General features: G+C 35.0%; 5 protein-coding genes across 14 annotated transcripts; 1 reads left to right on the plus strand and 4 right to left on the minus strand.

Annotated features, from left to right (window-relative positions):
* Positions 1-17,064: 17,064 nt before the first annotated feature.
* On the minus strand, positions 17,065-18,012 carry LOC129905047 (uncharacterized). The gene has a single exon (XM_055980433.1). The coding sequence runs from the start codon at positions 18,010-18,012 to the stop codon at positions 17,065-17,067; it is 948 nt and encodes a 315-aa protein (XP_055836408.1).
* A 4,290-nt stretch (positions 18,013-22,302) lies between these two features.
* On the minus strand, positions 22,303-51,726 carry LOC129871627 (uncharacterized). 2 transcript variants are annotated; one of them, XM_055946584.1, is made up of 18 exons: positions 51,493-51,726; positions 51,281-51,343; positions 50,998-51,152; positions 50,771-50,884; positions 49,800-49,865; positions 48,990-49,073; positions 48,821-48,907; positions 48,245-48,336; positions 48,095-48,155; positions 27,162-27,221; positions 26,480-26,540; positions 25,735-25,842; positions 24,969-25,087; positions 24,819-24,890; positions 24,544-24,629; positions 24,020-24,116; positions 22,968-23,438; positions 22,303-22,858 (listed from the first exon to the last, which is right to left on the minus strand). In XM_055946584.1, the coding sequence occupies exons 1-17, from the start codon at positions 51,689-51,691 to the stop codon at positions 23,307-23,309; spliced, it is 1,656 nt and encodes a 551-aa protein (XP_055802559.1). In that variant the 5' UTR covers positions 51,692-51,726; the 3' UTR covers positions 22,303-22,858; positions 22,968-23,306. The 2 variants fall into 2 exon arrangements, with proteins under 2 accessions (XP_055802559.1, XP_055802558.1); XM_055946583.1 differs by having other exon boundaries at positions 24,819-24,893.
* Positions 51,727-72,274: 20,548 nt separating this feature from the next.
* Positions 72,275-93,838, plus strand: LOC129870101 (pentatricopeptide repeat-containing protein At5g55840). 8 transcript variants are annotated; one of them, XM_055944701.1, is made up of 6 exons: positions 72,275-72,530; positions 72,641-76,167; positions 76,313-76,406; positions 92,562-92,626; positions 92,704-92,756; positions 93,031-93,838. In XM_055944701.1, the coding sequence occupies exons 1-2, from the start codon at positions 72,416-72,418 to the stop codon at positions 75,886-75,888; spliced, it is 3,363 nt and encodes a 1,120-aa protein (XP_055800676.1). In that variant the 5' UTR covers positions 72,275-72,415; the 3' UTR covers positions 75,889-76,167; positions 76,313-76,406; positions 92,562-92,626; positions 92,704-92,756; positions 93,031-93,838. The 8 variants fall into 8 exon arrangements, with proteins under 8 accessions (XP_055800676.1, XP_055800677.1, XP_055800678.1 ...); XM_055944702.1 differs by having other exon boundaries at positions 92,714-92,756; XM_055944703.1 differs by having other exon boundaries at positions 92,721-92,756.
* Positions 93,839-95,331: 1,493 nt separating this feature from the next.
* LOC129871579 (transmembrane emp24 domain-containing protein p24beta2) lies at positions 95,332-98,356 on the minus strand. Its single transcript, XM_055946536.1, has 5 exons — positions 98,174-98,356; positions 97,882-98,097; positions 96,985-97,171; positions 96,799-96,906; positions 95,332-95,823 (listed from the first exon to the last, which is right to left on the minus strand). The coding sequence occupies exons 1-5, from the start codon at positions 98,174-98,176 to the stop codon at positions 95,690-95,692; spliced, it is 648 nt and encodes a 215-aa protein (XP_055802511.1). The 5' UTR covers positions 98,177-98,356; the 3' UTR covers positions 95,332-95,689.
* Positions 98,357-108,704: 10,348 nt separating this feature from the next.
* On the minus strand, positions 108,705-113,801 carry LOC129870398 (cellulose synthase-like protein E6). 2 transcript variants are annotated; one of them, XM_055945171.1, is made up of 8 exons: positions 113,457-113,801; positions 112,485-112,806; positions 111,615-111,755; positions 111,378-111,509; positions 111,089-111,301; positions 110,744-110,971; positions 109,899-110,246; positions 108,705-109,357 (listed from the first exon to the last, which is right to left on the minus strand). In XM_055945171.1, exons 1-8 carry the CDS (start codon positions 113,729-113,731, stop codon positions 108,800-108,802), a joined length of 2,217 nt encoding a protein of 738 aa, XP_055801146.1. In that variant the 5' UTR covers positions 113,732-113,801; the 3' UTR covers positions 108,705-108,799. The 2 variants fall into 2 exon arrangements, with proteins under 2 accessions (XP_055801146.1, XP_055801147.1); XM_055945172.1 differs by lacking the exon at positions 109,899-110,246.
* Between the last annotated feature and the right edge of the window lie 30,378 nt (positions 113,802-144,179).

Below are 144,179 nucleotides of genomic sequence, written 5' to 3' on the forward strand. Positions count from 1 at the left end.
TTCTAGGTCCGCGATGCGATCCTGTCGCGGACCACACTGTTTTGTGGTCTTTTCCAAAAATCTATCTTCAAATCTATGAGTCCTAAAAATTCACCGAGACCATTTTCCGCCAGTTTAGACCCCTGATCGATATTCCAAACTCAAATTTTCCAAAACGATTAAGGATAATGTGTTACATGAGTGGCCTATTTCCAAGGCATTCTTAAGGTATTTTGTGGGCATATTTTTTTTTGAGGGATGTTACACAAAGTCCATGCAATTGATAGAATCAATTCTCGAGAACACAATCACTATTCTGAGAACACGGAGGCCAAGCGTCCTTAACCCTTCGTGAACGAGAAGGCCAACCAAGCCACCCTATGCGAACGCAGTCAGGGCTCTGCAAATGTGCAAGCTAAAACACACGGCTTTCGCGAACGAGGAAAATGCTCTGCTAACGCGAAGAGAAAAAATCCTAACATCAGTAACATCAACACACCAAGGCACAAAAACTCTCTAAATAGTCCCTTGGGATTCGTTCGAAATTACATGCACACTAATCATATATATAACCCTATTCGATGTACTGGACTCATTGGAACCATCAAAACATAGATTCGAGGTCTCTTTGACCCAGTACCCGTTAAAGCCACTTTTAACTAATTTTTACTCAAAAGGCTAAAACATCATCAAAACCTCCAAAATATAAATTGAAACTCTACCTAGGCCTAAAATCACCTCCGAATTCCAACGGAATCGACGGAATTCTAATTTCAAAGTCAAACTTATTAAAATTACAACTCAAGGGTTCAAATCACCTTAAAAATTTGGAACTGAAAACAACCACAATCCTAGATCAAATTCCACATTTCAGAGCTTATGGAAGTGATAGAATTCCATTTTGAAATCTATAGCACCGGATGACGACTAAGATCACTTATTTCAACTTAAAAGCCTTCAAAATTCTAAAACTTCCAAAAGTCTCTACTTTTCGATCTGATTTTAATTTTTAACTTCATAAACTGAACAAACATGATTCAGACAATTATCAAAAGAGATAAAATGATAAATTTTCAAAAATTTCAAAAAATAACCTTCAAGATTATTGTGGGGAATATAAACTTAAAATTAGTCTACACCATGAAGAGGAAGACAGATAATACTTTCCTCCATTTTAAAATAAGTGGTGCACATCCCTTTAAAACTATTCATTCCTAAAAAAGTAAAAAATATTTTTAATAATTTATCTGTATTTATATTACATATTAATATATTATTTTAAAAACATGAATTCCTAAAGCATTTACACAGTTGTTTGTTCATTATTTTAAAAATAAAAGTTTATTTTTACTTATTATTTTCAACATATCAAGCAAAGACAAAAAAATTTCATATTTAACCATTATCATTAATTATTTATTTTCTAAATTATTTTTCAAGACCTAGCTAATACTAAACATCATTTAATAGAGTCTGATAAAATTATTATGTCAATCGTTATTTTCTTAATGAGTGTGTCAAATTTAAATATGACAAGTAGAAATAAACCCGAGGAGTAATTTTTAAGTATTCCAACAACAACTTATCATTAACTTTTACTTTTTATTTTCTAAATTGTAAATAGGTGTTATAAATTGAATATGAAGATGTATTACAAATGAAGATGAAGACACTGTATTTGGGAATTTTCTGTGTAATCTTATTCAATCATCTATCTATCTATTTATATACAATGCTATATAATAGAAAATAAAAGAATGGATAAAACTAATTACACTTGTCCTATTCTAATTTGTCCAAATATATAACAAACTTTGATTCTTTCATGTGTTGATCACATGACCAAATATGAATTTGTTATACTCTTAATCCAATGGTGGAGAATTAATCCATCAAGTGTGTGTTTTGTGTGGCTGAGATCAATCCATCTGTTGGCTGATATTTTGCTTCAAAAGTTAAAGTTGTCTCTCTGGCTTTCTGTCTTCTTCACTTCTCTGTCTCTCCGCCTTCTTCACTTCTCTCTCTCTTTATCCTTGTTCCATCTTCTTCATTGTTCTTTCTCTCTTCTCCTTTGTTTTCTGTACTCCAACATCCCCCTTCAAGTTAGAGGGGAGAGTCATGACCCCCAACTTGTTCAAAATCGCTTTGTGAGAAACCCCAGAAAGAGGCTTAGTAAAGAGATCTGCAAGTTGATCTTGAGATGGAACAAAAGAAAGCATAATCAGACCGGATTGGAACTGTTGGCGCACAAAATGACAGTCCAGTTCTAAATGTTTGGTGCGTTCATGGAAAACTAGATTACGAGCTATATGGATGACAGCTTGGCTATCAGAGTGAAGGGGGATTGAGAGTGAAATCGGAGTAGAAAGATCCTCAAGAAGACGAATTAACCATGTAAGCTCAGCAGTAATACGACGCATAGAGCAATATTTCGCTTCCGCTGAGGACAAAGAGATGGAGATTTGTTTCTTGGATTTCCACGATATCGAAGCACCCCCAAGGGTAATAAAAAACCCACTAACCGACCTTCTAGAATCTTTACACGATGCCCAGTCCGCATCGCAAAAAGCCAGTAAAGAAAAGGATGGATCGGAAGAGAGTAAGATGCCTTGACCAGGATCTGAGCGCAAGTACTGTAAAACTCATAAAACAACAGAAAAGTGTGACAAACAAAGTCGCTGCATGTATTGACTCAGTGCAAGAACGACAAATGACAGATCTAGGCAAGTATTGGTCAAATAATTCAACTTTTCAACCAAATGACGATAAAGTGTGAGGTTATCCATGCGGGGACTGTCATTTGCGCGATGTTTGGAAAAGGGATCCAAAGGAGAAGTAACGGTAGGCAAATGGGAGACATCAAACTCGAAAAGTAAATCTAAGGTAAACCGTCTTTGATTCACAATAAAACTATGCTCAGCTCGTAAAATTTCCAAGCCAAGAAAATAGTGAATTTCGCCCAAGTCCTTCACTTTAAATTCTGTATGGAGGAAACATTTGAGATTCTCAAGTTCATCCAAATCATCTCCTATGAGGAGAATATCGTCAACATAAACAGTTAGGATGGAAATTAGTATCCCATTTTTCTTGAAAAATAGAGAATAGTCATTTAAGAAAGATGAATAACCTTTGAAACTTAAAGCCCTGCAAGCCGAGCATATCATTGTCGTGAAGCTTGCTTTAAACCATATAGATATTTTCGTAGAAGATAGACATGATTTGGACTAGATGGTGTCATTCCTGCTGGAAACTTCATAAAAACCTCTTCTTGGAGTTCTCCAAGCAAAAATGCATTATTGACATCTAGTTGTGAAACAGACCACTGCTTCTTAGCTGCAATAGTGAGTAAACACCGGATAGTGGTCATTTTCATGATAGGGGAAAATGTTTCTCCATAGTCTATACCCTCTCTTTAGATATCCCCTCTCACCACAAGCCTTATCTTTAAGTCTCTCAATACTGCCATCTGAGAGGTGTTTTACTTTGTAAACCCATTTGCAAAGTAAAGCTCTCTTTCCCTTAGGCAATATAACAACTTCCCAGGTTTGATTACTTTCCAAGGCCTGAATTTTTGAGTTCATGGCCTCTCTCCAGCCTGGATGTTGGGAAGCCTGGTTGTAGCAACTAGGTTCAGTAATATTGGAAAGGCAATAAAGTAGTTTTTGATTGTTAATATATAAGAAAGAAAAAGCATAACTATTAGGCTTATGAGGGTGATTAAGACAAGATTTCCCCAGATCAGTAAAGATCACACTATTGCAAATATAGTCCTTTAGATAAACAGGTTCATGAGAAATCCTGCTAGACCTTCTTAGTGGAGTTGTGGTAGGAACAAATATAGGAGGAGAAATTGGTAGGGAAGGAGAACTTGGGTAAGTAGGCTCAAATTGTGGGAGTAAAGACTGGTCTGTAGAAGTAATGTGGTGAGGTTCTGAGGGTGTAACTTGGTGAAAAGTATCATGAACTGGTGGTGTTGATTGAATCTAAAATGGAAATGCAGAATCATCATCTATAGAAGAGGGGGGAGTAAGAAATATAGGTGTGTGTGAGTTATCAGATGAGTGGAAAGGGAAGTATGATTCATGAAATCTCACATCTTTGCTTATAAACACTTTCCTTTTATCAAGGGACAACAACTTATATCCTTTCTGCTGTAAAGGGTAGCCTAGTAAAACACAAGCAGTAACTCTTTCATCAAACTTGTTCCTTCCTTGTCCTAGGGTGGAAGCATAGCATAAACACCCAAAATTCCTCAAATGATCATAAGTAGGCTTTTGTCTAAACAATACTTCATAAGGTGTCTTCCCCTTGAGCACACTAGATGGTAGTCGATTAATAATGTGAGCAGCAGTCAGAATAGATTCTCCCCAGTAGGACATAGACAGATTGAATTGGAGCATCAATCCTCTAGCAATCTCCAAGAGGTATCTATGCTTCCTCTCAACAATTCCATTTTGTTGAGGGGTAGATACACAAGATAGTTGATGCATAATCCCTTGTGAGGCTAGAAAAGCTGATTCTTGTGTCCCTCTGCCCAACTCCAAAGCATTATCAGACCTTATCATTTTAACTTTCACATTGAATTGTCTCTTTATCATAGATAAAAAGCCCTTTAAAACAGGAAAAGCATTGCTCTTAGTGCTTAGTAAGAATGTCCATGTTCCTCTACTGAAATCATCTACTATTGTGAGAAAGAACCTGAATCCATTGTAAGTATTACACTTATAGGGTCCCCAAGTGTCTATATGGATGAGATCAAAAATATGTGTGGATTTTATGCTACTAGTAGGAAAAGATTGTCTAGTTTGTTTAGCTCTAGGACAGACATCACAAATAAAATCAGACTTGGAATCAAAACGAAGAAAACTCAGATGTTTCATTGCTGAAAATGGAAGGTATCCCAACCTTACATCCCAAAACCTTACATTAGGAACAACATTAACATGTACAGGGTTAGAAGCTGAAACTAAATGGGAAATGGAATTTCTTTCTTTTGGAATTGAAAATACATCATTGGAATTGAAAATACTTTTAGACTTGGCACTATTAGGCTCCAATAGATAGATTCCCTCTCTAACTTCACCAAAAGCTTGAGGACTCTTCATTGAAAGTCCCTGCAACAAACATCCAGTAGTTGTGAATAGTATATTATATTGAAACTGTACACAAAATTTGTGGACTGACAGGAGATTATACTTAAAATCTGGGACAAAAAGCACATCAATTATGACATGACCTACTAAAATAGAGACATTCCCTATATGAGTCACACTTTCTTTGAAGGAATTAGGCAGGTTGATATTCAAAGGCATAGGGAGAGGAATAAAAAATAGGAAAGAATTAGGATAAAACACATGTGTTCTGAAGCTCCTGAATCAATGATCTAAGTATTTTGTTTAAGGCTAGTGAACACAGAACTTGAGTATTTAAGAATGGTACCAGCCACTACATCTGCATTGATTCCTGTCTTTCCTGCTTGTGTCAATTTACTTTGCTTGTATATTTGCATTATTTCTGCAATCTGTTCCTTGCTAAAATGCTCTTGAAAGTTGCCATCACTGACTCCAAGATCTTGTCCTGGCATGTTCCCCTCTACCTCATGAGTTAAACTTGCATTTCCTTTAATCTGGGGCTGATAGTTCTTGGGATTAGTGAACTCAAAATCTGTAGGAAATCCATGCAGTCTATAGCAATCATCATGCACATGTCCTGTTTTTCCACAATATGTGCAAGATACATTTAGATCATATTTCTTCTTCCCTCTAAATTTTTCTATGGCTTGGCAGTCTTCTGATTTAAGTTATTATATTTCTGTTATGTGTTTGGCCCTCTCATTGCTTGACATTTAAATCTCTATGCATTTCTTCCCTGTCCATTAGCCATGAATGCTGCAAATTTAGCAAATAATGTGTTGTTTGATTGTTTTCCTTGTCTAGTTGCCATAAAAGATCCAGAATCAGAGGTGAAGTATGCATTTGCATATGCTTCCCTCTGGTTCTCATCCTGCAAAAGCAAAGAATATGCAATATCTATTCCAGGTAAGGGATTCATCATAAGTATGTTTCCCCTTGCCTGAGCATACACATCATTTAGTCCCATTAGGAATTGAATTAACCTCTGATCTTCCAGGAATTTTGTTAATTTTGCCTTCCCCTCACAAGTGCATTCACATGAACAACAAACAATCATATTTATCCCATCTAATTGATCCCATAATCTCTTAAGTTTGGTGAAGTACCCAGCAATGTCACTATTACCTTGTACTAGTCATGTCAGTTTCTTTTGTAGATGGTAGAGTTTGGCACCATTTGACTTGCCAAATCTCTGTTCTAGACTGTCCCAGAGTTCTTTTGCAGTCTTGGAATTCATCACACTGTCTGCAATGTCCTTAGATAATGCATTTGATATCCAACATATAACCATATCATTTACACAACTCCATTGCTCAAACTCTTTAGACTTCAGATCTGGGGCTTTACAAGCTCCATTGATAAAACCAAGCTTTCTCTTGGCTGATAGAGATAGAAGGATAGATCTCCTCCAACCTAGGTATCCTCTTACATCAAAAACAGTGTTGACTAAAGTCATACCTGGTGAATCTGAATTGTTTAGGTGATAAGGATGTCCATTGTCATGTGTGATTCCTAGTTCTATTTCATTTATTTCATACATATTGGTTTACTCAGAATTTGAAGATGGCCTTGATGTGATGACACAGATCTGGATCGAGAGCTTAGAGATGCTCTGATACCATATTATAAATTAAAGATAAAGGTGTATTACAAATTGAAGATGAAGATGAAGACACTATATTTGGGAATTTTCTGTGTAATCTTATTCAATCATCTATCCATCTATTTATATACAATACTATGTAATAGAAAATAAAAGAATGGATAAAACTAATTACACTTGTCCTATTCTAATTTGTCCAAATATATAAAAAACTTTGATTCTTTCATGTGCTGATCACATGACCAAATATGAATTTGTTATACTCTTAATCCAATAGTGGAGAATTAATCCATCAAGTGTGTATTTTGTGTGGCTGAGATCAATCCATCTACTGGCTGATATTTTGATTCAAAAGTTAAAGTTGTCTCTCTAGCTTTCTGTCTTCTTCACTTCTCTGTCTCTCTGCCTTTGTAACACCCCTCGAAAATTTTCCCTACGATTCGTACCTTTCTTGTACACGTGTAAGGTAGAACTCAAGTATTGTGAAGCAATTGCATGAGTAAGATGAGTCTTTGAGAAATTGAGCAGCGTTAGAGGTGATGTGGGGTCATGAAGGACCCCTAGGACCAAGCTAAGTTCAAAAGATTCGTTGTGGCTAAGTTTTAGGATGAGTCCGTATATGGGTCGACTTCTAACGACCCTATATTTTGAAAGAAATCTAGGTGGCCCACGACCCACCAAATTAAAGGTCGTTGAGTCTTCTTTGCAATGCCACCAAGAATGTACATTTTGGAGTTTGGAGTCAAAAGATACGACGATCCTAAGATGAACTAGCACAGCAGAGTTTTTCAGGCCTGGGTTGCAATTGCTGGAAAACTGGGCTTGGCGCCGCAGTGGCGCGATGCGCCACTATCGCGCCAGAAACATGCCTCAGTAGTTTGGGCTCTAGCGCGGCGCGCCACTAAAAGTTGTGCAGGGTTTTTCAAGCCAAATTTCCAGGACCCAAGAGCAATGGCCTTGGCGCTGTAAGGGCGCGATGCGCCACTATCGCACCAAGAATGTGCCTCAGTAGTTTGGTCCTTGACGCGGTGCGCCACTATGAGGTGTGTAGGTTTTTAGGCGAAATCAGCCTAGCGCTGCAATGGCGTGATGCGCCACTATCACACCAGGAGAATTTTAGCCTATTTTCAGAACTTTTGAGGAGGGGCAATTTTGAAACTTACCCAAATTATATATGTATTACCCTTGGTCTTTTGGGAACACATTTTTACAGCCTCACTCTCTCTCTAAAAGCCCTAGGAGCTTCTCTCTCTCTCTCTCTCTCTCTCTTCTTCTTCTTCTTCTTCCCCATTCCCAACAAGAAGAGTTCCAAGAGCTTCAAGATTTGAGTTCTCCATTGAAGACTCAACATCAAGGTTTTCAAGTCTTCACTAAGGTATGTAAGGCTATCTAAAACATGGGTTGAGTCCACCCATGTGCCCTACTCTTGTTTTGAGGTTAGATGTCCATGAAAATGGAGTTTCTTGGTATGGTTTATGTTTGAATGAGTCGTGTCCCCAATTTATTTGATTCTATATGTGTTGATGTTGTTGAGCTAGGAAATTCCTAAGATGAGCCCTTATGTGAGTATGAGTTGATGGAAATGAGTTGTTAAATATGTTTTATTGATCTTCTTAACTATGTGGATTATGATAAAAGATGTTATTTTCTTAAAAAGTGTGTCCTATTTTAAAGTGTGATTTAAAGTCTTGAAGTTGTGATGAGTCTCAAGGATTTCTCAAATGGATGGAGTAAATGATTGGTTATGTCTATATGTTGCTATAAATGTGCTTTTAAACTTCTTTTGAAGGATATGATTGAGATTGATCGGATAGTATGATTGAGAGAGATTTGAGCGTGATAGAGTTGATGAGTTGACAAGGTTGTAATGAGACTTGTCGATATGATTTGATTGAGTTAATTGGATGGAGTTTTATGAGCATTGAGTCTTGGAAAGAGTATTGAGCACCGTATTGGGCAAGAGTATAGTCCATACTCGAACCCAATAACTACGTCGCCAAACGTAGGAGGGGATTGAACCGTTAAAGTCGGATGCTTCCCCAAGATGTTTGTCCTGACATTATAGGACTTGGTTGGATTGGATCCATGATTGGTTGATTCGTTCATCCCTGGCAAAGTATGAACGGATGCGGCAACAACGTCGGTTTGTTGTACTTTCACTGGCTCATAAGTGATGGTTGTCGGGTAAGAGAAACTCCCAAATTGGCCTTGCTAGTATTCTGAGTCATATTGAGTTGAATTGTATGTGATTGGTCCCATCTAAATCATATCCTTGTTTAGACTTAGGACATGTGATTGAGTTGTTATCCCTTTTGAGTTGAGATTCCGAGTTGACTGATTCTTTCTTGATGTTCATTGTATTCGGCCATTTTACATACTCGTACATTCCATGTACTGATGCCAGTTGGCCTGCATCATTTCATGATGCAGAGACAGGTACTAGAGATCATCAACCGGCGCTCCATTGAAGATCCACATGCACTTCTCGCTAGTTGGTGAGTCCTTCTAGTTCCCAGAGGATGTTGAGCCTTCTTGTACAGTTTTGTTGTCATTTCCCTTATTTTGATTGTTGGTAGCCATGGACTTGTCATTGGCACCTTTTAGACTTTGATAGAGGCTTCATAGACTGGAGTGTAGGGAGGTTGAACGGTTATTTTGAGGAGTCTTATCATATTTGTTTGTCGAGTTGATGAATGTTTGGCCTTCGTCCCCTATATTGTGAATAGTATTTCATTAATTGAGTTTCCGCTAAGAGAATGTGATTGAATGAATGTGTGACTGGACCAGGTAGTTCGCTCGGAGGTCAGAAATGGCCTTCGGGTGCCGGTTACGTCTAGGGTATCCTCCCGGGGCGTGACAGCCTTCTTCACTTCTCTCTCTCTTTATCCTTGTTCCATCTTCTTCATTGTTCTTTCTCTCTTCTCCTTTGTTTTCTGTACTCCAACAATAGGAAAATGCCAAACGAGAATGAGCTAGTGAATATCATCTAGTTTCTCCGTCCCAAAAAATAAGAGTCGATCTAACTAAAAAAATTTCCTAAAACAAGTGTCGATTCAAAAATTTAACATAAAAAATAGTAATTATTGTTAATTATATTCTTATATTAAAGAACTACTTCTTAATAATACTTATTTCTCAAGAAATATCTAATAAATATGTAAAAGTAACTTAGCAAACAATACCATGTATTTATTATCATCCTTAATGAACGTGAAATGAGTTAAAAACACTCATTTTGAAACGAAAAGAGTAATATCTAATTCCATTTGTATTTTTCAGAGAATCCACAAGAAAAAAAACATTAAAAGGAAGTTAGAATAATAATCGTCAAAACAAATATCAACCAAAAAAAACCCATATTTAGATCACATACCCAACATAAATAAATGCTAAAAAATGATCTTGTCTTACAAAAGATTTACTAACATTTATTTTGTGGAGATGTCCAAAATGATCCCTGAATTTGGTCTTAAAATAAAAAATGACTCCTAAATATTATCGTAGGTCACCAAAATGGCATTCAACATTATTTCTCCAAGTTTTCAAAAATAGAAGGCATGAAAATTTGGAAAATCATATTTATACTTAGTTATTATATTTAAAAGTTGAGTTACCTAAATATTTTATTTATACAAATTAAATAAAATCCTTCTGATTAATGACAAAACTAAAGGTTCATCTTATTTTCAAGTGTTCTACCTCATAAATTTCCACATTGGTCACTTTTGTTTAAGACAAAATTGTTTGAATTCCTTCTAAAAGATTCATGCAATAAATATTCATAGTCTGTCTTTGTTACAATCAAATATAAAATTGTCAAGAGAGAAGATAATACTAATTTTTATCGAGAAGAGAGAATGTGTTGCAATAGAGGAGCAGAGGGGCAAGTTTATATTGCCTACTGTTGAAATTAATACTAAAATTTAGAAAATAGGATTAGAAAAATTATAATGTTAAAGTCACTATTATATAATTAGATAATTTTACTAGAATCTTACTGAATTATCATTTTATCATTAACCAAAACCATACAACCGTAAACCAAATAATAACACAACAATTAATCCAATATCCTAATATAATAGTATTTTTTTTTCGATTGGATTATGGCACATTCAGCCATTCAGGCCCATGCCAAACTAGTAAGACCTTCTTATTAATGAACAAAGATAACCTACTTTGACTTTTTTTTATTTTGGATGGGATAATTTTCAAACTAGTAAGGCCTTCTTATTAATGAGTCACTGAAAAGAGATAAAGAGAAATGCATTTTTTAAAAATTTGAAACCATTTGCTAGAATATAAAGTTGAAATATTTCTATTCTGAATATTGGAAAAGGTATGATCATGTTAATCTCACCATTATGAGTTTTGACAGAAAAAATAAATATAAGCATACAGTTGAATGCAGTTTTCATGATATGATATAGTTATTATAAAAAGTTAAGAACTTACGATAACAACAATAACATACTCAATATAATTTTATAAATAAGGATTGAAAAGTATGATCTATACATAATCTTACCCTTATTTTAAAAAATTTACAAACACTTCTAAGTGATTTAAATATCAAACTTATATAAAGTTAATTAAAGACAAATAATGAAGTATGGTTTTCTAATACACACTGACATAAAATTTTAATACGTTCTCATACTATTCTTATTTTGTGAAATATTGCACTTTCGTTGATTGACGTTAGAAAGCATCATAAAATTACATATAAATTTATGGTGATTTTCATTGATGAATTTGTGTTGATTGTTTATGCCGCTATGATTTCTGACATCTACAAATTTAAATATGAAGTTATTTTGGTAACTGTATAGAGATTATTAAAAAAAAAAAATGTGTCTGTTACATAAGGTGAAAAGTATAGATAGAGGAAGGTGCAGATGAGGTGTGCACCTTATAATTAGTGAAGAAAGGCTCACATGCAATACATTTCATTTTATGTTTGCATCTCATAAATAAAAATATGTAAAAAAAAAAAGTATCTAATAAGACCAATTATTTATCTTCGTAGGTTTAATAAAATTCAATCATCTTGACATTGATAAATAAGTCACTCATGAAATGAACCACGTGGATTATTCGTATAAATTTGTTCTTTATTCATTCCTTTTTTATCTACTCAAAACTTTAATTTAATAAGATTGTATATTATTTACAAAATCATATATTACATAACTTGATTTACCTGTGCACTCACATGATATGAGACTAGTCAATATTACTTTAAAAATATGATCTCCTAAATTAAAAAGTTAAATTACTAAAATAATTGTAACAATTCATCCAATCGTTATGGAGTGATTAAGGTCATAGTACCCTTGTTTCCCATAGTGAAAATGAGCTAATAGGAACTCACATATGGAGAGGTTTAAAAACTAAAAATTCATGTGTAATCCTAATGAATTGTGATTGTTGTGTTGTATTGTGTTCCGTTAGGGGGTGACTGTCACACCCTGAGTCTATACCCTGGGCGCAGTCGACACTCAGAATCATTGTTGGTCCCAAGCGAACTTTTGGTCTGACTTACTACTATACTAAATACTATAATAATTATGTGTAAGCTTTTAAAAGATGAGCATGCAGTAACTTTAGAAACAAACTCAAATACTTTATTTAAAGATATGAAAATTTGAACTGTGTGTGTGTGAAACAATACTGAAAGTTATAACTCGACTGGCTCATCTATTAAGCCTTTAACATACTGAAGATAGGTTGTCAGGACAAGGTCCCATGCTACTTGAATACTCTACTAATAATATATACCAACTATTAAGACTCAAGATAAATTGGAGCCCTTCAAAAGCATGGGGGTCTCACCAAAACCTAGATGAAAATAGTCTTAATGATGTGTCTGTTGTCATGAGTACCTGAATCTTCATCATAAAACGATGCAACGCCGTATGGTGTCATTTCATGGAATGTATGGTATGTAAAATAGCTGAGTGAAACAACTGTCTAAAACTGAACATACTAAGCTGAATGAGTAAATCTAAATATAGACTGAAACAAAGTCAACTGAATAGTAAATCATGCATGTGTGCATTAACAATAAAATTTAAAAATTGAATATATGCAATAATAGCAAATGCTGAGAATATTATAACTTCACTTTTTGGGGGGAGTTTCTCTAACCGACAACCATCACTTAGCATTGTGAAGATATAACGTCTTGCCGATATTGCCAGAGCCATCCTATACTTTGCTCGGATAAAGAATGGATTGAACTAATGGATCCAATCTCTGAGCCCTTACTAGAGCCTTTTTGAGGAGTCGCACGGATGAACAACACGATCCTATCCTACACTGTCAGTGCAGATATGGGATTTAGATTATCTGAACTGTCACCCAATTCTGTGCTCAGTACTAGTCCCAAAACATGCACTATGCTCAATAACTGTAAAGATGTCTCACATTAGAGGAAAAACTGAAAATATGATACTTGGAGTCTATGCTCAATAATACTTCTTTACAATTGAACTGAACTTAACTTTAAAACTTGACTTTGCTTTTCTGAAAATCTTACTGTGCTTTCTCAAATCTGAGACATGCTTTCTTTAAAACTGAACATGCTTTTCTTTAAGAATCTGTCTAATACTTTCTTTATGAAAATATGCATCTTGATGCAAAATTATACTTTCTTGAAACACTTTTAAAATATTGCACTTAAAGCAAACTATACTTTCTTGAAATTCATCTTTAAAATCTTGAAACTTACTTTACTCATGAAAATAATGCATATGAAATATTATGATAGTTTTCAAATAATTTTGGCTAGAAAGAGGTCCATGTGGTATAGTAAGCATGAACCATGAATTAAAAGATCATTAATAATATGAATTAGAATAATTTCGATAATGAAATCAAGAATCAACAATAGAAAATAGAGAGAATTTAAAATTATGAACTTTGGGATAATACCCCAAGCTTTGATCTTACTAATTGAAATTGTAGATATAGGGCGTGAGGAAGAACTTCGTTCCTCACTATGATAGCCTTACATACCTTAAATGTCCCACAAATTAACCCTTAATTGAAGAAGAACAATCAAAAACCCTTTCTTGAAATTCTTGGATTTATTTCTTGAAAATCCTATGCTCAAGAGTTAAGATTTCTATCAATGATTTATAAATAGATGAAGAAATTTGAGTTGGAAAGCTTGAAATCCATCGAGAAGGAGAAAACCACTTGCAGGGCTTGAAAGAATGGTTAAAAGTGAGAAAAGTTGGACTGAAACCCACTTAAATGATTTCCCACCGCCCAATCGGCGTTTGACCGATGAAACACCTATTCAAAATTGTTCAACGCCAGTGAAACATACGTTAAAAATAAAAAAAAAAACTCTTAATTTTTTCTCAACTGGTTCTAGACTGATGTTTCACCAGTTTAGAATTGTTCAACGATGGAGAAATGCATGTCCAAGACAGAATGTGTGACAAAACTAAAACAACCATAACTTATGACTCAGACCTCGATTTGACGCGAGGCCGGCAACATTGAAAAAGACTCAAAAATCTTTAATTTGATAGGTAATGGGACACATAACTCTTCATATTCTAAGAGATGTGCCCGTTTGAAGTTGACCCAAGTAAAATTTTGTATGTAACCTCAATCTGTAAGGAAGTTTTCAACTCAACTTTGTGCTAGAAGATTCTTATGACCTTAATTCATCTTCAAAATACTTCCCACAATTATGAATTGATCTTGACACCTATGCACAATTATTAATCACTCTATATAAAGTCATATGAATACATAGAATGTTCAGATCTTAGCTTAGGAATTTTCGGAGTGTTACAGTAATCTACTGATCTAGACCTCTGTAAGAAATTTTAAAGACTACGAGTGAGTTCATAGCATGTATTTCTATGTGCTTTCACACAAGAAGTATCCATACAAACTAATTATCCAATCATTCCCATGACTCTATGGGCTATTTTTCAAGGGTGCAATTAAATCATTCCATGATACCTAGTCAAATGTTAAAAAATCGATGGTAGGATTTCTTGATTAAATCTTCATGATATATATTCTATACCTTGAGATTCTCAGATAAAATCCATGATGAGCTTATATACAACAACAACAACAAGCAGCCCAGTATAGTCCCACCATGTGAGGTCTGGGGAGGGCAGAGTGTACACAGGCCTAACCCCCACCTTGAAAGGTAGGGCGGCTGTTTCCGAAAGACCCTCGGCTTAAGAGAGAAGAACAAGAGAGTAGAAACAAGGGAAACAAGACACGGGTCACTAGAGCTAAGCATATCAAAAACAATATAAAAATATGAGAAATGAGAGCGAGAAAGTCAGGGTAGGAAAGACCGGAAAGAAAGGAGCATTAACTACTATAGATAAATAGGATATCCAAAGTAAACCGGACCAACAAATATAAGCAGTAATCAAATGCAGGAATCAAATGTTAATAAACAAATGAGCAAAACTACGACTACTATGGAGAAAAGATAAGCCACCTAACCCACTATCTTAGTCTGAGTCCTCCACAGCCTCCTATCTAAGGTCATGTCTTCGGTGAGCTGCAACTGTACCATATCATGTCTAATCACCTCTTCCCAATAATTCCTCGGCCTCCCTTTGACCCTCCTGAAACCGTCCATAGCCAACCTCTCGCACCTCCGCACTGGAGTATCTGTGTCTCTCCTCTTCACATGCCCAAACCATCTCAGTCTCGCTTCCCTCTTCTTGTCCTCCATCGATGCCACTCCCACCTTGTCTCGTATATCTTTATTCCTAATTCTATCCATCCTAGTATGCCCACACATCAACCGCAGCATTCGTATTTCCGCGACTTTCATCTTTTGGACATGAAGTTTTTTGATTGACCAACACTCCGCCCCGTACAATAGAGTCGGTCTAACCACCACTTTGTAGAACTTGCCTTTGAGTTTTGATGGCACTTTCTTGTCACACAGCACTCCAGAGGAGAGCCTCTATTTCATCTACCCTGCACCAATACGGTGTGCAATATCGTCGTCGATATCCCCATCTTCCTGTATAATAGACCCAAGATACTTGAAGCTTCTTTTCTTTTGAATGGACTGAGTACCAAGCCTCACTTCCCCATCAGCCTCACGTGGCAAGCCATTGAACCTGCACTCCAAGTATTCTATCTTGGTCCTACTCAATTTAAATCCTTTAGACTCCAACGTCTGTCTCCAACCCTCTAGCTTGTCGTTAACTCCGTTGCGAGTCTCATCAATCAGGACTATGTCATCCGCGAACAACATACACCAAGGCACCTCACCTTGTATTTGTCTTGTCAATTGATCCATCACCCGGGCGAATAGAAACGGGCTAAGAGCTAATCCCTGGTGCAACCCCATCGTGACAGGAAAGTGCTCCGAGTCCCCTCCTACCGTCCTTACCCTGGTCTTAGCTCCATTGTACATGTCTTTAATCGCTCTAATGTACGCCACAGGTATACATTTCGCCTCCAAGCATCTCCATAGGACCTCTCTTGGCACTTTGTCATAGGCTTTTTCTAGGTCAATGAATATCATATGTAAGTCCCTCTTTCGCTCCCTATATTGCTCCACCAATATCCTTACAATATGAATGGATTCTGTAGTCGAGTGCCCCGGCATGAATCCAAACTGGAGGATAAACTATATTATCTTAAAAAATAATTCTATTGTTGAGTGAAAACAAAGAGTCTAAATTCTAAACACAATATAGAGATTACTATTCTAATCTGAAATCTTAGTGACACAAGAGTAAACACAAAAGCGTTCTAGTTCATATACATCAATATTGATTAAAAGAAAAGAAATCTGGTTCAGGAATACATATATTTATGTAGCCAAAACTTCATCACTGGGACAATTCTGCCTCTTCAAATTTTGTTATTAAGGAATCTCATTAGTCTCCTTTGTGAGTCTTCACAAGACAGGTTCTGCAAATGGGCGAAGAAACAACCTCAAAATTCACCTTGGAGTCATTTGAGATGTTTCGCACCTCAGATTCTCGTGCACAAGTGATAGAAACTGAAGTTTATACCTGATAAAAGCAATAGAAAATACAAAGAAGACACAAGTATTCAGGGGCGGAACCAGAATATTTGATAAGAGGGTTCAAAAAAATTAAAAATTAAACACGCGAAGAAATCAAAATAAACACAATTTTCTATTGAAAGTGCAAGTATATTACTACAACTGTACACGATGAGGTTTCATTTCTTGAAATATTTTTATAATAACATCATTAGAGATCCTATTAAACACATCTTTTTCTACATAAAGCACCAAGCAACCACTAAAATAACTCTCATTCAAGAGGGTAGTTTGAATGCTTCTTTGTCTGAACTAATCTTTTTGAAAGATCACAAAGTTCTTTCAACGGATGCAGTGGCAACTGGCAAGAGCAAGGCAAGTTTCACTAAGAGGAATACAAGAGGGTAGTTTGAATGCTTCTTTGTCTGAACTAATCTTTTTGAAAGATCACAAAGTCCTTTTAGATCGGAGAACCTTTCATCAAGATCACGAACATCAATAATGTAACTCGCAAGTTGATTCTCAAGAACCCCCATACTAAATTCATCAAAGTCATCAGGATAATGTTCAGGCATTCTCATTATTTTTTTGAGATCAAAACTAGAAAATGAGTCAATTGGATTTAAACAAGCAATTCCATGAAACAAATCAGTCGTTACTTCATCAAAACGATAAGAAAGCTCTTGAATTTGCCAATCAATAACTTTGCAAAACACTTCAACGTAATAACGGTGTGAGATAGTACAACCAGCAAGTTTACGCCGTGATCTCAAAGAGGTAAAGTACGGCTCATCTAACTTAGGTATCAAAATTTGATACTTGATACAAAATTTAGATACTTTATCAATAAGCGAACCCCATTCTTCCTCTCTTAACTTTTGCAACTTTTTCTTTGCTACTTGAACAAGTAGCATGGCATTTACGATATCTTGCTCTTTTTTCTGTAAGTATTTGTTAAGCTTATCTGTGATCTCTAAAATATCTCTCATCAAATATAATATGAATGCAACATCAAATGTTTGACATGCTCTGAGAAATCCCATTGCCTTGGCACTTTCATCGGGACAATGTGAATCAACAACAATATCATTAAGTACATCAACAATTGAACCAAACATAAGAATAAAGTTACTAAAAGATTTGTAGTGGGATCCCCAACGAGTATCACAAGCTCTAGTAAGACCAAATTCTTGATGCAAGCCTCTACCAGTTTCAAGTTCACCTATATCTAATGCCTCTTGAACTCTTTTCTTTTGAGATTCTCGATATTCATCCATGCATTTAAAAGAAGCTCCCAACATAGTCAAAATACTTGAAACCAATAGTACAAGCTCCCCCACTTCAACACACTTTTTAGAAACCGCAACAAGACTTAGTTGAAGTTGATGAGCAAAGCAATGAACAGAATGAGCCGATCTACTTTCTTGCTTAATCAACATTTCAAGGCCATTGATTCTACCTTACATATTACTTGCCCCATCATAACATTGTCCACGTACATAAGAAAGACTCAAGGAATGTTGAGCAAGTAAATTAACAATTGCTTCTTTTAGAGATGATGCACAAGTATCTTGAACATGAATAATGTCAATAAGTCGCTCCATCACAAATTCCATTATATCAACATATCATAAAACAACGGCCATTTGCTCCTTGTGCGATACATCAAAAGATTCATCAACCAACAAGGCAAAGTAATCACCATTTAATTCTTCTATGATAGCCTTAATTGTTTCAATTTTGCATGCAGTCACAATTTCTTTTTGAATCATTGGAGAAGTCATCAGATCATTTTGTGGAGCATGTTTCAATATAAAATCTTTAATGTTATCACACCTTTTAGAATACCATGAAAGAATTTTAAAAAAATTACCTCTGTTAAGTGATGATTTAGATTCATCATGACCTCGAAATGTCAATCCTTGATTCAAAAGAAGCCTTACAACATCAACTAAAACAGTTAAGCAGAGCCAATACTCATGCTTAAATTGAGAATCTTGCCTAGTGTAGATTGAATAGATTGTTCTTGTCGCACTAGATCTTCACAATTCTTTCTTGCCTGATTCTGATTGTTATTTCCGCCACCAACATGTTTTTTAAGACTCTTCTTTTTTTGCCAACTCCTAAACCCTATGGTCGAAAATACATCACCCCCTCCTTGATGAATATTATCATTTGCAAATACATTGCAATTCAAACAAAAGACTGTATCTTTACTTTTACTATACTCTAACCAATTAGAATACTCACTAAACCACTGAGGATTAAAACGAGCATGTCTCTAGAAACTTTTGTTTTAGGATACTCTTTAAGTCGAGGTTGACAAGGACCTCTCCTAAGGTATTCTCTTCGAATGACATCACGTTGATTTGGATGAAAGTCCAAGATTTGAGTTCTTTCACTCGGATCATGCTTTAAAGAATTCAAATCAAATTCTTGAGAAGAAAGCAATGGTACTTCTGAGTGGTTGACATTTTCTTCTAGATTAGGTTGATCATGAGAGTCCAAACTTGATTTTGGAACTTTGGTAAAATAATTCTTCACTTACTTTTGAGACTGAATTATAATAAAAAAATTAGTTAGAATTAAAGACACAATGTCAATCTTAAAAGCCAATAAAATAAAGCCTATTTAAAAATATCTAACTATGAGAATAAAAACTCAATCTTGTGAGAATAAAAACTCAATCTTGTATATAGCAATACATCAAAAAACAATTAGTAGCCTTAACTCCTTAAGCATATCCCATTTCAAAAACTCTACCAAATGTCTCAATGAGCAAGAAAACAACTTAACCACAATCCAACACACATAAAAGGAAATTGATTACTAAATAAAAATCTACACTTTGATTCTTTTATTAGCTAAAAATAAATATCTAGAAGACCGATTTTGCAAACAAACAACATTTAAAAATTAAAACAATCAAAGTTTGGGGTTCATGAATGGAAAATGGGTCAGTCGTCAGCTACCCATTTCACAAAATGGGTCAGCTATCCATTTCACAAAATGGGTTGATTAACAACTAACAAGAAACAATAATGGATTTATTGTGATTTTGAGTTTGGTTAAAAAAAGAGGAGAAAAAATACCTTGAAATTGGAAGCCATGGGCCAAGAAGAAATGACAGAGTAGGAGGCGCAGTAGTCAGTAGAACAAATGAACAATGTTAACACTTTTGAAATTAGGGATTCTGTATCCCAAATGGCCCAACTTTTTTTTAAGAGACTGGATGAAAAAAGTAAAAAATGTGTCATTGTCGAGAATTGAACCCGCAACCGTGGGCTCAATCACAGGTGCCTTATCCACTAATCCACAATCTCCATTTGTTAAGGGGATGCAAAAATAATATTTGTACATGAATAAAAAAAATTGCAATATACATATAGTGCAATTTTCCGATGAAGGGGGTTCGGTTGCCACCCCTCGCACCCCTGTAGCTCCATCCCTGCAAGTATCTCGTATCTCTTAGAAAAATAGAAAATACAAAGAGAGACAAGTATCTCGTATCTCTTAGAACAATCTTCTGCATATAAAAGATATATTATCACCCCCTACACATTACTGGATCTATTATTATATAATAGATAACTATAACTACTTCATAACTACTTAGGATAAAGATAGATAACTTCTAGTAACCATAAAGAACTGTCATAACTCCTCTTAAAAGTAAGTAATTGCTCAATCCCCCATGTGTGAAACCTTCAGGAATTTAAGAAGATGCAAATCATTATCTTCTCCTATCTTTCTTCGCTTCTTCCTCCTTGAATAAGTATGAAAGATATGTGCCTTATCAGTACACCCTCTAAAAAGATGACTTATCCTCAAGGAGAATATTAGGAAATTGTACAGCTAACAGAGATTTTGGTCATATGACTAAAGATGTAAAAGGGCAGCATCACCAACATTAGAAGAAAGGTCTATGTGTTTATAATTTGCTTGTGCTTTTATTCTTAATTGGGCCTTCATAATTGTCAGCATAACATTTCTAGTCAGCATTTGTTCTTCAAGTTCTGATTGGAAAGATGTGAGTGTTTTCTGAGGAACACCTTGCAGTTTATAAGTTTTTCCATTCAATTACAAGATTAGGAACATCTCATTTCAATTGGCTTGTATTGTGTTCAGGGATGCTAGCTATTGTATACCCAACACCATGTTTGCACCACCAAGGGAAAAAGGGAAGAAATCATGCTTTATGACCAAGTTAGAAACCTCTACTGAAAGGTCATGACAAACTTTATAGCATTTGATAATTTCACTATTGCCTACCTGGACACCGAACGTGAAAATATACTGGACTGTCAACACAAGTTTCTTGATAATTTCTTCTGCTATAAAATTATGCGTCGAACCACTGTCCACCAACATCAACACTTTACGTCTGCAAAGAGTGCCTTGAAGCTTCAAAGTTGAAGTAGATTCTTTGCCCAAAATTGCATGAAAAGTGATTTCGCCCAAATCAGTAGGGGGTATGTCTTCATTCTGATTATCTTCAACACTTTGCACATCATTCACCTCTTGCACTAACTCCAAATGTGCAAATGTCCCAAGTTTGCAGCGATGACCAGGGGCAAACTTGTCTCCACAACGATAACATAGGCCTTTTTCTCACTGAATTTGCTATTCAGAATTCAGCGGGCGAGTGTTTGAAAGTGATGGATGTTGAAAAGGATGTGTAACTGGTTGACGGGATGATTGAAAATTAAAGCACTCTCAAGTTGTTGGAGAGGAATTTCCAATTGATGAAGGTTGTGTTACTGAAGGCCAAGTGGGTACCTTACTGGACCGATTTGGTCCCTATTTTCCTTTATATTCTAAGGCCAGGCTCATTGCCTTATACACAAATCGAGGCTTCTGAATCCTCACATCCACACGAAGGTCTTCTTTGAGCCCACTAAGAAAAACTCCAAGCAAACAATGTTCTGGCCAATTTTGCACACGCAATGTTCGTTTTGTAAATTCCTGCCTATACTCGAACACCAATCCAGTCTATTGGATGCTACACAGATGTTCATCTGGATTTTGAAACTCAGCATGTCCGTAATTTTCTTGCAGCACTTTCACCAACTCATCCCAATAATAAATGGTTCTTTCACTGTTGATCCAAGCAAAAAGATCCAATGCATCTCCTTCCAAAGACATTGAAGCCACATTAACCTTGCAATCTTCAGGTGTTTGATAATATTGAAAATACTTCTCTGCTTTCAGAATCCAACCTCGAGGATCTCCTCCCTCATACTTCAAAATATTCATCTTTGTGTGCAAACGCCCATAAGTTTCTTGATGCCTCCAAGTGTTATCAACCTCACCCTCTTCCAATAAAATTTTAGATTTTCCATGCTGATTTTGATTGTTTTGTGCTTTTACAGCAGCCACATCATCAACTAAACCGTCTGACTCCCAATTTTGCTGCTATAGTGGTCAATTGTTGGCCTATCTGATCAAGAGTAGACATGATAGGTTCACTGTGGGAAGCGTTGGTTCGTGTGATTAACCATGGCAAATCTTACTGCTCTGACCCCAATGATAGAAACTAAAGTTTTATACTGGATAAAAGCAATAGAAAATACAAAGAGAAACTCAAATATCTCGTATCTCTTAGAACAATAGAAAATACAAAGAGAGACAAGTGTCTCGTATCTCTTAGAACAATCTTCTGCATATAAAAGATACATTACCACCCTCTGCACATTACTGGATCTATTATTATATAATATATAACTATAATTACTTCATAACTACTTAGGATAAAGACAGATAACTTCTACTAACCATAAAGAACTGCCATAACTCCTAAAAACAGTAAGAAACTGCTCAATCCCCCATGTGTGAAAACCTTCAGGAATTTGAGAAGATGCAAATCGTTATCTTCTCCTATCTTTCTTCGCTTCTTCCTCCTTGAATAAGTATGGAAGATATGTGCCTTATCAACGAGCGCAATACAGTGTGCTGCCTCTGCATCCCATCTTTCAGCAACTGGCCACTAGAATGGCATATAAAATGATATTTCATCTTGTCGTGGTATGCTTTTAACTTGTATGATTGCTGTACCACATAATGATGGCCTTTGAGCTCTCAAACACGAAGACTGGATTGATTGTAAGGCTTTGAGTGGCCAACCTGAAATTATTGAAGGAAAAAATTATAGCTTACATATGTTGAAGACATAATTAAGTGAATAAAAGTGTATTTTCTCTAATAGCTTTAAATTTTTAGATGAGTTGCTCACACAATTCAACATGGTACTGGAGCAAGTAGAGATCCTGGATTCAAGTCTCTCTAACACCTTGAGTTTTATGAGTTGGTCATACAATTCAACAATGCATTTGTTTGACACAAGCATGCTTTACAGAAAAACTACGTCAAGCAGGAGTTAATGAAATATGAAACTGATGACCCACTCTGCCTGAGAAAATATGTGACGAGATGGTCTGGAGATCTCATGCTGAAAGGAAAGGCATAAAAGCAACAACTTGGTTGTCTGTGGAAAAGATCCTTCTGTCCTAAAGATGCTTTTTGACGACATAATTAAAGTTTGTGAAACTGAAACATGCTCCTCATTCTCGATTTATTGAGACCTAACCAGACGAGCTGCAAAGGCTCCATCAAGTTCATGCTTCACAGGATTAGACATATAAAAACCTCGGTTAGTAACAAAATTCTCCGGTACATATTTGTTCACAGGATCAATGTCAAATTCCTGCAAGGAAAATGATGGTAACAGTCAGACCAATGTGCAGGAATAGAAAATGATGGTAACAGTTGGACCAAGGTGCAGGAATAGAAAATGATGGTAACAGTTGGACCAAGGTGCAGGAATAGAAAATGATGGTAACAGTTGGACCAAGGTGCAGGAATAGAAACTAGACTAGAAAATAAATTTATCTCTAAACCAGAAAGAATACGTGGGACGATCAATCTAGACAGGAGATAAGATGCCAAAATTATTTAAGAAAATATATATGGAAGCAAGATGCTAGAGTAGGGTTGACGCTAGCAGTTTCTTAGATATTTCGGACATGTCAGTTTCTTCTCTTCCATTTTTTTCCTCAATATTTCGTCTGTCTTCCACTGGGTGAAAGTTATTTGACAGATATAGACATACTTTCTACATGAAGTATATAGTCCCATTTACCACAGCCACAAGAGGAAGCAAGATCCTCACTCCTTAATGCCTGAAACGGGTTTTTAGAATATATGTGCTGTAGCTGATTTTTATGAAAGAAGCAACTTTAGAACTGAGAGACAGAGCAATTAGCATGCTTCAATTAAGTTTCTTACTGGATGCCTTAAAAGAAAACCTTCAATTCTTTCCTCATTCTCTTCAGGGTCAATGGAACATGTACTGTATATTAGCACTCCACCTGGCTTCACCAACCTGCAGATGCAGAAAAAAAACATAAGGCGAAAGAAAACAAAGAACAGAACCTCATATGTTAATGTGTAAAGATAGTAGCTCAATCATAATGCATATAACCTAGAGGCATTTCAGACTGTGTAGACATAGTTGCAGTCAAAAATTTAACCAGCCTTGACTTAATAAAGCAGGCAAATTGAGTATTAACACACACCAACCCAGCTTATTCATCTCATTTTCCAACTCTCTTGTCCTCGGTAGGAGAAATCTTTATAAATATATGCGCCTTGTTTTAATCCACTTCAGAACTTGCATTATCCTCACCAGTCACCAACATTACTAGGAAAAAGCAACTCAATATATTTCTAAAAGATAAAATTCACTGGCAACAGCAATTCAGGTCAAGGTTACACTTAAATTATGAATTAAGAAAAATTATTGGTTTTACCTGGAAGCTGAATCGAGAAGCTCATCCTGTAAATGTTTAAGTTGCTCCATGTCTTCCAGTCTCCTATTCCAACGCAAATCTGCTCGCTTTCTCAAAACAAAGAGGAAATACACATTTCAAATGTCCCAGCTACACCACTTCTGGTTTAAAGAAGGATGAAACCATAGAAGCAACCAGCAAGAATAATGAATGTGACAAAAGAAGAAAGAGATATTTTTAGACCATGCAAGCTTATATCAAACTATAAAATTGCATACATCTTTGAATGGAAATACCTTTGAAAGAACACCAAGCCCTGAACAAGGTGCATCCAGTAAAACTTTATCCCATTCTACGGCCTTATCCGTCTGCTAAAAGTTAAACCACGGATTAGCAGTTGGACAAAACAATACCATGTGTTTTTGTTTGAACTTGCAAGTCCTTACAGAAAAAGTTCGAAGATCAGCATGGATAGTACTGATAACATCAATAACTTGGTGCAACTTGGCTGTCTCTCTGAGTATCCGCAATCGACCTTCATTTATGTCAACGGCAAATAATGTACCTGGCAAACAAATAAAGCACTAGAGTATAGTGTTAAAGATTCAAAAAACATAACTCTAATACGTAAGAAAAGGTTAATGACCAGACCTTTATCCAAAAAAAAAAAAAAAAGGTTAATGACCAGAATTGCTGGCCAAAAACTATGCGACAAAAGCCGCTGAAAATGCTAACATTATGACATGCTTTGACAAAGCATTGGACCAGTTATCAATATCCAGTTGTAAAACAAAAAATACGACCAGCCCTCTTGATTCTGAAACTCTCAAAAGAAAAAATTAGATATTACCAGGCATTGGACCTGTTACCTTTTGATTGAATTACTTTAAGAAAACAATATATAAATGCAATTACTGATGGACCCCAACTTGTTTGGGACTGAGGTATAGTTGTAGTGATGGACAAGGGAATATGGTGCTTGTATTGCAGACACCATGATTGTCTACTTCTCCAGGATAGGCATTTCTCACCCATGTTTTATGTATAGTTTGATATAAATTTATATTCTGCATGTGCTATGCTCCTGTGAGAATAGATCTTGCCTTTAATTAGCTCCCAAAATATGTAAAATGACGATATTTTTCCATTTAATTTCTGTTCTAAAAGCTTCCAGCCATCAGCTCTGACGAGCAAAGTTTGTATGAAGGTTACCTTGGCCTTTCAAACGGGATGCCATGAACAAGGTTTTCCCTCCTGGAGCAGCACAACAATCAATAATGTTCTCACCAGGTTGTGGATCAACAATAGAGACTACTAATCCTGCAGTAATTAGGATTGTTATGGGAATGAACTCAAATCATTTTTCACCATCTATGATATTCTTACAAGTTTCAAACTCAAGTATGAACAAATGTAGTATCTTAATGAGGCCATCACATTTGTAAAATGATAAAGTCAATGAAAAACAAAATGCCAATCCATTTTTCCAGTAATTGGACACTAGTTGCCACTGTATAGAACTTGTAAAAGGAAGTGGAGACACCCTCAAATTAAGCAAATCATATTAGAAAATTACTAACAAATGGAAAGCAAAGAGGGAATGTTGTTTTTCTTCAGGATGATAAGTAATACGGTTAATTGATGTATGAACATCCCTGTGAGGAATAGCTCAAATTTCTAGATTATGATCCTTGGAATATAGACATGTGAATGCCCCAAGTTATCCAAAAGAAAGCTGAATTCTCCTTCCTTAACCGTGTTGATTGCGAGAGCATATGAAAACAACTGTTTTTACAAAGCTTTGTTGAACTGGAATTACCCCCCACTGCCCGCCGAAAGAATAGTTGTATGCAAAGGCATGGTCAAGGGATAACGCTCTTGCAAGTTGCAACATACACAACTACACATTTATTATAACTCCCCATACTCCACACTTTGACTTTTATAAGGAGATTACCGGCACTTTCATCCTGGACTGCACAGAAGCCTTCTTTTAGTAACCCAGCCTGTATAACATTCTGAAAGAAGAGACTTTAAAAAGTCAACTGAGCTGCAAAACACATCAATTGCGTATATGAAGCTAAAAATTTAAAACCAGGTCAACCTTTTAAATGACATAAAAATACATGAGAACACTTCCAATCAACATTATTTGGTGTCATCTACAACTGTACATTAAGTGACTTCGTCTCTCCATTTCTTCCAGCTGATTTGGTCCATAACGAGAATCAGTACCATATCAGAAACAGTTGAGACTAGCTTTTCCATTTCTTTGATCTGGTAAACCCCGCCTGCCAAACCCCTCCACTCAAGAGTCAATGGTGGCCCTTTTCCCAATTTGCTCCTTTGGTGAATCAAACCCCCAACCTCTTTGTTAGAGCCTTAGAGGTGAAGGATCCTTTGCACTAGGCTATCCCTCACATGACAACAGTTGACACTACCTTTAAATCAAGTCTCTGTGGTAATTTTGAGGACTAAAAACTAATGGATGCACATTCTGGTCTCTTTCTTGATAAGTAACTAAATGCCGATCACTAATGAAGTGACATATCAACATAGAAAAATCTATATCAATGTCATAAATATGGACATGTAGTAAACAAACTTTGAAGATCTTATCAAGCTTTTTGAAGTCATACCTGCATTCCAGTTTTTAGACGAACAAAATCATCCAAGTATAGAGAAGGCTCATGTGGGACCTGAAGTTAAAGAAATGAAATACAATGAATCATAGTAATACACGAAACAAATGCAGAATATTGCAGCATAATTCAGAAATTTAATATGGTCTCAATTAGTGTTTAGGACACTCATCCTATATTGTAAAAAAAAGCGGAAGAAGACTCCATTATGATGGACTTCTATTCAAATCCTAAAATCTTAACTAAGGCCGGCAGCGGCACCGGTACAACAGGACCGGAATTTTCCGGAACTAGCGTCAACCAAGTGATGATGATGATTTGTGTGGATATAAAAACTTTTATTTTAACAAACTTAAAGTCTTCGTTAATTTTCCATCACAATAATAAATATAAAATCAGGACTCCCTTTTAGTGTAATAAAGAGAAACAAATAAACCAAATCATAGACAAAATAGCAGTAGCAAATGAGGGCCATGTTTTGGTAAATCATTTATAAAGAAAAGGCCCACCTAAATGAAAAAGGTGAAAAGTAGTGATAAAGTGGAGGGGACAGTTCTTATCAAAAAAAATCCCATCACTCCCACTATTATTAGTGGAAGGATGTTTGTTTGTGGATTGCTATCTTTAGCATTACTTTATGTCCTATAACTAAAGGTAAGTTAGTAGCAATTCATGAACTACTATACGTGAATTTTAATATATGTGGACAAGAACAAGCATTTATATAATTTACTTTTCACTAGTACAAAGACAACAAACATTAATAACACTATCATTAGTAAATAGTAAACATGATCATTATATTTTTCCATATTCACAAATCCATCACCAATCAAGTGATCTATCTTTCCTTCAGGGTTCCAAGTGTGTGAAGTCAACATGATTTTCGGCCATAAAATTAGCTTCAGGAATTTTTATCCTTGTTTCTTAGTGATGCCTGATGAAGCTCAACCAAGTTTTTGGGAGTACGACAATCATGTGCATAGTGACTCCTTCCACCACATCGAAAGCAGTTTGTTCTAACTGTTTCACATTTCTAATCTTTTTCTTTTCCCTTTTTATATTGATTTTTCTTTGGTGAATGATTAACACTAGGAAAAGAATTTCGTTCTTGGTCATAATTACCCGCCACGACCACGTCCACAACCTCTTCCACACCTAGCGTGGTGGGCATACACCACATTCACTTCAGGAAAGGTGTAAATCCAGTAGGTTGATTTTCGTGATTTTTTATTAAAAAATCATTATTTTGTTCAACCACGAGAAGATGAGAAATCAATTTAGAATATTTTTTGAAACCTTTCTCTCGATATTGCTGTTCTAGGAGCACATTCGAGGCATGAAATGTGGAGAACGTTTTTCCAACATATCAAAATCAGTAGACCCATTGCATCCAATGGATTTCAGCATTTAGTACCCATGAAAGATAGTTATTTCCCGAACTATGAAGGACAACGAACTCAAGTTTAGTAAGATTAGACATAATATATAGAAGAAAAATAATAATACCTTAACCTTCAAACTTAGAGATGATAGAGTCGTGCTGATAACGTGTTATAAAATAAACATTAAATACTAAAATCAAATAAGTATCACAAAAGAAGAGCCAAGAAAGAGAAAAAATTGAAGAGAGAGATGAAAATAGGAAACTTTGTCCTTCTTGTTTTTGTGTGTATTTTCCATCCAAGTTACAATGCCATTTATAGGCATAAAAGGGGTACAATAGAACATTCACTAATCATTTACAACACTTAAAAGTTTAAATTTTCAAACTATAACTAACTTAAGTTTGAAACTATATCAAACTTTCAATTTGCAAACTTTTTTAGTTTCAAATTGTAACTTAAGTTTGAAATATATAAAAAAGACTTCTATTAAATTGAATACAATAATTAAAAAAAAATTAAGGCGAATAGGCTATAATTTTACTCATAAAAAATTAAATACCACAATTTGGATTACACATATTAGAAAAGGACCTAATCTACGTAGCCACCTTCCAGGAAGGGTTCTGTTTGAATTAGGCCTTAAATTATCATATTAATATTTGTAGCCTTGAAAATAGTTGTCTCAGATCTTCTAACATTTCTTTGGTAGCATGTTCTGGAAGTGGTTGTAGTGCTTGCTCATCCAATGCATCCATGCCGTCTTCACTACAATCTACCAAAATATTATCTATATCATATTCAAATTGGGTAGGTAAATTTGGACTCCCATAACATCTTCACTCGACATTGATCCAATTTCTAAACAATACCGATATCTCCAAGTTGTCTAATGCTAATGAATATCTATGCTCTCCAATGTGAAATCTTGTTGCACTAAAAGTGCCCTCCTAAGCTACTGAAGATGCTTGAATAGCTAGCACATCTCGAACCACCGGTTGAAGCTTTGGAAATGTCTTGCCGTGACTCCTCCACTATTCTAAAAGTTGACGTTTGGCTTGTGCATCCTTAATACTTTTCGTTCACTGATTAACATATCCATCAAAATATTTCTTTTAATTAGAAGTAAGACCAAGATAAGTTTCAAGCATCTCATCAATATTATCTTCACATCTACACCTAGAAGTTTCAGGTTTTTCATTACGTACTACTTAATTTATTCTACCAGAATTATACAAGTCATACAATTTTCTAGCTTCAATTTTTATGTTATTTTTAACTGTTGTCAAACTAGGTAATTCGTGAGCTTGAATATTTAAATTTAAATATATTTTTTCAACCATTCATGATGCACCTATTTTTTTGTAAGTTGCGTTTAAAAAAACAGTTAAATAAATTTGAGGAATAGGAAAAACTATTTTTAAATTTTTTCTATCATTGACTGTAATTGGACCATGTTAGAGCCACTTAATCCTACATATGTATCAGGAAGGGAAATACCCTTTTTATAGCTTCGGCTATAGCATTAGCTTGCAAAAATTCTTTTTTACAACATCTCATCAAATGATTTTTTAAATGTCCTGACCCAACCCCCTTTCCCGCAGTTTTATGATTCAAAATATGTTCCCATTTTTTACAAATAACTTGAGTTTATCTGCACTTTGAGTTATAAATTGCCTCACAACAGACTTTTTAGGACGTTCATCCTTGGGCTTAGCCCTAACAGGATCTACAGGGGGAGTGGGAGTGGGGAGTTCGGTAGCCGGACGAGTAGTCGTACGTGGCTCTGTTTCATCATCATCATAAGTATCATTATCATCATTATCATATTCTAGTTCTTCATCAACATTACCAAACCTTGCTTCTAAAGATTCATGATCTAATTAAGTATTACTATCAATATCAAAAGAAGTTTCATCGACATGCCTAAAATCTTCCGTATTAATTTTTAATTAAGCCACTTGTCTAGTTTTAGATTTAGATTTAGAAGAACTACCGACTTTATTTTTTCGGTTAGTACATTAGAGACGCTACCAAGAATTTTTTACATTTTTTTCCAACATTTTTATCACCAAAATGCATATTAAAATATTAAAAGTAAGCAAATTAAGTATAATATGAAAATTAAATGCAAAATAATAAATAAGTAAAGAGATGAAAGTTGGAACAAATATACCAAATGTCTGCGTAAAAACAGACGTGTATAACCAAAAGCCGAAAATTGATAAATGAAACTTGAAGCTTGAAGATTGTTCCAAAATAATTCACCAAAACTTTCGAACTAATAAAATTAACAATTTAATAGAGAGTAGAAGACTTGAAAGTTGAGAGAGTAGATGAAGAAGAAGAAGAAGAAGATGATTTGAGTGAGTAAATAATGAAGGGCTGCGGGTTTTTATAGTTAAAAAATAGGACTAAAATGTATTTTAAAAAACTTGGGGGGCCAACTAGCAATTGGCAACGGCTAGCTCAACGGCTATTACATTAAAAAAGAAGAATCAAAATTCCCACCCAAGAACCGGACCAGGACGATCCTGTAGACTTGCCCCCTTCTTTTGATATTGATTGTAACACTCAATTATATCATGAATCTTTAGAAGCAAGGTTTGGTAATGCTGATGAAGAAGTAGAATATGATAATGATAATGATAATGATACTTGTGATACAGAGCCACTTACGGATGCAAGTCCCACTACTGAACTCCCCAGTCCCGCTCACCCTATACATCCTACTAGGGCTAAGCCCAACATCCTAAAAAGTCTATTGTGTGGCAATTTATGGCTCAAAGTGAGGATAAAACTCAGGTTATTTATAAAAAAATGTAAACATATTTTGAATCATAAAACAACGGGAAAGGGGGTTGGGACAGGACATTTAAGAAATCATTTGATGAGATATTGTAAAAAAGAATTTTTGAAAGCTAATGTTATAGCCGAAGCTATAAAAATGGTACTCCCCTTCCTGATACATCTGTATAAGTAGGGGGCTCTAACATGGTCCAATCACAGTTAAACCCTTCTAATGTTTCTGGCCCTAGTACACATTGCACATATAGTAGAGAAAGAGATCTTGAAGAATTAGCTAAAATGATTGTTGTTACTAGCTTGCCTTTTAGTTTTGCTAAAAATCTTAGTTTTATTCATTATATTCAAATAGTGTATAATCCATCTTTTAAAGGTTTTTCAAGAAACACAATTAAAAAGGTTGTTTTTGATTATCAAGGTCAACATTTTCATTATCTTCGTTGTTTATTTCATTATAATACTTATAAAATGGCTATCACTTCTGATATGGGTCATGGTGTTAATGGTTGAAAATAGTTTTTCCTATTCCTCAAATTTTATTTAACTGCTTGTTTATTAAACACAACTTACAAAGAAATAGGTGCATCATGAATGGTTACAACAACAACAACAACCCAGTGAAATCTCACACGTGGGGTCTGGGGAGGGTAAAGTGTACGCAGACCTGACTCCTACCAAAGTAGGACGGCTGTTTCCGAAAGACCCTCGGCTCAGAAAAATCAAAAGAGAAGTCAGATACAGATAGGAAGTTCAAAGCTAAGCAAATAACAGGAGTAACTCAGATAAAGTAGAGCAATCAAAGTAAAGAAAGTAATAGATTATAATAGAAATCAGACCACAACGAATTATAGTACGCTAATACGCCTACTAAAAAGGAAGAGTAACGAGACTATGGACTAGCCTTCTACCCTAATGTGGGTCCTCCACACCCTCCTATCTAAGGTCATGTCCTCGGAAAGTTGTAACTGCGCCATGTCCCGCTTAATCACCTCTCCCCAATATTTCTTCGGCCTACCCCTACCTCTTCTGAAACCATCCATGGCCAACCTCCCGCACCTCCGCACTGGGCATCTGAGTCTCTCCTCTTTATGTGCCCAAATAATCTCAGTCGCATTTCTCGCATCTTGTCTTCCACCGAGGCCACTCCTACCTTATCCCGAATAGCTTCGTTTCTAATCTTGTCGCTCCTGGTATGCCCACACATCCATCTCAACATTCTCATCTTAGCAACTTTCACCTTTTGAACATGAGATACCTTAACTGGCCAACACTCCGCCCCATATAACATAGCCGGTCTAACCACCACTTTGTAGAACTTGCCCTTAAGTTGTGGTGGCACCTTCTTGTCACATAGCACACCGAAAGCGAGCCTCCATTTCATCCACCCTGCCCCAACACGATGTGTGACATCATCATCAATCTCCCTGCTGTCTTGTATAATAGACCCAAGGTACTTGAAACTACTTTTCTTTAGGATGGCCTGGTCACCAAGCCTAACTTCAGTGCCAACCTCCTGAGGTGTCTCACTGAACTTGCACTCTAAGTACTCAGTCTTGGTCCTACTCAGCTTAAACCCTTTAAACTCCAAAGTCTGTCTCCAATCCTCCAGCTTGGCGTTAACTCCGCTATGAGTCTCATCGATCAAGACTAGGTCGTCCGCGAAAAGCATACACCATGGCACCTCACCTTGAATTTTTCGCGTCAATCCATCCAATACCAAGGCAAATAAAAACGGACTAAGAGCTGATCCTTGATGCAACCCCATCATAACTGGGAAGTGCTCTGAGTCGCCTCCGACTGTCCTTACCCTGGTTTTGGCACCTTCATACATGTCCTTGATCACCCTAATGTATGCCCCAAATACATCTTTAGCCTCCAAACATCTCTATAGTATCTCTCGTGGCACTTTATCATAGGTCTTTTCTAGGTCGATGAATACCATATGCAAGTCCCTCCTTCTCTCCCTGTACTGCTCCACCAGTCTCCTCATAAGATGGATGGCTTCTGTAGTTGAGCGTCCCGGCATAAATCCGAACTAGTTCTCTGAAATAGACACGCCTCTCCTTACCCTCATCTCCACCACTCTTTCCCACACTTTCATAGTATGGCTTAGAAGCTTGATACCTCTATAATTGTTGCAACTCTGGATATCCCCCTTATTTTTGTATAGAGGGATCATTACGCTCGACCTCCATTCTTCGGGCATCATTGCCGTCTTAAAGATGACATTAAATAGCCTAGTCAGACACTTCAAACCTACCGAGCTCGCGCTCTTCCAAAATTCCACAGGAACCTCGTCGGGTCCGGTCGCTCTTCCCCAGCGCATCCTACGAACACCCTTCACCTCATCAACCGTTATACTCCCGCAACCCCCAGAATCGTGACGCCTCCTTGAATGTTCCAAATCTCCTAGCACAAACTCTCTATCCCCTTCTTCATTCAAGAGTTTATGGAAGTAGGACTGCCATCTCTGTTTAATGAGGGTCTCGTCTACCAATACTCTTCCATGCTCGTCCTTAATGCACTTCACTTGAATGGTTGAAAAAATATATTTAAATTTAGATATTCAAGCTCACGAATTACCTAATTTGCAATAGTTAAAAATAGCATAAAAATTGAAGCTAGTAAATTTTATGACTTGTATAATTCTGATAGAATAAATGTAGTACATAATGAAAAACCTGAAACTTCTAGGTGTAGATATGAAGATAATATTGATGATATGCTAGAAAATTATCTTGGTCTTACTTCTAATTAAAAGAATGATTTTGATGAATATGTTAATCAGTGAACGGAAAGTATTAAGGATGCACAAGGCAAAACGTCAACTTTTAGAATGGTGGAAGAGTCGCGGCAAGACATTTCCAAAACTTCAACCGGTGGTTTGAGATGTGCCAGCTATTCAAGCATCTTCAGTAGCTTCAGAGGGCACTTTTAGTGCAACAAGATTTCAAATTGGAGATCATAGGTATTCATTAGCATCAGACAGCTCGGAGATATCGATATTATTTAGAGATTGGATCAATGTGGAGTGAAGGAGTTATGGGCATCCAAATTTACCTGTCCAATTTGAATATGATATAGATAATATTTTGATAGATTGTAGTGAAGACGACATGGATGCATCGGAGGAACAAGCACTACAACCATTTCCATAACATGTTACCAAAGAAATGTTAGAAGATCTAAGACAAGACTATTTTCAAGGCTACAAATATTAGTATGATAATTTGAGGCCTAATTCAAACGAAACCTTTCCTAGAAGGTGGTTGCGTAGATTAGGTCCTCTTCTAATATTTGTAATACAAATTGTACTATTTAATTTGTTATGAATAAAATTATAAGTTATTCGCCTTAAATTTTTTTAATTATTGTCTTCAATTTAATGCAAGTTTTTTTTATATATTTCAATTTTCAAATGTTTCAAATTTAAGTTACAATTTGAAATTTAAAAAGTTTGAAAATTTGAAAGTTTAATATAATTTAAAAAGTTTCAAAATTAAGTAAGTTTGTTATAGTTTGACAATTTTAAATTTAAACTTTTAAGACTTAAGAGTTTGAAATTTAAACTTTAAGAGTTTAAAATTTAAACTTAGTGTTGTAAATAATTAATGAATGTCCATTGTACCCTTTTTATGCCTATTAAAGGCATTGTAACTTGGATAGAAAACACACACAAAAACAAGGAGGACAAAGTTTCCTCTTTTCATCTCTCTCTACTATTTTCCCTCTTTCTTGGCTTTTCTTTTGTGATAATAATTTGATTTTAGTATTTTGTTTTATTTTATAACACGTTATCAGCACGAGACTTTATCGTCTCAAAGTTTGAAGGCTAAGGTATTATTATTTTCCTTTTATTTATTATGGATAGTTTGGGAAAGAACTATCTTTCATGGGTACTAAATTCTGAAATCTATTTGGATGCAATGGGTCTCCGAAACACCATTAAAATTGAAAACAAAGCATCAAAACAAGATTGTGCTAAAGCAATGATATTCTTGCGTCATCATATGGACGAAATTTTGAAAATTGAATATCTCACAGTCAAGGATCCGCTCATTCTGTGGAATAATTTGAAAGAAAAATATGACCACTTGAAGTTGGACATACATTCAAAAGCACGATATGATTGGATGCATTTAATACTACAAGACTTTTAAGTCTATCATGAGTACAATTTTGTCATGTTCAGAATTACTTCTCAATTGGAACTCTGTGGATATACGATTACGGACGTTGATATGTTGGAAAAAACGTTCTCCATATTTCATGCCTCGAACGTGCTCCTATAGCAGCAATATTGAGAGAAAGGTTTCAACAGTATTCTGAATTGATTTCTCATCTTCTCATGGCTGAACAAAATAATTATTTGTTAATGAAAAATCATGAGAATCGACCTACTAGATCTACACCATTTCCTGAAGTGAATGAATTGTACACCCACCACGCTAGGCGCAGAAGAGGTCGTGGTCCTAGTCGTGGACGTGGACGTGGTTGTGGCCATAATTATGACCAATAATGAAATTCTTTTCCTGGTGTAAATCATTCGCCAAAAAAATCATTATAAAAAGGGAAAAGAAAAAAGATGAGAAATGTGAAACAGTTAGAACAATCTGCTTTCGATGGGGTGGAAGGAGTTACTATGCACGTGATTGTTGTTCTCCCAAACACTTGATTGATCTTTATCAGGCATCACTAAGAAAGAAGGTCGTTTGGTTTGAATATAAGTTATGACGGAATTAGTTATGATGGGATAAGTTATGTTGGAATTAGTTATGATAGAATAAGTTATGCTGAAATTATTTCTTATTGAGTGTTTGGTTTGTTGTATCAAAATCATATGCATTGCATAAATTTTAAGAATAGGTTGTTTGTTTACAAAAATACCCTTTATTTAGTTTTGGGCAAAGGGCCTGATTTACCCCTGAACTTTATGATATGGAGCTGATATACCCTCCGTTTAAAAACTAGCTCACATATACCCCTGTCGTTATTGAAATGGCACATATATACCCCCCACCATTACAAATTATTTTTTACAAAATTAGAAATACATATTTTTACTAACCTATATATAATCTTTTTCACAAATGAATTATTTTTGAAAAAATATATATACCCATACATATACCCTTTTCTTCTAACAGAAGTGAAAAAATTACTTTTTAAAGTTTTTTATTAAAAAAAATAATACATATAGGGGTATATTTGATCTTTCTCACACATATTTTATTTTTTTGATTTTTTGGATTCGACGGTTAATTTAAATTTATTATTTAGATGGTCAAATTTATTTTTTTCACTACTTTTATTGTAAAATTTATTATACATGCCCCAATTTTTTTTATAGATACAAAAACTAAATTACAATATAGCATCAAAAAAATTAGTTTTAAATTACAATATGGCTGCAAAATAGTTTTAAATTTTTTTCTTATTTTTTTCTCTTTTTTCCATTCACACTTTTTTTATTTCTCTTATATTTACACCAAAGAATGAAAAAATCAAAATAAAATAAGAATTAGAAACTCAAATAATAATGATTAAAGAAGTCAAAAAAAAATTATGTGTGAAAAAGATTATTATACCCCTAAACTTTGCTAAAAGAATATTTTACATGTATGGGTATATAAATTTTAATTTTTTATTTTTTTACTTTCTCAAAAAAGATATATACCCATACATGAATTATTTTAAAATTAATTTTTTTCACTTCCTTATGATGAAAGGGGTATATGTAAGCTATTTTAAATTTGTAACGGGGGGGGGGGGTATATATGTGTCATTTCAATAACGGCAGGGGTATTTATGGGCTAGTTTTTAAACAGAGGGTATATCAGCTTCATATCATAAAGTTCATAGGAAAACCAGGCCCTTTGCCCTTTAGTTTTTTATATTTTCTTTGCAAACTTTAGTTATTCAATATTCATTCTTAAAATTAAATTTTCATCTTCTTTACCTTAAATATTTTTATGTGTGCATTTCCATGATGTCCGTATGTATTTAAAAATAAAACTATCTTCTTATTTAATTTTAAAAATATAATTTTCATTTTAAGTTTGTTAAAGTAAAAAAGGATTTATGACAAATCAAAATAAAAATAAAAATAAGAATTAGTCAAATAAATTTATAAATAAAAATTATATTATATAGTGTAATTTTTTAATAGAAAAAATATGAAGAATTATCATAAAAATAAGGAGTGAATGTTGTTATATATGGTATTAAAAATAATGTAAATATATGTGAATGTGAAAAGTGAGGTATAAAAAACATTTAAAGGGATATATTTATCATTTACCTATTTTATCCCGGGATAACTTATACCACCTAAGAGGAGGGATAACTTATCCCGGTACTATTTATTGATCCCGGGATAAGTTATCCCAAACTTGCCAACCAAACACCAATTTAAGTGCCACTATAATTTAATCCCGAGATTATTTGATGTTATCCTTCACACCAAACGACCCCTAAGTCTATCATGAGTACAATTTTGTCATGTTCAGAATTACTTCTCAATTGGAACTGTATGGAGATACTGTTACTGGCGTTGATATGTTGGAAAAAACGTTCTCCATATTTCATGCCTCGAATGTGCTCCTACAGCAGCAATATGGAGAGAGGTTTCCAAAACTCAGTATTGATTTCTCATTTTCTCATGGCTGAACAAAATAAAAAAAAAAGAACAGTCCGGTGTACTAAAACTCCCGCTATGCGCAGGGTCTGAAGAAGGGCCCGACCACAAGGGTCTATTGTACGCAGTCTTACCTTGCATTTTTGCCAGAGGCTGTTTCCAAGACTTGAACCCATGACCTCCTGATCACATGACAGCAACTTTACCAGTTACTCCAAGGCTCCCCTTCATAGCTGAACAAAATAATGATTTGTAAATGAAAAATCATGAGAATCGACCTACTAGATCTACACCATTTCCTGAAGTGAATGAGGTGTACACCCACCACGCTAGGCGTAGAAGAGGTCGTGGCCCTTGTCGTGGACGTGGACGTGGTTGTGGCTATAATTATGACGATTAACGAAATTCTTTTCCTCATGTTAATCATTCGCCAAAAAAAATCAATATAAAAAGGGAAAAGAAAAAAGATGAGAAACATGAAACAGTTAAAACAATCTGCTTTCGATGGGGTGGAAGGAGTCACTATGCACGTGATTGTAGTACTCCCAAACACTTGGTTGATCTTTATCATGCATCACTAAGAAAGAAGGATAAAAATCCTGAAGCTAATTTTATGGCAGAAAATCATGTTGACTTCACAAACTTGGAACCCTGAAGGAAAGATAGATCTCTTGATTGGTGATGGATCTGTGGAATATGAAAAAATATAATGATCATGTTTAATATTTACTAATGATAGTGTTATTAATGTTTGTTGTCTTTGTACTAGTGAAAAGTAAATTATATAAATGCTTGTTCTTGTCCACATATATTAAAATTCACGTATAGTAATTCATGAATTGCTACTAAATTATCTTAAGTAATAGGACATAAAGTAATGCTAAAGATAGCAATCTACGAACAAACATCCTTGCACTAATAATAGTGGGAGTGATGAGAATTTTTTTGATAAGAACTGCCTCCTCCACTTTATCACTACTTTTCACCTTTTTCGTTTAGGTGGGCCTTTTCTTTATATAAGATTTACCAAAACATGGCCCTCATTTGCTACTACTATTTTGTCTATGGTTTGGTTTATTTGATTCTCTTTATTACAATAAAAGGGAATCCTGATTTTATATATATTATTGTGATGGAAAATTAACCAAGACTTTAAGTTTTTTATGATGACTAAATAAAAGTTTGTATATCCACACAAATCACCATCATCATTTTATATATTATTATATTATCTAGATTTTACTTAGAAAAATAAATTAATAAATTATTAATAGAGATTTATTTCATTCTTTTTGAAGATATAAACAATTCTCAAAGCAATTATAAAGACATTTGTTTGATTGATTCTGGTACAACACACACGACAATCAAAAATGAGAAATATTTTTCTCATTTAAGTATGGGCAGTATAAATGTCACTGCGATTTCTGATAGTGCTAGTTTGATTGAGGGCTTCAAAAGAGCCATTATAACTTTGCCCAAGGAAACTAAACTAATAATAAATAATGCTATGTTTTCTCCTCAGTCTCGGAGAAACTTGTCGAGTTTTAAAGATATCCGTTAAAATAGTTATCATATCAAGACAGTTGATGAAATGAATCATGAATATCTTGATACAACCAAAAATATCTCCAGGCATACATGTGTTATAGAAAAGTTCTCGGCCTTATCTTTTGGGTTGTATTGGACAAAGATTGGTGCAATTGAAACACATTTTATAGTAAATCAGAAGTTCACTAATTTCAATATTTTTGTACTTTGGCGTTTACAAAATTGTTGGCACAAATTATACGATTACGGGCACAATTTCCCGATAATCAAATTAGAACAATTCGTCTTGATAACGCTGCAGAGTTTTCATCCCAATCATAATGATTATTGCTTATCGATTAGGATAAGAGTAGAATATCTTGTATAGCTCATGTTCACACTCAAATTGGCCTTGCTAAGTCATTAATTAAATGTCTGCAGTTGATAGCAAGACCATTGCTTATGAAAACTAGGTTACCCACTTCTCTGTGGGATCATGCAATTATGCATGCTGCAACACTTATTCGTCGCAGGCCGACTAATTATCATAAGTTTTCTCCATTGCAATTGGTTTTGGGTCAAGAACCTAATATATCCCATCTAAGAATTCTTGGATGCCCTATATATGTGCCTGTAGCACCACCACATCGCACTAAAGTGGGCCCCAAAGAAGGTTAGGAATATATGTAGGGTTTGAATCACCCTCCATTATTCACTACCCTGAACCATTAAATGGAGATATGCTTACTGCCCAATTTGCAGATTGTCAGTTTGATGAGACACTTTTCCAAAATTAGGGGGAGAAAATAGTGAAATCAAAAGAGAAATTTTGTGGAAAAATCCATCATTGTCTCATCTTAATCCACGTACTTCTATTTTTGAGAAAACTATGCAAAAGATTATTCACTTGCAGAAAATTCCAAATCCAATATCAGACGCATTTACAGATTTGAAAAAAATTACTAAATCACATATTCCTACAAAGAATGTCCTAATTCGAATTGATGTCCTTGTAGGACCATTTACATAACACCACTAATTATTTAAGCTAATATTCACATTTCAAGTGGATAGTTCTTGATGATAGGATGAACTCCTACTTCACGATTCCTTGACTCGAATTTTGTTACATGAGAAAAAATTGATTTCATTAAATCGTGACGGTATTGTGAAGGATTGTCTTAGGGTAGTTTAGTAAATGTCCATGGCATTATATATATATATATATATAAACATATCCTTCTAACAATGGTAAGCAAGATGTGATTGGTTTTTAAAAAAAAAATTGGGCAACCACCTTTTCTTTTTGGGCAGCTTTGTTATATTATTATTTTAAAAGTATATCACTCCTATCTCAAAAAAAAAGTCGGTTTCCTAAGGCTAAGGATCATTCATAACTTGCTCATAACCATTTAGTTCACAAAATTCACAAGAAAAACCTACTCCTTTTGGTTGGAACTCAAGATACACTCTACAATTTGGTAAGTGTTCAAATCCGTTTTGAAACTGTGTAGCTGTTAGTAATTTTAGAATATCTCGTTGTGTAGAGATTTGTTTTTAGAGAATAAATATGTTTGGAAAGCTAACACACATACCTACAACTATTATGTTTATGCTGGAATCTAATTATGTTGTTATAGATTCGAAAAGGGGGCACAAGGACAAGTTCTGTCCAGATTCTTGATTTAAAAATCCCTTATGTGCAACTGCTAGTGTTTTGATTATATCGTTTTGTACAAAACATATTTTGCGGTGATTCTTGATTGGTTGCAAACTTAAGACATATATCTACAACTTTCATGAAGGACATAAAGTCCAGTTTTGTCATTCGCATTTTCAAAATTTAGTTACGACATGAGGTATTGGGCTGGCCAGATTCACTGTTTTGGTAGCATAGTGTTGTTTACACATTCTAGGCTTACTTTTGATGATAAATCTTATTTTATGTCAATATTATGGAGATGCTGGAAATTAAAGAGAGTATTTAATTATATTTTCAAGGTTGTTTACACTCGTGTACAAGTTGAGGAACTTGAGATGTTGGTTGGTTTACGGTTTGAACTCTTGAAGTTGTGTTAGACTGTTTGTATGCTAAAAGGCTGAGGTTTGTGTATAAACTTGTATTTGTACTCTTGTTACCTGCTGGTATAGTTGAAAGCCTATCTTGGTACATTGGTTATTTCTTGTTACTTTGTATTGTCGTTTTGATATCTTTTGAGACTTGCAAGACACTTGTTTAACTCGGCCACTTGTACGGATTGCTCGATCACTTGACATTCTTGTGGACTTTGTCCTTCTTGTGCCTGTGACTTTGTCACCATTGGCATGCCTCTTGATTCGGATCTTTTGTCATCTTGACTTTGGATTTTTGGTTCGTCTTAAGTATGAAAATTGTCCATTTTAAGTATGAACTAGAAAGCCATTTTTACTATGGTTCTTTACTCTCTTGATTATTGGATTTTTACCCTTCTTGATACAGGGCTCCGGTCCTTCTTGATACTTGATTATGTTTGGTGTGACAGCATGACGTACATATTGAGCGAAGCTTGTTATTTAATCTCTTGTAAAGATGATTCTATGAGTTCTTGACACTTGAACCTTTAAATATCAAACTTGATACTCTTGTTATTTTTCTTACTTGATTTATTTATTATGTTTCAATTGTGTTGCTCATGACTTGAGAAAAGTAATTGGAGAATCTAAAGGCTTCAAACTCGTATTTTGTTTTACGCCACTAAGCTTTATGCTTAGCGATAATTGTTTCTATCGTAGTAAATGTTCGAGGAGATGCTTGAAGTTGGCCATTGGAGATAAAAGTTTTTGGGAGCTTTAAGGAAGATCACATTTGCATATAGACATCTATATTTTGTAGTAGTTTTGGGACATGTATATGATCCATGGGTTGCTTATGTATATGTATTTTTTTAGAGCTGATCCATTCATGACACCATGGTTTGTAACTTAAATTTGTTGCTTGTTTTGTTGTTTTGGGATGTGTAACTCCAAGTCTTGTAATGCACTAAATTACTGTTTGATTTGGAATATTGTATGAAGCATAAAATGGTTACCCTTGGTACTCGTAATTTGGTAGTAGTTATAACGTGAACTGTAGTGGTATGGAATGATACATGGAAGCCTGGTAAGGTATTTTTGTTAAACCATTTTGAAAACTTGCTCCGTCACAAATTGGAATTGTTATTTAGTTAAATTGATATCAAATGAATTTTCAAATGGCAAAATTTTACACCTTTAACTTTTTGAATAGGCCTGATTCACTACTAGATTATATTTATGTCTTACACTCTTTAAATGTCACAAGTATTATATATGTTTTTGTAATACCCCAAAAATTTGGAAAGTCTTGGAACGAGGAACAAAGAATGAAAGTGCAGAGAAATGCAAATAAAATAAAATAAACTAGCGCCAGGTTTCGACCACGGAAGGCCATCACGGGTTGTGGTACGCACCACGCCTCGTGGTGAGCCACCATGATGGTGATTCAAAGACTCAAACCTGCAGAGAAGGGACCACAACGAGGGACTACGGACTGTGGTGAGCACCACGAGCCGTGAAGCCCTTTGTGGTAACCCCTCCCCTAAGGCCCCAGGAAACTTCCCGAGAAAAGGGCCACGGACCGTGGTGTGTTTCCGTGGTGGTCACTCTACAGGCCTTGCAGGACCTGCACCATGGCCACGGTTCATAGACCGTGATGCCATCCACGGACCGTAAAGGTCTCCGTGGAGGAGGTTCAGAGACCTACCCTGCAAACTTTCAAAAATAAATATTTACCCAAGTCATTCATCACGCGACACCACCACGGGCCGTGGTGGGCACCACAAACCGTGAAGGGTCCCCGTGAAGCCCAGTCCGGTCAGATTTTTAAAAGGGCACTTTGGTCTTTTCCTGTGTTTAATATTGAAGTGTGGTCGTTTTGGGGACTGAATTGACCCTATCTTAAGCCCTAAAACTCTTCCAAACACTTCATTCTTACACTAAGACTCAAAACACAAAATTTCCTTCCTCTCAAAGTTCTTCCAAGGGTTTCAAGAAAAGCTATGGTTTTCACTTCAAGGTTTTTCAAGTCTCCATTCTCAAAGCTTGCTTTAGGAAACTGTCTCCCCAAGGTATGTGGGTCTCATCCATGCGTTCTTCCACCTATGGAGCCCAAGTGATTTCTAAACTCAATATTTCAATTTAAATGATGAAATCTTATGGGTTTTTATATGATGATTCCAAATGCATAAATTATTATCTATTTGAAGTTTATTTACCTATATTGGTATATATTGACTCTCAATTTCATGAAAAGAATGATTTATCAAGGTTCTTATATGAAGGCATGAAAGTAGCTTTAAAGGTATATTGGTGGGTTGTTTTAAGATGTTTTAATTAATGCATTTTCATTACTCTCATGCATGCTAGCATTGTTTTAAATGTATCTTGAAGGTTGAATGAAATGAACCCACCTAGTTTCATTATGTTGAAATGAAGTTGAATTGAAAGCTTTGACTCCAAAATGAATGTTTACGAAAAGTTAAATGTGTATGATTAAAGGGAGTCTTACGAAATGAAAGAATGATGATAAAGGGCTTCTTAGCCAAAGAATGAATTCTATGTGAAAGGACAATTCTCACATATTTGAATCAAATGAAAGGTTTTAATGAGCTATTCTACCGAATGATTAATGTCTAAAGTTATATGAATGTTTATGTTATTATGATATTTAAATGTTATTCCGTGAGATTTGACCTATCACCGAATGTAGCATGTAGATGGGGACTCGACCTAAGGGGTCCTTAAGTAAAGTCTCATGTTGCATTTACTATGCGCCAACATAGGAGCCCTTGTAAGTTAAAGTTAAAGAAATTAAAGTTGACGGAGTTCTACCCGACAAGTAGTCTCCCTGTGCCAACGTAGAGGATTATGTTGGATTCCATATAATAGCTTGCATGGTCTTAAATGTTAGTTACGGTCATCTTCCCACAAAATGAATGTTTAAAGGTTATTCACATGAATGATTATGCATGCATTGCACTATGTTTCACATTACACAAATGTTAGCATGCCTACATACTTAGTACAATCAAAGCACTAACGCATACTCTTTTGCCTACATGATACCACAATGTAGGAACGAGTGTTGCTCCACATTCTCCTCCCCGTGACTAGTTGATTACGTTGAAGGCTACTACCTTGGTGAGTTCTCATGTTTCGGGGACAGTATCCTTTCTTTCTTTCTAGCTTATGACATGTATAGACTTATGGTCATCTTTTGTACTTTTGACACTTATTATGAGGGTGAGCTAGGGACATATCTTAGCCCCCGCCAAGTCTAAGGTAGTAGAGTTTTTGTTGGACAAATTAAGCGTTGTTTGATATTGTTAATGTCACTCGGTCCATGTTGTTTCCCTTAGTCCCATTATCCCCTTTATTTCCGCTTATTGATATTGAATGTCATTGCCTATGAAAAGCTATATGAATGCTAAGAGGCTTGGGTGAGGTACCTCCGGGTGTCTCATTCGCCGTGTCACGTCTAGGCCCTAGCCTGGGTCGTGACAATATGTTATCTTTTTAAGGAGTAGCATTTTCCTAAGAAGGTTGCTACAATCTACTAGTGTTATAGCTAATGAGTAAAAAGCACGCCTGAAGCGTGGTAGATCATTAGGTTCTAAGGATCAAAATCCTAGAAAAAGAATCTCATATGTAAATTCAAGATGTGAGTAATTCTAATATTCTTAAAGGGATCAACGAGCTTGAGACTCAAGAAAATGAGGAACTATTCATAAATTCAAGTGATGTTGAAACAAATCTGAATCGATCAGAAATAGTAGTGGATTATGTATTTGCAGCATATAATGTTGCAACAAAAATCATGCAAGATAGTGAGGATCTTGAACCTAGATCTGTTGTAGAATGTCGACAAAGAAATGATTGGCCAAAATGGCAAGAAGCAATTTAATTAGAGTTGAATTCACTCATCAAGCGTGAAGTTTTTGGAGTAATAGTTCAAACATCTATTGGCTATACATGGGTCTTTGTGCAAAAAAGAAATGAGAAAATGAAATACAAAGGTACAAAGCACGCCTTGTTACATAAGAATTTTCACAAAAGCTTGGTCTCGATTATGAAGAGACATACTCAGCCGTTATGGATACAATAACATTGCGTTATCTCATTAGTTTCACGGTCCATAAGAGACTTGATATGCATCTAATGGATGTGGTTACAACCTATCTTTATGGATCACTTGATAATGAGATATACATGAAAATTCCTGAAGGATTTAAGATGCCTAAAACATATAGTTCAAAGTCTCGGAAAATGTATTCAATTAGATTGCAAAGATCATTGTATGGTTTGACGCAATCTGGACACATGTGGTATAACCGTCTTATTGAGTATTTATCTACGAAAGGTTATATAAATGATGTGATTTGCCCAAGTATTTTTCTTAAGAAAACAACATCAGAGTTTGTTGTACTTGTTGTTTATGTTGATGACATAAATCTTATTAGAACTCCAATAGAGCTTCAAAAGGCAATTGATTATTTGAAGAATGAATTTGAGATGAAAGATCTTGAAAGGACAATTATGTTTTGGTTTGCAAATTGAGCATTTGACAAACGGTATTTTTGTCGATCAATCTGCCTACATAGATAAAATGTTGAAAAGATTTTATATAGATGGAGCACATCCATTAAGTACTCTAATGGTTGTTCGATCACTTGATGTGAATAAGGATCCATTTCCGACCTCAAGAAAAGAATGAGAAAATTCTTGGTCCTAAAGTACCATATCTTAGTGCAATTGGTGCACTAATGTATCTTGCTAACACTACAAGGCTTGATATAGCCTTTTCAGTTAATTTGCTAGCAAGGTATAGTTCTGCTCCAACTAGGAGGCATTGGAATGGGATCAAACACATATTGCGGTGTCTGAAAGGGACTATCAATATGGGCTTATCTTATTCTAACAATTGCAGTCCCAATCTTGTTGGTTATGCTGATGTAGGGTATTTATTTGACCCACACAAAGCTTGATCTCAACCAGGCTATGTGTTCATATGTGGGGGTACTGTCATATCTTTGAGAGCTACAAAGCAGTCTATCGTGGCCACTTCATCAAATCATGCTAAGATAATAGCTATTCATGAAGCAAGTCGAGAATGTGTGTGGTTGAGGTCCATGATACATCTTATTCGAGAAAAATGTGGTTTGAAATGTGACAAAGTACCCACAATTATATATGAAGATAATGCAGCATGCACAGCACAACTAAATGGAGGATTCATAAAAAGAGATAGAACGAAGCACATTTCACCATAGCTTTTCTACACACATGAACTCCAGGAGAATGGTGATACCAACGTGCAATAGATTCGTTCGAGTGAAAATGTGGCTGATTTATTCACCAAGTCTCTACCAACTGCAACTTTCAAGAAGATGGTGTACAAGTTTGGAATGCGAAGATTCAAGTATTTGAATTGATGTTCTCATCGGGGGGAGTTAATACAAGATGTACTCTTTTTTTTCTTTTGAGGTTTTGTCCCATTGGGTTTTCCTTGTAAGGTTTTTAATAAGGCAGCAAGCAATTCGTATTAGGAATAACTATATATACTTGTTCTTTCATTAGAACTTTTATTTTACATGGATATCCAAGGGTGAGTGTTGTAAACAATTAATGAATGTCCATTGTACCACTTTTATGCCTATAAAAGGCATTGTAACTTGGATGGAAAACACACACAAAAACAAGGAGGACAAAGTTTCCTATTTTTCCCTCTCTACTATTTTTCTTCTTTCTTGACTCTTCTTTTATGATACTAATTTGATTTTAGTATATGCTCTACTCCGGGTAAAGATACGCCCGATTAGGATTTGTACATATAAGATAAATGCTCCCATTACCATTTCTTTTTGTATTTCAAACCCACGAACCTAATAGTTGGATCCATGAGGAGACAGGAGAAAGTCATTCATTCCGGTCATTGAGCCCGGATTGAGGATTGAGACCTCCCTTAAATAGATGGATCTGGGATTGATTGTGGAACTGAGCATAGAGAACCGGGGGCGGGCAGGAAGATAGGCTGGGAGGCTGCTACCCATAAGGCCATATCAGACATGGGAAAGAAAGGTGGCGGACAACCGACTTAACTGGAGAGCCTAAAAGGCATTGAGGATGAGTCCACTGGTCGACTTTAGTCTATATTTTATAACATTAAGAGTTTAAAATTTAAACTTTAAAAAAAGTATTAACTTAAAATACTAAATAAGTTATATATTTTGAATTTTTTTCAAATATAAACAACCAAGTTTTAATTTAATTAAAATTTTAAAAAAAAAAGGGGGGGGGGGGGGGGACCGGGATGGCCGTTCCTATAATTACCGGTACGTCCGGTACCGGTTCCATCCCGGTTCCGTCCATCCGGATACCACTTGGTTGACACCGGATCCGGAAAATTGCGGTCCGGTTGTACCCGTTCCGGTGCCGCTGCCAGCCTTAATAGAGAGAGAGTCTAGAAGTGATCCTAAAATTTTATTATCAGCAAGGAACGAAAGGCATCTAAATCTTACCTTCAACATTTTAAGCCTTGAGACGAGATCAGCCCCTGTCAAACCTTTCCCGGTATTTGCCCTAGTTTTGTTAAAATGATTTGAACACAGAACTGTAACACTATCATCCAGATAAAGGGTAAAAGTGGAAAGAAAAGTTTCATCATATACCTTAGACTGAAACTGGGATAGCTGTTATTCCATGTCATAAGCTTAATAGCTTTGTCCTGTCCAAAATACTTTGTCCATCTTCTTACCATCCACTAGAAGACATGGTAAAGCAATAAATAGAAGAAAGATTAAGAGATGTAAAAAGATAGTCATACGAATTTTACTACTGTTTGTCTATGCTTAGTATACTATAATCTGTGACGTTTTAAAGCTTAGTTCAAAAGATGCCTGATAAGAATACCATATAATTGGAGCATCATGAAAATTCCCAAAGCGTGCAACAAAACGAGGGTCATTTTGACAAGTTCTTACAAAGACAAGCTAGAACATTAAGCTGAATCAACAGGATTTAAATTTTAACCCAAGCATTATTTTATCTCCAATCAGAGTGATAAATCATAAGAGAATCTCACAGTACGGATAAAGAAAAATATAGCAATGAAAACATAAAATCTCCGAAACATTCCTCTAGAAAATCTATTTGACACAACCATGGATGTACAGGACATGTTGCTATAATATCAGACCTGGATTCTCTAAGACAAAAGCTTTAAAGAAAAAATAGTTCAAACGTACAACTGGATGAGAGTAAAGAGTGGCAAGACCACGTGCTTGCTGACGATCATCACCATGCACTTTCACTGCCGGAAGGGAATCACTCTCCTGCAGCCATGAAAAGAATCAGGGAACCAGTAGATTCCTTATTGTCAGATCCTGTATGCTGATGGAATAATAGAGGACATACCTTAAGGACTGCTAGTTTCCTGAGAATCCCATTAACCAAGTTACCGGCACCTGGTCTAAGAGCAACCTTTGCGAGCCTTACACTCTGCAGTTAGATTTAAACATCCCAAAAAAGTACACTTACATTACTTTGCATAAAAGAAATGATCCCCCCACTTATCAAATTAAACAAAAAAGAGACAGTTTATTTTCAAAGAGATACAAGGTGCACAAATGATGCTATGAATTTATCCTTTTCCATTCTAGGATGTTCAAATGGATGCTACTGAAATGTGAATTTTACTCATGAGACATTTCCTAATGTAGCACTAAATATCCAATTTAAATAGAAAAAAGCAGGTGTAAGCTGCTGGCTGCATAGTAATTTGTCTCTAGCATAAGATATAAGGAAAGACTACCAAAATATCAACCATCTTTTTTTTTTCATGGTGAACCCTCACCCCCACAAATCCCACCACCCCCCGCCCAGGGGTCAATAGTGGTTTTTTCCAATTTTCTCCTCTTGTAACTCGAACTTCCAACCTATTGATTGAAAATGGAGTGCTGTTGCCACTAGACCAACCTCACCTATCATCAAGCATCTTATCTTTCCTTTCCTTTTCCCTCACTTCATTCAAAAATACGGCAAGGCAAGCAAAGGCTCTATTGCAAGCTCAAAGGTATACCTAATTATACCATCAACTTCATTTCTAGGTTCAACAGAATATAAAATCATATCCATCTTTCTTGATAGACTTCAAATCATCTTTCATCATATAACTAAGTAAAAAGAGAACAGCTATTATAGACCAAAGTTATAAGATAAACGTACCTCATCTACAACAGCATAAGGTGGCATGTCTAACTTGGTGATCTCATAGAAACCAATTCGAAGAATCTAACAACATTTTCAAAGCAAAAAATCAGTTCAGAGGGATTATAAATGACCAAGAAAAATTCAAAAGTTAAAAAGACAGAGCGCAGAAGGCAAGAAAAGAGGAAATTTTTCAGGTCCGACACATTCAATTTCCCAAGTGGTCCTATCAATTTCAAGCTCTGCAGTGCATGGCAAGGTCCATAGAGATGAAGTGCTTGACTCAAAGAACGTTGAAAAGTCAGCACCAATTAACAGGATAGACCGCCAAATAGCATTAGCATTTCAGCCTCTGAGATGTGATTTTTTTAGCATTGAGCATACACCTCATGGTGGATTTTCCTCGGATATTATTTTAGTTTTTAAAACTCATCCCTGTCAATTCAAAATAGAAAATAAACACACTGGTAATGTATACTCTATTTGGAGTGATAACCATGTTGACCATGACCTAATAACGCACAGCAAGCAAATCATTCTTGCGCAATGACATTCTAACTCTCGCATTTACATTATGCTTGACACAACCTCATCAGCCAACACGTATACCAACCATTGTTAAGAATAAGAAGACATATAGTAAATCGAAAATTGCATTCTATCATCATCACTCATACATTAGTTTTGGTTCTAGAAACTCAAAAAAATCTTAAAAGGCATATTTGCCAATGTAATATTGCTTCCCAAAGAAACTCCGTTGTGCTACTCTTTTTCTTTTTTCCTTTCAATAGCACGTCAAAGCTATTTTAAAGGAGTCTCTAACAATTAAATCATCAAATTCATGAGTTCTCCTTTATTTTTGGTACTTAAATATTAACTTCAAATAGATACGATTTAAGAGGTTCTCCCATACTCAAAACATTGCAACAAAAAATATATTCCAACAGATACTCTAAATATAAAGAATCCAAAAAGAGTAGCAAATATACCTGTAGTAGAAGAGGCTCCATGCTTCTGAATGTACGCTCATCATGGCATAACGAAAGAATCAAGTGATCAAGATATCTTCTCCAGCGAATGGTACCTCCAACAACCTCCGTGACCTACAATATAAATATTTCAAGAAATCCGTAAGGAAGAGTGCCTTGATATTATCAGAAGTGAATTCAAAGGACAATCAATGACATGATAGTGAAGAAAAGGCAAAGAAAGAAACCAGTCTTAAATCTCTGTCGTCTAAGTCACGAGTGCGAAACCCAAGGGTTCTTTCAACATATCCCATTTCATTATCCCCTGAACCCTTCCCTTGCTCATTCAGAAGATCAGCAAATGCACCACCCAACTCTATACGCATCAATCTAACCGCAGATACTGTAAAATACACACACTAGACGAGATGAAGATATTGATACAGTTAAAAAAAAAGTCACTTAAATGCAAAACAACTTTACTTTACATTCCGATAAGCGCATTAAAAGGTTGAAACTAAAGTGGATTACCAGCTCTATGAGGAGAAACATCCAAATTCAACTTGTGGGTTTTCCTTAGAGGACTGTCAGAATCTAGACACGAAGCAGAAGCTTGAAGTTAGACTTGAGGATTTAAAACTGACTGTAAAAATCAGGCATTAAGCCTAATTTTGGCTAACATCGCAAACGAGTAAATAACCTATCATAGTGTAAATTGGGAAAATGAAAGCATTTTCTTGTACCTGCACGGCGAACAGAAGTTGCAGAATTTTGGCTGATTTTGTTTGCAAGTTTCACTTGTTTACTGTAATGGGATTGAGAAGAAGAAGTTGCAGAGAGCTTCGGAAAATGGAGTATCCGACCTGAAAGCAATGAGGGCATAATTGTATGTGTATGGTCGGAGAGGAAGGAACACGCCGGAGAATTCGATATTTCCATCATCGTATCAGAAATTGAATGAATGGTACTCGAGTGATTTTTTTTTTTATCTCTTTTCTATTTAGTTTGTCCAAAAAAATAATATTTTATCTTTATGTAATTAGAAATTTTATTTTTAATTTTTAGAAAAATAATATATAGTAAAATTGTTAAAGAATATTTTAGATTACAAATTTTAAAAAGTTATGTATTTTATTTTTAATTTTCTGTGTAAAGTCAAATGATGTTACATAAATTAAGAAAAAAGAAGTTATTACATATATGAATTATAACTAAGGGTCATTCTATCATTGATACAATGTATTAGAAAAATAATTATGACATATAATTTAGTCAATGTTTGATTGTAATTTAAATCATGTATAACTTAATTCTTGGTGTATTGTTTTATACCCCAACAATATAGAATAACTACTTCAGGTATAAATTGCACATCGATAAAATATCGAATAGATAAAACTATTTTTATCTTTTTTTGAAAAATATGAAGGTCAATCATTTAAGGCTCCAATTTTAGTGCAATGAACTAAACGGACAACAAGAAATAATTATGGTATTACTAATTCATATATAACTAATGACAACATAATTGATTCCTATATTCATAATTCTAGGATAATTTGTCTTCGAATCAAACGCCTCTAAGTATTGTTAGGAGAGTAGTAATTGAATTATAATGAGATAAATAAGTAATAAGAATATCATATAGAGATTGTGTAAAAGGTCAATAATTAACAAGAAAATACAGAAAGTCCCCCTTTAATTTTTACCTATTATTCAAGTAAACACCTAAAATTTGCGGGAATTTTATTACCGCGCGAAATTATTTCAAACCACAATAAATACATTATTTTTGCATCAGTTGTATTCTCAATGCCTAAGCCTGTGTCTCATCTCCGATTAATAATATTATTATTTATTTATTTACTACTCATTTAATAAAGGTCGAAAAAATCTTGACCTGCTTACATTTTTGTAATGAACCTCCTAGTCATTTTTGCCTTAATGCCTTCTTTTCGTCGTCTAAAGCATTTCTGTAGCGACCCCAAGTCATTTATGACATGCTGGCACTGATTGTTCGGTTGACTAGTCGTTTGTTTGGATTTTAGGCCCATTTTCCTATTTTGCAACTTTTGAAACTTGAAAAGTTGACTTCGGTCATAACTTCAGGTAAACGACTTCAGAACAAATTTTTGAGGGTTCTATCGGCTTTGGAATGGTCAAATTAGGCTAGTAACATGGTTTGCACGAGTATCAAGGCATTCGATGCGAATTTGGGGTCATTTGGCGTTTTAGCCTTTGAATTTGACCTGAGGTTGACATTGGTCAATATTCTTGGAAAACGCGCTTGGATGAAAATTCCATCAGCACGGTTAGTTCTGAAATGTCGAGTTTGATCTAGAACGATCTTTCGTTTGCTTTCCGAGCCTTTCGGTCTAATTTCGAGGCCCGTTGTGGAATTTGGCTAAAAATGGCATTTTGGTGTAGGACCCACTTTTTGATAAAATGACCTCATATGAAACTTTTGAATGAGCCATTAAGTGCAGAACGTCAAATTTAGTGGAGTAGCATATCTTGTTTGCGCGCACGGGATTCCTTTAGAATCCCGAGCTCCTCGTCGGAGACTTGAACTATGCCGAAAACTCCATATTACAACATTACTGGTGCGGGACTTTTTTGCCCCATCACGTTCACGGGACCCTTGCCGCGTTCGCGAAGAGTTATTGGGCTGCCTTCCGCATTCGCAGAAGGTCTGCAGCGTTCGGAGAGGTCAAGACGATTGTCTTTCAAGTTCCCGGAGGCCCCTCCGCATTTGAGAAGGCCAATCTTTGAGACCTCCGTGTTTGCTAAGGTCATTTGTGGCCTTTCTTTTTAAGTAAAAGACCTCGCGAACAGCCCTCAATTCACAATTTCAAACATCCATAACTTGAGCTAAGAGAGTCCAATTTGGGTGATTTCAAGTCTTGTGCATTTGGAAACTTCGTGGCTACGTGGGTGACTAGTTGGAAGGTGTTGTAAGGGCTTCAGTTAGGGTATTAGTAGTGTTTTAGCTGTTGTAAATTGTGGGTTTTGAGCTTAAATTGCAAAATTGTTGCATGATCATGTTTGGGCTATTTCAAGCCCCAAATTGTGTTCCATTTTAAAACACAAGTTTGGGGAGGTAATTAGGATCTCTTTACAGAGTCAATTTTGTAATTATCAAAGCGGGTCCCATATTTTCATTTTTGACTCTGAAATTGGTGTGTCTCCGATTTTGATAATTTTAGTATCAAAATGACTGTATTAACGTTGTGTACCTATATTTGATAGTGTGGTAGCGTTCAAAATCCATTTGTAAGGGGAAGGCTCCGATTATGTAATTTTGGAGCGCGTGATCAGCCTACAAGTAGACTACAGCTTTCCTCTCTTTAGATTGAGCTTGAGAATGTGAATGCTTATTAATTAGTTGGAATTTGGGTTGGGTAGCTATTGAATCGTGCTTAGACGCTTAGAAATCATGTTTTAGGCCAATTTCAGGGATTTACCGGGCACTTGTGAGCATGTTACTTGCTTTTATTGTTCATTCATGCCTTGTGGTATATTTGAATACTTGGTTTCTTATTTATTTGAAGCATGTTTGGCCTTACACTAGGTTTTACTAGTACTTGCCTTAGAAAATGCATGATTCAGACTAGATTGGCCTTCGTTTTGCTCTGATGTCGCTTTGGCCGACTTAGATCCTTGTAGACTGGTGTAGCATACTTGAGTTTGATAGTATGAGCCTTATCTAGGAAGCACGCTTGCTCCGATGATATTCTATCTTTACTTTCCTAATTCTGTGATTTTATGAGTTTCGACGATGACACCGGGTTTCGTTCTGTGATTCAAGATTGGTTTTGGGTTCAACTCAGATGGTAAAATTAATTGGCTAGGTATGGACGGTGTTCCACGAAGATTAGTGACTATTGACTGTTGGGAGTACTTGCAGTAGCTATATTGTACTTTTGGCGAGCATCCAAATTCAAGCTCCGACCTCGACCAATTGACACTTTCAAAGAGCATCTGATTAGAGGTCTGGCCCCGATCATTCGGATACTTAAAAAGAGCATCTAGTTAGAGGTATAGCCTCCGCTTTATTGATACTTTTGATCGGTTACTTTGATACTTCTGATGAGCATTCAGTTAGAAGTTCGGCCTCCGTTTTGTCAGATTCCACTAATTCAGTTTGAGGTTCTGGTTCTATTTTTTGGTGTTAGGTTCTCAGATTCAATTCTTGATAGTTATAGTTATTTTGTGTACTAGTCAGGCTTATGGGGGTCTGTTCGTGTCACGACCCAACTTAGGGCCTAGTCGTAACACGGTGATTAGAATTTTGAAGGACTCCAACCAAGCCTTTTAACATAACATTCATGAGCATACATAAGGTAAATTAAGCAATAAAGCTAAATCAAGATACGAAAGCAAAATCTTAGATAAAGCGTAAGTCTCAAACGAGAAACGACAACATAGACTATTTTACTATCTAACATGCCTCTAATACTAGGTGGAGGCATGAGACAATCTCCCAGCTCACACAGTAGACAACATATAAGTAATGAAGCACAATTTCAAATGTGAAATAGATGTCATGTCCTCGGACTATGAGGACTCACCAACAAGAAGTTAATAGTAAACTCTAGCAACGAGTAGGAGGAGAATAAACGTGATCATCGGTCCCTACATTATGATACAATGTAGGTAAAAAGTATGCATTAGTACATGGTATGCATTAAGTATGTAAGAATGTGCATGAACAATAAACATAGGGCATAATCAATATGAATCATGGATGCAAGACTAATATCTTTAAAACATGAGTGAAATCATGAAAACATTAAAACATTTATCTCGTTGGTCAATGCATCAAAGAATCTCATAATCATCATAAGAACTCATAACTCAACTGAAACTGTGTGGGATAGGACCTTTAACCGACATATAAGACCATGCGAGCTAATACATGGAATCTGAAGACTCCTGCAGTAGTAACTTGCTGGGGCATACTCCAGTAGTAACTCTTTAACTGGGTTATGTGGATTTTGCCACATTGACATATGTAAACCTACGCGGGCAACGTAGTTTGGGACTAAAGGTTGCTATTAGGATTCCCTTGGGTAACTAACTTCGTTATCGGACCGAACTCCATCTTAAAGTCCTCTCGGTACTTGGTCAATATCCCAATGGAATTCATAAAACATGATCATAGACATCATAGGGAAAGATAATAACTAATATTGATCCATCTTTATAAATATATCATAAGAATAGCATATCTAACATCATCATATTAAAAGCATAGGATTAACTCATATAACTCATGCAATGTGAGTGTAGCCTTTTTATCATTACATATCTTTGATCGTAAACATCTTTAGGGACTTAGCTTGCCCTATCTTTTACTTTGCTTGAAACATCATAGAATTATCATTCATGAACTTCTTTGCATAAAACATCTTTAATTCATAGCATAAAGCTTTCATAGAATATAACTTAAAAAACATTTTTAATTCATAGCATAAAGCTTTCATAGAATATAACTTGAAAATTATGATCATATCTCATAAATCATACTTGAAACTAGCATATATTATGGGCCATTAAAATTCAACTTTAAATCATGCAACATGATGTGAATTATGCATAATAAGACTAATAACATTGAATAATATCATAATTGAGATGACCCAACAAAAATCATGCAATTAGGGCTTTTAATTTAAGAAATTAAGAAGGGATCTTTGGGATTCCACGGGTAAAAGGTACCCATGGATGAAGTCCCACATACCTTGACCTTGATGAGCCCTAAATTGAAGAGAATGAAAACTTGACCTTGAAGAACACTTTTGAATTACTTGAGGGAGAAAAAGGACTTGAGAGAAAACCTCGGAGAGAGGGGTTATGGATTTTTGGGAGTTATGTTTAAGAATGAGAGGGTTAGAAGGTTTTAGGGTAGTTAATAGGTATGATTCTAGCCTTACAAACCGTCCTCATTTATTACAAAATATAGGAAAAAGACTAGAATAACCCTCATTAAAACCGAAGATTGGGGCTGCACGAAGGATCCACCACGGCCCGTGAAACTCACCATAGTTTGTGGTGGTGATCATGGTCAGTGCCTTGGACTTGGCTAAAAAGGAAATCTAGAGGGCCCCATTCACGGAGACTATAACAGTCCGTGAAGGTCACCACGGCCCGTGGTAGGGGTCGTGGTGAGGAACCTGACATGAGAGTCTGCAAGAGTGATCACCACGGGATGTACCACGGTCCATGAAGGGAAATACGTCCCGTGGTGGTTCGATCCTGGTATTGTCCTTGGAAAAGTTTTTAAGGGTCTTAGGGGAGGGGTCACCACGGCTAGTGGTTCTCACCACGGCCCGTGGTCCCTGCCGTGGACCCTTCTCTATAGGGTTCTTGTTGATGAAACTTCACCACGGTGGCACACTACATACCTTGGTTCTCAATACGGCCTTTGATGGCATCCATGGTCATCACCTGGTGCCAAAAAGTTGCATTTTCTAGAATTTCAATTTTTTTCCTCGTTTTTTGACTTTTCAAACTTTTGAGGTCTTACAATTCAAATATTTATTTAAACTTGCGCACGAGTATATCTTCTGGCTTATGGGGGTCCACTTAGATATAGTTAGCTTGAGATTACTTTAGTTAGGATATTTTCTACACTCGTGTGCATTTCATTACTTTACTTTAGACTTCTATTCGTGACCTCTGTTCAGTTCTATTCCTTCTGTTCATATTACTTTTACTTTTCAAGCTCAGTCAGCCTATGATGCCTATTGGATGTCTGTTATTTTGGAACTCATACTACACTCTGCATCTATTTTCGTGATGCAGGTCCGAGCAATAGTGACCATTGTTAATTCGAGCTTGCAGCAGTCTGATGCGGAGACAGGGGTGAGCACTTGGCATTTCGTACTGTTTCGGTCTCCATTTGTATATATATTTGTCTAGCCTTTTGCTTTTGAGATAAGTCTTGTTTCTATGGTCCATTTTTGGGACTTATACTTTTTTATTTAGTCAGATTTGTACTTGTGACTTCCAGGTTCTGCAAGGGATCTTTTGTATATATATTTTGGCTTATTTCCGCTTATCTATCTTGTTTATCTTATATGTCTTAGAATTGCTTATTCTTATTTAATTTTTACCCTTAAATCCATTACTTGTTGTTCGGAGTTGACTTACCTACTGGTAGATTATAGTATGTGCCATCATGACTCGAGAAATAGGGTTGTGATAATTTTAATGCAGAACTCCTTTCAGATTATTTATTTTACTCTACCCTCTCTAATCGATTAAATCTTAAAGCATTCTAATAGTCAAAACAAATTTACAATTTCACAATGGTAATTTTTGAATTGTGGAGTCAAAACAAAGAAGTGAAGGCTTACAAGTTAGTGACTTCTTGATTTGAACGAAAATTTTGATAAAAAAATATTTTTTTATATATAGTAGTAATTTTTCAGGAAAACCTTTTTGTCATGATTTGTTGTACTATCTTTGTTATTTTCTTGTTGTGCTATCTATTATTCATGCGTATATAGGATTAGTTTAAGACTGACTGTGGTTTGAATTTTTCTCACCGATGCCGTTTTTAAAATATGTTTGCAACTGCACTTAAGGGTTTGCAGATCAGTTGTTTTCATAACTTTTAAACCCAAAAAAATTGAAGCTAGTAAAGCTAATAAATAAAAAATTCGTTGAGGATTAAGATTTCTTTTTTTGGTTGCAGATGAAAAGCTCTTCAACGACTATCAATTGAGATTTTGGAAAAAAATCAATTTGGCAGTGTCATAGCATTTTTACACTGGATTAGAATTGTATTATTACTCCTCCACGCACTCACCTAATGTGAGAACATATCTACTGTGAAAATGGGTCAAAAATATATTTATTTTGGTTTAAAATGATGTCATGAGGTGATAAGACTCTCCCCCCCCCCACAAACTTTAGGCGTCTAGTTAAAAAAAGGTATAAATTAAGGGGGAATATTATTGTAACACCTCAATTTTTTAAAACGTCTAAATTAACTCTTATCTTCGCGGTAAGACAAAGAGGGGGGAGTAATAAATTAAGAATGATGTGGTATGTCATATTTTAAGTTTTCAAGTATTGTATCTCAAGTTTTGAAGTTAAGCAAGTGGCAAAATAAAAGTTGGCGAAAGTTATCGTAAGTTTCTTTATAAAGAGTTCTCTGATATTTGGGTCAAATATATTGGAGGTTTTCTCTCAATATATAAAAATTTATGAGGCCCAAAACATATCAAATCAAAGATCCACGAGTCTAGTTTCCAACGAACTAAACCGTTTGTCCATATGACTTCAGAATAGATAGATATGCAAGTTTTTGTGAGACTACACAAGTAGGTACCTCAAAGTGGGTCCCCCTTACTCTAAGTCGGTTTATCTTTATATACAGCCATCTCCTTCATTTTTTTCATTGGAAATGATCAAAAACCCATAAAATCAGAGAAATTTACCCCCTAATCACTCTTATACATTGATAATCTCATCTTGGATCTTTAATGGAAATCGCTCTACGTTGCGAGCTCGTCACTTTGGCATAGTTTTTTTTGTATTTTGTGTGGTGCTTCTCTTTTGGGGTTTGGACAGCAAGAGTTCCAGGAGATTATTGATATTGGGCAGTAGCTACGGAGTTGTATTGGTAAGGTAAGGATCCCGTACACTTATCTACTTGTTAAAACGAGATTCTAAGCTTCTAGTTATGAAAAGTCATACTTGTTGATGACTTTTAGTAGCTTCTAATTGGTTTTTGTTTCGTTTGTTGTTACTGTAAGGAGGTAGATTTTTTAGCTTTAGAATTCAATCCACTTTGTCAAGGAAATGTTCCCCCTACGACCCTTATTCACAATTACGTGTTCTAGTATCATTTTACAGCTTTTCGAGCCACTAAGTGGTGTTTTGGATATCGTAGCTTTAGACAACCCCTTTATCTTACTATGTTTGGTTATTGTTGTTGTGTACTGATGGTGTTGAGGTGATGGAGGGATTGGGAAGATTGTGAGATTCTTATTGGAGTCCCGTACGATAGTTATTGATTGAACGACGTGAAATACAACTTGTTATATACCTCGGGAGCTTGTCGCTCTTTTGAGATGTTATTGGAATGTATTCATTGGATATAGCTATTATTTATTACTCTTATTGGCCTAATTTAATAATTTGGACTTGGATGGTTGCGAGTGTGACATTGATGCCGTATCGATTGGTTATGGCTCATTCTTGCAGCCTTTTTGATTCTCACATTTGTTGTATTACAATTGGTTGGTCAAGATTCATTGAAACACCTTTGGGGCTTCAGTTGAAAGGTATGTTAAGGCTATTTCCATCTTTTGGCATGTTTCCTTAAAGTTTAGGAGCAATACGAGAAGGTTATTGTTATCGTTGTTATACTTATAGCAAAGATTGTTAGTTGTTGGCTGCCAGAGTTATTGTAATCCTTCCTTGTTGGGATTTACATTCTGTTAGTAGAGGTCCTATGTTGGGCAAGGGTTAGAGGTTATTCGTATATGTTGCTTATAGCTAAATTGCTCGCTTTTTGCCTATTGAATTGTTATTGTTTCCCTTGGAGCTATGGTGGTTAGCCGCAAGAATGTGACCTTTGCCTAAGAAGGCTATGAGTTGCCTACGGGGATATATTGATGCCTGAGAAGGCTATGAGTTGTCTACGGGGCTATATTAATGCCTATGAAGGCTATGTGCTGCCTATCGAGCTATGTTGCCTAAGAGGGCTATGAGTTGCCTACAGGGCTATATTGATTCCTAAAAAGGCTATGAGTTACCTACGGGGCCATATTAATGCCTAAGAAGGCTACATGTTGTCTACAGAGCTATGGTGTTGCCTAAAAGGGCTATGAGTTGCTTACGGGGCTATATTGATGCCTAAAAAGGCTAAGTGTTGCCTGTGGGGCTATGTTGTTGCCAAAAAGGTTATAATTTGACTATGAGGTTATATTGATGCCTAAGAAGGCTATGTGCTTCCTATGAGGCTATATTATTGTCTAAGAGGGCTATGTGACTGCCTACGGAGCTAGGGGACTACCGATAGGGGTATATAGACTGAATTGGCACCTTTTAGGCTTATGGGGGTAGGTAGGTGGTCTTGTTTGTTGTTTGTACCTGCCGAGCGTATAGGGGCTTAGTTAGGTTGTTGTTTGATTATTTTTGGTATGTTTAGATTTTGGAGCAAGTCAGTAAGCTTATCTTATTCTTGATTTCCTTACCTGATTATTTTTAGTATATCTTGATACCTGCTTAGTCAATTGCCTTTCATACTTGGTACATTATTTTGTACTAACGCCCCATTGCCTGAGGACGCTGCGTTCATGCGTGTAGGACTTGACAGGCGGCTTGATAGACCTCCCCAGTAGCACAGTTGAGTTCTAGAAGGTTGGCTAGTCCCTTTCTTCCGAACCTGCCAGATTTTTGAGGTTTGTTAGATTTTGTTGTATGTATTTTTGGGTAGGCCGGGGCCCTGTCCCGGTAGAATTTACTACTCTTAGAGGCTTGCAGACTAGTATATGGGTTTTATAGCTACGTTATGGCCATGTTGGCCTAGTTTATTGGTTTGTTGAGGCTTGTTAGTTATTTGATGTATTATCTTGATATATACCTGCTTTCAATTTCGGTATAGACATCATAGTGGCCTCAATGGCTCAATTAGGACTGTGCTAGTTGGCTATTTCTTTATATGAACTATTGGGAGTACCTTTTTCTTTTATAGATCTGTTGACAAGGCCTTGCCCGCCGAGGGCTTAATTTTTAAGCCAAGATATACTTGCTTGTTTTCTTGATTGCATGAGCTGCCATGCGCTAGTAGCAAATGGTTCAGCAGGGTTGAACTGGGCCTAGATTTTGGCATTAGATGCCAGTTGCGGCCCTTGAGTTTGGGGCGTGACAGTTATGTATTTTCTTTCTAACTTTATGTTTGTTATAACCATTATTAGTACATTTAATCTGCATTTCTCTATTTATTTCTAGAAATCTTCAGATCATTCAAAAAGTTGGAAGAATAACATACGTCTAATAATTTTGAGTATAACAAGTGACTACAACCTAAGTACTCAAAGAATTAGATTTTTTGAGTAGTTATGCAAGAAGATAAATTGTGTAATAAGTAAATCAATACGAGTATTTTAGCAAGAAATTTTGTTTAAGGAAGACAAAAATCACGACTTACTTCCTATAGGATTTTTCCTAACTCTGGACTAAGCTCGAGCAATTTAAGGCTATAACAATCCTTGTACGCATAAGGAATTGTTCTCAATAGTCTGTGTCTCTACCCTCTTCTACTCTTCTTGAATAACTCTACCCAATTAATGAAGTCTGTTTACAACAGAAAGCAACACTTACTACCATCACCTAAAAATGTAATCAAGATTTTATCTTGGAAACACACAAAGAAACTAACTATTACAATTCAATTTTTTTTATAGATAAAACTTCAAGATTCTTACGTTGTAGCAATTGCTTTTCTTGGAAACTCATTGCGATGACTCTTTCACTCTGACGCTTCTCTTTTTGGGGTGTGGCTAAATTCCAAAACTTTATATCATGTTGTATTTACAAGAGTAATCTAGCCGCATACAGTTTCTCAATCCAATCAGTAATTGATTCAAGACTTTTCATAAATCCAATTCTAATTTGACTTGATTTCCCTCAGTTCAAGCGTATGCAACTTCTTCTCTATTAATTCCAAGCTAGATTCATGTTTCAGTTTTGGATGATATTTTCATATCTTGAACTCTAGTTCCTAGTAGATTTCATTTGGGTCATAACTTCAATCCTCCGAATTTCTTGAATTAGCTTCTTCAAGACATTCTTCAACTTTGCTAGACGAACAAGTTCTCTAATGACTTCCCCCACAGTGTTGTTAACTTCTTCACTTTCTTTTGGAGATTTATTAAGTGACTGATTCTTGAATATCATTCTCTTTTCTTCAATCTTTCTTGTACATATGAATTGTCATTTGTACAATATTTATACATTATCAAAATATCATATAATCTTGAATATAAATTCAGAAATCAAGGTTGTAACACCCCCTAAAACATTGTATGTGTTGTTTCAATTCTCGGCGAAAATGATACTAGTTCTGTATTTTGGGCATAACTCTTCATAGGATGGTCCAAATTAGGTGATTCAAGTTGATAAAGAAATCCAACATCATTACCTACAATTTCGTGAAGACCATAGCTTAATATTCGGAGGCTAAGTAGGTCAAATAATTTAATTTTTGCAAGATTTGGTGTTGTGATGAAGTGGACGTTTGTAGAAGAAAAATCATATCTCACTGTAGGATGATCTAATTAGGTTGATTCTTGAACAACATGAAAGGAGACTTCTAGAGCTACAATTCATATGAGACACCAAATCCTAATTAGGAAGTTATCTTGTTCAAACGTAGCTGTGTAAAATGGTATTACATAAAAAGAAAATTTATCTCACCAACCATGAAAGATCTAGATCTATTTGATATCACCAATGACATCAATAGTTCTCCATTTGGCATCACCCATGATATTACAATCCTCCATTGAATTTTCAAGATCATTCTTTATAATTATTTTATTTACTATTAGGTCTCTCCTTCACACCTATAAATACCACCTTATTTCCGTATTTTGTTCATCAAACTTTTTCAATCAACTCTTATCTCTATACACTTCTTTACTCATTGTCAAATATAGTTTTAGTTTATAATGGTATAGAAATACTATTTTTGTGATTCATATACTCTGGGTAGTACACAAAACGCTCCGACGAGGAGAAAATGCTAGGGTTCAAGAATTTTCATTGAGCTATTTGATTCTGAGTAAAGATTCGAATTCCAGGTATGTAAGGCTATTCATAACATTGGATTGAGTTCGTCCATGCGCTCAATATTTAAATTCATCGTAATTGAGTTAGAGTTGAGTTTTACCCTAATTCTTGAATTCTAAATGAGTTAACTCTTCTTATATTGAGTTAGATATATTTATGCATTGAGAATATTATTTTTATCTCTCATATTATTGAAATTATTATTCGTGGCTACTTTCTGATGAACCCTAATTGATTTGATGTTTATGATTTTTTTTCATGCGTGTTTTGAGTAAAAATGTTGGGTTTTAATATGCATTGACAAAAAGAGTAATTTGAATTAATACTATATATGTATTTTGAATTTATACTATATATGTATTTTGAATTTATACTATATATGTATTTTTTTGAGTTTTGAAAGAGCAAAAGCGTTGAGTTTAAATGAATTTGATTCTTTGGGTTAAATGATATTTTGAGCAAGATATTTTAATGAGATGTAAATGATATTTTGAAGTGTAATGGTTGATGAAGAGGTAATGATGATGTTGCGTTGAGATGAGTTTGATGTTTTAAATTAAATTACAATGAGACTAGATGATGAGGTTAATATGAGCATATGTTTTGGGAGCAGTATTGAGAACCGAGTTGGATAAGAGTTTAATTGACTCAAATTCTAGAACTACATAGCTAACGTAGGATGGAGGTTATGCCTCTTAAATCTCAAAAAGAGGACTTTGATGATTGGATTCAAGATGGTGATGTCCTTTACCTTGGAAAGATATTAGATGGATGTGGCAATAACATCGCTTCATTGCATCATCACTAGCTCATAAGTGATGATTTTTGGTTAGAGAAACTCCCAACTGAGTAAGCATTTCATTTTTTAAACTTGCAATGCATATTGATGTTGAGATGATGTTGAGTTCTGAGCTGAGTCTTCTTGAGAGAAGTATCTTGATATCTATCCTTACTTTCCTACCATTTTACATACTCTACATTTCATGTACTGACATCATTCGACCTGCATCATTTTATGATGTAGATACAGGTGTTAAAGATCCTCAATAGGTATATCGTTGAAGATCATTACTTTTCAGCTATTTGGTGAGTCTTTCTTGTATTCGGAGGAACTCTTTATCCTTTCATTATTTTTAAGTGTTATGTTTCTTTTGAGATAGCCATGTATATGTCATTGGCACAGTCTGATAGTGTTAGAGGCTTCATAGATAGAGTTTGATAATGTAATTGGAGTAATTTTCCATTGAAACTACTTCTCCTAAGGATTATTTCTTTTCTTTGATGTTGATGATGGAGAACTCACATAAGTATTCTTGTTTTCACTTAAGTCTTCCGCTGATGAATGAATGAGTGATGAGACCAAGTGATTCTCTTGGAGACCAGAGATGGTTTTTAAGTGTCGGCCACACCTAGGGTGCCCTCTCAGAGCATGATAAAGGCATGTCTCAAAAAAAAAATCTTATTTGGTAATGACAAAATTATAACAGTTTCATACTTCTTCATGTGCAGTATGTAGCCTCATCAATCTTCATGTGTTATTTGATGTACATCTTCTCCCTTAATCATAGCTTTTATGTTGATAATCTTCTCGTTGAAAATTCTCCTTGAGAATTAGCTTTCCATATTGTTCAAAACTTTCAACTTCATGTTGATCCAACTAAGATTAACTAAACAAGATGTTAAGCTTTCATTAGTTCACCCTTAATTTCATCAATATTTGTAAGCTTTCGAAATCAGTCGACTTAAACAACTTTAACTTCTTCTAGCCTTGTACATAGCTAGGTCTGCATGATTAAGCACAGTTTGTAGGCTTACTTAATCATTTGTAGGGGCTAACCTTCCATTCATTGCAATATTTTAGATGACCAATTTTGAGAACTTGGAGCTTGTTTGGATTGGCTAAAAGCTAATGGCTTTTAAAAAGTAATTTTTAAAGTGCTGAAACTTATTTTAAAAATAAGCAGTTACATATTTTTAAAAAATGTTGAAGCTAAAAATATTATTGATATATTTGGTACATAAGTGTTATTAAGCACTTTTTTTGGTTAAAATATCTAAAGCTATAAAATATTAATTATTTATAACATTTTTTTAAAAATGAATCAAATTAAAATTAATTTATATTATAATTCAACTTCAATTTAAATTGATTATTTATGTTAATTTATATGTATAAATTTAATTTAATTTTTAAATTATATAATTTCAATAAAGCACATGAAAAATTTGGAATACTTTTTCAATTATATTCATAAAGAGTAATGGCTGCCCATTATTTACATTTCTTCATTACCACAAATTATTTATAAAAAAATAAAAGAAGAAAAACATAATATATAAGAAAAAGAAGAGCAAACAAGAGGAGAAAATATGAGAAAAAAGAAAAAGAAAAGAAGAGGAAATAGCATATATGAAAAAAATGAGGAGAAGAGAAAGATATTATTAGGATTGTTGTAAATAATTGGTGGATGTGGATGTCCTATGGCCCACATGTACTGTAGTATATCTACATTTTCAAATAACTTTAAGCTTATAAAAGGGCTACATTGTATATGAAATAAAATACTCAATAATTGCGAGAAAAGTTACTGCTACTTTCTTGCCTCATCCTGTTTTCCTCTTCCTCTTTCTTTGCTTTTTCATTAGATCTTAATATTCTATCTTTATTTTATAACACGTTATCAACACGAATCTCTAATCATTTTTCTATCCTACTTGAAATCTCAAAATACTAAATGTTTGAATAAGCTCCATATTAGAACTATATGAAGGTAAACACATTCAATTACACTAGTGATAGCTGAAAAATGAAAAGTCAACAAAAGGAGTATTTCAACAATTCAACAAAAGCTGCAACAAAGGGAAAGCAACAATTGTAATGCAAAATTCAAAAAGGTAAAAAGAAGGAAAAACACGTATGCATTTGAAAAGCAAAAAGTTGACAGAAAACGCGTAATTTCTTATGCGTTTTTGTCTCCTATAAATAGAGGGCTTCTTGCCCTCATTTAGATCCATCCCAGAAAGAGAGAGTAAAAATACAAAGAGAGTTATATACCAAGATAAATATTGTAGTCTTGAGTATCCTCTTTAATAGTTGTTCCTTTTACAAGAGAGAAGTGTTAATTATTGTTTTCTCCTTGTATTTGAGAGTAGTGTACTCCATATTTTAATAGTGAGATCCTTCTACCCCGTGGTTTTTCCCTTCTATCTGTTAGAAGGGTTTTCACGTAAAATTCTCGTGTCCAATTTATTTTTATATCAAACTTTAGTTGTGGTGTTTACTCCCCCCAACAATGGTATCAGAGCCCTCGGTTATTCTGTCTGTTTTTTGCGAAGGTACTATTCGTTAATAGTAAATTTTTGTAAATAGTAAATTTGGTGAAAAAGTACTATTTACGTAAATAGTAAATTTCGGCGACGTTACAGTTTGTCATAATTATTTACAAAAATATTCAAAAACAATATAGAAAGGTGTGAAGCAAAAAATAATGTCGAGTACAATAAAGTTTGACGTTAAAAAATTCAGTAGGACAAATTTCTCATTGTGAAAAATGAAAATAAAAGCGATATTGAGAAAAGACAGGCCCGCAGACTTTGCTGATGACAGCAAGTGGAACGACATAGACAACAATGCAGTTGCTGATCTACACTTGGCACTAGCTGATCAAGTATTGTCTAGTGTGGCTGAAAAGCGGACGACGAAGGAAATATGAGATACTTTTACGGGATTGATGAGGCCAAGTCTTTGCATAATAAAATTTTCTTAAAAAGAAGATTGTATACTCTTCGAATGGCAGAGTCCATGTCAGTTACTGAACACATCAATACTTTGAATACTCTGTTTTCACAACTTACAACAATGAGTTGCAAAATAGAAGGGACTAAACGTGCGGAACTTTTATTTCAAAGTCTGCCTGACTCGTATGATCAACTCATCATCAACTTGACGAACAATACAGATAGTCTAATTTTTTATGAAATGGCAGCCGCTGTCTTGAAAGAAGAAAATAAGCGCAAAAATAAAGAAGACAGACAAGCAAGTTCATAACAAGCTGAAGCTTTAATGATGGTGAGAGAAAGATCAGCGGAACGTGGCCCCAGTGGGAGTCACAATTATTGAAGATCTCAATCAAGAAGTTAGAAAAATATCAAGTGCTACAACTGTGGCAAGAAAGATTGTCGGTTCAAAAAGAAGAGTGAACACCCTGAGCCATTAAATGCTCAGGGAAATGTTGCATGTACCTTGGATGATGGCGATATTTTATGTAGTGAGGCAATATCAAATAATGAAGGCAGAAAATATTTCGCTGATCTCTGGATCCACGGACACAGAAGCAACATGGCACTGACTTCCCAGAGAGAATAATTCCATAATTATAATCTTATCTCAGGAGGGTCTGTGTTCATGGGAAACGATCATGCTTTGGATGTTATTAGTATTGGGTCCATCAAAATAAAGATGTATGATGGCACAGTACGCACCATCCAGGAGGTACGACATGTAAAAGACTTGAAGAAGAATTTATTGTTTTTGGGACAATTAGATGATAATGGATGTTCATATAAGACTCATGGTGGAGTCATGAAAATATCCAAAGGAGCGCTTGTAGTGATGAAAGCGGAAAAACTTGCTGCAAATCTATATGTACTTATAGGTGAAATACACCAAGAAGGAGAAGCATCAACCGCGTCAACATGGTCATTTGAAGAATCAACGATCATATGGCATCGTAAATTTGGCCATATGTCGGAACGAGGTTTGAAGATTCTTGCTGAGCAAAAACTTCTTCCAGGGCTCAAAAAGGTTTCACTACCCTTTTATGAGCATTGTGTTACCAGTAAGTAAAATAGACTGAAGTTTAGCAGTTCCTCTGCTAAAAGTAAGGAAATATTAGATCTGGTCCACTCTGATGTCTAGCAAGCACCGGTGGAGTCCCTAGGAGGAGCAAAATATTTCGTGTCATTTATCGATAATTACTCCAGGAGAAGTTGGGTGTATCCAATCAAGAAAAAGGCAAATGTTTTTCCAGTTTTCAAATAGTTCAAAGCGCGGGTGTAACTTGAATTTGAGAAAAAGATCAAGTGTTCAAGGACAGATAATGGAGGAGAATACACTGGTAATGACTTTAATAACTTCTGTAAATAAGAAAGTATTAAATGGTAGTTCACGGTGGCATATACTCCACAATAAAATGGAGTAGCAGAGCGGATGAACAAAACCTTGTTGGAACGAACAAGAGCTATGTTGGCAACTGTAGGGTTGGAAAAACCATTCTGGGCAGAAGCAGTCAAAACTGCCTGTTATGTGATCAATCGGTCACCATCAACCACAATTGATCTGAAAATGCGAATGGAGATGTGGACAAGAAAACCAACTGATTATTCTCGCTTACATATATTTGGAAGTCTTGCTTATGTTATGTACAACACCCAAGAAAAATCGAAGTTGGATCCAAAATCCAGGGAATGCATTTTCTTAGGGTGTGCTGATGGAGTCAAGGGGTATCGCTTGTGGGATCCCACAGCCCGTAAGGTGATAATCAACAGGGATGTTGTATTTGTTGAAAACAAGATACAAGCAAAAGAAGGTAGCACTTCAAAAGAAAAATCAAAAACTACTACAGTTGAAGTTGAAGAAATAGAAGTTCTAGTTTCTTCTGAAGTAGCACTAGAGCACGAAGAACAAGACCAAGCTGAGATCAAAACTCCACAAGTTCGACGGTCAACTAGGGAGAGAAGAAAACCAACTTGACACTCAGATTATTCTATGGAGAGTAATATTGCATATTGTCTACTAACAGAAGATGGAGAGTTTTCAACTTTTCATGAGTCTATGAAAGGCCAAGAATCATCTCTGTGGGTGACAACAATGCAAGAAGAAATTGAAGCTCTTCATAAAAATAAAACATGGAATCTCGTTCAATTACCACAAGGAAGGAAGACCATTGGAAACAAGTGGGTCTACAAGATCAAATACAATGGTAATGATCAAGTGGAGAAGTATCGTGCAAGATTAGTGGTGAAAGGATTCGCTCAGAAAGAAGGTATAGACTTCAATGAGATATTTTCTCCGGTGGTTCGACTCATAATAATTGGAGTGATCCTGGCGATGTGTGCTATATTTGATTGTACTTGGAGCAGTTAGATGTCAAAACTGCATTTCTTCATGGAGAGCTTGAAGAAGAAATTTACATGCTCCAACAAGAAGGTTTTGAAGAACAGGAAAAAGAGAACTTGGTTTGCAGGTTGAACAAATCTCTATATGGTCTCAAACAGGCGCCGAGGTGTTGGTATAAGAGATTTGATTCCTTCATTATAGGCCTTGGATATAACAGACATAGTTCAGATCCTTGTGTTTATTACAAGAGATTTGGTGATGTAGATTTTGTTATTTTGCTGTTGTATGTTGATGACATGTTGGTAGCAGTCCCCAACAAAGATCGTCTCACAAATTTAAAGGCACAGTTGGCTAGGGAGTTTGAAATGAAGGACTTGGGACCAACAAACAAGATTCTAGGGATGCAAATTCACCGAGACAAAAATAATAGGAAGATTTGGCTTTCTCAAAAGAACTACTTGAAAAAAATCTTGAGACGCTTCAAGATGCAAAATTGTAAGTCAATTTCTACCCCACTTCCTATTAATTTCAAGTTATCTTCAAGTATGAGTCCTAGCAATGAAGCAGAGAGGATGAAGATGTCTCGAGTACCGTATGCATCAGCAGTGGAAAGTTTAATGTTCGCCATGGTATGTACAAGAACTGACATTGCACAAGCAGTGAGAGTGGTTAGTCGATACATGACTAATCCTGATAGAGAGCATTGGAATACTGTTAAGAGGATCCTGAGATACATCAAGGTTACCTCAGATGTTGCAATGTGTTATGGAGAATCAGACTTTACTGTTAAAGGTTATGTTGATTTAGATTATGTAGGTGATCTTGATAAAAGCAAGTCCACCACAGGTTATATGTTTACTCTTGTTGGAGGAGCTGTAAGCTGGGTTTCAAAACTGCAATCTATCGTGGCTACATCTACGATGGAAGCAGAATATGTAGCAGCTACATAAGCTAGCAAAGAGGCAATATGGATGCAGATGTTACTGGAGGAACTCGGGCACAAACAAAAGAAGGTTGCTCTGTTTTGTGACCGTCAGAGCGCTTTGCATCTTGCAAAGAATCCAACATTTTATTCAAGGACAAAGCACATACGAGTTCAGTATCACTTCGTTCGTGAGAAGGTGAAAGAAGGCAGTGTGGATATTCAAAAAATTCACACTAATGACAACCTGGCAGATATGTTTACAAAGTCGATCAACAGTAATAAGTTCATATGGTGTCGATCTTCTATTGGCCTAGCAGAAACGTAACATTTCAATAATTTGGGTAGAAAGGATGGTGTGAAGACTTAATTGATTCTCAATTAAATCTTCAAGTGGGAGAATGAAAGAAAAAGAAGTCAGCAATTGCTGCTTCTTTTTGAAAAATGAAAGCAAAAGAAGTCAACAATTGTTGCTTCTTTTTTGTAAAAAGAAATAACGCGTAGAAAGGCTGTCAAAAGTTGGCAGGAAAAAATTAACGCGTAGAAAATTTTCACGCGTAATTTTTTTTTTACGCGTTTTTGTCTCCTATAAATAGAGGATCTCTTGCCCTCATTTAGATCCATCCCAGAAAGAGAGAGTAAAAATACAAAGAGAGTTATATACCAAGATAAATATTGTAGTCTTGAGTATCCTCTTTAATAGTTGTTCCTTTTACAAGAGAGAAGTGTTAATTATTGTTTTCTCCTTGTATTTGAGAGTAGTGTACTCCATATTTTAATAGTGAGATCCTTCTACCCCGTGGTTTTTCCCTTCTATCTGTTAGAAGGGTTTTCACGTAAAATTCTCGTGTCCAATTTATTTTCATATCAAACTTTAGTTGTGGTGCTTCCTCCCCAACAATTTCTTCATCATAAGCTTGATCAGAAAACTTGATTCATTGATTTTTTTTTTGAAGAGTAACAACTTATATTTGACTAATTAATTTTAAAAATACTTTTATCAATATTAGATCAACAATTTTGGAACGAACAAACTATCAAAAGTACTTTTATGAAGAAACTACATTTTTTCAACTTTTGGAAAATATTTTTTGCTACTTCAATAGTACTTATGTTTTTTCATAAAAACTTGGACAAACGTATAAATTTTCTAAAATGAATATTTTGTTTTTAAAAAATACTTTTAATTTCTCAAAAGCTTGATCAAACAATTATTTTTGCCAAACAAACTATAAATGAGATAAAATATAAAGGCTAAATATATTGATATCCCTTAAATTTGTTAGTAAATTTTATTTAAATAGTCAAACTATGCCATGCTCTAATTGAGCAAATGAAAACATGATTAAGAGCCCGTTTGGATTGGCTTTAAGTTGGTCAAAACCAATTTAAAACCCCTTTTCAGCTTTTGGACGTGTTTGCCTAATGCTAACTTTAAGTCAGAAAGTTCTTAAAGTCAGTCAAAAATGAAAAGTTGATTCCTAGAGCCCGTTTGGATGGGCTTAAAAAAAGTAACTTTTATGTATGAAGTGCTTTTAGAACTTTGAAGTGGTGAAAGTTATTTTTATAAATAAGCAGTTGAGTGTTTGAATAAAAGTGCTTATGATTTGGTACGAAAGAAATTCAAACTCAAGAGCTCTCACTACTTACCATTCCGGCATAATCATTTGGTCACTTAACACAAATTTTACTCAGCTGTGTTCTTTCTAGACTCGAGACAAATACTCCAAATTCATCAGTTGGCGTTCCCATTTTCTATTTGGCTTCCACAGAGAGTAACCAAACACAAAAAACAGAATTAACTATCTCTGCAATGCGTCCGCAGTTCAATCCCGGAACGGCCAGACCTTTCTGGCAAATGGGGTTCTCTAAGCGCCCCCGAAAAGTCTGCACGCGAAATTATTATCCTATGAGCACCAAGCCACCAAGTACTCTTCCCCCCTCTCTTTCTTTCTTACTTTCCTTTATCAAGGTTTAGGCAAATAACAAGAAATCATCCGGTTTCATTTGAAGTTTTTTTTTTTTTGTGTTTGAACAGGTGAAGAAGTGGAGAAGAGCATTTACACTGTTCTTACCCTGGACCGCTGGGGCTCACTCAATCATATGAGGTATAAAATGGCTTCACTGAGGCCAGTTCATGGGAAATTGGCTTTGAAATTCTTGAATTGGTTTATTAAACAACCTGGTTTGGAGTTCACTCATATTATTCATATGTATGGTATCACGACCCACATACTCGTTAGAGCTAGAATGCATGACTACGTTAAGTCAATTTTGGGGCATTTATCTGACATGGGTGTTGGGCCAAGTTCTGTCTTTGGTGCTCTTATGGATACATATCGTCTTTGCAGTTCAAACCCTTCTGTTTTTGATCTCTTAATTAGGGTTTATGTGAGAAAAGGTACAATTAAAGATGCTCTTCAGATATTCAATTTGATGAGTTCTCGAGCATTTAAACCGTCCATTTACACTTGCAATATGCTCCTAGCAGCAATGGGGAAGCAGCAAAATCCTGAGTCCATATGGTCATTTTTCAAAGAAATGCTTGCTAAACGTATTTGCCCAAATGTTGGTACATTCAATATACTTTTACAAGTTCTTTGTGCCAAAGGGAAGGTCCAGAGAGCAAATTGTTTGCTTGCAAAGATGGTAGAGAGTGGTTATAACCCTGATGTGGTTACTTATAATACTTTGCTTAATTGGTATTGCAAGAAGGGAAGGTATAAAGCAGCTTTAGAACTGATTGATTGCATGAATTCTAAGGGTCTTGAAGCTGATGTTTGTACATACAATATGTTTATAGATGATTTATGCAGGAAGAATCGGAGTGCTAAGGGATATTTAGTATTGAGGAAGATGAGGAAGAGATTGATTGTTCCAAATCATATTACCTATAATACCCTTATTAACGGGTTTGTGAAAGAGGGGAAGATTGACGCTGCAATGAAGATTTTTCATGAGATGTTGAATCTCAATCTTTCACCAAATTGTATCACTTTCAATGCTTTGATTGATGGGCAGTGTCGAGCAGGCAATCTTAAAGAGGCTCAAGAAATGCTGACTGAAATGGAAATAAGAGATCTACGGCCCAATGAAGTTAGTTATGGGGCTCTCTTGAATGGTTTCTGCAAGCATGGCATATTGGATTCTGCAAGAGATATCCTCAAGAAGATGAAGCTGAGCGGATTATCTCTCAATCAGCATGCATATACAATGTTATTAGAAGGGATATGCAAAACGGGGTCGCTAGGAGAAGTTGTACCATTACTTGAGGATATGTTTGAGAGTGGTATATGTCTTGATGTTGTTGCATATTCGGTACTTTTAAATGGATTTTGTAAAGCTGGAATGCTAAATACAGCAATGGAAATATTATGTAGGATGTACAAGTTTGGAGTTTTCCCAAATGATGTAGTATACTCTACTTTGATCTACAACTTTTGCAAACAACAGGATGTCCTAAAAGCAATGAGAGTCTATGCAATGATGCACAAAACAGGCCATAGTCCTGACGCTTTCATTTGCAACTCACTGATATCTTCTCTTTGTATAGGTGGAAGAGTAAGAGAGGCAGAGGATTTCATGAGTCACATGCATAAGATTGGTCTTGTTCCCAATTCTGCTGCGTTTACTTCTGTTATTGATTGCTATGGAAATGTAGGTGAAGGGTTAAAAGCATTATCCTGGTTTGACGAAATGATTAACTTGGGTAGACAGCCTAGCTTTTACACCTATGCAAGCTTACTAAAGGGAATATGCAGAGGAGGAAACCTTACAGAGGCGCTTGGATTATTTGATAGGCTCCGTGGAATTTCCTGTGCGACAGATGTTGTTGTCTACAACGTATTGCTGGGTGAGATCTGTAAGTCAGGCCACTTCCACATGGCATTAATCCTTATCGAAGAGATGGTTCAGATTAATGTGCTCCCTGATAGTCATACCTACACCAGTCTCCTAGCTGGCTTGTGTGGGAAGGATAAGTTGGTCACTGCAATTCTTCTGTTGGAAAGAGCATTGAGTAGAGGTGACCCCTCTTCAAACCGGGTCATGTATACATGTATTATTGATGGTCTTTTCAAGAGTGGTTTGCCTAAGGTTGCCAGTTACTTCTTTGATGAGATGACATGGAAAGGTCTTAGCCCAGATACTGTGGCACTGAATGTGGTGATGGATGGTTACTCAAAACATGGACAAATTGATAAGGTGAGTAGTATCTTTTCTGCAATGAGAGAAAGAAGTGAAATGCCTTCCTTGGCTACATATAATATTCTATTACGAGGCTATTCGAGACAGAAGAACATATCTGAGTGTTCTAAGTTATATCAGTCACTTAGAGAAAAAGGTTTCACTCCAGATAAATTAACATGCCATTATGTGACTCTTGGACTCTGTGAGTCGAGTCTGCTGGATATTGGGGTTAAATTTATGATAAAGATGATCTTGAGGGGAATAATGGCAGATAAATTCACATTCAACATGATTATCAATAAATATTGTGAAAGGGGTGAGATGAAGAAGGCCCTTGATCTTCTTTCTTTAATGACTACCTTAGGTGTTTCTCCTGATGGAGACACTTACAATTCGATATTTAAGGGACTGAAAAGAACATTGGACTTCCAAAATTCACATCATTTCTTGCATAAAATGATTGAAGAGGGTTTTGTCCCAGTTGACAGACAATACTGCAATTTAATCACTAGTATGTGTAAAGTTGGAGATGTAAAAGGAGCATTCAAACTAAAAGATGAAATGGAGTTATTAGGTGTTAGCTCTCGTACTATAGCTGAGGGTGCAATTATAAGGGGGCTTGTGCGTCGTGGGAAGATGGAGGAAGCAATGCTGGTACTTGAATGTATGCTACGGGTGCATCTGCTTCCAACTGTTGCCACATTCACAACTGTTATGCATGGACTTTGCAAAAGTTCTAAGTTTTGTGAGGCCTTAAAATTGAAAACTACAATGGAGCTTCATGGTGCAAAGCCAGATGTTATTGCTTACAATGTCCTCATAACTGGCCTTTGTGCTGGTGGTTATATTGATGATGCATATGATCTCTATGAGGAGCTGAAACAGAGGGGTATGTGTCCCAATATTACAACCTTCGCGGTTCTTCTCAATGCATTTTGGTCTGGGAATGATCTTGCAAAGGGTGAAAGTCTTCTAAATGATCTGCAAGAGAGAGGATTGGCAGGTGAATATTCAAATACCCAAGCATTCTCTGAAAGATTGACAATCATGAAGGAAAAGCTAAATGCTTTAAGAAAGAAGAAAAAGAAAAGAAGATAAGTATATTGCTATAGAAAGATAACAGTGGAAACATTTATCTAGCTTGCTGGAAATGATGTCTTCATGGGGGTCTCATGGGATTAAACTGGCTTCAATGGTTGAGACTTGAGATCAGGTCTATCTGAGACGCCTGTAACTGAAACTTTGGACACTTCTTCTATTTGAAGTGTATTTCTATGTTCGGTGTCCTTTAAGATATCTGTCCAACAAGGTGGATATGAGGATATTGCAGCTCATAAAGTGGTCAACTGTGTATCTGACACTGATCTGTCCGAATAGGTATTTGACATTTCTTGCTTTGTTTATTCTGTTTAATGCACTAGGACTATCTAGTAAGCTTCATCTTCAGTCGGGTCAATTAGTTTGTTTCTGCTGTCTGGTTGATATTGCTGGGCCTTTATGTTTGGACTCTTTACTTCTGCAGCTTACGTGCTCTACATTGAAGTGCATTTCGTTATCTAGCAAGACCACTAGAGTTGAAGTGTTGCAAATCACATTGAAGCTTGTTTCTTCAATATGTAAGTGTGTATATCCCTTGCATGTCTTTTTCCTCAATTTCAACAAGTATGCTATGGTTAAGAGCAGTATGTTTATATTTACCTTATATCAGAAAAAAGAAGAGAAGCAGTATGTTTGTGAAAATTCCTCTAGCTTGGCCAAGTGGGATAAAACTTTAACCTCAACATACAAGGATGAATTATGTGGATAGTGAATGTTAAGAATGATATAATAATGAGTGAAAGATAGTGGTTAGGGCAGAAAAGACTTCCCACCGTAGCTTCCATTCTTACAAACTCTCAGGTGAAATGGATTTACATATGATTGCTTCTGCTAGCGTTTGTAGTACCTGCATGGATACCTTTATATTTGTTTTCCTGGATTCTTTCAACATGCGACTTAGGGAAAAGACAATATCCTAATGATCTATGTTTATATTGATCCCTGTGGTGGAGAGATTTTTGCAAATATGCCTTTTATCTTGCCTTCCATCCTGGATATGTTAGGGATGTTTCTTGCCATGTTTTTGATTCACTTAATATGAGAAATCTACTTAACAAATATTTGCACATGTTATATCAAACTCTTGGTGAAGACCATTTAAAGAATCGATAACATTTCTATGGATACTTTAGTTGTTCAAAGGGATGCTGGAGATATGCATGTCTGTTTATGGATTGAAGTAGTGAATCCTCTTATATTATACAAGAAAACCATATACATGTGGCATATAAGAAGTGGTAAACCAACAACAAAACTTGGTTCTTCACAAATACCACCAATCATCCATACTGACTGGTTCTTCAAAAAAGAATACCGTACCGATTAACTTCAACTCGTTGGTGATGATGGTGAATCTGGTAACCATCTCCTGTATGGGATCATCGTCCTTCATGATAAACAACTCATAGTTTTATTCTGGACTTCTTACTTGTGTTGTTTCCTCATGACCAGTTTGGAGCGCATCCCAGATTTGCTCAGCATTTTAGCAAGGGGATACTCGGTTGCACTCATTAGGACCAAGGCCACATATCTTTTTGTCCTTGACATTTTTCTCTGTCATCCTGTAGTATAGAAGAATGAACTCTTAGGCTCGTTTGGGACATCTCCCTTCATTGGATAAGTGATCCTCTTATCACAATGTTTCACAACTTGTAATCATCTCCAGTCAGAAAATATTTCATTGTTGCTTTCCGCCAACTGTAATGTTGTCCATTGTACATGGTGGTCAAGTAGTAGACTGTCCTTCATTCATACCAAGTGGTGCACTCATCTTCAAGGATCTCTCAAGGTGTTAGCCTAGTATGTGAGAACTTTCTTTAATACCAATTATTAGTTTGGTGTACTCTAATGACGCAAGGGGTGATTGGGTCGTACCTAATTTTTGTCAACTCTTAAAATTTGCCTAACTCAACTATAAAACCTGGTTCTTATGAGTATTCAGTTCAAACAACTAAAACAGTTAAGTGCCTAATAATAAGAACACATGATTTAACGTGGAAAAACACTCGACTCAAATTGTGCAAAAATCACGACCAACTCCAGTAGGATTTAACTCCAAACTCCACTAACAAAGTGAGCCAAAAATTCAGATTACAAACCCTTGCAGTTTAAACTTAACTCTTAAGCCTTAAAATCAATAGTCATTCGGCCGCTATACTTCCCTCAAGCCACTTTGGTTTGAAACAATAGTAAAATGTTTCTAGCAACAAACAAACAACTAGTGTTGTCAAAGGCGTGCTTAAGCCCTGAAGCGAGGCCGAAAACGTGTTGAGTATTTTGTCTCGCCTAATGTGCGCTTCAGTCTTGTCATCAAGGTTCTAAGAGGCGACACTAACAATTGATATTTCACTTTATCGCAAATATTTTTCCAATTTTTTCGTTTATATATTTATCATTCATGCTTGTAATTATAGTCTTGGACTAAACATATATATATATTTATGTTTTTTCTCCCCTTGTGTCCTTTTCATTAAAGCTCACGCTCTATTTGCGCTTTGCGCTTAAAGCCCCCAACGAACCCCAGAGCTTTTTTTGCTTTTGATAACACTACAAACAACAACCTAACAATACTTCTGAATAAGTTGATGGTTATAACCAATGTTGTCAAAGACATGCTTAAGCCCTGAAGCGAGTCTCATGCCATGTTGAGTGCTTCAGTGGTGTCATCAAGACTTTAAGATAAACTTTTCCTTGCCAATGAGCGTCTCATGAGAAGGCAATACTAAGCAAATCGTATTTCACTTTATCATAATTATTTTTCAATTTTTTTGTCCATATATTTGTTATTCATGCTTATAATTATTAGTCTTGAACTAAATAAATATATTTGTATTTTTTCTCAACTTGCGACTTTTTTTTAATTAAAGCCCACACCTTATTTGCGCTTAAAACCCCAACGGACCTTGGAGTTTCTTTGCGCTTTTTGCTTTTGATAATACTGCTTACAACTCAAATCTTAATACAATTGAATTAGGATAGGACTCAATGTATAAAAATGACACGAGGACCAAAATCTTCAGCCTGGTTCTTCACATTCTCAAATGATCATTTTTGATACTTCCAGGAACGACAAGTTGCTTGAAAGCTCTAAACTGTTTCTCAATCTCTCAGTTTGTGTGAATGAGTGATTTCTGCATAGTTGTATATAGTATTTAAAAAATTTACATTAGTAAGCACATGAAAAAGAACTACTTATTTCGGAGATATTATGAAGTTAGGAAACCGAAATAAGCAACTTCTTTGCTTAGGCATCTTTTGGACTACCTTGATTTCTTCATCAGTATATATTTTTCTCTTTCTTTGGGAGCCAGGTCTTTCCTTTATCATCAGTGGTTGCTGGGATCTTTGGACCTTCTTCTAAAATATTCCATAGTTCTAGGTCCTCTCCAAGGATTCTCAAACTGTGTCTTACTAGAAATAACTCCAAGTTGGTGATCTTGTATATACAGAATATATTGCACGAAAAATAATGGAGAGGTACCCATATATTTTTCCTTAAATATCTCAACATGATATCTCAAACACAGACACAACTATTCAACTCGTTACACATAAACATCAAGGACCTAGTTCTTATCACAATTCCTTCACAAAGTACATTGTGTTTGTTAAACATCAAAAGACATCAATACTCAACAGTAGACATTTCTCTTTCCAGCTTGCAAAGATCCCCTGGGGTGCCTTCCTTCCTTCTCGAGCTCACACATTTGTTTACCATCAATGCTGAGTCTAAATTTATCTTCCTTCCACAAACGCGTTCTGGGTTATTAAAAATGGAGTTTTCCAGAACCTTCTTTAGTCTATTGGTGAGCATTTTAGTGATAATGATACAAATACTTTCCTCTAGACTAATAAATATGTAAAGTTAATTGCCTCCTTCTCCTTAGGTATTCTGTAAATGGAGGAAGTGTTGAACTCTTCTCAAATTTTCCAGAATCATGGAAGTCCTTCATATCTCAATGAGTTTGCCTTCCATCATCTTCCAGCATTAAACATCAGGCTAGGAGCTTTTTCTCCTCTGTAGCTGTCCCCAACTTTCTTCTTCTCTTCTTCCTAGCTCTCTCTTTCAAGCCATTCCCCCGCCCCTTCTTTATCTGGCTAAAAACTGACCTCCCAGATTAGTTCTCCATGTGACTTCCTCCCGATATAGTTGTGAATAGAAACTCACCACATCTTTCGTAATCTCACTCTCTCCCACATTAACTATTATTGTAGATTCAATGAAGTCCCTCGTTCTATTTGCTACTACTTTGTCTGTAAAAGAACCATGTATGTGGAGTCCCCCTTCTTCAACTATGAACCCTTCAATTTTTTTCTTACAAGTCTCTTGAGCTATAGCTGTCATTACCCTTTTTTTAAATCTCCTCCCTAAATTTTTTCCCTCTCCCTTCTCTCTAACTCTATGTTACTCGGATACAGGTGTAGATCTAGAGGTCAGATTCTTCATCACATAAATTTTAGAATCTTGTGTTATGGATAGGAGTGTGGGTACGAGTGTTGGGCTATGTAAGAAGTCCCACATTGGTAGAAGGATGAGAAATTAGTCTCCTTATATGGACTTGGACAAACCTCTCCTCATGAGCTAGCTTTTGGGGTTGAGTTAGGCCTATGTGCTATATCTTTACATGCTATTAGAGCCAGGTTTATCCCAATTTGTTGTTCACAGATGTTAGGCCCCCATTTATAAGTGTTCATGCTCCAATTGAGGTCTGGGCATGTGGGGGAGTGTTAAGAAGTCCTACATTGGTAGAGGGATGGGATATTGGTCTCGTTATACGGACTTGGACAAACCTGCCCTCATGACCTAGCTTTTGGGGTCGAGTTAGACGTAGGTGCTATATCTTTACAAGCTATAACTAATAAATGTATATTCTAACATATATTAGTGTATACTTATAAACCTTTATTGTTGAAGTGCCGAAAATTAACTACAATAAAAAATAAATAAAAGAAAAGGTAATTTTTAGTGATGTATTTGTGAGTACAATTCCGTTACTCTGTTGATTCTTCTCTCTAAACTTTTCCAAGATTTGAGGGCCTTCGATAGCTTACTTCTCGAATTATTGGATGATTTGGATCTCCTAGAGATGTATTCCAATTCCAGGAATGTTAGTGCTCCGTTACTTCAGAAAGATCTCTGGGAAGAACTACATCGATCACTCCTTGGAAGAACGATGTAGTAGATGTTGTAGCTTTCTAGAATGCTTGCTCCAATGCTTGTTGAATTTTTTTCAAAATTCCCTTGAAAGTCATGTTTATCCCCTATTTATAGTTGTAGGGGGTGGACAAGGTTGCTTATGATTGGCCAAAAGTTGTCATTTTGCCACTTGGCAGATTGTGATTGGTTCATGAATTTGACTGGAACTACCACATAATTTGGATACGTGGCGTCATCTTGTTGGTCTTAGATGCCTAGTCATTGTGACACGTGACATGGGTTTGGGCTTCAAGGTGTAATGGACCTGGGACTTGAATTTATTAAAATGGACTAATTAATTTGTAAAGTCCAAACTAATTAATCAACCCAAAATGAACATGAATTAAATACAAAATTTTGTTTGAATTTAACCCAATAGAATTTATACGTCTACAAATGCCCCTTGCTTCGAGATCTGTCGACGTGTAGGATTACCAAAACTTGACAACGAGACTTGAAGTATTCATGAATGTGTTTTCATTTTTGAGACTTCTAAAGTACTTGTTTCTTGTTGTCGCATTCTAGCTAGACCACTTTTTGAGAGTTGTTTACTATTAAAATTCTTCTGTACATTTTCACCGGGTGAAAGTACTTCATCAAAGTGGCAAATGACTTCTTGTAGTGATCCTAAATAATAATTTATTTCTTTTTTTTTTAAAAAAAGAATTCTCAGGCTCAACAACAATGTGACCCCTCAATATGAATTTAAAATAGAAGGATCCTTATTGAGTGATCACATTACCTTAAAGTGACCTTCTGTTGTAAGGAATCAGAAAAAAACAATAATTTTGGTTAGAACTTTTGAACCAAAAAAAAGAAGAAAGAATATTAACTTTGCTTTGGTATTTAAAAGGGATCAAAATTTTCTTTAAAGAGATCTTTCTCAATATGGTAAATTTTCCATTGATGAACCAGTCAGGGATTCTCCTCTCCCAATTCCACCACAACTTGCCTTGTATACAAATGAGAATTTTCACAAGAACTTCTACATAAACTTCTCCATTGTTCAAAAGATTCATCAAAGAATTCATAATTTGTAAAGATTCATCAAAGAATTCTACATAAGCTTCTCCATTTCACACGAATATGTTTAACTGCTAAGCTGCAACATCACTTGGTTTTATCGAATCGAAAGACATAGCCTCCACCATGTCTCAAAAACTTAGAGCAAAAGTAATCAAAGTAACTTTAAAGAAAGTTTAGCAGTAACCCGTTTCTGATGGTCCAGATTTATGCGTCGATAGTGTAAAATTCATATTTCATTATCGAAAAATCGAAATCACAAGCCGTTTGATTTTTTCGAAACTAGAAACATGGAACTATAGCAAGGATTCGCAACCAAATTCCTCCTACATTGCTACACTTTTGCTTTTTAATATTGAACTCAACTTCAGATATTTTCGTCTTTTGATTTCTCCAATTTGCATTTTTCACCAAGGTAACTCTCTGTTTATTGTTATTAGTTCTTTTTACAACGTTTTTTCTCTCTTTGTTCCTAGCAATGATGTGTGTCAACGCCCATGAGATGCCATACCTTTGTCTTGAGATCATGGACAATAAACAAAATTCACATTCCAAGGCTCTCATCTTGAAAGTTCATCCTCTAGTGATTGGCATCTTCCCGCTTGTTAGAAAGCCGCTGGACATTCTCATCCATCTCACAGAATTGTCGACGACATAAACAAAAGACATCATGTACAACTTCTTGAGTAAAGTTATGACTGGAAAAATTCTCCTCTTGAAGTCCACCCATCAAAATGTTGTTATTTCTAGACCTCCTCGCCGTGATGAGAACCTTAGCAGTTGGTGTGTTCCTTCTTCCGGTTTTGGCAAGGTTCGCGACACGTCTGGATATTGGGAATGGGTAGAAGATGTGCTTGCCCACAAGGAGGCTTTGGACCGCAACAAGATTTATGATGCTATCTTTGCTTCGATGTTCACATATGACCATGATGAGAATGTGCTCCAGGTCTTTTGTGAAAATTGGCATCCATCCACCAATACCAACACAATTTCTACTTTCATTGGAGAGTTATCCCAATCTTTGTGGGACTTGAGAATCATCGGAGGCCTTCCTGTTCACGGGACTTTCTATGATGAAGTTGTTCCCTCAGCTAAGGAGTTGACGCATGTAGACGACCAAAAGGAAGCCTTTCCTCCCTAGAAGTTGCTCATACTTGTTTTCGGCATTCTATCGACTTACAAAAGGTGTCATCGATGAAGTCTCCTTTCGTGATTGGACCAAGTTTTGCTTCCGAGGACCAAAAAAAAATGCTGAGCCTTCACAAAAGTTATCTAAGAATCGAACGTAGCCAAGGATTAATCATGATCCTTCAGGAAATATTGACAGACATAGGTTTTTTACCACGAACCAAAGAGGAGAATGCCTCTTTTATCGAGCTAGGCGTGGAAGAATCATAGAAAGATGAGACTTATTTGGTAGCTTTTCTTGCATGTTGGTTCTGTAAATTCGTGCTTCCCAATAAGAAGGCTGATTGTGTTCGTGCTAGCGTCTTCAAAGTTGCAAGCTTGATAGCTCATGGCGAAAAATTTTCTTTGGCGGTTCCGTTCCTTGCAAGTATCTATCGCGATAACTTGCGAGCATCAACAAGGTCAAAATGTTTCACCATCTTTTCGCTAGAAATCTTCCACATTTGCACTCCTCGTTGCGAACGGTTCACATGATAATAGGTTTTAAAATACTCACCAATTCATCCATATCTATATCGATTCTATATATAACTAAAAGGAAGAAAGTCTAGCCTAGGATTATGCGAAGTGACAGTGTAGTATCAAGACATGTGGTATTTTTAGGACAAATTAGTTAAGTTAGTTAATAATTAATGAACTTTTAAATTTTTACAGGTTTTTTAATAAATTCAAATTTTACTATCACTTTAGTTTTTTTACTTTTTTTTGGTTATTGTAATTATCTACAGTTTTTTAAATATAAATTCAAATTTTAACTGTACTAACATCACCTGCACACTTGCATGTTCTACCCCTATTTCCCATTTTTCCATTGATCACGCACATACTAAAGATGTTATTTTAAAATATAAAACTATATGATTTTAGTTTATTTCTCTCTTCAAAGGAAACAACAAATGAAAAGGATAAAATAAGAAAAATACAAAAAAGAATAATAACTTACCAAAAGCAATACCAAAGACCACGTCTCCCTAATTTTTCATTCCCCGTTTCCCTTATGCACTAAATATATGGGGCATAAGCATAGAAAGAGGTTTTTTTTTTAAAAAAACAGAGAGAATATTTGGTCTTTTGTGTGTTTGTTTATGTTGAATTAGAATAATTGAGTATATTTTTGTTAGGATAAAAAATTATATTAGATACTTGCAAGGACCGGAACCGCCAAAGAAACCAATCAACCTTTTTGTTGGGAAGCATGAATTTACAGAACCAACATGCAAGAAAAGCTGCCAAATAAGTCTCATCTCTCAGTGATTCTTCCATGCTTAGCTCGATAAAAGGGGCATTCTCCTTTTCGGTTTGTGGTAAAAAACTCATGTCAATATTCCTTGAAGGATCATGATTCATCCTTGGCTTTGCCCGATTCTTAGACAACTTTCGTGAAGGCTCAACATATTCTTACGGTCCTCGAAACCAGAACTTGGTCCAATAACGAAAGGAGACTTCATTAATGACACCTTTTGTAAGCCGGTAGAATGCCAAAAACAAGTATGAGCAACTTCTAGGGAGGAAAGGCTTCCCATGGTCGTCTACATGTGTCAACTCCTTAGCTTAGGGAACAACTTCGTCATAGGAAGTCCCGTGAATAGGAAGGACTCAGATGGTTCTCAAGTCCCACAAAGATAGGGATAACTCTCCAATGAAAGTAGAAACTGTGTTGGTGGATTGAATTAATTTTCACAAAAGGCCTGGAGCACATTCTCATTATGTTCATATGTGAACATCAAAGCAAAGATAATATCATAAGTCTTGTTGTGGTCCAAAGCCTCCTAGCTGCGGGCAAGCATATCTTCTACCCATTTCCAATATTCAGATGTTTAGTGAACCTCGCCAAAATTGGAAGGAGGAACACGCCAATTGCTAAGGTTCTCATCACGGCGAGGAGGACTAGATGCAACAACATTTTGATGGGTGGAGACTTTTTCAGTCATAACTTGCTCGAGAAGTTAGACATGACATCCGTCGTTTCTGTCGTTGACAATTCCGTGAGATGGATGGGAATGCCCAATGGCTTTCTAACAAGCGGGAAGACGCCAATCACCGGAAGATGAACTTTCAAGATGAGAGCTTTGGCATGTGAATTTGTTTTATTATCCATGATCTCAAGGCAAGGGTATGACGTCTTACGGTCATCGAAACACGTTATTGCTGGGAATAAAGAGAGAAAAATGTTGGTAAAAAAGAAAATATACAGGGAGTTACCTTTATGAAAACGTAAATTAGAAAAATCAAAAGACGAAAAAATCCGACGTTGAGTTTAATATTAAAAAACAAAACTGTAGCAATGCAGTAGGAATTTGGTTGCAATTCTTTGCTACGTTATAGTTCCATGTTTCTAGTTTTCGAAAAATCAAACAGCTTGCGATTTTGATTTTTCTGCAATGAGATATGAATTTTACACTACAGATGCGCAAATCTGGACCATCAAAACGGGTTACTGCTAAACAAACTTTAAAGTTACCTATGAAAGTAGGAGTATTTTTGCTCTAACTTTTTGAGACACGATGGAGGCTACGTCTCTTGATTTGATAAAGCCAAGTGGTGTCGCAGCTTAACAGTTAAACTCAATCAGGCAATTTTTCTTTACAACTTCCGAATTTTTTGATGAAAGTCTTTTGTGCATTGAAGAAGCTTATATAGAGATTCTTGTGAATGATTTCCAATCCTTGCACAAGGAATGCTAATGTGAAATTGGAAGAAGAAAATTTGATTTCACCGCCCATTTTTGAAATCACATCAACATGGTAAGGATGAACCAACGACTTAACGAAAGAAGAACGCCTTGATTTAGAACATGTGAAGTGTTTATGTGATCTCTAGATTTGGTTATGTATTGAAGCGAATCTTTAAAGGAGTTTTCTTTCATGGTATTTGAATAAAATCTCTGGCAAGATACTAATTTCCTAGCAGCTGGTTCATTAATTGGAAAAAATACCATATTGAAGGAGATTTCTTTGGTAGAGATTCTGATTCTTGGAGTATCGATTTATTTTTATACCATGGCATGAATTATTAAATAATGCTTGTACTTTGATTAGAAATCAATCGTATGGAAAGTAGTATAAGCTTTACTACCTAGCAAAGGGCACAACTTCTAGCTAGAGTTTGGTCCAACGTGCAATAGACCTAAGGAAAACATGAAGTTGGTAATTTTTCATGTTTAGCTAAGAAAAGCGATCAATTTTACATCATAATTGAAAAAAAATAAAAATTAAGAACACTACAAGAAGTCATTTGTCACTTTGATGAAGTACTTTCACCCAGTGAAAATGTACAGAAGAATTTTAACGGTAGACGACTCTCAAGAAGTGGCCTAGCTAGAATGCGACAACAAGAAACAAGTACTTTTGAAGTCTCAAAAAATGAAAACACATTCATGAATACTTCAAGTCTCGTCGTCAAGTTTCGGCAAGCCTACATGTCGACAAGTCTGAAAGTAAGGGACATTTGTAGACATATAAATTTTATTGGATTAAATTCATATGATATTTGGGTTGAATTATAAATTTGGGCTTTACAAATAAATAAGTCCATTTTATTAAATTCAAGACCAAGGTCCATTTCACCTTGAAGCCCAAACCCATGGCACGTGTCACAGTGACTAGGCATCCAAGACCAATAAGATGACGCCATACGAAATTTGGAATAAATCCATGTGAGTTGATTAATTAATTTGGACTTTACACATTAATAGTCCATTTTAATAAATTCAAGTCCAAGGTTTATTACACCTTGAAGCCCAAATCCATGCCATGTTTCATGGTGACTAGGCATCCAAAATCAACAAGATGACGCCATGTGTCCAAATGATGTGGTAGTCCCAGTCAAATTGAAGAACCAATCACAATCTGCCAAGTGTCAAAATGACATCTTTTGGCCAATCATAAGCAACCTTGTCCATCCCTTACAACTATAAATAGGGGATAAACATGACATTCAAGGGCATTTTGAAAATACTTCAACAAGCATTCAAGAAGCCTTGGAGAAAACCATAACATCAAGTACATAGTGCTTTGAAAGAGTGATCAATGGAGTTCTTCCCGAAGATCAACCTGAAACGACAATGTGTAGCCTCACGCTCTTGTAGATCAAATACATCTCAAGGAGATATGGACCATCTACATTCGAGAAACACGCTACTAGCGACCCTCGAATCACAAAAAAATATAAGGAGAAAAGAATCAAGAGAACAACAAAGTTGTACTCACAAGATTCATCAATAAAAAATCACATTTTATTTATTTTGATTGCAGTTAAGTTTCAACGCTACGAAAATTTATTGCGAACAAATTTTGGCACGCCTAGTGGGATCAATTTTGTTGTTCATCTCTTCTTCCTACAAATTCAACTATTGCAATGGCCTTTAAAAAGACGAACAATGCTTTGTGCAAGGACTCTACTACTGCCACATTTGTTGAGCTCAGTCATTCTAGTCCCATCACTCAATGCAAGTTTAAGACTAGTGGTTTGGATGGATCTGAATGCTTCACCTCTTTGGAAATAGCGAAAAAGATCACATCTCAGATGACAGTTGAAACTGCAACCCCTGGGGCAATCTCGCATCCATGTTTGAGGAACTTTTTCAAACTGGCTTCAACTTTGGCAAATCTAAGAATTCAACGGATTCTCCAATTTCAACAAAAGTTAACGCCTTGATGGTTGACGCAACTCACATGTATGTGAAGTTTGCAATGATGGAGCAACCCATTGAAGAAGCTTGTTGATGACAAAAATCTTTGTATTGCCCAACTTATGAGTAAGTTAGATCTCTACAACCCTAGAGAGAAGTCAGAATCTAACTCCGCAAGAGAAAGTTGATTTTGATTCTCCCACCAAACCAGTTGACTCTCAATGCGCAAAGCGTGCTACTTCAGTGGCCACTCTAACAATTCAACAACTACAAGACATGTTGCAAACACCATCAAAGCTTAATATGGTGGCCCACCACAAAGTTCCTTAGGATACTCAAAGTCGTATTCTAATCGAATTGAGGGCTTACCGATGCCAATTGGATATCAACCACCAAAGTTGTAACAATTTGATGGGAGGGGAAATCCAAAGCAACACATTGCCTATTTTATTGAGACTTGTAGCAGTGCTGGTACACATGGTGATCTTCTTATCAAGCAGTTTGTTCGTTCTTTAAAAGATAACATCTTTAATTAGTATACAAACTTGGAGCCTGAATCAATTGATTGTTGGAAGCAACTTGAAAATCAATTTCTCAATTGTTTTTACAGTACCCAACGTACAGTGAGCATGATGGAATTGACAAACACAAAACAAAGGAAGGATGAGCCCATAGTGGACTACATCAATCGTTGGCGAATGTTGAGCTTAGATTGCAAGGATCAACTTTCTGAAGCTTCTGTAGTTGAAATTTGTATACAAGGAATGCACTATGGCCTTGTATATATCCTTCAAGGAATTAAGCCTCGAACTTTTGAAGAATTAGCTACGCGTGCTCATGACATAGAGTTGACCATTGCAAGTCATGGAAAGGCATCATTTGTCTTTGATCCAAGAAAAGAAGCTACAAAATTCAAGGAGTTGTTAAGAGTACCAAACTTAGGAATCCATGGAGGTAATCACGACTTCCACGAAGGCCTCCACAAGACAAAAGTTGAAAGAGAAAGCTGCAAATCAACAAACGCGAGAAGTAGGTGTATCCCTTTTCAAACTCTAACGTTCCTGCGATTCTTGATGAGCTGCTAACCAAGGAAGTCATTGAACTCCCTCAGTCAAAGCGACCCGAAGAATCCAACAAAGTCGGCGATCCTAAATGTTGAAAATTTCATTGCATTGTCGGTGAACACACCACAAAATGTTTCATCCCGAAGGAAAAGATCATGACATTGGTACAAGATGGAAAGATCATTATAGATGATGGTGAGACAGCTGATACAAACCATGCTAGTGCCAAACTTGACCATAAGAAGGGTTCGATTTCAGAAGCTCTACGACCTATGCGCCGCCCTAAGGCATCACTAAAAATAGAAAAAGAAATCATCATACCACAGTTTGGGAGCGTTGGACCAATTGAAGTTTCCGCCTCGAAGAAAATAACAAACACATCCAAGGTAGATGACTTCTCCAATGAAAAGAATGGTGACACTTGGACTTTGGTCGCTCGCAAAAGACAAAAGAATCAAGGGACTTCTAAACTGCAATTTTCGATAGTCAACACAAGATCAAGTGCAAATCAACTTCAACTATACGAAAGCGTAAAATCCAACACTAAATCGAAATGCAATAATGCTTCATCACAATGGGTTAGAAGAAAAGTTACATTGATGGAATTCTTCCCTAAAATGCTCCTTGATGCACGAGCCTAAACTGCAAGTTGAAACACTCCTCGACGCACGAGCATAAACTGCATGTTACTCCTGGCCTGCACGAGTTTAAACTGTGAACAATCTAAGAAAAAGAGACTCATTTTTCTAAACTAAGTTATGACTTGTTCCTCTTCATTGAGGTATGAAGGAAACTTAAGAGTGTTATTCTAAGTTCGATCACATGAGGTAAAAAAAAAGAGAGGTCCATGACATTGCTTGATCATCACAATGACTCGTTGAAGTGGCATAGATAGCACGTGAACTAGATATTTCTTCGCCAAATGTGCCACAGATGCGTTAAGGAGAAGAGTCAAGCACGACAAAGTCTGATCTGACTTCAAATGCATATCTGTACAAATCTGTAAAGGTTTTGATCATGATTTTTACACATTGCAGTTCTTGGAGTCCTCTTCGCAACGAAAAAAGCGTCTCATGATTCAGAGGCTCCTACGCCGAGTTATGAATTTTCTACCACTGTCGCTCGAAGCTGCAAAATTGACCATCGAATTGTGGAATTAATCTGAGCTGATTACAAATGCATATCTGCACAGATCCGTAAAGGTTTTGAGCATGATTTTTACACGTATTGCAGTCTTTAGAGTCCTCTTCGCAACGAAAAAAGCGGCTCATGATTCAGAGGCTCCTACAATGAGTTATGAATTTTCTACCGCAGCCACTCAAAGCTGCGAAACTGACCATCGGATTTTGGAATTAATCTGAGCTGACTTCAAATGCATATCTGTACAAATCCGTAAAGGTTTGACCATGATTTTTACATGTATTGCAGTCCTTGGAGTCCTCTTCTCAACAAAAAAAGCGGCTCATGATTCAGAGGCTCCTACGCCGAGTTATGGATTTTCTACCAACGACGCGCAAAGCTGAAGAGTCTAAGCACAACAGATTCTGAGTTGACTTCGAATACACAGCTGTGCAAATCTATTAAGGCTTCAACTTGAGAAAGCATCAACCACTTTATGCTTCACTGCCCTTTTGCAACACACTTTTGGAACATGTTCCTAGTGCTTTTGGTTATAAGTTGGTCCATGCCCTTCAATATCAGAGATGCCTACACTAGTTAGAGCTCCACGGAAGTTAGAAAATCCATCAGGAAAATCTGGATCATGATCCCAGCTTGTATTTTTTGGGTTATTTAGAATGAAAGAAACAGGAGATTTTTTGATAGAGTTTTAACTCCAATTTGTAAGCTTAAGGCTAGTTGTTTGGTTACCTTTTTAGCTGGGCTAACTATAAGCTTTTTGTTCTTACTGAGCTGACAGACCCCCCTTTTGTATCTTTGCATCTACTGGATGCCTTAATGAAATCTCACTTCATCAAAAAAAATAAATGTATGTTTGACAATTAATTGAAGTTATTAAATTAAAGCTAGTATAATTAAATTCTTTGTAAACACTTGATATTTTATTCAAAAATTATCTCATATAGTAGCAAAGTATTCTAGTACTTTATGTGAGTGTATATATGACATAAACCCAAAATCAAACTCAATCAATTATTAACCTATACTTCTTAGGCAAAGGTGTAGTTAAAGCACCCAAGTTAGGTTGACCAAATCTAGTTCGGATCCCACATCCACACCCAGATTGTGTTGGATCGACAAGGATTTTGAAGGATCTGAGTAACATAGCTCTGGCTCCTTCAATTTATGTATTAAGTACTCCTTTTTTGTCTTGACCTTCATAAGACTTCCATGCTCCATCTGATGTTCCGCAGAAACTTCAACTTTTTTGCCATTTGAAATAACTGTCTGCCCTGCACTTGGTAGCTTCCCCACCACCGTGTTGCCTTCTCTCTGAAATCCGCTGGCCCTCAGCCACATGTTTTCAAAACCTTAATCTTCACCTGCTACAATCCAGCATGATCATGCTCACACTTGGCTGGCGATCTGAGGCAAGTCCTAGTTGGAGGATGATCATTTCCAGGTTCAACTCCTCTTAAGAAGATGAGCAACATAGCTCTGGCTCCTCAATTCATGTATTAATTATTTTTTTGTCTCGACTCTCGATCTTCATAAGACTTCCATGCTCCATCTTTTGATGTTCCCTCAGAAACTTCAACTTTTTTTGCCATTTGTAATAACTGTCTGCCCTGCACCTGGTAGCTTCCCCACCATCATGTCACCTTCTCTCTAAAATCTGCCAGCCCTCAGCCACATGTTTTCAAACCCTTAATTGGTTGGCATTCTTCTTCACCTGCTACAATCCTGAGCATGATCATGGTCACGCTTGGCAGTTTATCCGAGGCAAGTGTGGGCTGGAGGATTTGGATCATTTCTTGGTTCAACTCCTCCCAAGCAGTTGATACGAGGAATCTGTCTAACCTTAATCTCAATCTTGAGTCCTCTAACTTGACAGTGTAAATCTAGGAATGGAAGATCAATAAGAAAATTGCTATCAACAAATTCTGAGAATTCCTCCTTTACTCTTGAAATCACCCTAGGAGATATATACGTGTTTGCATGTAGGAGATTGATAGTTTTTATTATTAAATTTCTGCAGAATTATTTTGGGATGAAAAGCATTAGTAGGAGGATAGTGTAAGCCATCACGATGAGTTCAGCTAACTCAAATTTTGTATCCGTTGATGTTTACTAAAAGAGTTCTCTGAAAGAAAGGGTCCAAACTAGGTAAGCTTGATTTTCCTAAGCAATATTTGCATTAATCCTGCTGATAAGGTTGTCAGGAGGCCAATTGTGAAAAATAGACAAGAGTGCCCCTTGAACTCTCCTAGTCACTTCAGCATTACTGACTAGAAGTAACATACCTGATGCTTTAGCTTCTTAGTTCCTTCTGTAGTTTTCAGAATTAGCACGATCCATATAAAAGCAAGATGCAATAGTTTAGCTACAAATGTTGTCCATCTTCGAGTCTAGGAATATGCTGAATATTCTTGTAATGATTTGGTTTATGCAGGTAGTGTTCCCTGGAAAAATATGAACAAATCCTGCCTCAACCTAACTTTCTGAAGAAGAGATAAGGTATTGTCTCAAATGTTGATCATAATCCTATTCAATTATATCTTTTACCCTTTTTGGTTATTTGTTGGAAACTAAAGTCAGGAATAGCTTTCAGAAATCAAGTGCCTTGCTTCTAGGCGATGGTGATCAGGTATTTGACAGTTAATTGACCTGATATGTCTACTTGTGACAAGTTTTTTCTTGTCACTTCTTTCTCAACACCTCCCTCAAAAATTAAAAGGCCGGAATCATATGAAATGATGTGTATGGATCATCAGGAAACCATCTATGGACTCAAATTGCCTTTGGAGACTGCATTCTCCAGATTTTTTGAAACCAGTTTATAACATATTTCCTCTTTAAGTTGGTCTTTTCTTCATATCCAAACAACGTTTTAAGAACTGTGAATTTCCTCTGTTCTTAAGGGTTGTCACTCTGCTTTTACCTTGGACTGGGTGAAGTCTCGGAGTATTAGATGCTAGAAGTACTGATCCTAAAGGTGATCATTTATGTTCATCAATTCCAGCTTGTACTCCACTTGCTGGAACTCAGTAGCAGATGACTTCTTCTCCAACAGTTTTCTGAGGCCTCATCATATCCACAGACTCACAATAAAGCATCTCCCTGATATACGCTGTACCACAACATCTTTAACATGTGGACCTAATAAAGAAGGCAGCCAGAGATGATGTTGTGGATCATCTACTTGCGGCCAGTATCTGAATCAACCAGAGGAGTCTGGCAGAGAGATGGAATTTGCAGCGCTCAAATCATTAGCTCCTTTTCTTTCTGTAGCAGAAGATTGGCTTCTTGTTCCCATGGCAGAGAAAAGATGCAACTACTAGCTGAATACGTATCTATATTGCTAGTGATGATGGTGGATGACAATATTGATTAACAATGGCTATTGATCCGTGGTAGTTGCTGGTGGACGATAGTAGTAAATGATAGAAATAGTGAATGATAATGATAATTGGTGATGTATAATCATCGCTGATGGTGGTAATCATTGGTGGTGATTTATGATTATAATAGTGGTTGGTAGTGTTGATTGTAAATAGTGGCTAATGATGGTAACAACTTAATGTGCTGATAGCGATTGTGGTGGTAGTTGATAATAGCGGTCAGCTTTGTTGGTTAGCACATAGCAGTGAAAGTGGAAGTCTTCATGGATTGTCATCTTTATAGAAATCTTTTAATAGACATCTTAATATTAAATGATAAATTTTGTTATAGATCTTAATTATTTACATATATTCAGACCCGTTATATGATTGTACAATTTTAAAAAAAAACAAATGCACGTAATGATTAAGGGGTCATTTGGCCATGTAATTTGGACTTCAAATTTGAAGTTTTAATTTGAATTTGTGCTTTGTTTATGACATTTGAACAAATTCTCAACATCAACTTGAAATTTTAATTTGGAATCCCAAATTCACCACAAAGTGGTTGATAGCCCCGGTTTTGAACATCGGAATAGTTTTGAACAAAGAACTATCGAGGGTTCGAATTCCTCTCTCCCTTTTTTGCTAATTGAATAGATTTTTTCTTTAGTGGTTTTACCCAATTTGCTATCTGAAAGAAAAGGGAATGGCTCGGCTATCCCACCTAGCCAAGCTAGAAAAATAGATTAGATAAAATAAATGAGTTAAAAAAAAGAAGAATATTTAACCTGATTTCAAGATGTATGATTGAATCAAAGTAATTTGTACTTCATTCGAGCATTGGATCTTCTGTCTCATATCAATTAAGAGGGGTCATGGAACATAAAAGGTAGAATTTCATTTTCAAGTTTGTGATTTCAACTTTTTAAAATTTGAAACACGTGTCCATAATTTTTGCTCCAAGCAGCCCAACGATAGTCAAGGGTATGCTTATAGCTCATCCATTGTGAATACAAAAATTGTTGATACCTCACAAATATGATTATGTTATAGGTGGGTTAAATATTTAAATTTAGGGAAAATTATCGAATAAGCAAACATATACTAGTTAATTAGTTAATATAGCTATAATTTAGCTAATTTACAATTCACCACTAACACTAAGTGTTAATTACGGTTCGATTTTGTATAATTCGCATGTTTGTATAATTCAAAATCTGTATAACTTTTGTATAATGTAAACTTGTATAATATAATTTGCATAGCTGTTTAGAGTTCAGATGTTTGTATTTGTATAAATTTGTTATTTCAAATTTATACAAAAATAGTTCAATTATTCACAAATTATACAAACCCCTGAATTATACGAACACGCGAATTATACAACAAGACAACTTAAACTATAACTACAACCCTTAAATATGCAAACTATAGTAACAAAGCCTAATTAAATTTATTATAATGGCTATTTGTGAAATTTCCTCTTAAATTTTAACGGGATATCTCAACAAACTGTTAGATTTATGGTTTAGGACCAAAACAATACACTTATTGCATACATGGAGGTCTATTTCAGTAAAGGGGATATGTAAGGGACCAAAATATTCCAACGGCCATACAAAGGATCATTTTGATCATGAGAATGCATAACTCAAATCCCTGCAGAGACAAAACATACTAGGTGATCTCTTCTCATCTGTTGAAGTACCGGTGGATAGAGTTATCAGAACCTGTGTTAGTAGGAGGTAACATGTAACCCGTGGAATTAGTCGTAGTAAGTGCAAGTTGACCCGTGCCTATATATAAATAAGAAAAAGTACTGCTAAATCAGCCCCAATATACATTGAGCATATGGAAAAGCCTTTAACGTTCACGAATCTACAATCTGAACAAGAGTCAAGACATACCATCCACAAAACAGCCAAAAATGAAGGTTACAATGGGAAATTTTCAGTGTCAAATATATATGATTACATAACTTGAAAGAAATTGCGTGCAAGCAGATAATCTTAAAACATAGATTGAGGAAAATTTCACTAATTTCTGAAAGAATGTATCGAGACAACTTAATCTCCGAAAAGGACATCAGTCGATCTATTTTCTATGGAACCTGCCTTCAGAAAAAAAGGCACGAAAGTGAATACATATGAGTTTACAGGGTTTGAGCAGTAGAATGTTATCCTCCCTGTGCCAAAAACTAAACTCTGGATTGCCCCAGCTTTCGTTCGAACAAATGCTTGAGGAGGAATACTTGCAGAAAACTAACACAAATAAGAGCTGAAGACTCGAACAGAGCTTTGTACATTGCTCTCTTGCTCATTCCTTCATTCACTGCATTAGTAGGAATTACATCAGCATATTAAATATATAATAAGCATTGGATTATGCACAATTTCATGATTCTAGCAAAACTAGGGAGACAACTTTCATATAATGAAGTTTAAATTTGAGTTGCAGAAAGTAAAAAATCACATACTCCCTCCCATCCGTGTCAAGTTGTTTGTCTTACTTTTCTTGTGAGTCCGTTTCAAAAAAAATATTTCTTTCTTGATTTGACAACTTTTTAATTCTAACTTTACATATGGCATGTTTAAGACCACATTATTAAAGGGCATTTTGTACATTCCACGTATCTTTAGTTTAAGATCATCAGATTCAAAAGTCTTTTATACTTTCTTAAACTCCGTGCCAAGTCAAAACCAAATAAATAAATTGAAAGAGAGGGAGTAATATACAAGATGAAATCATATTCTCTTATTGTTTCTCATTGAGTCAACCCGGTGAGAATCTATACACAGGAAGGAATGATATTCTCTTGTTGTGCCTCATTGACACAACCTAATGAAAATCTAACTGGTAGGGTGTCACTGTAAAGGTGAAGTATTCAAACCACTGAACCCGGATATATAATGTAAATCCCAAGAAAACAACTGGAAAAGTGTATTGCATCAATAGGCTTAGCTTACAACGCGGATCAATTTACATCAACTTGAAGTTCATAGTGTTGGTGGATGCCCACATTGATGAGAAGAAGTGAACAACAATGTGGCTCAGCTGATTAACATTTACGCGAATTAACTTTAGGTAGGTCACAAGCATGACTCATGGATTTCCCAGTTAACCATTTAAATCTGAAGACTAGATAGACATCCCAAAAGAAGAAACTAGAAAGGAAAATTATCCTATTCTACATGCAAGCTAAAGGGAAACGAATTTTGATTTTTTATCACAAGTGAGTGTTGATGCAGTTGAAGCCGCATCATGTAAGAACTCATTAGCGAAACAAGAACACATTATATTAAATACCTATTGCTTGACGGTCTGTCTGAGCCTCTAACCAGTGCTGCTCAAACTGAATGTTGTACAAAGCTTCCTCTAGCTTTCCGATGTGCTCAAACAAAGGCTTGAAATGCTCTGCAGGTCACAGACTAATCAAGTTAATTCTTCTAACATAAAGCCAAGACTTACGATAAACCAAAGTAGAATGCGCACCATCTTTTGCATGCTCATCATGGTATACAAAGTGAGCAGAATGAAGATCGAAGTCAATGGTTTCATGATATGGCGACTTGTTAGTGAAACAGAAATGATAAATTCCTTCATGATGAGATGTAAACTCAGACTTCTCGCTAATTTTGTCACGAAGATCATGAATCTGTTCTCCAGAAGGCCCCTTCACCTAAAATCTCACCATCTCAGCAACATCAATTCAATAATCCTAGTACAGATAACTGACTAAACGATGGATAAAAGCTTAAACTTCTCAAGCAGAAAATGTACAAGTTGACTATAGAAGATTTCCTCCTCAAAAAAAGTAGGAAGAACCCTTTTGCAGAACTAACGACTACACAGAATCTTAAGAAACAACTGAACCGAGTACTCTTTGTATCAATATGAATCCATCAATTTAAAGCTCTGACATTCAAAATTTAATGAATATACACACTCTGTCGTAATTCAAATATATACGAAAGACAGTCGATTAACGGATAGCTTCTTTTTTTGATACTAATGTGATCAACGATAGTTTTCTAAATATATACTACATTTTAACTTTATTTATGCCGTATGTGTTAGCTTTCTAGAATAAAAATAAAAACAAACCTTTGCTAGTTCCATTTTTTTTTTTTTTTTTTTTTTTTTTGCAAAATAACAATGCCAGGGTTCTAAGCCCACTTTCTTAATCAACAAGTATACCAAATTAAGGAATTTACATATGCTTTTTGAATACTGTAACCAGAGAAAAGGAATATTAGTAGCTCAGTTTCATTTGGTCGACTACCTGAACTTTCACATCCCCTTCACCTACCCCCAATTTTTTGTTGGCTCAAATTGGATGGATAAACTTAATTGGGTAAAAAAGAAAGATTAAGGTGTAGAAATTGGTACCACAAGATCAACACCATCTTCACCATAATGCCAATCGCCCTCAGACTTGATGACAACAAATGAATAATGAACTGTTTCCCCCATTTCAACCTTATGAGAAAAGCATTCTTCTTTTTCAATTACAAATCTAATCCCAAATGCCCCATTCATGCTCATTGCAATCACCAATATTGATATTGTAACACCGATCCAAACTTGATATAAGCCATTTCTCATCTGCGAGTAAAATTTCAAAGTTCGATTTTACAAATCCAACAAAAAATTAATTAACATAAAAGAAGAAAAGACTTACCATTTTGTTTGTCTTGAAAGAAAAGAAGTGGAATTTTTAACAGGGAATTGCAAGTGTTTGACCAAGTTAAGGTAGAGCAGGGCACATGAAGTAAAAGGGACGTGCGAAGATGGAGTAAAGTACACAAATCTCCGAGAGATCGTTTTATGTTTTGCCCGACACAACAACCCGTTCGGGAGTTGGAAGTTTATGTACTACTAGTACCAAACCTCAACTTAAAACAATATCTTATTTAAAATAATTTTAGTTTTTTGTTTTTTAAAAAATAAAATTAAGTGAGCCAATTGTTGAGTTTTAAAGGTGTGAATGAGAAATAAAAGATTGTAACCTTTTCCAAAAATTTGCGATTTTTCTGAAAGATTGTGACTTTTGAGAAGAGTTGTGTTTGTTTCGATAAGCCACAATAAACATATATTCACACTATCCTTTGTTGTCTATAAATAGAGGATTGTCCTCTCATTTTTAAACACCGAATTTCTCCTTCTTCTGTATATATATATTTTCTTTCAAACAAAGTTGAGTCTTTGTATGATTTTGTTGCTGCCTTTTGAGTTCGCTGAAATTATTGAAGTTTGAGGTACCGCTATTTCTTTAATAGTTTATCCATTTTATATTGGGAGGAAATAATCCATAATTTCAGGTACAGTGAGGGCATTAAATTTCTTAAGAACACACAGTGAATTCTGTGGACTCGGATACTATTTTTTATTTCCATCTTTATTGTTTCTGGTTTGCTAACCTTAATACAGGAGGAATAACAAGCTTAAGGAATTTAATATTTTTTTCTGTATCTGAGATTTTTGGATTGGGTCACGACAAATCTTAGAAGTCATTGTCATGGTATTTATATGATTCTGCTATGTCTAAGTAAGTAGATTATGAAGGAATTTTAGACTTGATACTACAAAGTAGTATTTTTTTCTTACCATAACTAGTTAAATTAAAGATGATTAAGTTAAATAATGTGTTATTGTCTTAATATTTTTCACAAATTATTTTCAAAGATTTATTATCGTTGTGATAAAATTGGGTAGAGAAATACTTTTGTGTGTATTACATCCAATATTGGATGTATCTTTCAAGGATCTTAATCCAAGAACATAGATAGTAAGACGTTTTTTTTTCAGAAAAGAAAAGTTTAATATTCAATTTCAAAAATATAAAAACTTCATCGAATATTAAATTTGTTTCATAAAAGAAAACATTATTTGGTCTGACTATGTGGAAGCTCTATAGAATTTACCATTCATAGATTTAAAGTCAGTCCAACAAACTTGGTAATGAGGGAAAGTTTTTTGAAAAGAAAATCATATCCTTATGATTTTCTACTTCTGTTTTGGAGACTAAAACTTGTGTAGTTTTATACTCTGTGTGAAATTTGATTGTGTCTGATGTTTGGAAACTAAAATCTTTTGATATTCTACTCCTTTGGTTTGAAGAATATAAAAACTTCACCAATTTATTAAACACTGTGTTTGAATGAATATTCTAATTTGAAGAGTATAAAAACTTCATCAAGAATATAAACGGTAAACGATTTGAAGAATATAAAAACTTCATCGTTAACTAGAAACAATGTTGTGTTTTTGATTTTTGGAGATTAAAACCTCATGGTTTTCCGCTCTGTCTAAATTTGAAATTGATTTGAAGTCATAAAAACTTCATCAGCATTCAAAGTTCATTCAGTTGACGATTTAAAGAATATAAAAACTTCATTGTTAAGTAGAAACAAGTCGTACAAAGATGCAGTCTTTAGTGTTAGTATTTTCAATACTAAGTGATCTGTCTAATTGTGACAGAAGAAAAAAATATATAATAGTGACATAAAATTAATAATTATGTGCCTGCAATTGATGCCTCTATGAATTAAACTTTGACAATATGTAAAGATTGTCAGAGGAAATGGAAGCACTACAATTTTTTTGTAGAATATTATCTTTAAAAGAGGTTTATGCTGTCAATATGTATTTTGATAGTATACATTTGAAAGCATGAGAAAACAAATATGTGGAAAATTATTTTCAAATACTTGAAAATAAAATTTGCGATCATATTTAAAATATGGGGGTTCTTTGCTTGTGATAAAGAAAAAATTAACTTTGGTGTCTAATTTAAATGTGGAAGCACAAGATATGAAATTGAATGACATTCTTGTATTATGTTAGACCCACAAAATTCTTGGAGTATATTTTGGTCGTTGAGTTTCTCTTTTACTAGTATATGATATGATATGACTAGTATGAAACTACCAAATTATATATATATATATATATATATATATATATATATATATATATATATATATATATATATATACACACACACACACTTGTTCAAAAGAGTTGTGTTCTCTTATGAAAAAATATCACTTAAAATGTTGTGATCTTTCATGAAAATACATGTCTACTAAAATACAATTATTTGTATAGATATGAATATTGATAAAAAATCATTTGTCATGTTTTGTGTTATAAAGAAGCATTTGGTTCATATGCTCTTACTGGACCCGATGAGACTATGTTCATGGGTAATTCTGCAACAACCAAAATTGAAGAATATGAAAAGGTCCTCTTGGAAAGGACATCTAACAAGGTGTTGATTTTAAACAATATTGGCATTTGACAAAGTTGTAATAAGTAAGAAAAAATATCTGTAGGAAAAGATTAACCTCACGAAGGGTCTTTTCAAACTCAATATTTCTGGTCCTTCTTACTTTCTTGAGTCAAATTATTTATGGCATGAACGTTTGGGACATGTCAATTACAAAACCTTGTGCGACTGATCAACTTAGAAATTTTACCTAATTTTGAGTGCAATAAATCAAAATATCAAGTTTGTATCGAATCTAAGTATGCTAAGCATCCTTATAAATCTACAAAAGGAATGATCCTTAGAGTTGATTCACATTGACATTTGTGATATGAAGTCAACACCATCTCGTGGTGAGAAAATTATTTGATAATTTTTATTGTTGATTGCACTATTGTTATGTCTATTTGCTGAATGGTAATGATGAAGCAATGGAACTATTTAGGCAATATAAAAAATGAAGTTGAAAATCAGTTGGGTAAAAAGATAAAAAAGATAAGAAGTGATAGAGGTGGAGAGTATGAATCTCATTTTACAGAAATATGTTTGAAAAATGAAATCATCCATCACACTAATGTCCCTTACTCACATCAATCTAATGGAATTATAGAAAAGAAAACCGATCTTTAAAGGAAATAATGAATGCCTTATTTATAAGTTCAGGTTTTACCACAAAACTTGTGGGGAAGGCATCCTCACAGTAAAATACAATCTATTCCATATGAGAAATGAAAAGAAAGAAAGACCAACTTGAAATATTTTAAAGTATGGGGGTGTCTAAGTTCCTAAACATAAAAGGATCACAATAGGACTTAAGACTGTTGATTGTGTTTTCATTGGATATGCTACAAACAACAAAGCATGTCGATTTTTGGTTCATAAGTCTGAACATTCGGATATTCATGACAATACGAAAATTGAAGAACCAAAGGAGAATGTACCTAATAAAGAGATTCCAAGGCGTAGTAAACGTCAAAGGACATCTACTTCATTTGGATATGATTTTGTAACATTTCTTCTTGAACATGAGCCTCAAACATTCAAAGAAGTTATGTCTGCTGCGGACTCATCCTTTGGAAAGAGGCTGTCAATAGTGAGATTGATTCAATCTTGAACAACTATACTTGGGAATTGGTTAATCTTCCATCAGAAAACAAATCTTTGGGTTCAAAATAGATTTTCAAAAGAAAAATGAAAGCTGATGGAACTATTGACAAATATAAGGCAAGACTTGTCGTTAAAGGATTTAAACAGAAAGAAGGCCTTGATTATTTTGATACATACTCACCTATAACTAGGATTATATTCATTCTAATGTTAATTGCACTAGCTGCAGTATATGGCCTTGAAATCCATCAAATGAATGTAAAAACAACTTTCTTAAATGGAGAATTGGAGGAAGAAACTTATATAGAACAACCCGAGGGCTTTGTGGTTCCTAGTAAATAAAATAAAGTTTGCAAACTTGTTAAGTCACTTTATGGACTAAAACAAGCACCCAAACAATGGCACGCGAAGTTTGACCAAACCATGTTGACAAATTGATTTAAGATTAATGAGTGTGATAAATGTGTTTACATTAAACACACTCCAAACAAAGTTGTTATTGTTTGCTTATATGTGGATGATATGCTAGTAATGAGTAACAACATTGCAAACATAAATACTACTAAGCGTATGCTTTCTAGTAAATTTGATATGAAATATGTAGGAGTTACCGATTTGATATTGGGAATTAAGATTCACAAAACTCCTCAAGGTCTAGCATTGTCTCAAACTCATTATATCCAAAAGGTAGAAAAGTACAAGTGCTTACACTTTAAAAGTACAAAAACACCAATTTATGTGAACCTCGATCTTGCTAAGAATAAAGGTGAAGGTCAGGCTCAATTGGATTGTGCAAGACTATTGAGAAGTTTGATGTACATCATGAACCGTACTCGACCAGATATAGCTTGTGCTATAAGTAAATTGAGTCGATACATAAGTAATCCCAACCAAGATAATTAGATGGCAATGAAATGAGTTTTGGTGTAGTTAAAACATACTCAAAACTATATTTTGCATTATAACAAATATTCAGTAGTACTAAAAGGATGTAGTGATGTAAATTGAATCACCGAGTCAAATAAAGTAAAATCCACGAGTGGATATGTATTTACTCTTGATGGAGGAGCAGTCTCTTGGAAATCTTTCAAACAGACATATATCGCTCGCTCTACAATGAAATCTAAGCTTATCACTCTATATAAGGTTGGTGAAAAATCTCAATGGCTCCGAAATTTCTTGAAAGATATTCTTTTTGGCTCAAGTATTTAGCACCAGTATGCATTGTGATAGTCAAATTGCAATATGTAGGGCAGGGAGCATGATATAAAACGAAAAGTCTCATCATATAGAACGAAGACACAATACCGTTAGACAACTACTCTCTAGTGGAATTATCATAATTGACTATGTAAAGTCAAAGGATAATGTGTCGGATCCACTTACAAAAGGCATAACTAGAGAGGGAGTTGAAGAGATCATCAACGAGAATAGGACTATGGACGAGGACAAATCATCGTGATGGTAACTCTATCTAGAAGACCAGAGATCCCAAGATCTAGGTTCAAAGAGATCAAACGAAGTCATTGATAACGATTCAACATTGTCAAAATAATTTTTATGATCCATTCTCATGATGTGACACTCTTCAGTAACAAGGATAAGGCATTAGGACCTTTTAATGATATCTAAATTTGATACAGGACATATCAAATGGTGTTTCTACGGGATAACACATTTAGATATCACCTATGTAAGTGTGAAGTGTAAGCCGCTTCAAGGATAATCCGGTTAGGCCAGTTCGCTACGCACTTATGAACCAAGAAGTGTTCATGGCTGAAACGAACAAAACAATGAGAACCAAAAATAGTTAAAGGATTGATTTTGCGACTTATGTTGTTTAGGTATACACCAAAGCTCGATGATTCAAAGATATCAAATCTACCGATTGACCGAGTATATTTGATATATGTTCACTATGGAAAGTTTAAAGGAAAAACCTACTTATCCAGATGCAATTAATTCTTACTTACAAATCACACAGTTTTTCATGCATATGTTTTAACAATAGCCATTCCCCATTCATGTGGGGGATTGTTGGGTTTTAAAGGTGTGAATGGGAAATGAAAGGTTGTGATCTTTTCGAAAGGTTGTGACTTTCCTAAAGGTTGTGACTTTTTCAAAAAGTTGTGACTTTTTTGAAGAGTTGCGACTTTTCTGAAAGATTGTGACTTTTGAGAAGGGTTGTGTCTGTTCCGATAAGCCACAATAATCACCTGTTCACACTACTCTTTTTTGTCTATAAATAGAGGATTTTTCTCTCATTTTTAAACATCGAATTTCTCCTTCTTCTGCATATATATTTTCTTTCAAACAAAGTTGAGTCTTTGTGTGGTTTTGTTGCTGCCTTTTGAGTTCACTGAAAATTGAAGTTTGAGGTACCGCTACTTCTTTAATAGTTTATCCGTTTTATCTTGGGAGGAAATAATCCATAACCTCGGTACAGTGAGGGGATTAAATTCCTTAAGGATATACAGCGAATTCTGTGGACTCGAATACTGTTTTTATTTCCATCTTTATTGTTTCTGGTTTGCTAACCTTAATACAGGAGGAATAACACCAATTTCGTAAATAACGCTACTATAAGTGCTAATTGCTCAATGAAACAATTGTTTCAATATTTATATAAATTGTCCGAGATTAGTTCTGGATACATATGTCTGATTTGGGTGATTAGAGTATCTTAGATACAGGAGTCTTGTGTGCTCATATATAGATACAAGAGCCTTGTGTGCTCAGATACAAATGCACGAACCTCATGTGCTCAAATACAAATGCACGATCCTTGTGTGCTCAAATACATATACAGAAGCCTTGTGTGCTAAATACAAATACATGAGCCTTGTCTGCTCAAATACAAATACATAAGTATTGTGTGATCATATATAGATATGGCGAGCCTTGTATGCTCGATTACTCAGAGCCTTTAGGCTAGATAGATATACAAAGTGTATGGGCTAGCCAATTACATTGAGCCTATGGGTCAGACAGTTATACAGATGGCCACATGGCCAGGTGGGTGCCAATAGGGGTATGTAGATTGATCTTGCGCCTGGCGGGCTTATGAGGGTCCAGGTAGGTGGTATTGATTATTATTTGTACCTATCGAGCTTATGAGGGACGATCAAATTATTGTTTGTTGATTGTTGTATGATTTGTTTTAGTTACCGTTATGTTGTATTGTGTTTATTCCCAACTCATATTCCCGAGTACATTCAATATTTGATGATATCATATTAGCTCAATCCAATTAAGTTGATTGTTGATTTTGTTATGGTTTTAAGGGTTAAGACATGAACTGATAAGTTTGTTCTACCTTACCCCTAACTCACTATTTGAGTATTTGTAACACTTTATGGTGTCAGTTAAGCTATTTGGAGATCCAAGAGCCGGTAAGCACACTCAAATTATCTTTAACTCTCATATTTTACTATGTATCACATTTTTATGTTATCTGCTTAGTTATATTATTTACCTTGTATACTTGATACATTATTTTGTATTGACATTCCGAGCCTGGGGATGCCGCACTCATTCATGCAAGTCCTGACTGGTAGCAAGCCTCGTCTATAGTGTTGCCGAGTTTCAGCAGATTGGCCAGCTCCACTTCTTTCGGAGTTGCCAGATTCAGAGATTTGTCTGTCTTTTTCTATATATAGCTTATGGGTAGGTTGGGATCCTATCCTTGCCATATATAATATTCTTAGAGTTTTTCAGACTTTGAATTTTATTGATGTGCGTTGTCGGTCATGTTAGCCTAGTTGTTTTATTCTTTTAGCACAACTGCATGATAGCCTTGATCGTATATGTATATATGTGTTTAGCGTATAAATTTTCAGATATTATGATGACCTCGACAACTTACATGGCGTTACTTGATTTTAGACAGCACGATTGCCTTGACGGCCTAAGCAGAATTTAGTTTATGATTATTGAGATTAGCTGAGTTTATTGCAGATTATGTTGACATGGTTCTTGTCTGCGGAGAGCTTAATAGTGGGGTTATACTTTATACTTGTTTAACTTTTTATTATTTTGTGGTTGGTATTACGATAGTAATGTAGTTGTCCAGCAAAGATCGACTCAAGTCTAAGTTGGCACCAGGTGCCAGTTGCGCTCTTAAGTTGGGCATGACATATATATATCAAATTTCTCTTATAAATAGTCATTTTTTAATGCGGAAACAAAATTTAGGTTAAAAATACTCCTAACTAAAACGCAGAAGAACTCTACTGCAGTACAAGTATAATACCAATACACTGTGTGTTGAATACTTGATGGGCACAATTAATTGCTCACAACTTGAATTTTATCATTTTAAAATGAGGACCAACTTCAGCCAAACAACTCTTTACACTCAACACTTTATTTCACTTACACTTTAACGACCTTTCTTTGTTGCTCTATTGTTACTCACTTGCTCTCACACTTCACACTTGATGACTCAATTCTTACTTACTTTGGTACTCATTCTTTACTTTGATACTCTTACATTTCAAATGGACCATCTCTAATTATTAGTGATGATTGAAGAATCTAGTAGGAGTATTTACTACTCTCTTCTAGAATGTTACAAACTATCTAGTTTTAGAATTACACTTCTACTTATTTCTAGACTAGAGTTGTTCTTTCTACAACCTTTATAGACTTCTCTCTCTACAAACTCTGTATAAGCTTTCATTCTAGAGCTATTCTTCAATTCTCTACAAATTTTGAATATTCTAAATTCTTCTTTGAAATATCTTGAATATTAAGTTAGTGATGACCCCCCTCCCCTTCAATACTACCTCTATTTGTTCTTTGATATTAATATTTCAGATATTTTAAAGAAGAATGTTGATTGTTCAAATAACTATAAGGAGTTAAAAGGAGAATTCTTGAATGAGAATTCTATTACATAACAACTATTACATAGTTTATAAATAGAGTTTTGGGGCCTAAACACTAATGTTTTATTTCTCATCCGGTGGATAGTATTGCTTTGGTGGCAGAGCATACTTCAAGGGGCATCAATCTTTTTCGAAAAAGATCTATCTGTAGGGGCCTGCATACCAGGAAGTTCGACTATGGGTGAAGCTCTCTATACTAACGTGAATGATGATTTCATTCTCAAGGCTTGTAAGGGAGGCCACAATCATAATTACGAGTTCGACATAACCCATTAATTTTGACATGTATTTAATTTTAAAAAATTCTTGAATATGTACAAAAAATTATTTAGAACACGGTAAATAAATAAAAAATATGATTCTTGAATCCACCTTTGAATACTCCAAATGAGATCTTTAATTGAAGATGTAGGGTACTTACTACTAGGGGTGCTCACGGTTCGGTTTGGATCGGTTTTTATTTAAAAAATAACCAAACCAATTGAGTCGGTTATTCAAATTGTCAAATCAAACCAAACCAAACTATATCGGTTTTTACTATTCGGTTTTTGTCGGTTTTTATCGGTTTTTGTCGATTTTTAAATCACCTTGTAGACACTAGTCACTATTTGAATTTAAATTTATTTGAAATAGTATTGCCAAGAATAGTCACTCCTAAAACTAAACTCAGGAGCATAATTATTCTTAGCAATGATGATATGAAGTCCACATTTTGTTTACTTTTACTTTGGGTCCAACCATGCAAGATGGACTCATTTCATTAGAAGTCCATCAAAATATTTTGACCCAATCTAGTATAATTCAAAAGCATGGCCAAGATCAAGAATATAAAAATTCAATATAAATTGTATTTTTTCATAAAAAAATTAAAATACACACACATATATATACAAATTTAATTTTTAAAATATGTATATATAAAGTCGGTTTGGTTCGGTTTTTTCGGTTTTTTTTAGACTTGAAACCAAAACCAAACCAAATATAGTCGGTTTTTAAATTTAAAAACCAAACCAAATCAAACCAAATAAATGTCGGTTTTTTTTCCGGTTTGATTTGGTTATCGGTTTGGTTCGATTTTTTGATTTTTCGTGTTCAGCCCTACTTACTACTTACTCCATCAGAACTTTAGTGGTAAAAGAAAACTATTATATTATATTATATATTATTGGAAAAAATCTTAAATATGCTATTGGATTTTGAGAAAAGACTCGTCTATGTCATCCGTTAAGAGTTTGATTCAATTATGTCATTTTCGTTTGAGAAAAGGCTCATCCATGCAGCTATAAGTTTATTGAAAATCACATCCGATTTTGCAAAAACATTTTGTCCACATGACTAACGATGATTCAGTCAAGTCATTAGTTTTTTTTTTTAAATCAGCCAAAATTATAAAACCCATTTGAATTTTTTTTAAAAACCCGAATTATAAATTCACCCAATTTTTGTGTATTTTCTAAAAGATAATAATAATAATTTTTTTTTAAAAAAAGTGTCCTTTATTTTTAAAGTTTAAATTTTTGTATGTCTTATTTAATTTCATTCACTTTTTTTGGTATTCACCCGAAATTAACTTATTTTAAATACAAGACATTTGAAATTAAACTTGAAATTAAGTCAAAGAAAAAATGAAGAAAATTAAAGAAATATATAAAATCAATAGAAAATGAATTGCATTTATTTGAGAAAATTTTAAATACAAGGCAAAGAAAATTTTAAAAGTTGCATGTATTTGAGAAAAGTTTTGGGTGGGTTTATAATTTTTTTTTTTTTAAAAAATAAATAGTTCAAATAAGTTTTAGAAATTTGGCTAATTTTTAAAAATAGAAAAAATAATTATAATGTGGCCGAATCATCATTCGCCACGTGGATAAAATGATTTTTGCAAAATGGAATGTGGTTTTCAATTAACCTATAATTGTATGGATGAACCTTTTCTCAAACTGAAATGAACCAAACATAAATGAACCAATAGCATAAATGTGTTTTTCTTAAAGTTCAATAGCATATTTGAGTCTTTTTCGTATATTATTTAACCCATGTTTCATGTCCTATTACAATCTAAAAGCAAACATGCTATTGATACTAGGAGGACAGACCTAAACAGAACAGAGAATGGAAAGCTACCCTTGTCACTGCGGAAAAAGAGTGCTTCATACACTGGGACATTCACTAAAACTATTAATCCACATAGAATGACATGTGGCACAACATTTTCCACTCCTTCTAGTGTTGTTGCATCCATAACAAGTTTCTTGATTCCCCAAATGAAACTAATTAGATTAAGCAATGCAAGTGTGGCTGTGATTGTAAACATGGCAGATGAGTTTCCAAACTCCATGATCTCTTGTTCGTATCTACTCTGTACATCGTCGTCTACTACCTTTGTTGTGAGCGCAAATGCTGTCTGAGAGAAGCCTAATTGCTTGGTCACTGCATCTATGAACGCGAAGAAGTATGAAGTTGTCCTTCGAATCATCACCATTCTTTGCAAGTTCCACCATGACTTAGGTGTGTCACCACAGCTTATGGATTCAGCCAAGGAATACGCAAACTTGGCGGTGAAAACATACGCAAAAGGCAAGAACCATAGGCTTGACACCTACGACATAACAAGTGATGAAGACATAATTAAGCAAATAAAAATATATATGAACTTTTAGATGAGATTCACATACAATATAATATCTGATCTGTCAAGGTGCTGGTCATGAAAAAAGTAAGGCCCGCACATAAAAGATGTGATTGAAGACTATATTAACGAATAATAAAAGACATAATACATAAATATACCCTTTATCTGACATCTATGTCCTCCAATTTTGGGTGTACACAAGTAGGTACTTAAACTTATATAAGTTGAATAAGTAGACACACACAACCTATATGGCATAATACATGTAGAACACCACCTATGATATCACATAGGACGCGAATTGCCACATAGGACGCCAAATAGGATATGTGTGTCTACTTGTTCAAGACTATACAAGTTTAAGTGCTTAGTTATGCACACCCAGAGTTGGAAGGGCCAGATGAAGTCAAGTTAAAAAACACATTTATGTATTAAGTCATTAATAAAATTGTGCTCTTTTACAAACTTTTACAAACTTTTAAATAAGATGATGACATAAGTTGATTACCTCTGGAAATAGGGGGATGCCATGAAGCAGAGAGAGAGAAGGAACCAACAAATAAGTTAGTGTGGGAACTGATAGAGGGGCCCAAAGAAGGTAAATGCAATATCCCATTTGGGCACCAAATTTGATTTTGCCATGGCCATATATGAAGGGGCAATATTTGGATATGAAAATCTGGAACATGCCTTCTGACCATCTCTTATGTTGAACAAGAGCAACATCTAATATTGTTGGAGCAACACCCAAAAAAGCAGGTTTAGTTGGATTATAATACACTGATTTCCATCCTCTGCATTGGGTTGTTAATCCTGTGAGTATATCTTCCACAGGAAACCCATACATCAGCCCCATCTGGGAAAAAAAGTGGGAAAAATCAAACATACGTCTTTTTTGTGCTTGTGTGTGTAAGTTTTTGGGTTTTGGCTTCAAGTATCCACTTTTTGTGACCCATTGGTTTAACTATCTAGATTTCTATTGAAGATTCAATTTTAGGGCTCGAACTCGAAACATCTATCAAAACAGGAAGAATCTTTACCATTCCACTACACCCTTTGGGGGTATTCATATGTACATTGAAAAAAAAACTCAAATATATCATCAAATTTTGAGAAAAGATTCATTTATGTAATCTATTAATAGTTGGGCTCAATCATGTCATTGTAGTTATAGAATGGGCTAATTCGTGCCATTATTTTTCAACGGTCAAGTTTTGTAGTTTTGCAAAACCATTTTTCCCACGTGGCCTCTTAGTAGAGGTTTACGTCACCAAAATTAAATTGGTAAAGAAAAAGTTCAAATATGTTGTTGAACTTTTAGAAAAAGATTCATCTATATGATTGAATTAATACCTGTTTTCCCCATTGAGTCCCCTCTTCATAGCTACAATTTGCAACAACTTTTGATGCTTCCTCCAATTCTTCTACAGTTTTACAGGTGGATTTTTCTCCCAAGTTGTTATTCCATTCAAAAGTTTGATCCTCAGAGAATTTTCTTCCACAAAGACTTTCCCTTCTGTGAAAACAACCAGTTCCACAGTACAAAGCTGCTCCATAACTTCCCAGACCAGCAAGCTCAATCTACATAGAGATTTGAATTTCTAAATTCATCAAATTGTCTTATAATAATAGTACTTCATTTTCGATACACCAATAAGAGTTGAGAAATGAAATTGTAACTTCATTTTTACAACTTACATCATGAGTAACTCGAGCCTCATTTCCGTAAATATCATTCTTGGTTGCATTATTATAACGCTGAGGATACTGAACGTAAGCTATCTTATGCCCTTGATTTTCGTCCATGAAGAAGCACAATGATTCTCGTATTGCATCTGGATCGTTTGAGTACATGTCACAATCCAAGTTAAGAATGATAGGTGCATTGCTTATTTGTGACGAAACTCGTATCTACACACATAAAAAAATTGTACAGTCAAATGTATACGATTGAAATCCTTAAAAAGATTATAGCTAAGAAATTCACCAATGAGTTCATTGATCCAGCCTTGAAGTTGTGTGGCCAATTTGGTTTTTTCTCTCGCGACATATAGACAAGCGTTGGCAGTCGATTTCCTTCCATGTCGATCATGTTATGATCCCTTCCATCTATTAGAATCTGTAAAGATACAAATTACATCTCTCTTTTCTGTTTTCTCTTCATTTTCGACCTTAATTAATAATTGTTACAGTGACAAAAAGAATATGATGTACTAGCAATTACCTGAACAATTGACTGGTGATGTTGTTTTGTAACTGTAGTGTTCCATTCTGAGAACCCTTTGTGCTGAGTCTTAATTTCATTGGGAATTTTACCACTTTCTATAGCTGCTTCAATCCTGGTTTTCATATCTTCATATAATTTCTGAAAAAAAGTTTACAAAGGAACAAATTTATTTGGATGAGCTAAGTTATGGTCTTAAACTAAAAATATGTAAAAGTTTACTAAAATGTCTTTTAATCTTGTAACCTTAAGTATGTTATATGGAAAATTATAATTAAATACTTATCAAGAAAAGAAGAACACATTTTTGTAAGTCAAACAAATTAAAATGGAGGGAGTGTCGTTTGATCCATTTTGATTCAATCCATTTAACTCGGAGTAAACTTTAGCAGGTTGAGTCCAGGGGCGGAGCCAACTAGGTACTAGGGGGTTCATCTGAAAATTATAGTAATATTTATACTTGGTTAAAATTATTATTTATATATATAGAGAGAGAGCGAGTAGATGTTAAACACCATTCAGTTAGTTCGTGTGTTTAATGTTTTTCATATTTTGAACTATTTAGTAAAAATTCTGACTCTACTATTAAATAAATCATTACTTAATTATTAATGTGAACTCAACTCCTATGTCAGTTCGAACTTGACGGGTCGTTCGTTCGTGTGGAGAATCTCTCTCGTTACTCAGGATTTTTCTCAGTTGATCCGATGGATCACCCTGGGTTACTGAAGAGTCGTCCGACTTCTCGGTGACCGAATAAGAGAGGGTTTTACCGCTTTCTCTTATCTCCAGCACTCTCGCTTATTTGTCACCTCTAACAATACTTTTCAAACTTTTTTTTTTGTTCTTTCAAAAAAGGCAAGTTCTCACCTTTGTATTGAACCATTCTTGTGCAAAAACTTTATCATCTAAGTTGGAGGCATCATGTTGAAAATATGCAGCAGGGGACCTAGGTTCCACCTTGAATCTCTTGCAGAAAGGTATCCAATATTTTGAGAATTGAGAGGCCTCAAGAAGAGCATAAAAGGTGTATTGTGAAGCCCCATCATCAGAAAGATAAACACTCAACTTTTGAGTAGGATAATTATATGATATGACTGACAATACTGTGTTAATCACCAGTGTTGGAGGTTCCATTATTGGATCTGCTGTACAAACGAATATGTCTACGTCTGGCAACTTCTCCTCATATCTGCAAACAATAAAGTCAAAACAATTAAGGGTCGCTTCATAACTGGTTTCGAGATGAGTTATACAAGTATTACATTAAGCTGATTAGAAGTTAAGTTATTTATGTATATAACATTACGTAATGTTATATGGTCACCATTCACCAAACACAATATTTTGGATATATACATATATTGAAAATCACTAAATAAGTACTCCTTTCTTTTAATTTAATTTAAGAAATAAAATAAAATCTTGTGATTTTAAATTAAAAATATGTATAGTTCTTTAAATTTTATGATCTTAAACTTGAAATCTAGAATTTTGAAAATTAAAAAAAAAACTCTGTTATATAAAAAGAGTCTTTTTTGGAAACAAACTAAACAGAAAAGTAAGACAGTAAAATTAAAATGAAAAAAAGTAGATACTATTAAGTTGGAACCCAACCAATCAAAATAAGTTGTGAGAGAACTTTGAATACGAACTCAAAATATTTAAATCATGAATTCAATTTGGATTTTGAGCAACAGAATAACAAGAAAAACACAAAGCTTTCAAACAGGGTCAAAATGTGAAAAATCAACAAATTGAGATCTTACTATTATTCAACAAATAGTAACTTAATATAGTATTTATTGAAATTTAGTAAGTTTCAACGAAGGAAAGTCAAACCTGAAGGAAAGTCTGTTGTTATATGGATAAGTATATATAACATGCCAACGAGCAGACTGAGTGATAATCCAATAGATACCAAAGCTAAGTTCAGCTAAGAACATGCCTATCCATGCCAATCTCCCAGATTCATCTTTCTTTGGCATATTAATTAATCTGTATAGCCATATTAACCAAATACCAACAAATATTGTTGAACCAAATAACTTGTATATATTTTTTCCTGTAGCTTCTTTTGACTCAAATAATGGAAGATGCAAAGTTTCTTCCCCCATTTCTCTCCAAGATACACACAGACAGAGTAACAAAAACTTTATACAGATGCTTTATTATTATATTACAGAGTTTAGATATGATTGACTATGGGCGGCTAAATATGCATTACATATCACCCGTTTTAAAATCTTTTTTTTATCCATCCATTTTAATTTGTTTAACTTATTTTGACTTAAAATTTAAAAAATTAAAGAAAATTTTAAATTTTATGATCTTAAATTTAAAAATATATCAACATATTTTTTAATCTTATGGTCTTAAATATGTTAAAATTAAAAAAAAATGCTAAAAAGGAAAATAGTCATTCTTTCTAAAATAGATTAAAAAGTAAAGTATGACAAATAAATTGAAACCTTTTTTCGTTAAGTCCGTTTAATAAAGAACGTCTCCTCTCTATTTTAATAGTTTTTTTAATTTTAAGTTTCAATCTAGCATGTTTAAGACAATAAAATTAAATAATATTTTGATATATTTTACATATTTTTTTATTTAAGATCATAAATTTTAAAAGGAAAAATCTAAATTTTTGTATTAAATTAAAATTAAATAAATAAAATTTAAAAGGTGAAAGTATTGACTAATTTACTATTTGTATTTGTAGCTTACTAGATGCGGCAGTTTTGTTGCTTTTATCAACTTAGGAGGACCACATTAGAATAATTATACACGGCGGTCGGGCCCGAATGTTCTAATTATAAATTCATGTGAATCTAATAATTTTGCTTAATATAATATTTTTATCATCTCAATTTAAATGTTATATATTTTTATTGTTATTATCATATCTTATAGTATTTTTGATATAAATTTGCATTCACATCCAAATTTTAAAAATTTTACTCTCAAAAATCAAATAGTGTATAAATTGAGCTAGAGAGAATAAAAAATATTATTGTAAATTTAATTATTATAATTTTTATTTGAGATCGCTCCTGACATTATAAATTTCAAATATTAAAAAAATACTATGTATTTTGTTTTTTGAATGACAAAAAAGGAGTATGTAATATATCATATATGTGTCACTGTCAGAAATCGGTGTGTCACTGCGTAGCAACTTAAACAAGGATAAATTATACTTCCTCCGTTCTAAAGAAAAAATGACCTATCTTTATTTTTATTCTGTTGATAATACGTTAATTTTAGTTTTTTTATGTGATATATTTAAGACCATAAGATTAAATAATATTTTAATATATTTGACATAATTTTAATTTAATTTCACAAGATTGAAAAGTCTTCTTTATTTTCTTAAATTTTGTGTCAAGATAATAGTAAGTAAATATATATTTTTATATTTTATAATATATGTTAAATTGATTTTTATATATTTATATATTTAATTAATAAATATAATAATTTTGACAAATATATAACTTATTATCTCTTTTAAAAGGAAGTGGAAATGAGACTACAAAAGAATTAACAACTTGCCTCTACCAAGTGATGTGAAACAAAAGGACAAACTTGTAAGTCCAGCTTTTCCGTCTACGACAAAAATACCGCAACGAAATATCTTGTGCTTTGACGTCATTGATAACAATTTTTTATTTTTATTTTATAATACAATTGATATTAGTTTGGCTTAACGATGACATGACCTGAATTCATATTAGGATAGAAGATTAGTACATAGTCTCGTTATTCTTTCGTATTAGTAGGCGCATTAGCGCACTATAATTTCTTGTGCTCTGACTTCTGTTACTATCTCTCTATTACTTTTTGAACTTTGATTACTCTATTTTATCTTTGTCGCTTTCGTTATTTGCGTTATTCGTTATTTGCTTTTTCATATCTCTTTGAACTTCTTAGCTTTATTTGACCTCTTTTTATGCTTCTTTTGAGCCGAGGGTCTCTCAAAAACAGCCGTCCTACCTTGGTAGGAGTAAAATCTGCGTACACTTTATCCTCTCCAGATCCACGTTGTGGAATTTTACTGAATTGTTGTTGTATATTAGTTTGTGTTACTTTTTTCTTTTTATCTCAGAGAAAAATGAATCTTTTGTGAATCTAAAAATATTAGATTTGAATTCACTTTTCATGAAACAAAAAGAAGTCTTATATAATTAGTATCACTTATATGAGAGACATTGTAGATATCGAAAATTTGTAGGAATCTACAAGCTGAGACAGGTCCTATTTCAGTTAGAGTTTCTTGGAGGTTGCTTTACCCTAAATCATAATTTATGTCTATAAAAAGGATGTTATATTCCCTTAGAAAGACATCTCAAAAATTTCACAAATTCATGAAATATTCATAAAGAGATCAAAATATGTCAAACTCTTCTTGATAATCAAATACTTTAAGAAGATCCACAAATTCTTTCATGGAGATCAAGTTCAAATCATCCTAGCTAGTTCAAAAATACGCCACTAACGACTCTCAATCACGATGGAGATCAAATTCAAATCATCCTAATTTGAGAAACATGCCACTAAGGCTCTCGAATCAAAGAGAAAATCAAGAGAGAAGAATCAAGGGAGGAATAAAATTGTACCCGCACTATTTCTTCATATTTTATGTCACGACCCGAATCCGGATGTGATGACACCATCTCAATCCACCGAGATAAGTCAGCCTAATACCCAACGAAAAGTAGATGCGGAAGAAAAGAAAAGAATCAAAATTTAACTTAAGCAAAAACACATAAAAGAAACTCAACATCCCCCAAGATTGGTTGTCACGTGTACAAGCCACTAATTTATTATCGAAGTATGAAAAGAAATACAGTCACAATGTCTTTGTCTCTAGAATAGGACTAAAACATAAGAAAAGAGCAAGAGGTGTCCGCTAGATAGATCTAACAGCTACCTCGACACTCGAAATGATAGCCTCGGATGTAGTAGAAAATGCTAGAAGATCAAGCAGGTCCGGGCTCACAACCTACACAAGTGTGGAAGCAAAGGGTGAGTACCAAACAACACGGTACTCAGCAAGTGGATAACTAAAACTAAGCAAAACTTAATAGATACAAGTACTCCTGTCCTCCCAACCGAACCTCCTTAACTACAACCTGCATAAAATCAGCCCAACTCTACACTTGTACAATAACAACAATAATACAGTCCACAAATACTCATCAATAGTCTCGTCAATGAATCATACCAAGTCAAGTTCAGCACACACAGAGCAATATGAGGGTAAACACAAATTCACAAATATCAGAAAGGTGCAATGCAGTGTAATGAAATGATGCATGCTTGTCCTATTGGTACACATCCGCTGAATCACAGTCCAGAACCCATGGGGGACATTTCTGTCCATGTAACCTGCCATGGAACGTGTGGCCCGTCCCCTCAATATATATATCTTGCCACGGAGCGTGTGTCCCGACTCCTTTATTTCATAATACCTGCCACGGAGCGTGTGGCCCGACCCCTTTATTTCATAATACCTGCCACGGAGCGTGTGGCCCGACCCCTTTATTTCATATCATTTCCAGTTTCAACACAATATATCAGAACCAATGCAATCAATTCATGTTCATATAATTCACGATAATAAAATAACAACAACAATAATTCTTCCTGTCTCACACCAACATAATCATTTCAGATGTCCAAAATAAACTCATAATCACAACATATTAATTCCACCAAAACATGTCATTAGATCACCATTTTATACCCCTCATCTCCATTTTTTAGGCTAATCATACAGTCATTAACCCAGTGCAATTCTCATTACTCCCTAGAATACATGACACGGAAATACAAACATCTATAAGCTTAAACTGAGGCTTAGAAATTTACTTGCCTTAATTAATCAAGAAATCACTCTGAGACTTGGGCCTTCCCTTTTCGTTGAGCCTCCAAATCAATGTAATCTAGTCAAATAAATAATCACAATAAGATTTTGGAACTAAAAACACCCATATTACCATATATCTAGCCTAGACTCAAATCTGTAATCAAGTTCCCAAATCTTGATGCCAATTAATAAACCAAATCTTATATTTTTTCTAAATTTCAAGCATAGGGTTAAGCTTCAATTTTCCCAATATCATAAATTTAATGAAATTTACATGAAATAATATGCCTAATATTTAATTACCTATCACAATATATCAAAACTTAAATCATAATGCACTAACTATAAGAAAATCTAAAATTGGACTCAGTTTATGCAAACCCGTAGAAGTTCAACATTACCTATGAAATATTCCTATGCAATTGCTACTTGTATACCTATTATATAATAATTATAACTTTCCTTTCAGTGGTTGGTTTACTATTACCAATCCTTGGCCACAAATACTTTATGGTTGACCATTCTTCCTTATCAACAACAACCAATAGAAACAAATTAAACATGCCCATCAATTTGTAAAAAAAACAAACCAACATTAAGACAAATTTGAAATCTAATGTCTTCCGTGACATTATAATAATACTATCATCTATGAGTAATCAATGCATGCATACACACGAACTTCAAACTTGGTTGAAATCTTCTTACCTTTCTTCGTACTCACTTAGCCGTCGTTGCACAGTTTCTTGATCGTTATTCTTTTCTTTTATTTTCTAACCAATATGAATTAAAAGTAAAACCCTACTACTTATTTTAATAAATAAAGTGGTTTAAGTTATTAACTAAACTAACACTTTAGTTCATCAATTAAATTAGTTATCTAAAATTACCCCTCAACTAATTAACCGTAGTTATTGAATAGTCCAAATTTATAATTTTTTTCTTTTGGAGAGAGTATTTTATGGAAGAGAGATGACTCATTCTCAAAATGACCAAACGGGTCATTATATTTTATTTGTGATTGTAATTTATTTTCTATCACATTAAAATTTGTTGTAAACAGACATAATATTATTTTGTTATAAAATACTGATATATTTATCAATTATATAATGTAACAATAACGGTATGGATGGTCCGTAGATATGTGATTATCTTGTAAATAAGGGTGTATAAAATCAAATAAAAAATTGAATCAAATTGTAAATCGAGTTAAATCGTTTTTTCTTCTTCTAGTGATTTGATTTAACTTCATTTGGTATTGAAAAAAATACGATTATACTTGGGTTGAATTGGTTTTAAGTAAAAAAAATGCCCCGAGAACAAACTAACCCGACATTATATATATAATTTTTAAAATTTATTTTATACATAAAAATATTTACTTTGATATAATTTCTAAATATTTCTTATATTTTTTCATAGTTTTTATCCTTTTACATATTATTTCAAGTTTGAGACTTAAAATTTTGAATGGTCCAATAAAGGTTATAGTCCATAGATATTAGTAACTCTAATAAAGCTCAAATCAAAATTAAATTAATATTAATGCTGACAAATAAAATCAATTTAACACTAAGAATGACAATAATGTTGGATATTTGTTCATTAGTTTTACATTAGTTTAGATAATAATAAAAATACATAATCTAATTTTAATTTTTCTTTAATATTTAGTCATGTAATAAATACTTATTAGACTTATTTTAGCATGATTTAGTACTTTTAACTTATGATCATTTTCATTATGACTTATTAATTTACAATATTTATTTTATGCGATTGCATTATTATTTTTTGTTGAATATTTTAGTGTCATCATTCATCTCATATTTTTTTGTTGTTTTCTTAAAAAATACGTTAGATAGTTGTATTTTGGTAGGAATGAAGAAATATTTGAAGTACAAGTTAATTATATGTTTGTATAAATACTTTATCGAAAAAATTCAAAAAATCCCGACAACCAAAAATAATCCAAAAAAAATCTGAGGTTGAAAAAATCAAGTTTTATTAGTTTGGTTTGGTTTATAAATTTAAAAACCCGACATAAATGGTTTGATTTGATATTTGAAAAATTCAAACCAATCCGATCCTTATACACTCCTAATTGTAAATCTAATCTGGTAATTTGGAGAATCTATTTACATATATAATAAAAGAGAGTAGTTTGCAATGTGGTTAAGCCAAGTGTCACGGTCCGGGGGAGGGGGGGGAGGGGAGGGTACCCTAGGCTTGACCGGCACTCGAAAACCATTGTTGGTTCTCAAGCGAACCACTTGGTCCGATTACACATTCAATCACTCAGCGGAAGACTCAGCATGAATTTAAAAGACATTCAAGTGGGCTAACCAAATCAATATTTTGAGAAGAATGATGTATTTAAAACAAATCTCAAATCAACTCTATATCATAAGGATAGTTTTGAAAACCAAAACATCTACTCGACACTATCATCTATCTATCTATGAAGCCTCTATCACTATCAAGAAAGTGCCAATGACAAGCTCATGGCTAGCCAAGAAAATACTCAAAATAAAATATAATAACTCAAGAGTTGAGAGTAGAAATAATCTTCAACGATGCGCTTGTTGAGGATATCTAATACTTGTATCTACATCATGAAATGATGCAGGCCAAATGGAGTCAGTACATGGAATGTACGAGTGTGTGATATAGCTGAAAGGAAACTTACTCAAAGATATTCAACTCAAATCAATGGACTCAACTCTCAAAATAACTCAACTCAATAAATATGCAAGTTCAAAAATATGCAATGTCTTTCAATCGACTCAATCATTGTTTTTCAAATCGATTCAATCGTATGCAATCTCAATCAAATCAAATCATTCATTTTGTATTATTATTAGGGAGTTTCTCTAACCAATAACCATCACCGTATGAGCGAGTGATGTACAACGAAGCGGTGTCGTTGCCATACCCGTCTAATATTTTGCAAGGGTAAGGGACAAATCACTATCATTGGATCCACAATCAATCAAAGTCATTATTTTGTGACTTAAGAGGTTTAACCCTCCACCCTACGCTGGTTACGTAGTTCATGGGATTTGAGTTGTAACTATACTCTTACCCAAATCGGTGCTCAATACTACTCCCAAAATATATGATACTCATATCTATCAGGTAAAATATTCAAATCATCTCATCTGGTCTCATTAGACCCTTTTCAAAACTCAGTCTCATCTCAAATCGTCATGATTTTTTATTTTAAAAAAACATGCTTCATGCTCAATAAAATCTCCTCAAAACTCTATCTCATACAATCATTTATATTCGAAATACTCATGTTCAAAATAATAGAAGTTTAAAAATCTTTCAAACTCAACTCATGCTCGACTCATGCTTATTTAAGACTTGTGCAAATCATGCTTTAAGACTCAATAAAATCATGAATGACTCAAGAACTCAATTAATATGAAAAATCGAACTCATTTTAAAATCAATACTCATGCTCAAATCATCAAGTTCTTTTAGTAAAATATGCTTTCAAAATCATTCACATCCCGTCAAAATTCTTTCTCGATTTGCATAAAGGTCATCATCTCTATTCAAAAATATGCATGTAAAAGTTATGGTTATCTAATCAATTAGGGTTCAGGGAAAAGTAGCCATGAGCAAATATTCCAATCGATTGAGAGATAGAAAATAACAATAACCTCAATACAGAATTATACGGAACTCAATAGAAGAAGGATTAACTCATTCGAAATTCAAGAATTAGGTTAGACTCAAATCATTCTCAACAATCGATAGAATTAGATGTCGGGCACGTGGAAAAACTCAATCCACATTATGAGTAGCCTTACATACTTGGAAATCGAAGGGACGATTGAGGCTTGAAGGAATGACTTGAAAACCTTGAAATCTAGCTTCTTTCTTCTCTCCAATTCTCTTATCTCGACGTTCTAAGTGTTAAATGAGAGAAAATACCCTTAGGCTATTGATAAGGGATATATTTTAGATCCAAAATAACTTGGGTTAAGTTTGGAAAAGGTGGAGAAAAGTCTGAATTCCCTTAATTAAGAAAAATCTAAAAAACGGGCTCAGGCGCACTATTGGAAACGCACCAGGGCCCAAACTACTAAAGTAAGTTTTGGGCGCAATGGTGGCGCGCTGCCCCAGCCCCAAACTGCTGCAGTGATAGCCTCAGATAAAATAGTCGTTAGTTTTTATTTCGAACTCTAAATAAGGCAAACTTGGTGGCGTTGGAAAGAGGACTCAAAGACCTTTAATTTGATAGGGACACCTAACTCTTAACATTATGATATATATGATCATTTGAAGTTGACCCTTATATGATCTTAAACGAAAACTCAATTGGTAAAGGATCTTTGAACTCGACTTAGTACTAGAGGTTCCTTATGACCCTCATTCACTTCTAATACATTTCAAATACTTAGGAATTGATATTAAAACATATATACAATTAGAAGTCATAGGGCTTGGGCCTATACGAATAAAAAGAATAGTTCGAGTCTTAGCTTAAAATTTTTTGAGGTATAACAATATATCTTCCTTGGGTTCACTCATCCTCAAATGATGTCAAAGCTAGGGAATTGCATGAGGCATGAGTGCAAATCAAGAACTCAGATACTCAAACACTTATACAATCAATCCATCATTACTCTTACTCAAGAATACTCATCATATAGTTAAACTCAAAATGATCATCAATTATAGGATAGGAAAAAAAGAATATTACCATCAATATCATCATTGGAAGGCACGAATGCAAAGCAAGAACTCAAAGACTCAAGCTCGTGATTAAATCACTCAATTACTTAAACTCAAGAAGGTACAATCTTAGAGGTAAAAATATAAACATTACCTTTAACATCAACACTGAAGCAAAAATAAGAGGAGAGCTATAATCTCCAACATTTTCATTGAAATTTCTTATAACTTCGGGAAAGAGGCTTATGAGACTCATATATGAGTATGACCACTATGAATTAAGTGACATGACTGATAGCTTTTGAGCTTAGACACTCTTCTTTCTACATACAACTCTATCTCGGCTGCAACTCATAACTCCCACGAGGATACATATGACTACCTTAACTAAGGCTTAAGACTCCAAGCTAACTGCATGCTCTTATTATAGATATGAAGATTGAAAAGAAAGGATCACTGGAAGGGCTTAAAGCAACAAATCATAAGCATGATTCATTCAAGAAATCTGATATGAGAATATTCATAACGTAACATGACCTCACTAGCCTTTTAAGGATTATCATAGGTTTATGAAATGGAGCATACTCCAAAAAATGAAAGCATATATCATGTCCTATATAACATATGGCTGGAAATTCATAGATTCAAGGAATAAGATCAGAATTGTTGAAGAAAGCTACCACTTCTCACCCTAGGACCTGACCATGAACATGAATCAATATGAAGTGCATAGGTTGTGATGTACCATGTATTTATGGTACTTTTAATTCTTTAAAACTTAAGAATGTGCATGTCTTTTAAGCATGTGTTAGCATGTTTGATGTTGGTTGTGCATATTTTGTAGGAAACTAAGTCAGAGAATTGGTTGAGATATCATATCACTGAAGGAAGGTGATTTTTGAGGTTTATGGGCTCATACTACGACTCGTCATTGGATATATGGGTCGTATGTGTTAGTCGTCGAAGCAGCAGTGAAGGAAGGAAGGAAAAGTGAAGGAAACAAGCACGTGCTATGGCTCATCTACATTTCAATGAGGCGTAGGCATAGAACGCAGTCATAGCTAGAAGTTGCAAGTGGTGAAAGAAGGACAGTGTCTACGGCTCCAATTGACAAGTCATCATCAATATAACGAGCCGAGAGAGTGTCCTTGAAGAAGAAGAAATCCTCAGTGTAATGTAAAATATTACAAGTTGGGTCTATGGCTCGTCTGAAATCTTATGGCCCATAGAAATGAGCCGTAGACCCAATCCAAATTTTAGTCTCCTATGGTTTCCAAATTCATATTTATTTAGAAAAGTTAGTCTATAAATACACTTCTTAGGTTTAGATTTTTGTATGTACATTTTTGGGTTTGAGAATATATCTTAGACTACTTTTGAGCTTTTATTCTTGAATTTGGGATTTTATTATCAATATTTTATGTTTGGATTTTATTGAAGATTTTTGAGTTTTCATAAGTCTCATTGTAAGTTTGTGATTTCTTTTAACTTGAAATATTACGCCTTGTGAAAACGTAGTTATGCGTAGCTAATTCCACAACTAGGGTTGTGGGAACCATGAAGAATTGACGACGTAGAACTTAATAAAAAGTAATTCTTGAATAGTGTGCATGCATGTATTGTTTGTCCCTTCGGTTTGATTGCTTTTAACAATGGCCAATGTTAGAAACTCGCCTTATCCTTACTTGCTGGATCAAGGAGGTAACAGATGAGAAAAGGGATTAAACAACGAGATTTGGGGCTAATCATCCTCATATAATTAGCTTGAACAGATCAAGGGATAGCTAAATCTAGGATCATTGATAATGTTTAGTAAAGCGTACACTAGTAGACGGATCAAGTTGCATAGTGAAATTCACCTATTTATCGGATCTAGGACTTAGGTGAAATTAACTTACCGATTCTACATGTAATACACTAAGGAAAGAATTACTAATAAAAAAGGTCTACTTAGTTAAGGATTCGTGGGGAACACATAAAACCCTAGTTTCACTTTTTATTGATTTAAACTACATTAAACCGTACTTTCGTTTGTTGACGTTTGCTATTTGATTTATGGATTAGTTTATAAACCCCCTCCCCCCTTGTTTTCTCTTTTACGGGAATAACTTGATTACTAAAGCAAATAATGAATGATTAATCTAAAGTCTAAATCATATTCTTCGTGGGATCGACCCTAACCTTCGTTAGGTTCTATATTTGATTAACAATCGCTTTATACTTCTTTAGGGAGGTGTAATTTGAGCGTATCAAATTTTGGCGCCGTTGCCGGAGAATATGGCTTTTAGATTAAGATTAATTTTATTATTTGATTAGTAGTCGTTATTTCCTTATTTTATGTTATTTTTTTTTTCATGCTGAAACAAATTTTGATTACTAGTGCATGCCAAATACGAGAAGTCAAGGCATTTCCTTGATTCCATTCAACCCTGAAATTGAAAGAACATTATGTAGGATGGCGAATAACAACAATAATAACAAAGGACATGAACTTGGTGATGGCGCAGAACATCTTGGAGAGCAACATGAAACTGTACCACAACATCATCCGCAACATCAACCACATAATTTCCTTAATAATCCACAAGTAGCAAGGCAACATCCTCCACCTAGATAATGCTGTGAATTTGGCATATGGAACAAATGTGGAGTCCATCCTGACGCCATCGAAACTATGGGTGCTATCATGTTACCTCTATTTGCACCAGGAACTAAGTTTAGCATCACAAGTGGGCTTATTCAAATGCTTTATAGTAGAGGAATGTTTTTAGGATTACCATCCGAAGATGCACACATTCATCTCTAGAATGTGTCATACGTTTGCCAAAGTAGTGTAGGTGACCCAGGCTTAAATATGGATATCATTGGATTGCGTATTTTTCCATTTTCACTTACTGGCGAAGATTCAATTTGGTTGTTCGAACTCTCGTACAACTCCATCACAACTTGGAATGAATTATGCCTAGCATTAATGGATAGATATTTCCCATTATCTAATAAGTTAAAACTAACAGATAGAATAAATAATTTCCAATAGTTGCCTGGAGAGTCAATTTGTGGAGCTTGGGAGAGATATGTAAAGTATCTATGAAGCGTGCCAAATGAAAGGATAGAGGACGAGTCACTTCTTGAGCTATTCTACCGTGCACTTAATGATAATGGAAAGGTTGTTGCCGATACCATCTCTGATGGAGCATTTTTGGCTAACACTTTCTAAGAGGCCGTAGAGTGACTTGATCGTGTTACAAAGACCAATAGAGCTTGGAGCACTAGGGACACAAAAACTTCAAAAAGATCTTTTTCTTTTCACACAAATCAAAATCCCAACTTACAAAATGAAGAGATACTTTAAGAGATCGCTCAATTAAAGATGGACATGAGGTTGGTAGTCAAAAGCATGAACAAAAGAAAGTTAATGCAATTGACCATCAAAATAGGGCACCAAGTTATGACGATTATGGATATGAGGAAGATGCCTATTATGTGAATGATCAAGTGGGGGGTCCGAACCAATGCCCAATCAGGATTCTTGGTGCCAAGATCAAGAAAATCAAGGTCGGTACTATAACAACTTCAATCGAGAGGGCCATTATAACCACGACAACAATTACAATCATGATGGAAACTATAATTGTGAGAAAAATTACAACCAAAATGGATACAATGATCAAAACCGCAGGCAAGACAAAAAAGGTGATCGGAGAAAGAGAGACAACAACAATGGTGGTGCATACATCCCTCCCAAAATTTGAGATAGGGTATCCAGACTTACAAAAATCGAAGACATGATGGCTAAGATGATGAAAAAGTATGACGCAACAGAGGATAATCTTAAGGAGATACACAATGATCTTTCCATAATGAATCAAAAAGTTGAGTCACACTATACATCCATAAAGATTATTGAGCAATAATTGGGGAAGATTTTGTCATCATTGAACCCACGCCAAAAAGGAACTCTCCTAAGTAGTATAATTCAAATTCCAAAGAATGACAGGCAATGCATAACGACGACCACCTGAAGTGGCATTTAAACGATGATCCACCTATGCCAGCATTTGAGGATGATGTGCATGACATAGTTGTTGGTGAGGATGAAATAGAAAGAAAAATCGAGGAAGAAGCAGTAGATGGAGAGCCAAGCACCAAACAACCTAAAAAAGGGGATGCAAAGTATGATGAGAAAGAAGGAAATACAAAAGATACTGATCCAATTCTAATTCTAATGCAAAGACCTCCTCCTCTTTTTCTGCAAAGATTGAAAAAAAAGGCCGAAGATGGAAAGTTCCTTAATCTTATTTCCATGTTGAAATAAATTTTAGTGAATGTTCCCTTTGTTAGAGGCGTTAGAACAAATACTGGGTTATGCCAAGTTTATGAAGGATCTTGTCACAAAAAAGAGAACGGTAAGCTTTGAATCAGCCAACAACTTGCATCATTGTAGTGCAATCACCACTCGCTCCCTTGTGCAAAAGAAAAAAGACCCAGGCGCATTCACTATACTATGTACCATTGGGGTATTCAATTTTGCAAAAGTATTGTGCGACTTGGGTGCTAGAATTAACTTGATGTCGCTTGCAGTGTTCCAAAAATTAGTCTTGGAAGCCCCCAAATCGATGTCAATATGGCTTTTGATGGTAGATCGTACTGCCTGTGGGCATTATTTATGATGTTCTAGTAAAGGTTGAATCATTCATATTCCCTACTGACTTTGTCTTTCTTGACTGTGAAGTAGACTTTGATGTTCCCATCATTCTGGGTAGACCATTCTTGGCAACCAGATGTTTTTTGGTAGACATCAAAACTGGAAAACTAAAGTTTCGTCTAAACAATGAAGAGGTGATCCTTGATGTATGCCGAGCAATGAAGCATCACAATGATCTATGAGTTGTTTCTGTGATTGATGTTGTCGATAATTTATAACCAGACATATCTATTGAAGAGAGGTTGGGTGTTGAAGCTTTAGCTACTGTCATCATGAACTTTGATAAATATCATATTGGAGAGTATGATGAGATTGTTTGTGCGCTAAATGACCTTGGGACTTTCAATCACGCATCCAAGAGACTCGACTTATACTTGAAGAATAGAGCAACTCCACCCGCAAAGTCATCCATCGAGGAACCTCTAACTTTAGAAATCAAAGCACTACCAGCTCACTTGCAATATGCATTTTTGGCACCCAACAACATGTTTTCAGTCATAATAGCTGCCGATCTTTATCAAAAACAAGTAGAAGCTCTTACATGTGTCTTGAGGCATTTCAAAAGAGCAACAGCGTGGTCCATAGCTAACATCATTGGCATACCACCAGGCATATGTACTCATAAAATCCAACTTATGCCGGATTTTAAACCAAGCATTGAACATCAACGATGTCTCAACTCACTTATGTAAAAGGTAGTTAAAAAGGAGATCATCAAATGGTTAGATGCTGGAGTTGTTTATCCAATCGCAGATAGTAATTGGGTAAGTCCTGTCCAATGTGTACCAAAAAAAGGTGGTATTACTGTGGTGCAAACATAAAGAATGAACTCATTCCAATGAGGCCCATCACCGTTTTGAGAGTGTGTATCTATTATCACAAGCCCAACTCATGGACTAAAAAAGATCACTTTCTAATGCCTTTCATGGATCAGATGCTCGACCATCTTGCTGAAAAAGGTTGGTACTATTTTCTTGATGGATATTTGGGCTACAATTAGATATCTATAGCACCAGAAGACCAAGTGAAGACCACTTTCACACACCCATATGAGATGTTTCCTTTCAGAAGGATGCCTTTCGAATTGTGTAATGCACCAACGATCTTTCAACATTGTATGATGTCTATCTTTTCGGACATAGTGGAAAATACAATTGAGATTTTCATGGATGATTTTCAATGGTTGGTGACTCATTTGAGAATTACTTGGCTCATTTCCAAGATGTACTAAAAAGGTGTGAAGAGTGCTACCTTGTACTAAATTGGGAGAAGTGTCACTGTATAGTGAAAGAGCGCATAGTGATGGGTCACAAGATTTTAAATAAATGCATTGAGGTAGATCGAGCAAAAATTGAAGTAATCGCAAAGTTACCTCCTCCCACCGCTGTAAAAGGTATTCGAAGCTTTTTAGGACACGCCGAATTCTATCGCCAGTTCATCAAAGACTTCTCAAAAATATCACATCCTTTATGCAAACTACTAGAGAAGGAGATGAAGTTTGTTTTTGATGAAGCCTGTCTAGAAGCATTCGAAGAGTTGAAGAAAAGGTTAGTATTGGCTTCTATCATTATTGCACCGGATTGAGAGCATCCTTTTGAAGTCATGTGTGATGCAAGTGGAGTAGAACTTGGCGTAGTATTGGGAAAAAGGCGCGAGAAGATTTTACATCCAATATACTATGGTAGAAAAGCCCTTAATGTTGCTCAAAGAAACTACACTGTGACCAAACAAGAGTTGCTTGCCATTATGTTTGCTTTCTAGAAGTTTAGATCTTACCTGTTGGGCACCAAAGTCATTGTACACACATACCATGCTGCATTGAGATATATCATGGAAAAAAAAATGCCAAGACAAGACTTATTCGTTAGGTATTACTGTTGCAAGAGTTCGACTTTGAAGTAAAAGATCGAAAAGAGACAGAAAACCAAGTAGCGAACCATCTCTTTAGGCATGAAGAAGAGGCGATGTTAAAGTTGGAAGATGGAGTTGAGATAAATGACACCTCTCCAGAAGAACAAGTATTGGCGGCATCACATGACTTAATTCCATGGTTTGTTGATGTTGCCAACTATTTGGTTAGTGATATAGTACCATCCAATTTAAATGTTCACCAATGCCACAAGTTCATGTCCGATGTAAAGAAGTTCTTTTGGAAAGAACCATACTTGTTTTGTGTTTTTGCAGATGGGATTATTCGTCGCTGTGTACCTGAAGTAGAGATGATGAGTATTTTGGAAGCATGCCATTCGTCACCCATCGGCGGCCATCATAGTGGTATCCGGACAGCCTACAAGATCCTACAATGTGGGTACTACTGGTCAACAATTCAACAAGACGCTCATGATTTTGCTAAATCTTATGATCGTTGCCAAAGGGAAGGAGGAATTTAAGGAAACATGAACTCCCACTTGATCCTATTTTAGTAATTGAATTATTCGACGTATAGGGAATTGACTTCATGGGACCTTTTGTGCATTCAAGTGGAATGAAATACATTCTTATTGCGGTTGACTACGTGTCTAAATAGGTTGAAGTTGTTGAACTTCCCAACAATAAAACAAGTAGTATCACCGCCTTCCTTAAGTGTAACATCTTCTCAAGATTTGGTACTCCAACGACAATAATCAGCGATGGAGGTTCCTACTTTTGCAATCAATTTTTCAAAGCGTTACTTGAAAAGTATGGGGTCAACATAGTGTAGCAACTCCTTATCATCCATAAACTAGTGAAAAAGTTGAAGTCTTACGGGTCGTAGCTTTCCTATTTCACAGATAGTATAACTGACCCGGCCCGCATAACCTAAAGGCATAAAACAAAAGACATTTGAAACGTTACAATCTATCATCAAAAGACTTTTTTTCTCTTCTCTTCCAAATTAAACTCACCAAATTCCATCACCAATGCACATAATTTGAAGCTCTAAACTGTCAAAAAATCCGAAAACCCCAACTCATTGAGCATCTAGGAATATCAAACCCAAATTTAGTCCCAATTTAATATTAAGAGGATTTACTTCTTTCCTGTGGTACAATGTCCCCTAAACAACCACCAAAGAAGGGTAGTGGGAAGAAAAAGCCATCCAAGAAGGAAGTTGTGGAAAACTTTAGATGACGCCTCAAAGATGTGCCCACAAATGCTAAACTTAGTGCTTTCGAGGAGGAGTCCTCTCATGACCTCGTGGCACCATTGGTGAGCAAATCCAAATCACATCACTCCAACCAATTCGTCTCTTCATTGGCACCATGTGGAGACTCCCCCCTACCCACACATCTATAGCATCAACACCCTCCCACTCTTAAGAGAGAGATTTAGTAGAGGTGGAGGAGAGTGACGATGATCCCATACAATCATCTATTTCAGGATACGAATCCCCTATGGGGAAAGCAAGGCCTAAGCGTCCTTCTATACCAATCCACATAGTAGGTTAACTGAGGTGGTGGTGTGTCCCGGGCTTCTAAATTTCTATAGAATGGGGTAAGAGAGAAATGATCGTCACAATTTGAGGAGACTTATTATGGAGGAGCCGCGTATGATCATAACCGGGATGGAAGAAGTTCCTGAGATTCGTGACTTTTTCCATCGCCATAGACTAGATTGGATGGCTGAGCACCCCCGGAGTTATAATAATAACATGGTTCGAGAGTTCTACGCTTCATATGCGGCCGCAATTAAGTAGTTGGCTCCTTCCAAAGCAAAGGAACTAGAGCAACCAGTCCTCTTGACCACGTTGGTTCTAGAGATCCCCATTAGTCTATCTAAGGAGAAGATTTTACGTATCATATATGGCCCTAACTCTCCACCAGCAACCCCAATAACTGAGTTTGATTAGAAAATGAAGGTAGTTTATGATAAAAATGCCATACGGGATTTGGTGCAATGTGGTGAGCTACTTAGATGGGTAGTAGGTTATATAGTGGAGCATGACATCACAGCCGTTTGGGTTTCACACCCAACCTCGATCAAGACGGCATCATTGAACCTTTTGGCTAAGTTTTGGTAAACCATTGTTAGACACCGAATCTGTTTGACCAATACGGACAACCATTTGACTTTGGATCGGGCTGTGCTCGTAGTGTGCCTGATGGCTGATTATTAGGTAGATATAGTGAGTATCATTATTTCAGAGATTCATAAGAGAGAGATTTGGTGGAACACCACGATCCTGTTTTATGTCTTGTGTTTTCACTGTGCAGGGATGCTATAGTTCTATTGATTACCGGGGTTGATCTGCTGATTAGAGTGAACAAGATTACAGACCCATGGCTTATTAAAGATGATACAAATCCGATCAAACAACAGCGTTCTCCCTTTCCAGTAGTGTAGCTATCAGAGTTTGTGCATGTTTCACCTCTTGTGCAAGATGATGCAACAGCTGCTCCAGACCAGTATACACCTTTCATAGAGCCATCTGAGGATGCCCCAGCTATTTTGACAACCCCTTTTACCAGCATGCCGCGAACATATCACATAGACTTGGTCTCCATCTCGGCTGAGTCTCTACACACTATGATGCAGTAATAAACATAAACTGAGGCCCAATTGGGCCAATTGATTCAGCAGCTTAAGCCATGGGTTTGTAAAGCCATTACCAAATCATAGGAGCACATGATAGCAAAGTTTGAAGCTGCTTTGGCTGATCAAGAATGACATATTCAGGTGCTTATTGACACCTTTGAGATAAGGATGAATGCGAGGTTTCAGGACTTATCCAGTGCTGACGTTTCTACCACGCGGATTGAGATAGGAGCACTCGTGCAGAGATCACATCCCTGGATACACCAGCCCCTATGCCATTTATTGTGCCTGCTGTTCAGCTACCATAATTATTTGATTTATTTGCAGATGATAAGTCCGAGGTTGTCTGAGATAAAAGACACCATATTGTGGATGCCACTTCGAACTGGGATGAGGCAAGGAAGAGACAAATAAGGGAGCACTAGGAGGTTGAGGAGGCCACTCGGGCATCTATAGTGACTGAGGAGATATGGTGAGAGGAGGAGATGCAGCGTGCTATTATTGCTTTGATTTTCCATGTTGACACTCATGATGATGCACAGACTGCTGTGGCACCATATACTGCTGCACCGGGATCTACACCGATGGACCCGAATGCCACCTTATAGAATTCGGCGCTTAGGCACTACAAGTTTTTTTTCCTTTCCTCTCTTATTGTTTTTACTATCTGTTGTATTGCATTGAGGACAATGCAAGGGTTTTCAAGAGGTGGGGTGGTTATGAATGAATGCATGACTATCTAGGCAAAGTCTCAGTACCTTAGACTACCCTAGACACTCGATTAAATCCTTGGGGTTTTCTTGCATGTGTTCTTTTTCCCCATAGGATCTTTTTAAGTTATGTTGAACTGGTATGTTTAGGACATAAATGTAAAATAAGATTAGGATCTATGGAATGAAGGCTAGATTTTAAACGAAAACAAATAGACCCCCTCCAAAATTTACTTGAATTGTTGTGACTGTTTCTTTGATAGATTCACTATGTAAGATCTTTGTGTGACATGATGTAAACCAGTATGATAACACATGACTTAGAATAAAATATGAACCAAAGATTGACGATTGACAATGAAACTTGTTGCCAAATATACGTGAGGTATTTGTGTGTTCGGACTGTTTGTGCCAACCTAGAACTTGCCCCGTTGGTCGTACTATGATAATTGAATTATTGACTAGGAAAGGATCATAGTCCATTTTTGACTTAGAGCCCGTTTGGATGGGCTTAAAAAAGTAACTTTTATGTATGAAGTGTTTTTAGAACTTTAAAGTGCTGAAAGTTATTTTTATAAATAAGCAGTTGAGTGTTTGGATAAAAGTGCTTAAAAGAATAAAAAGGGTAGTTTGAAAATTTAGTTAAAATATAAGGGATATAAAAGTAATTTCCATGGTCAAAGAAAATGACTTTAAGCACTTAAAAAAAGTTAGAAATCCTAACTTTTCATTTTTGACTGACTTTAAGAACTTTCTGGCTTAAAGTTAGCATTAGGCAAACACGTTCAAAAGCTGAAAAGGGGCTTTAAGTTGGCTTTAACCAACTTAAAGACAATCCAAACGGGCTCTTAGTCCACTTAGCCTTAAAAGAACCAACCAAACATTGTTTTACTCTTTGGACCAAAGATATAAGCTTCTAAAAAGACCCTTCTTGATCAAATAAACACGTGTTTCAAATACTTCTTATCCAAATGGTAGTCCCTTGTTTTGGCCCCAGTCCCTCATAGGATAATGTGCACCTCAACTCAGGCCAAATGCCTAAGTTAAGGGTGGCTACTACGAGAGGAAAGCGAGAAGAGAAGGGGTGTGAGAAAAGAAAAATAATAGAGAGAAAAGGTTTGAAAAAGTGTTGTGTTAAAAGGAAGAAAATGCTGGTTGGGTAAAAGGAATAGATGGTTTAGAAAGAGTTAGAAAAGAGAAGCACAAAGCATAAGAAAAATGTACAAACAAAAGCCACACCTAAGGCGAAAGCAACAGGCGAAGACAAAGAGTGAAACGAAGTGTGGGTTTGAAAAGGTGGACTCAAAGTTGATGTAGTATTTGAGGAGGGCCGAAAGTCACTAAAATATAAATGCACCACACCTGCCCCTGAGCCTACGTTACAAGCCGTAAAAGTCCTAGTGATCCTAGTTCAATAGTTTAAGAGTCTAAGTAATGAAAATATGGGCAAGCCTATGGTATTGTGCATGAAAGTCTGAATTTCATTTGTGAGCATGAGTGATTTCCCACGTCCTTGAAGTTTAAAGAATAAATGCAATTCATTAGTGAAAAAGGGACCTCTTTTCAGTGAGGGCACACATGGCATTGTCTAAATAGTCATGAAAATGGTGAATGTTATTTTTGGCATGTTAATTGTCTACTGGTGTTGAAGTGTCTAGCATTGATGCACATAAGTTAGTTTTATTTGAATTAATGGTTGCAATAGTATCATGAATAGAAATTGGAAAGGGTCAGGAGTTAATAACCTATGATTGCTGTACATTCTTAATCTTGTTTTGAATGGGGTCGTTGTAGTATAGTAGTGTCGCTTGAGGACAAGCAACTATTTTAAGTTGAGGGTATTGATGTACCATATATTTATGGTACTTTTAATGCTTTAAAATTTAAGAATGTGCATGTCTTTTAAGCATGTGTTAGCATGTTTGATGTTGGTTGTACATATTTTGGAGGAAACTAAGTCGGAGAATTGGTTGAGGAATCATAGCACTGAAGGAAGGTAATTTTGAGGTTTATGGGCTCAGACTATGACTCTTCATTGGATATACGGGTCATAGGTGTTAGTCGTCGAAGCAGAAGAGAAGGAATGAAGGAAAAGTGAAGGAAACGAGCACGTGCTATGGCTCGTCTACATTTCAATGAGGAGTAGAATGCAGTCGTAGCTAGAAGTTGCAAGTGGTGAAATAAAGACAGTGTCAACGGCCCCAATTGACGAGTTGTCCTCAATATAGCGAATAGTAAAGAGTGGCCGTGAAGAAAAAGAATTTCTTAGTGCAATGTGAAAGATTACGAGCTGGGTCTACGGTTCATCTAAAATCTTACGACTCGTAGAAATGAGCCGTAGACCCTATCAAAATTTTAGTCTCCTATTGTTTCCAAATCCATATTTATTTAGGAAAGTTAGTCTATAAATATACTTCTTAGGTTCAGATTTTTGTTTGTACATTTTTAGGTTTGAGAATATAGCTTAGACTACTTTTGAGCTTTTATTCTTGAATTCGGGATTTTATTATCGATATTTTATGTTCGGATTTTATTGAAGATTTTTTGGGTTTCATAAGTCTCATTGTAAGTTTGTGATTTATTTTAACTTGAATATTACTTCTTGTGAACACGTAGTTATACGTAGCTAATTCCATAACTAAGGTTGTGGGAACCATGAAAAATTAACGACATAGAACTTAATAAAAAGTAATTCTTGAATAATGTGCATGCATGTATTGTTTGTCCCTTCGGTTTGATTGATTTTAACGGTGGCCAACGTTAGAACTCCCTTTATCCCTACTTGCCGGATCAAGGAGGTATGAAATGAAAAAGGGATTAAACAATGAGATTTGGAGCTAATCATCAACGGATCAAGGGATAGCTAAATCTGGAATCCTTGGTAAGGGTTAGTGAAGCGTACACTTGTAGACGGATCAAGTTGCGTAGTGAAATTCACCTATTTTTCGGATCAAGCACTTAGGTTATATTAACTTATCGATTCTACATGTAATACACTAAGGAGATAATTACTGATAAAAAAGGTCCACTTAGTTAAGGATTCGTGGGGAACACATAAAACCCTAGTTTCACTTATTGATTTAAACCACATTAAACCGTACTTTCGTTCGTTGATGTTTGCTATTTGATTTATTGATTATTTTATAAAAATCCCCCCCCCCCCCGTTTTCTCTTTTTATGGGAATAACTTGATTACTAAAGCAAATAAGGAACGATTGATCTAAAATCTAAACCATATTCCTTGTGGGATCGACCCTAACCTTCATTAGGTTCTATATTTGATTAATGATTGCTTTATACTTTTTTAGGGAGGTGTAATTTGAGAATATCAGTTTGGGCAATGGGTATGGCGTTCATACACAAGACAGGTGTAGGGTATCATCTGGACTAAAGTATCAGAAATGTAAGATATGGAAAAACACCGATGCTCATTTTGGTCAACTCACTTCTTAAAACCCAAGACTCACTTTGTTTCATTACCTCATCATGTCCCCCTTAGATCAAAGTCACTATCTTGAGCCTGCAGACTAATTCTCTACACTTAGCTATAAGCACACTGCTCCACACGACAAAATATCACTATTCATAAGAACACTTAAACTTTCCGATTATACTATACCCGAAGATACCAAACCATTACTAGGGTCTCAATCTAAGATACTACCCTTAACTTCCTTCTATATTTTAGGCATCTTTCTATACTTGCTACTCTTATTGGCATACACATCTACTTTCTCTAACTCTTATGATCTAACCTCTTGTCTTTAGCCTGCTAACTCTCATCTTCTAGGTTCACATATTCCTAACTTAGTTGAAGGAAACTTGAACTATAACAGGAGAGTCATCATTTTCTATATCTAACCCCTTTGACCCAATTCTTATGGATACTATATAATATATAATTCTTAACTCAATCTTCTCCCCATTGGAAACTAATAGATACTAACTAGGCACCAATAACAAACCATAAACTTAAAGCCTCATATAACTATATACTATCTTAGATACATATCTTAAGTATTTTTCTTACCAAATGACTTAGCTACATTTCACAATTTTCACCTAAGAATCACATACACCGTACTCACAGAATCACACTTCTTGCAAGTCAATATCTTAATTTCTCAGATATGCTAGGCCAAGCCTACTAGAGCAAATCTCAAAATCAACACTATCACTCTTATAGAGCTATCCCTTTTTCACAACGCTCTTCTAAATTTCAAGCTTAGTTACTAGTACTAAACATGCACATCCTCACACTCCTCGCATACTACACTGACTTATATCTACTAGATAAAATTGAGAAATATTAGACCACTTAAAACCTCATGACAAGTAATCGACCCTTATCTCACGGTTTGTCTAATTTTAATATATCACCACATCTCCCGTCACCACCTAAGTACTATTTACCCATCATTATACCACCTAACCTAGTCAAGCTTATAACTCTATAAATATCGGTCTACCCAACAAAATCGTAAGCCTAGTTTAGATCTATCAACTCATGACTACTCCTCCCTTCCGTTCAAACTATACTTGGTCTTGACTAACATAATGACACCTTAACATAAAAATCCTCTCTAGATTCAGGTGCACTCTAACTCATCCTAACTAACAACTCTTCCTCTACCTTCTATCAGGAAAGCTACATGATGCTTACTATTCTTTGGTCAAAACAAAAAGGACTTGACTTATAACCCCATCACTTACCTTATAAATACATAACTCTAGTTACATGCCTCAATCAATCACCATTGTCACTATTTGGTTTTTACTCTTCTAAGTCCATCTTTTTAGCTCTAGGATCATTCTAGAATCATAGCTTACAATGCCTCAAATCACACTCCATCGGATGATGACTCTAATCATTTAGAGACATAACTTTTCTCTCAAGAATAACATATGAAGCATAATTTTAGAGAAGAGAGTATGGGAATATATCTTCTCTGTCTTAACGCACGATTCATATGAATGAGGGTGCATTCTTTCAAATCAATAGACTTGTGCACACTAATCAGCTCTCTTCAAGCCTGGTGCAGTGTCTTTATCCTCTGATTATTTCATTTGAAAGTAACTCATCAATAAGGATCAAAGCTTTACTGTTTCAACCACCTTGAGTATGAGGGGTAGTCGAAGAATTTAAGAACGCATGAATCTGGATAAGTTTGTTAGGGGACAACTCTATTGCACGATTTAGGATTTGAAAAAAGGGAAACTTTTCTTAAATGTCTATAGTCTGTCATTTATAGAAGTGGGGCCCTCAAAATCATAAATAAGATCATACAAATACGACTTCGTAGACACCCTAGGATACTTAAACTCTGTTCTCTGATACCAAGTTTGTCACTCCTTGAGACGGTACCCTAGACGTAGCCGACACTCAAAGACCATTGCTGGCCCTCAAGCAAACTACTTGTTCCGATCACACATTTAATCACTCGGCGGAAGACTCAACATGAATATAAAATATATTCAAGTGGGCTAACCAAATAAAATTTTTGAGAAGAATAATGTATTTAAAACAAATCTCAAATCAGCGCCATATCATAAGAATAGTTTTGAAAATAAAATATCTACTCTACACTATCATCTACCTTTCTATGAAGCCTCTATCACTATCAAGAAGGTGCCAATGACAAGCTCATGGATACCTAAAAAAAAGTACTCAAAATAAAAAATAATAACTCAAGAGTGCCTCCGGATATAAGGAGTAATAATCAAAAGCTGAGAGTAGAAATGATCTTCAACGATGCGCCCGTTGAGGATCTCTAATACTTGTATCTACATCATGAAATGATGCATGCCAAATGGAGTCAGTACATGGAATGTACAAGTATGTAATCTAGCTGAAAAGAAACTTACTCAAAGATGTTCAACTCAACTCTGAATATAACTCAACTCAATAAAGATGCAAGTTCAAAAATATGCAATGTTTTTCAATCGACTCAATCATAGTTTTTCAAATCGGCTCAATCGTATACAATCTCAATAAAATCAAATCATTCATTTTGTATTATTATTAGGGAGTCTCTAATCGACAACCATCACCATATGAGTGAGTGATATACAATGAAATGGTATCATTACCACACCCGTCCAATACTTTGCCAGGGTAAGGGACGAATCACTATCATTGGATCCACAATAAATTAAAGTCCATTATTTTAGGACTTAACAGGTTTAACCCTCCATCCTATGCTGGCTACGTAGTTCATGAGATTTGAGTTGTAACTATACTCTTACCCAAATCGGTGCTCAAAACTACTGCCAAAATAAATGATGCTCATATCTATCAGGTAAAATATTCAAATCATCTCATCTGATCTCATTGGACCCTTTTCAAAACTCAGTCTTATCTCAAATCATCATACTTTTTCATTTATAAAAAACATGCTATCAAGCTTAATCAAATCAACTCAAAACTCTACCTCATACAATCATTTATACTCAAAATACTCATGTTCAAAAGAATATAATTTTAAGAACCTTTCAAACTCAACTCATGCTTATTTAAGAGTTGCATAAGCCATGATTTAAGACTCATAAAATCATGAATGACTCAAGAACTCAATTAATATAAAAACTCAAACTCATTTGAAAATAAATGCTCATTCTCAAATCATCAAAGTTCTTTCAGTAAAATATGTTTTCAAAATCATTCACATCCCGTGAAAATTCTTTTTCAATTTCAATCAATCATGTTCGACCTTCATACTCATTTAGACTCCATAATATATATATATATATATATATATATATATATATATATATATATACTAGTAGTTCAAATTAATCTCTTCATCAATATATAAAAGCCATCATCTTTACTCAAAAATATGTATATAAAAGTCATGATTATCAAATCAATTAGAGTTCATGGGAAAGTAGCCATGAACAACAATTCCAATCAATTGAGAGATAGAAAACAACAATAACCTCAATACATAATTTATGGAACTCAATAGAAGAAGGATTAACTCATTCAGAATTCAAGAACTAGGTTAGACTCAAATCATTCTCAACAATCGATAGAATTAGATGTAGGGCGTGTGGATGAACTCTATCTACATTCTAAGTAGCCTTACATAGCTAAAAATCGAAGGGAGATCAAGGCTTGAAGGAATGACTTGAAAACCTTGATAAGGGACAATATTTATTCTCTCTAATTCTCTTCTCTCAACGTTCTAAGTGTTAAATGAGAGAAAATACCCTTAGGGTATTGATAATGGACAACATTTAGACCCAAAATGACTTGGGTTAAGTTTGGAAAAGGTGCGGAAAAGTTTGAAATGCTCTTCATTAATAAAATATGAAAAATGAGCTCGGGCACATTACTGGCGCACCATGCCAGGTCCCAAACTATTGAAGTAAGTTTCAGGCGCATTGGTGAGCCGCCCCAGGCCCCAAACTACTGCAGTGATAGCCTTAGGTAAAATGGTCATAACCTTTACTCCAAACTTGAAATGAGGCAAAATTAGTGGCGTTGGAAAGAAGACTCAAAGATCTTTAATTTGATAAGTCACGGGCCACCTAAATCTTATTATTACGAGAGATAATTGTTTGAAGTTGACCCTTGTTTGATCTTATACGAAAACTTAATCGGTAAAAGAACTTTCAACTCGACTTAATACTAGAGGTTTCCTTAGGACCCTGATTCACCTCTAATAAAATTCAAATACTTAGGAATTGATCCTAAAACATATATACAATTAGAAGTCATTGGGATCGGGCCTATATGAATAAAAGAATGGTTCGGATCTTAGCTTAAAATATTTTGGGGTATAACACCAAGTGGCAAACTATTGAAAAGCCACTTGACAATTTTAGGATAAAGTTAATATACTTTGTAATAAAAAGTTTTAATTGTTATTTTTGAATTAAAAATATTTAAATAATAAATATTAGAGATTGTAATTATTACACTGAAGAGTTCTAATTGGACTTTTATTCTTATTTTAGAGATGCTACACTTCATACTCCTAATTTGTTGAAGGAGTTGTTATAATTGAATATTTTTTTAGAAATATTCAAAAATCAGAAAATAATTTCAAATAATAAATGAGTATAAAAAATAGGGAAGAAAATCTAATAAATGAGAAAAAGAGGTAAAAGGCGTAGGAAAGAAATATTATATTTTATTGATTCTAAATATTTCTCTCAATTTCAACATATAGCTTATAAGAAAAACATGCATTGTATTTAAAATATTAATAATAAAGATGAGTAATAAGAAATATCGTCCTTACATAATTATTTTCACTCGTATAGATTTTGCTTAGAGGTAGGGGAAAGGGGGGGGGGAGGAGATATTAACAATCTAATATATTTAGATTGTGAATAATAGAATTAAAAAAATATGAAGTATACAAGTCTTTTTTTTAATAATTACATGAATATTTTTTTCGTACAAATTGAATTAGAGGTCGGGGTATTAGGGTCATGGGGTGGTGAAGGGGTCGTGGAGGTGTAGGGAGAGTAAAATATTTTTTTAAAAATAAAAAAATAAAAAATTGAGGGGGTGGGTGGGTTTAAGGGTGAATGTAGACATTTTTTTCCGTATTTTTATTGAGAAATAATATGATAGTTGAACTTTTTTTTTCAAGGTTATATTATTTTAACATGCTCAAATGAGACATTCCAATATGAAACGATTAAAAATATTAGTTTAATATTATCCGCACATAGCGTGGGTACGTATACTAGTAAAACATAATAAGCTATGTCAGGTTGAAATATATATATTTACCATATAAGCCACATGTATTGGAGTTAGGAATGACAATGGGGCGGGGAGAGTGTGGGCGGGATTAGATATATGCGGAGACGGGCGAATTTAGATAGGAAAAATTATTTAATTGAAAGTGTTTTAAAAAATATTTATAATTTTTAAACATACTTTTATTTTATTACCATTTTTAATAATCAGTAACAATACTTTAATTAAATAAGACATTATATACACTTTTTTATTTGGAGAAAAGGAAAACGACGCATCATTATCTTTCTCTCTTCCTCTTTCTCTTAGGGCTTTTTTTTAAATTTTTCTGGCTCATCATTCTTTCCTTATTTCTTCATATTTTTGTTTGTTTCAAATGAGACTCGTAGGTTTTATGTGTACAATTATAATGGAAGGTCAAAAATCTCCTAGAAGAAGTCCACGAATTCGAATTATTGATTCAACCGGTGGTGGTGAAGTGAATGCCGGTCCTACTTTTAGTTTGGAAATTTCTGCCAATCAATCTCCAGAAGAAACTAGTGGTGAGGTTAATCAAAATTTTCAAGCAATGCTTGTGAAGAAAAAGAGTGGTAGAAGTAAGAAAAAAACCACTGAGTCGAGTTCTAAATCTAAATCAAAAAGAAAACGAGTTGATGTTGCATCGACATCTAAGAAAGTTGTTGACAGTTATGATGATTTTGAGGATTTACCTCCTCAATTTCAGTCAAAGAAAATGAGACCTACAGTTGCTCAGGAGAAGAATTCAAAAAGTCAAAATCGATTGTGCAAAAATACGATTCTACCGGAGAGTCTATATCCGGCATGTCATTCTACCAACACATTATTTAACTAATAGCATTTTCAATATGTTTATGTATATTTTTTTAGTTTGTTGTTATTTTGAACTTGTGTGCTAGATGTTGAAGAGACAATTCGTGTATTTGATACTTTTATTATAGTCTAAATTTATTTGCTCAAGTTTATTATACTCCAATGATCTATAGACACATACATTAAAGTTAAATTAGAAGAGAATTAGAGACAAATAAAACTTATAGCTAATGAAAAAAGTCTTCAGTGATTTGTACACCACAAAAATGAATTAAACTTTGAATTAAAATATATTACACAGACATTATAGTTGAATTAGAAGTGAATTAGAGACAAATAAAACCTATAGTTAATTGAAAAAAAGTTTTCAGTGATCTGTAAACCACAAAAATGAGTTAAACTTTGAACTAAAATGTATTACACACACATTAAAGTTGAATTAGAAGAGAATTAGAGACGAATGAAGTCTGTAACTAATGAACAAAGTCTTCTGTGATCTGTACACCACAAAAATGAATTAAACTTTGAACTAAAATGTGCATTACACACACATTAAAGTTGAATTAGAAGAGAATTAGAGACAGTGATCTGTAAAGAACAAAAGTGATTTTTTTTGTGTATTTGATACTTTCATTATAGTCTATTTTAATTTAATATGTTCTTTACTTTTCTTATGCAGTGAAATTAGTGTTCTTTAGCCTCTTTTGTTAAATTATTTTAAATTGTTTAAGATACTATTGATTGATGTATTTTTTTCATTGTTTTCGTGTCTTATGAACTTTATATTTAGCTTTTTGTTTGCTATGAATAAAACTACTTCGTTATGTGACTGATTGGGATGTTAAACATGTTGTTCTGAATCTTACATTGGAAAGGCTGTGAATTAGAAGTATTTAAATATGTTGTTCTGATTTTGTTTTAGTTTAAGTATTGAGTATTGGATTGTAGTTTGTCTTGAGTTCATGGTTCTTTTAAATATTATATTCGTGTGAGCTTGATTTATCTACTGTTTGATAGTTCCACCTTGAAATAAGTGATCACTTGCTTAGTTTGATCTCTTTTCATGTCTACTTTGGTATCTTATGTTTTGTGTCCTTTCCTTGCATATTTCTTATTCATCTGTTTGTCATAGCCTATTCATTTTCTCCTTGCTTGACAGTTATGTTAAGATTTTCTCTTCAATAGTTTCTTCTTAGTTTCTATTAATGATCAACTGCTCGGTTTCTCTTTTAAAAATTGTAGCTTCATATTATAATGCTTTGCTGGAACATCTCATATGTCTTTAAACTTTCTTGTTCTTTTAATTGAGCTTAGTATGTTGCTGCTGATTTTAATTGAGCTTACTATATTGCTACTGATTTTGAGTCCTACTTGAGGGTTCATGTTAAGATATAATTATCTATAGTGATAGATTGATATTATGTATATATAGAATCGTAAATTCTAAAGATATCCAGATGTTTTGTATTCATCAAGTAGGTGGTCGTCATATACTAATCATGACGTGATTGAGAAAATAAAATTTCTTTATCTGAAAACAGTTTGAGTTGTTTAGGAATACTTGTTTTGGTTACTTTCTTGAACTTTCAAAATTGACCACACAACTCTAACTTATTCATTGCCTTATTAATAAGGAGTTAAAACACACACCAAATGATGTGTTTGTTGTTGAATTAAATGAGAAGAGGTTGTTTTTTGGACTTAGGAAATTTGGATTACTTACAAGCTTAAATTGTGTTAGTGATGGTTGCTCTATTAATGTTCCAGATTCTCCTTGTCGGTTGTTGAGCAATTATTTTCTTGAACAAATCACTGTGCAAAAGAATCATCTACGCGACTTTTTTTTAGCAAAAATATTCATATATGATGATTCTGCTTATCAACTAGTTGTTTTGTTCTTTATTAATGATTTGTTTTCTCTTATGAGAATAATGAATATCAAATTAGTGATAGAGATTTCTACCTTGTGAAAAATGAACAATTCAATTCTTACCCATAGGGTATAGATGTCTATAAGAAGTTGCTTGATAATGTGAGGCATAAGCTTAATTCAACCAATCAGTACTATCGATTAGGTGGATTTCCTCTTGCCCTTCAAATTTGGATATTTGAGTGTTGTTCTAGAGTCGATGAAGATTTAGCTATTCGGATTTCTGATTCTATTCTAAGAATTTTGAGGTGAAAAATAGTTGCTGAAAGTCTTTGGCAAAAACATATTAAAATGACATCTTCATGCCTATGAATCCAAAGGTATCTATACAAAGTTAATACAATTTATGACACATATATATATTAGTTCAACTCAAGTTATTACATATATATTTTTTGTATTTTAATTTCAGTTTGAGAATATAGTGGCAAGTAAAGATAAGGTATCTAAATTTAGGCTTCCTGAACTTTGTGATTACCATTCTGAAATCTTAAAATTGGAGCCGAAAGGATCAAAGCAAGTCTAAATATGTTGACCAGGGAGGTTATAGAGTTGAGAAAAGAACTTGTAAATGTATAAGCTAACTTGGCTTTA

The sequence above is a fragment of the Solanum dulcamara genome, chromosome 10 (genome assembly GCF_947179165.1).
Source record: "Solanum dulcamara chromosome 10, daSolDulc1.2, whole genome shotgun sequence".
In the NCBI taxonomy this organism is placed as follows: domain Eukaryota; kingdom Viridiplantae; phylum Streptophyta; class Magnoliopsida; order Solanales; family Solanaceae; genus Solanum; species Solanum dulcamara.

What these genes read in the sequence shown, in the direction of transcription:
- LOC129871579 (XM_055946536.1), bottom strand. An exon ending in AAGATGGTGTTGATCTTGTG is followed by an intron (nt 97,172 to 97,881) that starts GTACCAATTTCT and finishes GTGAGATTTTAG; the next exon opens with GTGAAGGGGCCTTCTGGAGA. An exon ending in TGATGAGCATGCAAAAGATG is followed by an intron (nt 96,907 to 96,984) that starts GTGCGCATTCTA and finishes TGTGACCTGCAG; the next exon opens with AGCATTTCAAGCCTTTGTTT.
- LOC129870398 (XM_055945171.1), bottom strand. Translation starts at nt 113,731, where the DNA reads ATGGGGGAAGAAACTTTGCATCTTCCATTATTTGAGTCAAAAGAAGCT. An exon ending in AAGAATGGTTCAATACAAAG is followed by an intron (nt 111,756 to 112,484) that starts GTGAGAACTTGC and finishes ACTTTTTTTCAG; the next exon opens with AAATTATATGAAGATATGAA. An exon ending in GCATCCCCCTATTTCCAGAG is followed by an intron (nt 109,358 to 109,898) that starts GTAATCAACTTA and finishes GTTATGTCGTAG; the next exon opens with GTGTCAAGCCTATGGTTCTT.
- LOC129871627 (XM_055946583.1), bottom strand. Translation starts at nt 51,691, where the DNA reads ATGATGGAAATATCGAATTCTCCGGCGTGTTCCTTCCTCTCCGACCAT. An exon ending in GGCTTGGTGTTCTTTCAAAG is followed by an intron (nt 24,630 to 24,818) that starts GTATTTCCATTC and finishes GTTTTGAGAAAG; the next exon opens with CGAGCAGATTTGCGTTGGAA. An exon ending in GTTTTCTTTTAAGGCATCCA is followed by an intron (nt 23,439 to 24,019) that starts GTAAGAAACTTA and finishes TTTTCCTTGCAG; the next exon opens with GAATTTGACATTGATCCTGT.
- LOC129905047 (XM_055980433.1), bottom strand. Translation starts at nt 18,012, where the DNA reads ATGGATGAATATCGAGAATCTCAAAAGAAAAGAGTTCAAGAGGCATTA.
- LOC129870101 (XM_055944697.1), top strand. Translation starts at nt 72,416, where the DNA reads ATGCGTCCGCAGTTCAATCCCGGAACGGCCAGACCTTTCTGGCAAATG. An exon ending in TATGAGCACCAAGCCACCAA is followed by an intron (nt 72,531 to 72,640) that starts GTACTCTTCCCC and finishes GTGTTTGAACAG; the next exon opens with GTGAAGAAGTGGAGAAGAGC.